The 106,549-nt window shown below is 41.7% G+C and overlaps 2 protein-coding genes across 6 annotated transcripts; one reads left to right on the forward strand and one right to left on the reverse strand.

Moving 5' to 3' along the window:
- Positions 1 to 2,312: 2,312 nt before the first annotated feature.
- LOC146654646 (uncharacterized) lies at positions 2,313 to 6,804 on the reverse strand. Its single transcript, XM_085379873.1, has 5 exons — positions 6,650 to 6,804; positions 5,098 to 5,166; positions 4,937 to 4,985; positions 3,845 to 3,937; positions 2,313 to 3,573 (listed from the first exon to the last, which is right to left on the reverse strand). Exons 1-5 carry the CDS (start codon positions 6,787 to 6,789, stop codon positions 3,262 to 3,264), a joined length of 663 nt encoding a protein of 220 aa, XP_085235999.1. The 5' UTR covers positions 6,790 to 6,804; the 3' UTR covers positions 2,313 to 3,261.
- A 3,701-nt stretch (positions 6,805 to 10,505) lies between these two features.
- Positions 10,506 to 90,498, forward strand: pak1 (p21 protein (Cdc42/Rac)-activated kinase 1). Of its 5 annotated transcripts, XM_085380849.1 has the most exons (17): positions 10,507 to 10,684; positions 29,457 to 29,512; positions 62,952 to 63,170; positions 66,114 to 66,208; positions 67,428 to 67,575; positions 67,731 to 67,768; positions 68,799 to 68,861; positions 69,158 to 69,271; positions 70,134 to 70,368; positions 73,738 to 73,801; positions 74,989 to 75,037; positions 76,635 to 76,747; positions 79,026 to 79,143; positions 80,197 to 80,296; positions 80,598 to 80,794; positions 81,909 to 82,046; positions 85,503 to 90,498. In XM_085380849.1, exons 3-17 carry the CDS (start codon positions 62,978 to 62,980, stop codon positions 85,587 to 85,589), a joined length of 1,752 nt encoding a protein of 583 aa, XP_085236975.1. In that variant the 5' UTR covers positions 10,507 to 10,684; positions 29,457 to 29,512; positions 62,952 to 62,977; the 3' UTR covers positions 85,590 to 90,498. The 5 variants fall into 5 exon arrangements, with proteins under 5 accessions (XP_085236976.1, XP_085236975.1, XP_085236979.1 ...); XM_085380850.1 differs by lacking the exon at positions 29,457 to 29,512 and having other exon boundaries at positions 10,506 to 10,684; XM_085380853.1 differs by lacking the exon at positions 68,799 to 68,861 and having other exon boundaries at positions 10,508 to 10,684.
- Positions 90,499 to 106,549: the final 16,051 nt, after the last annotated feature.

Raw genomic sequence — 106,549 nt, forward strand, 5'->3', positions numbered from 1 at the left:
TAAAATAAAATGTTATTCTTAAAATACTTTGACTTTTTAATTTGTATAAATTGCTTTTTTTTTTTACCTACACCTGGATGTTTGAGGAAACAAACACTGATTCAGTTTCTTTGCTAACTTACGTGATCTTAACAATGAACTGATGACATATAACAGCAGAGATGTGGGTCAGGATCAGCACTGGAACTGTTTCCCTTCAAGTTTTTTCTGTAAATTACAAAATAAAACATCTCAGCACACACACACACTCTTGCCTGTAATCCAACAGACATTTTCTTTTCAGGTAAGACTTGAGCTCAGTGTCTCATCCTCTACTCGCTGGCTCCCCCTGGTGGTGGAAATTACGAACCACACTAAAGAGGGTCTGAGGATCTCTCCGTTTCCTATTCAGCTTTTGGCGTCAGTTTCATGTCCCTTTTACTCACTTTACTAAACTTTATGTAGGAAATCAAACTTCTGTGACATTTGCGTTTCTTGTGGAAAATAATCAGATTATTCACTGACTTACTTTTTTTAATTGCTGCATTCATTCAGAGGCACCAACTTAAAAGTCAAAGTCCGCTCTACTCAGAAACCCTATTAAAGGTACAATCTCATCCAATTTAAGACTTCTTCCTGTTTTGACTTTTCAGGTCAGTAAAAGCTGTTTATATGTTTCTTCATGTATTTGCTGTTTTCTGCTGGCTTTATTTTTACCCTATCTCCAGCAACCAACTCACTCTACCACGTGGTGGCGCCACTTCAGTATTCACCTCCTTTAATTTACAATAATAATATTTTTATGTTTTCTTTTCCCCTCAGTGTATTATTTCCCATAAAGTGAAACCAGCAAAAATATTTGTTAATAGAACAAAATCTGAGTTTTAAGCCACAATGCTCTGTTAGAGGAATTCAGAGTGTGGAGAACCAATCTGAGCAAATAAAGAGTGAATTATGGAGCAGAGCAGCCAAAACAGACGGGAGTCGAGCTGATGAGGTGGAGCCTTCTCACCTTCATTTGACAGGAAATCTGACTCTTGAAATTAAAAATCTCCTTTGTAAGCAGCATATCTGTAAGCAGCGTGCGTGCGTGTTTTCATACTCTCATACAGACAAACACACCGCTTTTATCTTGTGTTATAGATTCTGAGTAACTTCTCTTCATTATCTGAGATGATAGTTTCAGTGGTTTGAGCTCAGTTTCATTTCATATTGTTTCAAATTCATGCATATCAGTACATGTTGACTAAGACGAGATAGCCATGCTTGCCAAAGAGATTTCTAATATCAAGAGACATATTTTTTGTGAAATGATAGTTAAATAAATTAAATAAGCATGACTGGGCCTATTATAGTTCTGTCAAAAGCATCTTCTGACTATTGACAGATACCGATCTGCGGTAGATGCATATGGTCCAACTTTGATCTCAAGTGTGTCGCATCAGTAAAACAACTGAACAATGACCTGTCTGTCTTTGGTGAAGAGGTAAACATTCACATTTAATAACCAAACCATGAAAAAAAATGTTTTAGGGTGTAAGTCGAATTTGAAAAGTATGTCTGAGCCTGCAAAATAACGTCACAGCACACACATTTAAAGATTAGAGAGTTTCAGAAGTGCGGATGCTCTGCAGGCTGTTTTCATACCAGTGCTGTCAGCGTTAGTCTCGTTAAAATGACGTTAACCTGAGTGCATATGAGAGCATGAGGGTGGGAATGGATGTTTGTGTCTGTGTGTGCCTGTATGTCTGTGTCTATATGTCAGGTTGGGTATCAGACACCACCTCTCTGGGGACACCTCAGGCCCTCCAAGGTTTGGAGGCCTATCTCCACCCACCACCACTTCCCCTGCCGGTGGCGGACTCCCTCAGGTGTCGGTGCGTTGGTGGTTCTTTGTGTCTGGGGGTGGGCGTCCAGGTACACACCGGCTCACTCCTTGGCGGCCGCTTATCGGGGCCTGGAACCTGGGGCTCGCTCGGGCCACTTCGGAGGTGGGGTGCCCCCGGCCTCTCGGCCTGGGGCTCGGTCACTCAGGCACAGCTGGCTGCCGGCGGAGCTCATGGGCGCGTCACTGCAACTCCCCCTGGCTTCTGCTCCGCGGCTGCTGAGTGAACCCTCATCTGGGACTCTCCTCAGCTCTTGCTGCACTCAAAAAAATTATTCATTGGATGAACTTAATTTCATCTTGCCACCTATATTCCATCTAAACAAATCATGTTATATCAATCCATCTTGATTGTGTTGTTTCAACACTAAATATGTTTGTAAGTGTAACATAATTTAAACATTAACATTCAGTTAATTTGATTTTTATTCAGTTAACATGTTTGTACCAAGTTAGTCTAATTAATTTAAATTCATGTTATATTGTTTAAACACCTTGGCACATCAAAAGTCAGTCTTGTTACATGAACTAGTAAAATATTTGTTTGTTACACCAATGTTAATCTTGTTGAATGAACAAATGTAATTTATGTCTGTAGTACTTACACCAATCATGTTTCAGTTAGTGTTTGTATTGCTTATGTAAACATTACTTTTAATTAAATTAATGAAACATACATAAATGATAACTTGCAAAACCATCTCTTTTATTTTGCTTGAACATTCTTAAAACAGTTGGCAGGATCCCAGTTCAGCCTAGCTTTCTCCCCTTTAACCATCTCATACTAAGACCACAGAACTTCCAGATCAAGACATGCTGACTGAAAGAAAAAATACAATAAAATAACCCTAACCCTAATAATAAAAATGAAATAAGTCTGTTGAATAGTTTGCAGACAAAAAATATTATCCCCAAAGCAACTTTCGTAAAATGTAGTAAAATATGCATTGCAAACAACAATATGAATTTTAACACAATTTAAAGCTCAGACATAACATTCAACATTACTATAATATTACAACATTACTATGTTGCTTGCATACATTAGTCCTCCATTTAATCAGGCTGTATCCATTAATAGTGACTTTATGCTATTTAACGTGTGGAGAAAACATTCAATTTTGAGTATAACTGCTCCACTCAAACAATTTGTGAAAACCAGTGTGCATTTGCCTTTGTAACAATTGCCATCTGGCAAAAATCAGTGTTTACACTTAAACTGTATAAGACTTGTTATGAACAAACAATCTTTGTATAATAGCCGCAGAGCAAACCACATAGTTTATATGAACATTTTATAACTTACAATTTTAAACTTTAAAACAGTAAACACATATTTGCATTGCAAAAACCTTGAAAAAAAATATCTGGCTTGCCTGAGTCTGTTTCAAGCTCATTCACCCCATTAGCTTGTTTTTTAGAAACTGTGCCTTGGATGACAACCTCTGTCCATCCAGCTTCATGATAATCTTTTGCAAGACTTCAAAAGTGCATTTGAGCTCCGGTGGGTAGCTTAGGTTCAGACAGTATATCAGTCCAAATAACAGAGCACAAGCAATTGCAATGCTCCTCAAACCAGTGAGAACCTCCACGCCTTCAATCAGGACACCGATGTTCCCTGGGTCATCTCCAGGCTCCGCACCCTCCTGATGTATGACATACACTCCCATCACAGTTTGTTCCATGGCTTCAGTGTTGGCCTCAGTGTTCTGTGACGTAAAATACAATAATACATTTGTTTGAGTCTAGATATGAAAAAAATAAAGGAATTCAGCAATCAGCGTGAATATGCTGATATATTTACTAAATTCTATGTCTCTGGTTTCACACCTCAGAAATTTGACATGAAACAAAACAAGGACCAATTGCAATATCTTTTATTCACACGTGGTGTCACATTTTACCATTTCATATATTGAAATTACCCATAACTCCTGGAGCAAATTACATAACACAGAACAACTTGTGAATGTAACTGACCGTATATTCCTTCACAAGTTTCTCATGGTCTTCATTCAGGTAGACACACAAGGACTTCAGGATGCATGCTCGTCTTGCATGTATTGTGTCATCCTAAGAAAAAAGGGAATCCATAATGACAATATTTAGCTTTTAGGCAGCAGTTTGAAAAAGGAATACTTAGTTTGGAAGAGTCCAAAAGGCCACATGGTAAATAGACTGGTTCTTATATAGCGTTTGTACTGAAATGACTTCCTTTGGTCTATCGATAAAAAATACTCAACAGGCTCTACAACCCTAAAATTTTGTATGTAGTATAGTTTTCTTTTATAAGGAGTGGCAAGAGGGCCACACTTTCCCAATATTTTAGCCACAGGGTTAGAAACACATACAGAATTTGCAAGCTCTTCAATAACAGCCTGACTAATATGGAGGTTAAGGCTCTTAAAAATTTCTCTAATTGTACGCTTTGTCAGAGGTACACTAGCTGAACTCAACAGAAAAACTAACTCCTCTAAGAACTCATCTAATCCTTTTGCTGGAACATGAAATATGTGTTCCAATTTCAACAATATTACTGCTAATTTCCGTTCAATTAGTTCGGGCTGATTTTCAACAGCACTATTATCACATTCTGTCACTGACTCACTTTCAAATTCACCATAGGATACATCTTCAGAACAGCTAGCCCTTACGTTATCAGAGGACTCTATCACTTGAACTGGGTCCACACGTGTAACTACACTGGCTTTAAAATCTTTAAGTGTGTGTGGATGATGCTTCCTCTTGTGTGTATAAAATGTATTGTAAATATTTGTCTTGAAAGGGCAACCAAGAAACACACAACTAACTGTCTCGTTACTTCGCAGATGTGTTCCAATATGGACAAAAAAATCTCTCTCAGAGAAGACGTCACTGCAGTCACATAACTCACATTTAAAAGTTACTGAACTTGAAGCTGTCTGTGTAAACTGAGATGAATGAGCTTTATAGACATGAGTGTTCAGTCCACTCCAAGTCTTAAATGTGCACGGACAATTAACATATATGCACAGATAATGTTGACCTATTCCGTAATGATGATGTAGTTTATAATGTTGAAGTAATTTGTACCTGCTGCTCTCTCTGGTAACACAATGCTTGCACTGCCACATACACGTCACTGATAAAAAATGAAATATGCATTAGAAAACGTCAAGGAGATTAAACTTCTGCATCATCCAAAAAAAATAAATAACATAATAATAATAATAATAAGGCAAACATGAACTTACCATGTATTGTTGAGGAGGTGCATAAGAATCTCAGAGCATGGGAATGTGGCTTTATTTTGTGATGTATTTCTGGGGAGAGAAATTAATTAAAACAAAGTTATTACTCTGACAAATTTGTGTTAATATCTACATACTGTGAAATGTGAAGACTGTTACGGTGCGTACACACCGAACGCGATAGACGCGACCAGAGCTTCAGGTTTACATGTAAAGTCAATGGAGGAGCACGATGAAGCGTGACTGGAGGTCCAGCTAAACTTCGGAAGCAGATTTGCATTGAGAAAACGCTTTTCTGCCTACTTCACACGACTGACGCCTTTGAAGCGCGAAGTAAAATACGCACTGCAGTTTGTGTGGTGCATTTTGTGCATTCGCGCTTATCACGTCTACCGCTCCAGCTGGTAAAATCTGCGGGACAGCAGCTCCTCAAACTCGGCAAGGGACAGAAGGTGGTACAGCTGAAAGCGGCCGTCATCCAGACGGAGCTTCTGGAGCAAGTGGTGAAACTCACCAAACTGCTCATGCTTGTGGAAGACCTGATGGACCCAGGTACAGTGAGGACATCCTTTAGGCACTGCTCTGCTCTCCACAGCAAATAGAGAAGGGAGACTCTTTCTTCAAACGCTAGATTGACAGCTGCCATTTTAATAACATACCGTCTGGCACTACTTCCTCCCAGATCTCTTCTTCATACGCGTGAAAATTGCATATAAAGCTCGACCAGTTCATGCTGGACGCGCTTCGAGGTGCAAATGTGCACGCGATCAGCTAGGGGCGTCTATCGCGTTCGGTGTGAACGCACCGTTAGTCAGCCTAATGCAGAGCACCAGAGAAACTATAACCCGAACAATTATCCACCTAAATCATTCTGAATTCGAAAACTAAGTGAATATATTACAAAAAAAGAAAATGCACATGCAATTATTGTGACAGATTTTATCTTACTCCTTGTTATTAACTCCCCTAAACGCTGGTTTAGTTGAATTAAACCTTTCATCAATCCAGTTAATGCGGTTGCCCGCGACTAAACTCCACTGACAAAAACAGGAATTTTAGATAGAGCATCATAAAACACTCATAAAATCACCAAAACCATGTCGGTCAGTCTTACCACTACTACCAACAATCACCAACTCCGGTTAAGCAGAAAGTAACCCTTCATTCACGGAGCTATATGCGAAGACGTAACGGCTCTACGCGGCTTTCCCGCTCTTCAAAGTTAGCTAACTCCAGAGAAGAAAAACAGTCCTACCAACGCAGATAACCATGAAACAAACCTCATTCAAAGTCGACAGAAACAAAAAAAAAACCGAACTTACCAAAATAACCTCATCAGTTTTTGCTCTGTTGCAACAATTAGCGACTCCGGTTAAGTTTTTAAAAAAACATTAAATTCACCGACTTACATTTGAAAAATGCTTGGGTCTACAACCTCCCTGCTATATATAAAACTCCTCTAAATCTCCACACTACACAGGTAAAAATTTTTAACTAATAGTATTTATCTCTCACTCCACTAACCTAAATAAATATATCAAGAAATATTACTTACCTCACTATCAGGTATGCCAAAGAAGTAACTCCACGTGCGCTCGTTAACTTCTCAACGGACCTTTCCGCATCCGGTGGGCGTGGAGCATGCGCAATACATGACGCTATCAGAGCCGTTGGTTTGATGGACCTCATTCTCATTGGATTGCCATGAACGAATTTAACTCATCAAAGTTTTCTTTGATTTATATTCAACAAAAAAGAATGAATAATTTAATGAGCATAAAAATGATTTCTTCATGTGATGTAAACATATTACTACTTTGTTAATCAAACACATGCCCTAGTTGATTTTTTTGAGTGTGGGACAGTGGCGCAGCTGCCCCGCTGTTGGTTTTCCATGGTCTCTTGTGTTCTGGGGGCCTCTAGATGTCTGGAGTTTTGATCTCCTCCATACCTGCTTCATACCCTGGAGGACGGGGCTGTGCCCCCCCACACACACACACACTCCCTAGCAGATCGTTACATGGAGAAACCTTTGGAATACAAGCACGCTGATCCACACAGGTATGCACACGGGTGTTCACTGCTCGTAGACTTAAATTACACCTTTCTTGGCTACTACTTCGAAGCACATCTGTCCTGCGTGCTGCACAACAACATTGAATATTTAGTATTTACTGCTGTTTACACTTAGCTAGATTAATGCGATGGTGTTGTGTTTAGTATGTTGCTTTGTTTTTTTTGTTTTTTTTTTGTCTTCTATTCTTCTCTCAACAGGTGATCCAGGAGATTTTTATTTTTTTTCTCCCCCCCCTTTCTCACTGTCCCTCTCCCCTTCTGTTTTTCCTTTCCTTCCTCTTTCTTTCTCCCTTTCCTATCCCTCACTGATGTCTGTCCCGTCTGTAACATCTGAAAATAAAATATAATAAATAATAAAAACAAAGATCGACCAAATGGACCAATACGGCAATGCCACAAAGATCCATTTGGCAAAGTAAATCCATTGGGTATCCTTGTTGGTCTTCAGACAACAATTCTGATGGCTAAAGAACCAAATGGGACAGGCAAAAAAAAAAAAAAAAAAAAAAAAGTTAACCGCATTGACGCGGCAAATCTCAGTTAGCAAGTTATCATCCCGTGCACGGTGTTCCTTCTTCCTCGATTATCACGATAAATTCGTCTGCATGAATGTTGCTGATGAGAGTGAACAGCAGGGAGAAGCAGAGCTGTGCGACTGCAGCCATCCTGTTCAGAGGTCTCCTGGTCAGTGTAACATAAACACTGACACTGCTCGCTTCATGCGCTTCCTGTTTGAGGTTGGAGGAGGAAAGCCAGTTCTTTATCACATCATCAAGGAACACTTTGAAGCATTTGGCTCAATACAAGTGCTCTGTCTATCAAGCGGCTTTTATACTTTACAGCTCTCACAAAGTTTGTTGCGCAGGTTCAGAAGTATCAAATGTGTGATCTGGGGGACTAAACCGGGCCTTTGTGTCCAACCCAGCCCACTGGATAGTTTTGAAAGTACATTTTACAGTTTTATGGTTTGTTCTACAGTGATGTAATACACATCAGATAAGAAGAACTTTGAAAGCCTCACTTATATATTTCATCGTGTGTTTTAGTTTGTGGATCTGAATGCACAGAGTGTAGGCTTAAACTGTGTCACATCATAGCCACGACATATACACGTCCAGGTTTGGGGGTAGTAGGGATGTCTCCACAGCCATCTTCATCTTCTTCTGGGAGACACAAAGGTGTTCCCAGGGCTGCTGAAAAACAAAGTGTCATGGGTCTCCTCCAGGTAGAAGACGTCTGAAACACCTGAGCTATGAGGTCAGTAATGACCAAGCTCCTCACCATATTTTTAAAGCTGAGCCCAGACACCCACATTTTTCAGTGCCAGCTCCTCATGTTCCTTTGACTTGGAGTACGGTTGCTTCCTTGTAGTTTTAGACTCTATTTGGAATATCATGTAAACTATCTGTGTTGCATTTGTCTTATTTTATTTAAATCCATTAAATTCTTTTGTTTTACGCTCAGCTGTCAGTCCTCAGGAAACCATGAACCACCATAGAAAATATCACCGTCAGAGTACTACTAAAGTCATTAAAATTCAGCCTGTATTACTTGTGAATATCTGGACAAAATTTAAGCTTACACACACATAGACACACAATATGCAAAAAAAAACCATTTTGATGTGTGTGAAATTGTTTGTGTGTGTGGGAGGAAACGAACCACTGAAACCACTGAAAGCAACATGTCTACAGACATAAAGATAATAAAGAGATATTTTCTTACTTTCAGTTTTCTGTCAGTGTGACTTATTATCTTATTTTATGTTTTTCTAATCATTGTCCAAACAAATTGGGAAAATTAGGAATTATTTTTCATAAGACAGGCAATGTTTATTGTGAGAGTCGTGTATATAGTGAGTGTATTGTTTATAATTGTAGGAAATTTTAGAAAATTTTTCTTCAGCAAGGACCTGAGCAAAATTTTGCCCCCACCGCTTTCCAAATCTTTCCAAACTTTCTTGGGTTTTGTTTTTTCAGAACTAGAAAACAGCCGTTTGAGTTTATATGCGTTCCTCATTTCCACCGTGAGGCTTGAACAGCCTCTCGCCACTAGATGACGCCATCCCATTCTTCTTTTCATGGCTCGTTTAACCTGACATGATATGTGATTGGATGGAACTGACATCAAATTTATTGTAAATTCTTTTTTCTTCTGTTTTTTCCCCATAAAGTAAAACCAGAAAAAGTGTTTCTCCACATGTTTAATTTGAGTTTACCAGAGGACGAAAGATAAAATAATATAATTTTATCTTCAGATTCTTAAAACGGCTCAACACCTTCTTAAATTTAGGCTTTTTTCTATCTCGGGTTTTAAATGAGAAGGAGCAGTTATAGATGTTCGTCCAGTTATTACAGACACAGCATATTTTTATAAAGCGTTACAACTTTTCTTAGGCTCCCCAATTTTTACACTGGACCCACTTAATGAGGCAACAGTACGTAGAATAACCTGTTTAATTATTTACTTTGAAAATTTTTGATTACAAAATTATATATTTTTAATCTAATAATGTCATACATGCAAATGAAAGTTCTGGAGATATAATCTATTTGTTATATTTATTGTTTCATAGGTTTCTTTTATTTTCCCCTCTTCATTAAGTTAATTTCCCAAACATGTTCGTTGTTTACCATGTCGTTTATCCCAGTAAGTCTGTATCATCAAATAATTGATTTATTTGTTTTAACAGCTATTTTCTGTTAACTGTTTTCATTGTTAAAAGAAACATTAAAAACATTAAACTTACTTTTAATTTAAAATGAGTCAGATGGTATTTTTTTTATTTAACAGATTTATTTAAGATAACATAAGACATCTTAAATAGCTATGTAACATGTAACATGTAACAGTTAGCTAACTGTTACATGTTACATGTACAAATAATCTAGTTTAATACAATAAAACATTTATCAAAATTATATCATGTTAAAGTAAAAATCTTTCCGTTACTTGTGTTTAAATATGTTTCGTAGATAAAACGATTTGACTTGCATTTTTAGCTGACTGGCACAGACTGCTCCCATATCTGTGTCTTGATAATCAGGTCTTATTCATGGTTTCATAAATTCCTTATTCTTTCCGCTTTCACGATCTACTGTCAGTGTCAAACATGAAAGCAACGCCGGGAGCCAGTACCCAACGAAAAGTAAAATTTCTCACTATTTTTTAGTGTTGTGAATGCACCACGGCGCGCTCAGAACCGGGGCGCTGCGACCCGCCCTGGATCCTAGGGGACATCTGGCTCAGCCAATCGGAGGAGAGAGAGGCTGAACGGGGTCCAATGGCGCTGGAGGAGGCGGGCGTTTCTGTGCAGCAGCCTTCTCTGCGCCTCGCTAACAATAGGCTGGGTTCGGCAAGTTTACTGTTAAAAAAGCAGCCAGGAGGGAGACGGAGCACAGCAGGGCTGAGCCGACAGGGTAGCGGAGTTTTCCCACTACAGGAGACGTGGTGTCCCGGTGTCGGAAATTACCACGCAGGCACTGTGGGATTTACATTTACGACCGGACAAGTGGTGAGTGAACCTTTGGACTTTATCTCTGAATTAGCCCTGCATCTCCATTCTCAGTCGGGCATGGTGCGCTGGGAGCTCATTTGCGTGAGAATAGAAGGGGTTAATGATTACTGTAGGCTGGGAGCGCACTGTTATCTCCTTATTCTGTCCACTGCACCTCTATATTAACGGCCCGGAACCTGCAGGCCCATAAAACCCGCACAAAGATCAGAGCTTGTAACAGTCTGAGGAGTGGGTGGTATGATTATTATTTTATTACACCGGCAGGGGCGTTTCCAGGGTTTTTTCCACGGGGTGGCACATGTGGAGACCAAGAGCAAGGCACACGGGGGACCACGGGAAATCAGAATATATCATCAGAAATAAATGCAGGAGACAAATCTGGCAGAAAACACAAAAGATTTCACACTTATGTGCAGCAGTGAGTCCAAACACAGATGAAAAGTTTCTCTGAAGGTTGTTTAGTACGTAATAACTGATTTAGAAAGAAGTGATAGAAGTATTTCGTTTTTACTTAAGTCAAAATTACACAGTTGGGCATTCAAGTACATGTACTAAAGAAGACATACACATTATGTGGAATCTTATATGTGTGGTGGGATCACAATTATTGACTTATTAACGTGTACATCCCTTTAATGTTGTAGCTGGAGATGATAGTAACTGAGTGAACCAGTGGAAAACATTAAGCACGGTATATGCTGTTAGTTTTGTTTCTTCTTCTTCTGTTATAATTTGTGCTGCCAAATTTTCATAGAACAAATGTTATGAAAATGTGCAGCATGATGCTTTTTTGGGGGGGGGCTTGATCTCAGGCATACTTTAATCTACAAAAGTCATTTAAACTTTGGACTTCAGATGATTGAATCTCTATTGATCACTGTATTGATATGTTCTATGGATTTTTAACGGTTACATTTTTGTGTTTTTTCCTTCGCTGTGCAGGCACAGTATGATCACATCACTCTTGTCAAACCTTAGATTTTTTTCCATAGCTTTACTTCTGCATGAACAAATTACACATAAAACAACAATAGCACAAGCAAGAGTGGGTACCAGACCAGCTTTATTACATATTTTTGTTCACTGCCTCCCTCTGACCACTGAGCTCTATGCAGGTAGATGGGCCATCCCTGTTTACCTGCAGAGAACCTATGGTTCAGTGGATTGCAAATGTGGTCTCCCTGCTGAACCGTAAATTCCGCTTAAGGGAGCAGCCGAAAGGGAAAAAGGTTGTAGCTAGGGCATGATGGTGTATTTGGGTCACTGACGGTTTAAAAATTCTTTTTAAAAAATAAAATAAAACATTAAGTGGCTCAGTGAGGCTATTAAATTCTGAGGAAAAAAAATCTCTAGATTAAAGTTGTAAATTCATGAGAAAAAACTATCAAATTTCCATCCATGGATTTTATTAACATGGTCGTTAGGGTGCTGGAGCCTGTCCCAGCTGTCATAGGGCTAAAGGCAAGGTACGCCCACGACAGGTCTAACACAGAGACACAGACGATCACTCACGCTCGCATTCACATCCATGGAAATTCAGAATCACCGGCTTACTGAACTTTCATGCGCAGAAAAGACTAGGGCTGAACGATTATGGAAAATAATCTAATTGCGATTTTTTGCCCCAATATTGCAATTGCGATGCGATATGCGATTATTTTTTAAGGTCTTTGTCTTCTGTATTATTAAACAAAGACAAGCAATACATCATATAGTATGGCCCATACTATATTACATTAATTTTAAACTGTTCTTTCCTGGAAGACAGACCTCTGTTATGATGACATGAGGTGATGCATGAATTGATGACTGACATTTTTATTTAACTTCTTCAATCACAACAGTATATTTGAACATACACAATAGTTTATTTTTAGCTTACAAACATCTGAGCATAAAGTGCTGACAAGGAACCCTGGTGTAAACATTAAAATGAAAGTCAGTACAATGTGCAGATTGCAGAAATATACATAAACAAAATCAGTGGCTTTACCACACTCAGTTTTTCGACATCTGTGAACTACTAGACAGTCATTCAATTAAAAAATAATATTAAATAAATAAAACTAATAAATAAAAAATACACACATCTTACTGATCTCTGCAGTCAGTAACATTACACATAAAGTGCAAACATAATAGCAATTGTATAAACACACACACAAACACGCCTTTAAAGTTTAAAGGCGTGAAATTGGACGGTCTAGTTCTGATTAGCGTCACCGCTGTCTCGGTGGAGTTTAATAAACTCGGCCGTCTGCTTCTTGCTATCTAAAATATAACCAGACACTGGTGTAAATTCTCGACTGTCTCATACTTCTGTTTAATAAGTTTTCTGTTTGACGTTTAGTCAGCTGTGTGAAAACCAAGGAGGAACCCACCCGGGGGATTAATAAAGTTTTATTTTATCTAATCTAATAACTTTAATCTCAGCCAAACCGATTTACTCACGAACAAACAAAACACTGAAAAAAGCCCAACAATAACATTTTTAGGTTGTCTAAGTGACTTATATATTACGTTTAACCCGAGCAGCGAAACTCCACGGTGATCTGAAAATGATGTGCCGGGAGTTGTGCCGTTCTCGGCCGCATCAGTAACCCTCGAGCTCCCGGCTAGCTGTCGAGCTGGTGGGTAGCAGACGCCTCTGAAAACGTCGAAGCACTTTTGCAAATATGGGATATCTTGATAAACCGAGCAGATATTTGATGTTTACACAACTACTTTCTCGCCTGAAAATATGTTAAAAGTTTATTTTGTGACCCTGAAAGATTAGTATGAGTAATTTTAAAACTTAGTAGCGGCCGCCATTGCTGGAAACTGGAGTTTGGCTGGGCCGCGCTATGAATTCTGGGATATGGTAGTAATTTGGACAGCCTTCGGCGCGTCGCTGTGACGTAATCGGTCTACAAATGCGGCCTCAGGAGGATGCAGCCCATGAATTTGGACATGTCCAGAGTATAATCGCAGCCTTTGCGGTTAGAAAATTGCACTTGATCATGTCGCGATATTATCGCAAATGCGATATATCGTTCAGCCCTAGAAAAGACTTACATTTATGAGAAGAAAAAACATGAAGGCTTATAAGAAATAACTATGAGGATGTCGCGTTTTGATGAAAATGAGCTTGTATGTTTCTAGTTATTCATCCCAGTAGTTCAAATTTCTTTCCTACTGAACCTTGAAAAAAATAAAAACACTGTTTTTATGAGTGCCTCTGCACCAGTTTCCTCCCAGTTCACATATTATCAGTCTGTCTCTACTGGAAAAATGATGACAAAGAAATGAATGAATACAGGAAATTCTACTTTGTCATTTCTGAAATGCACATCAAGGAACAGAGTGACACATGCTGCTCTCTTCTCTCTGAAATGTCTTTTTCTGCTCTCGTTTGGGGAATCAAGAATATTTGGGGAAGATTATAGGCAAGTTTTCACAAGTTGATAGTGCTACCTAACTGTGCTTATACATCAGCTGCTCTGCCTTTAATGAAGCGAAACATCCTTCTAGATTTCAGCATGTTCACTGTGTTCTGCTTGAAGCTCCTGTTTCTAGGTGGCTCAGCAGAAATCAGAGCACTGCTCCTGTTTCTGGGGGGGTTCTCTCGCCATTTATGATTTTGGAAGAGAGGATTTGTGGCTCTTGGTTGCTGCATATTATTGATTAGAGGCGGACGAGGGTGCTGTAACTTTTATTTGACATTTGAGGCAACTTTGAATTAAAAGGATGGACAAACAACTTTCTGCCCTTCAGTGCTAAAGCTAAAGTTTCACCTCAGTGTTTTTGGATTTTTAAAAACTGTAGGTATCGTATTTAGCATGCACAAAACATGATATGTGCCGTTATGGATGCGTGGCACAAAAACAGTGACGTCACCACGGTCCCTTTGCCCAAGTCCCAGTTTTCCCAGCAGTTGCAACCAGTTACTTTTTTTTGGGGAGGGGGGGGGGGGATTACTTTTTTAGTCAAAGTATCCATGAAAAGTAATTATTTTTCCTAAAAGTAATGCAGTACGTTGCTTAATTGCCCAGAACAAAACCAGTTTGTTACATTTGTTTTCTTGTTACTTTGTAAAATGACCTGAAACACATTGTTACATAATTACCAGTTAATGACATAAACCATAAGCTACAGTCCCACACACCAATAATCCCTGTGCTAATGTCTTAGCGAGAGTACACATCCGGTATTTATTTCAATGTCTACACAAAGCATCAAAACCAGCCCAAAGGCTCTTTAAAGTGGTCGTCATGGTGATTCTACTGTAGAAACATGGAGGCTGCAAGCCTGACTGCCCATCAGTCTGTTACCTGTCGAAGATCAGGTAACAGGCTGGCTGCTGGGATGGAGACGCTGACAAGTTCTACTTCGCTCCACCATTTAACTCCTCCCACACACAAACTGAAATCAGCTGATTGTAGCGCAGGATGAAAGAAGTGTGCTTGTTTGATGTTCCCACCCAGCATGACATAAATGCAACTGTAATGTAATTACCAGATTTAGTACACTGGTTGCATTAGCACCCTCTGTATCATTTGTGATTCTCTGAGCTCCTGGACTGATGTATCATTGAAGTGATCGTAAACGAATGTCATGCTGTCTCATTTCATAGCAAACGCCTCCTTCTTGACGGAAAAAACGGTTGATTAGGGAGCCAGGTGTTGTGCCTCTTAGTCATAAAAAGGTGAGACATTTTACGACTTTGTGATGTCCTAATTTGTCTCTGTGACCATCGACACAAATGTCACGTAGCTGAGCTTGGTGTTAGTTGATGTTAGCGGGGTTGTCACTTTGCTCTCTCTGGTTTCCTTGTGTGAAGAAAAGGTGAGGCCGATAACTGAGCCGGAGAGCCAAATACGAGTCAGCGTAGATCGAGTGTAGTGGTGTGAAAGTGCTCTTCTACCAGTGGAAGAAAGCAGTGATGAACACGACATTGTTGTTGAAGGGGTGATGGCGAGGCAGTGGTTGCCATGGAAATTAGGGGTGTGTCTGAAATGTTTTAATGGCCCCATGTGAAGCAGGAGGCCACCCGGTTGTGGCTTTGACACCTCGGCAGCCTGACGGGAGCGAGGAAAGCTGGGAGGACTTAATGACCCATTTGGCTCCTGTGGCTTTGGGCTCGGCCTCTTCAGGAGACTGAGGACTGCGTGTGTGTGTGTGTGTGTGTGTGTGTGTGTGTGTGTGTGTGTGTGTGTGTGTGTGTGTGTCTTTTGGCTCTGTCTCACCTGCCATTGAAGTTATTTTTAACCCCAGAGATGGTTTGTTTGACTCTGAGTGAATTAGACCTGATGACCTACAATGCAAGTCTCTTATTCTACCAGAAACAAACCACACAGAAAGGTGTAAAGCACATGATTCTCAAATGAAGTCATTTATTCATTTTCAGTTCGATATCATGATCAAATAAGTCAGGAAAACATCAGTTTTTTGACCCAGTAATATATTCTGACTGCTTTGTATCAAAGAAGAGATAAAAAATACTCAGTATTACTTTAAACTGCAGATGAAACAATGAGTTTAGTTATTGTTTAAGCAAAATTCCCATACATAAATAAACTCATTATGTCACTGGTTTTCCCACAAGAACACTTGTTTGTGACCCGTACACCGCACAGTCACAGCAACCCTGAACGAGCGCACTGACCGGGTGTCGTTAATCACTACAGGAGTCTTCGTCTTAACTATTAAACCTTTACTGTATTTTTAGACACAAAACACTTGAAAGCACATCACACATTCACAAGAATTAAAGTTTAAACCGAATAAAACACATAATGATAATAGCGCAACTAAATCGAGGCCAGAAGCCGAACATTATCAGCCCATTAGTTTCTGTTCTTGCCGTTGCAGAAGTGTTACTTGGAAAGTACTTTAAAAATCCAGTATAAAGTATTAAATGAGGCAGATATGAACAGCTGTACTCCTCATTGAGTTGCAGATAAGCCAATATAAGAGGGTAAACTTGAAAAATAGAGTAAGGTGACTTCCATCCAACTTCTGGTGTTTATCCGCATCTGTGTTGCTGTGGCTGCAGTCTCAGCACACCTCCCTCTCCCACGGTTCCTCATCTGGCTCTTCTGGGGCGTTCCCAAGTTCAGATGTCAGTAAAAAACAGAATTGTCCCGTATTCAGAGAAAATATTACGCGTTTCGTGTTGAGCTGAGAAGGAACACAGTTTGTCCCGTACTTCAGCTAGGATGGAAAAAGACACAAAGCTGGAGGTATTCTGTGTCTTTGCTGCACAGCTGCCTCTTCTTCTCTCATTCTCTCTCCCTCCCTCCCTCCCTCCCTCTCCTGTTGCTACTTCAATCATGAAACTGATCAGTGATCAGCTGATCGGCTTTTCTCTCTTATTTGTTTATCTCCCACTTTGTGCCAGAAAGAGGAAACCAGTGGATGTCGCGCTAAACAACAGCAGCACGTTTAAGCTTGATCAGCTGTTGTTAGAATTTATTTAATATTAATTTCTAGTATCAGCTGATGTTTGCTGGAGCCACAGCTGTAAAAGCTGCTGGTCATGATGTCGGTTTGGTTATCTGCTGAGAGGGAAACATGAAGATGAAACCAGGAGATGTCCTTACTGAATCATCAGAGCTGAACAGGTGATGGAGAAACAGGTTTACCTTTTAGGTGACATGAATGAGTTGAAGTTATGAACTGTTTCTGAGAGACAAATAACACCAGGATCCTTTTCTGCGTAGCTGACAGCTGGTAACTGTGCAGGGGCGGATCTAGCAAAGTTTTGCCAGGGGGCCAGGTGGGGCATTAACAGGGAGAGGGGGGCACAAAGAAATACTTTTCTTTCTTATTCTCATTTAAAATGTCTAGCTTTTAAAAAATAATTATCTGAGTCTTACGACCCAACTTTTCATCTGATGTAAAATGTATAGAAATTATACATATACCAACAGGACAGCATACATCACTGTCACAACAGCATTTGTTTTCATTCAAAGGCTTTATGGCTTTTCTTATAATACCTGGTGGGCCGGTCGATTTTTTGTCCCAGTCCAGCCCTGAATGTAATATCTCCAGGCTGCCCTGAATCTAGCCCTGGGGCCTCCTCCCAGTTAGACATGCCAAAAACGCCTGACCTAATAAGTATCGAGGAGGCAAAGACTGAGCTCTTCACTCTCTCTAATGGAGAGCCCAGCCACGTTTTTAGTTGCTAGCCATAGCTCGTAACCATAGGTCCATCCATTCACTCTCTTCCGCTTATCCAATTCATGCTCCAGCTATCCCAGCTGTCTTAGAGCGAGAGGCAGGGTACACCCTGGACAGGTTACCAGTCTGTCACAGGGCTAACACACAGTCCACACTAGCCCGGATAGATTTGAAAACTGTGTTTTCGTCTGAAAACGCTCCACGTCCACACTAGTGTTTTCAGTTGTTTTCACAGAGTTGTGCGTCCACGTTGAAACGGCCGAAAACGCTTACGTTCCAGTTCTACGCAAGCGTGAAACGCAAGGAGATTCAGCCTGCCTCATTTCTGTCTGCTGCTTATTTACTTTCCGGCTCTTTGAAACGTCGCGGCAAAATGTCGAGGATAAGCACCGAGTTTTTTAAATGGGCTAACAGTGAGGTGGAGTTGTTGCTTTGAGTAACACAGAAGTACAAAGTTGCAAAAGCGAGTGAGAATTAAAGAATTTGAAGAAAAGCTATCTGGAGCATGTACAGACTGATATGAATCTTTAATAGGGCTGTCAAAACTGAGAGCAAACAAAACAACTGCTGTGTAATGCCCTCCACTATCTTGGCTTAATTGGTCACATGACTGCATCACATGACTAAAATGTGTCATCGTTTTCAAAAAGTCTCCGCGTTCGCTGTCCACATTGCGACACGAAAACTGCGTTTTAAAATGTAAGTGTTTTCAAAACGCTGCGTTTTCCTTGACCCAAAACGCCGTCTCAGTGTGGACGAGAGGCCAAAACGCAGAGAAAACGATGCGTTTTCAAATGAAAACATATTAGTGTGGACATGGCCACATAGACAGACAACCATCCGCTGTCACATTCACACCTGTGGGCAATTTTGGTTAACCCAAACCCACTAAGGTGAAGGTAGGAAGTTCAAGTTCAGACTCTATTGACAATAACTGTAATTTTACTTATTTTCCAGCCGTCTGGTTGGTTAGTTTGTGTTGTAATTTGTTGTTTTGGATCCAGACTAACATGTTATTGTGAGATAAACTGGAAATAAACTCATTCACAAAGAAGACCTACAACTTTAATTTTCTGTGGGGTGTTTTAAAACATGGATGCATCACCCAGCCCCGGCTGCTGGGTGGACAAAAACAGGCTACCTTTGACCCGGTTTCTGGTTGTGTGATTGTGAAACTGTGAATAAGTGTTAATCTCCATCTTTAACTGTCAGATTTGTGCAGACTCAGCAGTGTTGCTAGCATTACCTGGCTGGTGTGATGAATCAAAAAGCCCGGGAGGAGATAGAGCACGATTTAAATGACTTCTGAGCTATTGATGGAACACAATTAGCTGCAGATATGAATTCAGGCAGATTTTCTACAGTCAGAACTGAAGTTAATTACTTGTTAACTTGCATACAGTATTTTTCTGAGACACTAACTCACAAACTGTACCAGCATAAATAGTAATACTGGCTGTGGAGCACCAGAAGCCTGCCAGCAGCTGAATAATGGATAGCCTGTCTGCCTGGAAGGCTGCTGGAGCTGCTGAGCACGCCGTCTAGACGAACCCCGACAGCACAAAACTACATGCACGCTCCTTTTCTCTCCACGTAACAGGCTGACTGGCTGGATCCAGATGAAAGCTGTGAGCCTCGCTCGATTCTTTTTTTTCTTAAGTATTTTATCCACTTGTGGAGGCAGATGAAAGGAAGGGTGATGGTGCACCTCTAAGCCGTTAATAGTATGGTTCAGGATCAAAAGATGGCTTTAATATTGTGGATGTAATTATAATGTTGAAATATTCCACTGCTTCAGATCAGTTTCATTAAACCTGGAGTCGCCACACGGCCTGATCAGAGCCCTCACCCCAGGAGAGGCAGAAGCTGTCGCAGGTGGAGCCATTCAGGAGCAACATCAGTGATTTCATTTATTTGCTGTCAGCACTGAGTTTCCTGCGCTAAGACGGAGACCTGCTGTTTTACGCTGAGCCTGTTTTTGAAGACAGCTCAGGAGCAACCTGCTGCTCTAACATAATACAGCATGTTAGCACGTGCTGTCACATGACCACTTCTTTATGTGTCCTTGAAGACCATAAGCTCTTTGGCACTTGTGTTCAGAAGTAGTGTTTCACATCACAAGTGCTTCTTTATCTGAACCACAGCTTAAAACCCCAAATATCCCTCCTGTCCTTATCAGTCCCTCAGGCTTCTGGATCCAAATCGTAGACCGTTTACCCGTCAGTCAGACTGTGCTTGATACTTTTCTCACAAGAGAGCTTCACAGCAAGATGATAACAGGGCACAACAAGATCAAAGCAAAAATTAAATAATATGTAATAATAAGTCATTTGAAATACATCAAAAAGACAAAACATCAAAGAAATAAAGTCAAATTTAAAATGGTTTATACATAAAATAATAAACACTGTAAAAAGACATAATAGAATGTAAAAAAAAAAAACTGTGAAAAGTCCAATAAATGTGCATCTGTGAGTGGAATGACCATGTAAAACAGTTATTTTATTTTAGCTGGTCTTTTAAATAAAGGCTTTTTTGTGGTACTAAAGATTAACAGATAAAATCATTATAATAATTTAATACACATCATTCACAGTTTCGTGTCTGAAACAGACAACAAACAGACATGAACACGAAAATACCACGAAGGACTTCTGCAAGTGAAGATACAGTCAAGGCCGAATCACCACTTCTTTAGAGCTCATGTTCTATGTTTGTGTGTGTGTGCGTGCGTGTAATCATGTGTGTGTCCAGGGACCATATGGTAGAGGAACCACCCACTCATTGTGACCAACCACACCTTGCAGCAACACACTGAGTGAGAGAGACAAAAGAACCATAAACAGATAGAAGAGCAATGCAGAGACTCCGTGTGTGTGTGTGTGTGTGTGTGTGTGTGTGTGTGTGTGTGTCCATACGTGTGTGTGAATAGTTCCCTGTTGAGGTATTGCATTCACACCCTGTAGCCTTACACCCCCCAGGAGAGACCACGGTGTGACTGTGGATTACATCGTCATGTGATCACATGTGTTTTGTTGGATTGCTAGGAGATGAATGCGATGGTTGTTTGTGACGTGCCTGAGAGGTGACCTCGGCTGAGAGGGCTGTGCAGCACGTCTGCACAAGCTCATACAGGGAGTGCAGAATTATTAGGCAAATGAGTATTTTGTCCACATCATCCTCTTCATGCATGTTGTCTTACTCCAAGCTGTATAGGCTCGAAAGCCTACTACCAATTAAGCATATTAGGTGATGTGCATCTCTGTAATGAGAAGGGGTGTGGTCTAATGACATCAACACCCTATATCAGGTGTGCATAATTATTAGGCAACGTCCTTTCCTTTGGCAAAATGGGTCAAAAGAAGGACTTGACAGGCTCAGAAAAGTCAAAAATAGTGAGATATCTTGCAGAGGGATGCAGCAGTCTCAAAATTGCAAAGCTTCTGAAGCGTGATCATCGAACAATCAAGCGTTTCATTCAAAATAGTCAACAGGGTCGCAAGAAGCGTGTGGAAAAACCAAGGCGCAAAATAACTGCCCATGAACTGAGAAAAGTCAAGCGTGCAGCTGCCAAGATGCCACTTGCCACCAGTTTGGCCATATTTCAGAGCTGCAACATCACTGGAGTGCCCAAAAGCACAAGGTGTGCAATACTCAGAGACATGGCCAAGGTAAGAAAGGCTGAAAGACGACCACCACTGAACAAGACACACAAGCTGAAACGTCAAGACTGGGCCAAGAAATATCTCAAGACTGGTTTTTCTAAGGTTTTATGGACTGATGAAATGAGAGTGAGTCTTGATGGGCCAGATGGATGGGCCCGTGGCTGGATTGGTAAAGGGCAGAGAGCTCCAGTCCGACTCAGACGCCAGCAAGGTGGAGGTGGAGTACTGGTTTGGGCTGGTATCATCAAAGATGAGCTTGTGGGGCCTTTTCGGGTTGAGGATGGAGTCAAGCTCAACTCCCAGTCCTACTGCCAGTTTCTGGAAGACACCTTCTTCAAGCAGTGGTACAGGAAGAAGTCTGCATCCTTCAAGAAAAAACATGATTTTCATGCAGGACAATGCTCCATCACACGCGTCCAAGTACTCCACAGCGTGGCTGGCAAGAAAGGGTATAAAAGAAGAAAAACTAATGACATGGCCACCTTGTTCACCTGATCTGAACCCCATTGAGAACCTGTGGTCCATCATCAAATGTGAGATTTACAAGGAGGGAAAACAGTACACCTCTCTGAACAGTGTCTGGGAGGCTGTGGTTGCTGCTGCACGCAATGTTGATGGTGAACAGATCAAAACACTGACAGAATCCATGGATGGCAGGCTTTTGAGTGTCCTTGCAAAGAAAGGTGGCTATATTGGTCGCTGATTTGTTTTTGTTTTGTTTTTGAATGTCAGAAATGTATATTTGTGAATGTGGAGATGTTATATTGGTTTCACTGGTAAAAATAAATAATTGAAATGGGTATATATTTGTTTTTTGTTAAGTTGCCTAATAATTATGCACAGTAATAGTCACCTGCACACACAGATATCCCCCTAAAATAGCTAAAACTAAAAACAAACTAAAAACTACTTCCAAAAACATTCAGCTTTGATATTAATGAGTTTTTTGGGTTCATTGAGAACATGGTTGTTGTTCAATAATAAAATTATTCCTCAAAAATACAACTTGCCTAATAATTCTGCACTCCCTGTATAAACTTCAGGCTCAGTTCACACTTACAACTGAATAAAGGTGTTACACCTACAGGGGTCCATGAGTCCACAGTCAAAGCATGTCCAAGAATTTTTAATAATAAAAATAATTTAGTCAAAGAAAATGATTTGACCTCATCTCTTAAAACTAATATTAATAAATTAATCTAAAGACACCAAGACCAAAGACACAGATGTGACATCATGTCTCCTGATCCATGTGCTGATCTGTTTTATGATGTTCTCTGTTAGCGGGAGGCTAACGTAGCATGGAGGAGAGTAACGCTACAGCAGGTTGGAGGTTTTTCGAACCTGCTACACCAACAGCTTTTCTTTGTATGTTTCCAGTATTTTCTTTACTTAAAATTATTAAAAGCTTAAAATGACTGACAGTCAGTTTCCTTGATGTTTTATCACAGGTTCTGCCAACTTTTTGGGTTTACCGCGTCCTTAACGTGCGATAAAATTGAACAAATATTATTAAACTCGCTCTCCACGTTTTATCGTTTAGTTTGACGCAGTAGGCAGCCGGAAGATAAAACACTGAGCTCGGAGAAGTGTTTTATGACATTTTTTAGACGGAATAATCTGCAATCGGTACTGGAAATGTTCGCCCGTTGCAGCACGGTGGATGTTTGCAGACGTCGGTCAGCCTCTGCAGAGACTTTAACAGCAAACTGTTCCTGAGTTGGAAGCAGGGGGAGTTCCAATCATGAAATCGTCCTGATATTTCAAAATGCCGTCATCATGATATCATTCCTGCAGATACCACCCAGCCAAAACTGTTCCAAATACACAAAGTCCTCTCCCACCAGCTCTTTCCTTCTCCCATACTCTTCATATCTTCTTCAGCTTTTATTTATCTCCTCTGCATCTTCATTTTTTCTCCTTCTTCACGCTTTTCTCTGTACACCATGTCCTCGTGTATTCCTTTCGTCCTCTTCACCCTCTTTTTCCCTCATTCTCTCCTCTCCTTCAGTCTATCTGAAGTAACCAGTGAAGCAACTATAATGTTATTAGCTATAAATACCCCTCCATCTCTCCTCCTGTCAAATAGAGGAAGTTTCTTTCTTGCTCTCATCCTGTAGTTATATCTTCTCTGCTATTTTTGCCTGAGGGATGTTCTCCTTGTTTTCACATTTAAAGCACAATAAGAGCTTATTTCAAATGAGAGCAGGAGAAGTTTCATCTTTAATTTCTACAGAGAATATCATGTAAGGATACGTGAACTTTTAAACCTCTGTGGCTCTACCCTCACATAGATCCACGAGCTGTGGGTAGTGACCGGAAAAAAGTGGTGGATGTGAGCTTCTTGTTAAGAGTGTCTGGGCTCAGAGATACGGTGAGGAGCTCAGTTATTTGAGCTGCTGCTCCTCCACGTTCAGACGAGGCAGCTCAGTTGGTTCAGGGATCTCATTGGGGATGTCTCCTGGGAGATATGAGGGGTTCCCGATCCACCTAAGAGACAAAATCTCTCCAGTGTGTCCTGACTCTGCTCCGGGGTCTCCTATAGCTCCCCACCTGAGTGTCTGAGACAAGCCACCGTTCAGAGGACGCTCTACAGCTTGCACTCATGTTCTTAGTCTCTCCATCATACCCACAGCTCAGCCAGCAGTCCCACAGCTTCACTTTCACGCTCAGTACATTAGCTACATCTTTATAACAAGTGGGTTTTTCTACCAACGAGCAACTGAAATTATAAAAACCTCCACCGCACACATGCCTCAGCATGATTGGCTCATACGCTCATGGCACCAATTGGCACTTTGGGTACAGGAGACATTTTTTTCCAGAATATTATCCAATATTCTTGGGAGAATATCACTTATTAGCTGTAAGTATGAAATTAAGAAAGCTCCCCGTGCTGCCTGCGGTCAGGGAGGCTGTTTTTATGCTTTATCTGTGCCTGTTACTGAGTCTTATTTACTCTCTGTCCTGGTTTATTTCTTCTTATCGCTCTCAGGCCAAGAGCCAGCTCACTCATTTTCTCTCCCTCTCACCCATCTTGTCCCTTCCCCAGGGGGACGTTTCAAACTGAGTTCTCACCTCTGTTTCAACAGAAACGCAGGAACAACACCCTCTTCTCTCGCCAACACACTCTACAAATTTTAAATATGGCCAGTCAAGTGTGTCAGCTTGCCCTCCACATGCACCCTATCTCTTTCCCTCCAGCCTGTTTTCTTTCCCACATACACAGAAGGCTTCCTTTGGTGAGGCACAAGATTTAGGAAATAGTGAGACGGGTCTGTCACTCCCAGCTTATCACAAGTGGGCTCTTAAATTTCCTGGTTAGAGCTGTAAATTTCAGTGCTGTCATTAGATTTTCACTTTTCCAATTTCTAGGATTTTTCTTGGTGATTAATTTGCCATTGGGAGTGGAAAAAGCACATGTGTTATGAAGGCAAAGCATTCACTTTACCTTCCTAACAGAAGTCTGTGCTTATTTCAGTTACTCTCTGACAATTTTATAAACGAAAGGTATTCCACAGGGGTCAGTACTTAGCCCTGTGCTATTCACCGAGCACATGACCTGGGACCACTGAGACCTGTGCATTGCTATGCTGAAGTCACAGTTTTATACTTAGAAGTGCACTAACTCAGAATCTACAGGTACAGGTTAGACTTAAGTGTTTATTAAATCCTGATAAGACTAAGCACAGGCTCTTCACCAGATGCTAAATGAAAAGTTTAAAGTATATGCTGTTAAAGCAGCAATTACAGTGACAGTTAAATGCCTTAATATCTGAAGCTGAACATTGTATGTTTTTTAATGAGCAGCACTTCTGTTTTAGTTTATAAAGATCTGTTTTTTACCAGTAATGATCACGTCGCTGTCTTGCTTTCACAAAGCTGTTCGTATTTGAGTACCACATTCAGAAATAGGGCTGCCACAAATGACTATTTTGATAGTCGACTAGTCACCGATTATTTTTGCGATTAGTCGACTAATCAGATCATGCATCCACTGGACGTAAAACGTACAGCTTATTGCACCAGCAGCATCTGCTCTTATATAACTATCATTAGCTTACAGCTTGAAGTGTTTACGGTATGTGCTAACTAAAACATAAAGACAATCTTAGCCAAACCGATTTACTCAGGAACAAATAAAATACTGAAAAAAGCCAAATTAACATTTTTAAGTTATCTAAGTGGCTTATATATCACGTTTAACCTGAGTAGCGAAAGGCTGCGGGGATCTGAAAATGATGTGCCGGGAGTCCGATGTTCTTGCCGGCTCTAGTGAGCCTTGAACTCCCGGTCAGCTCATCTCTGAAAACGTTGGAGCACTTTTACAAATATGTGATGTCTTGATAAATCAAGCACATATTTCAAGTTTACACAGCTATGCTCTCGACTGAAAATATCTTAAAAGTTTATTTTGTGACCCAGAAAGAGTAATATTAAAACTAAGTAGCTTCCGCCATTGTTGGAAAGTGGAATGGGCTGGGCTGCGCTATAAATTCTGGGATAGGTTGGGCCACGAAGGATACACCCGACCTGTCCTTCAAATCTGGGGAAAAGGTGGACACATTGTTGGCCGCGTTTGTTGGAGTCCTTGAATTTGGACACAGCTACGATACCGGACACAGCTTCTTCTTCTTCGGGGTTTAACGGCAGCTGGCATCCTTGTGCATGCAGCGCTGCCCTCTTCTGTTTCAGTCCGTTATTACATTCTCAAATCCTACTACTTATTCCTGCGTCTTTCAGGATCTTACAAAGCTTCAAACGACACGTCAACTATTAAATTAGTCGTCGACGTAATCGTGGCAGCCCTATTCAGAAGCATGCATTACCTTTGTGTTTCTTTTATAATAAAGATGTGGGAAAAACTGCCCATTAGGTGGTAAATTCTGAGGTTAGACATGAATATTAACCTAGAGCAGTTTAAAGTTTCTTTGGGTGAATGAATGCTGTTTTTTATGGCTTTTATTACAGTCAGCTAAAGTAACATATTTTAGTAAACTGTAGAAGGAAAAAAGCTGGACTAAAAAAGTGAATTATTCCTGCATGACTGCCTTCACAAAGTGTTTTTGTATTGTAATGTCTATCGTCGTCTTCTGACAACTAATCCCCGTATAATAATAATTAAAAGACTAAAACTAAACTAAACTAAAGATAAAGAAAAAATTAACCCTGGTGAAGCTAGCCTGAAGTTCTGACATATTTTCCTGTGAGCATCTCCATTAGCTGTCTGTCAGCACATGTCATCATGCTCAGCGGGAATAATTAGGCGTGCGGCCACGAAACAGAACTACTCTCACATTTTTCTGCCAAACACATTTCATGCACGAGTCATCTGACTCGTATGTGTTTGTTTCATCTGACGGACGCGGACAGACGGGCAGAAGTTTAGAGAGCAACTCGGTGGATTTTCAGGCTGAGCTTCGTGTTGTTGTTGCTTCAGCCGTGAATGAACAGCAAAAGTTAATTTATCGGGCTAGACTCAGAGGTATTGAACAGAAATTCCTCCACAAATAGTGACATAGTGCCCGCAGGACGACAGTTTTGAAAAATTATATAGGGACATGAGAGATGAGAGCTTTGCTCTTACCTAGGAACATAACGAGAACAACAACCGTTTGAGTCAAGCCTCCTATTTCAAAGAGACGTGTCACAGACGAGTTGGGCTCATCAGCTGATTCGGGTTGTAACGTGTTGGGATTGTGCATTTATAAATGACATGGCAGTTTGTAAACCTGTGATTACAGCCAGTCTGAGTCAGGCTGTGAGTGTTTGGAGACAGCTCGCCTCATGCCGAGTCACCTGTGCAGTCACCTTGCGCTTGATACTGGAGGTCGCTGGTCACTGCAACTACTTGTGGTCAGTCTCTGAAAGTAGAAAATATTCAGTGCAATCACTGGGCAGCCAATGATTTGCTGCCATCCAATTTTTTGGTCTAATATGTTCATTTGGAACACATCAACCTGTGATCCAGGTTACAAATACACAATCTAGGGTGCTGAGTCTGTGGATGAATCCTCCCTGAATACACCAATCAGAGGATGTACTGGGATACACTGGACACCGACGTGCTATAGTGTGATTAGAGAAAATGAAAATGGTCTATATAAACAAACCTGATGAGTGGCTTTCAGTCAGCTCTTTCCTGCTTTTATATTACTGCTGCTCAAATTCACACCAGGCCACTGCATGTCCTCTGTTTTATGTCCCTCCAGCTCTCTGGTCAGTCACCTGGTTTGAACCTGCTGCTATAAGTGAGCCCAGATAAAACCATCGGACAATAAGCTGCATGTTAGTGTGAGCAAACTCCAGCTCACCTGTACCTGTAGCTTAGTGAGGGGATGTACGTGCATGATTAGCAACAGCTTACGCCGTCCAGGTGGCACAGCCACGTATGCAGGTGGCTGCATGTTGCATTAATCAGAGATTAGAAACAGCTTAATAAACTGTAATCTAGAGCTGCATGGGTGTGACCTTCTGACTGCTGCCATTCCATTACACTGTGTGTGTGTGTGTGTGTGTGTGTGTGTGTGTGTGTGTGTGTGTGTGTGTGTGTGTGTGTTTGTGTGTGTGTGTGTGTGTGTGTGTGTGTGTGTGTGTGTGTGTGTGTGTGTGTGTGTGTGTTTGTGTGTGTGTGTGTGTGTGTGTGTGTGTGTGTGTGTGTGTGTGTGTGTGTGTGTGTGTGTGTGTGTGTGTGTGTGTGTGTGTTTTCTCACAGTAAGGTGTGAATGTGTGAACAGCTGCAGGGCTGACCTCCTTTTGTTTGTCCTTCCTGCGTGCACACAAATGGTGTCCTATTCTCTAAAAGCCTGCACTGTGTGTTTGTGTGATGCCATGTGGACTCCATCTGCTGAAAGATGGAGCAAAAGGAAAGAGAAGCACCTGTCCACACCTGTGCATGGCTTATGTCAACTTAGTGCAAGCCCAGTGGCCGTTCTGACCCACGTTAACCCCTGGCATGGGGCAATGACATGTCTGAGGGGGGGTTAAAGTTTGGCAGGTGTAGCGGTGCAGCATGGGGGAAAAATTACTAGAAATAAATCACATTATCCTTTTTGATCTTCCGGCTGCGATCAGCTGACCTGTGCTGCCAACTGGATTCAGTGTTTCATGAGATATAGGCTGATTTCCAACCTTAGACACTATAAAGCCAGAATAAAAGGAAGAATGCAGTGAATCTAATGAGCAGCGCCCAGTATAACCTGATGTCTGCTGTCTTTGATGTATCCCAGTAACAGTCAGGGCATCACTGTAAACTCTGCCACAGTACTGCAAAGTCTGAACTGAGGGGCTGAACCAAGGCCCAGAATAAGATACAAGAAATCTTCTCAGATGGAGTCCCAAGAATACAAATATGGAGCTGAAAATGAGCACAAACACTTAGACGCATACTCGTCTGAAATATTCCCACATTTAAGGTCTGAAGGCTTTTCTGGTGTAAAGTGAAAGGGCTGAAAACACAGTTAATATTGAACTACATCGTTACACTTCTTCATAAACTCAAGGTTCTTCTGCTTTTCAACAGATTGCTCATCATTTCCCACCAAACTGCTGAAAATCTTTTGCTCTAATTTCGTCTCGTTTCACGTCATTCATGTTCCTTGGTGGCATTAAAGTGCTGTCGCAGTCATTTCCTTCTCTTTCCGCTCTGTTGACTTCAGGACTGTGGAGATGAGATTGAATTTAGCGTCATAAAACACTAATAAGCCAGAAGTACTGCCGCTGCTGGCCTGCTCACCTTTTGCACCCTGATGATGAGCTCTGTCAAAGTCTGACAGCGTTGTTAGTAAGAGGATTATGAGCCGCGTGGCGGTCATTGACAGATTTAACTCTGCATTCTGAGCAGGTGGGATGAGTGAAATGACAGTTAATAAGTTGTGGCTCATTTAAAAGGACGACGTGTGATGGCCAGCGTTAACGGCGCTCTCTCTGTTTGTGTGCAGGCTGCAGGAGTCTCTGCCTTTCTGTGACAGGAGCGAGCCACACATCACGTTAACAGGTAAGCGTGGCTGGTTTGAACTCTGCTGGTAGGATTTTATTGATGCCAGTGTGATTATCAGTTCTCCTCATAGATATTAGTAATTCCTGGTTGATTTTAAGCGGGGATTGGATGGATTTCCACCCCTTTAATGCTTCACAACAGGATGGATTTACGCACTCGAGGAAGCATATTTGACTGTAGGTCTCATATCATCCTGTTCTTGGCTCAGATGTGTTTTGTCCTTTTCCTCCAGCAGTGATGTGGCTGCAGTTTTCGCTTCTAAAGCATCACTCTCTCTGTTTTAGCAGCTTTCTCTCCTCTTGTGTCCAATCTTTGTTCTTTAAATCACTACAGCGTTCATATTTTAGACACAAGCAGCTCATTTTACTGTTGTCACCTTGGGCCACAGATATATTCTCAGAGACGTTTCTTCCTGTTAAAAGGGAGTTTTTACTTCCCACTGTCACCAAGTGTTTGCACACAGAGGTGTTTGATTGTTGTGGTTTTCTCTGTGCCGTTGTAGACTCTCATAAAGAACTTTGAGGTGATTGCTGTTGTGATTTGGCCGTGTAAATGCTTTGTTTTTTCAAGGTAGAGATTGAAACAGATTTTTTTCAGTCTTAACATCAGGTTTTTCCATGTTTCAGCACCAATTAGAATTACTGCCGACATTCCTGTTTCCCCAGGTGGTATCCTGGTTTGCTGTTTTTCCCGATAACGTGTGTGACTCTTACACTTTATTATGAATCACTAGAGTAGAAGCATCTGTAAGTTTTGTATGCTTTTCCATTAACCAGGCTGCCAGATTGTCTGTGAAACACAGCCTCGCACACGGTCCACACCCTAAACACAATTCCTACTGACGGAGCAAACAGAGAACACACAACCAGACTCAGGGAGTGTGTGCAGCTAATCTCTGTGCACACACACACACACACTTGTGTCGGATGCTGAATGAATTACCTGCTGTCATAGCTTTTGTTTCACCATTTCAGCTCACTGTGAAGATGCAGTAAAGAGTAAGAATGTGAAATTTAAGCAAGCAGGTGGAGGCATATATGCGACTCTTTGGATAATTCGGGATACACGGATACAGCGCTTAGAGCACGGATCTGTGTGCAAGAGGTTATCAGTGGCGGTGAATGGAGCCTAACCCTGGCATGAAGAAGTGTTAACAGGAGCAGAAGCCGTTTCTTGGATCCAGCTTTTTGAAATTATTAAATCCCTGCAGCTTCTCGGGATCCATACGCGTCTCCAGATCGAGCGAGTTTGCACGTGACACAGCAGCAGTGGCTCCGTCAATTATTCGATCAATTATTCCTGAAGCTGAGAGAGAGAATCAGTCGGGTGTTAATAGAAAGTCACAGTCTGCTTTCCACAGCTGAGACAGGTGAGCTGTCGCATGTTATATCATTAGTTTCACATGTTCAGGAGTCCTGAGCTCCAAACAGCTGTCAGAGGTTTTTACTCTGAGTCAGGTCGATTTATTTAATCTATCTGCTCCCTTCGCTCCACCCGAGCCCCACTCCATCTGATATGTGAGAGTTAGCACTACCGTGTCTTCTGTTCCCTGAGTGGATGCAGTTCTGCATCTTTAGCCAGCGCTACCTGTTTGCATACCTTTAGGGTCACATGTTTGAAGCCTGCCTGTGTATACTAGTGAGACAGCAGCAGCTGAGAGAGAGCGAGTGAGAGCACACCAGGGGCCGTCCAGGTCGGGTGTCGGTCCACCTCTGCAGCACTTCTGGCTAAATTCAAACATAAAGCCGGACATTATCATTTGAAACAGAAACTGTTTCCGTAGTAACTCCCATTCTGGTGCAGGTTAGCCTGCAGGCACGATGTTCATGAGGTAGGTCATTTTTCACAAAGAAGATGTTTGAGCAGTGCATCAGTGTTTGCAGTTGTGGTTCACTGAGGGAAACCAGAGGACTTCACATTATGTGAGTTGGCTGTAACGGGATTCTGCATTTCTGGTCTGACGGCTCCCAGCGTGCACTGCACCCTTCATTATTTATTGCATTGGCAGGGGCGGAGTTACACAGCTGGTATGTCAGGGATGGAGACAGACCCCCTGCCTATGGAACGCCAGGACTGCCATAATGAATTAATTAAATACACCATTAAATAATTAATTAAATGTGGCAATAATTAATTAAAATTGGAATTAATTAATTAAATAAATAGTTATGACACATGTAATTAATTAATTATTGACACATTTAATTAATTATTTATGTATTTCACATTTTAATTAATTATTGACACATTTAATTAATTAATTATTGACACATTTAATTAATTATTTATGTATTTCACATTTTAATTAATTATTGACACATTTCATTAATTATTGACACATTTAATTAATTATTTAATGATATATTTATTTATTTCATTTTGGCAGTCCTGACGCCTGGCTCTCATCATGAAATAATTTTATCTGTCAGCCTCACCCATCAAACTCAGGGGGCGAGGTTAACGCTGATCGAGTCAAAACCATTGCTTTGGCCTGGTGGCCATTGTTTCTAGCACACAACAACCGGCATGTGGAAGCTAACAGAACTGAGCTTTGAAAAACCCTGTTTGTGTGTCACCAAATACCGTTTTAATATTTTTTTAGCCGAGAATGTAGTGGTTTAATCTTCATGTGTCTGGTCGGTTTGTCAAGATACAGCCTCTTTGCAAAAGTGTTTCGATGATTTCGGAGATGTCTGCCCAGTCTCACGGCAAAGCGTGGGATAGACCCGCTCGCCTCGCAAGCAATCCCACCGACAAAGCGCAGGCCCCGGTACACAGCTGTAGTAACCCCCGCTGACTTCTTTTACTGAGGTTATATTTATCGATGTTTTATTTCCTGATGTTCTTATGTGTCCTACGTGTTTCAGTCGCCAATTCTGAATTATAACTAACATTAAAAACATGTTTAAGGAGGAGAGAGAGCAAATAAATCTGTTTAACATCTGATCTTTGGGTTTTTGTTCAGTAATCAGCGTGACCTGTGTATAAACACATAAAAGAGATAACGTTGGTGTTTCCGTCATGTAGTAACTGCTGGCTTTAACTGTACAAAGGTTGTTCGACACTATGAAACACATACAGACTTCATGATGTTCGGCTAATATTTTTATTGTGAATATTAATCATGCTGACCTCGCTCTGTACACCACGCAGCGAGGTCAGCATATCCACGATATCCTCAGCTCCATGAGTTAACACAAAGTTTCCCAGCTGACTATCTAACTGCCAACTATTCCAGAGACGTGAAAATATACAGCATAAAGAAAAGTGTAAGAGACTCAGCAGCAGATTAGAATAACAGTTATACATTTAATAAATCACCAAATGAATCCAAGAAACGAGCAAACCTGTTCCGACAATTTGAGTTTGTATTCCCTCAGCTGCAGACTCGCTGCTGTTTAAATGTTTGAAAAGGAAGATTAGATATAAACAAACGTCAAACATAGACTCAGTCTGCCTTCACATTTGATATGAGGCCAGCACGTATAGTGGCCTCAGCAGGCTATTACTGAAATACACGTGCTATATCATAAACTATGATATAAACAGGGAGGTCCTATTAACATGTTTAGTTTTACAGGACACCTTCCTGCCTTTAGTCTCATTCATGAGCAGTATTAGTTTTCTTCTAACATCCAGAAGTCTGCACAATGTGTTTCATAGTTTGTAACAAGCCTTTGACAGGTAAACATAACATGACCGAAAAAGCAAAAAAAAAGAGAGAGAGAGAGAGTGTTGACATAAGAAGAGAAAATGCTCTCAATTATGGAGACAGACAAATGGTTCATTTATGTTTGATGTGTGTTTATTCCTCCCTAAATATCGTCGGTGAAGTTCGCCATGCATGTCAGATTTTCCTGCGCATTTTTATACCTCTGCCAACAGAGAGAGAAAAAAATCACATTCTAACAGACAGCTGGTGCTTAGAATACAGTTGAATAACTATTAAAAAACAGATGATATTTAGATGATAGTTCAGTCTAACACATGTGCCAGTGAACCATTAAACGTCTGTGAAACTATGCAGTTATGAAACGTAACTTTAACCTCAGCCAAACCGATTTGCTCAGTTGTAAATAAAACAGCGAAGTAAACGTGACCCGACAGACAGAACCTGAGTGAATGAAGTCCAGCGTTTAACCACTGAGAGCTAAAACTCAGCTGAGGTTTGAAAGCTGTGTGCCGGTGATTGGACATCAGCCGCTGATAAAGCTATTCGCCTATAAAGTGCTCTGTAAGGAAACGAGCTCCAGCAGCTCTGCGCTCGGGGAAAACACTATATTTACTTATCTTGTGCAGAAAAATGCGCTGACATTGCGTTATATCGAGCACCGGCTGCCCAGTTAAACTGTGACTATCACCAGGTAACTAGGCGTGTTTCTTGAATTAGCAGCAGGTGTTAAACAGCTGACAGATGAGGAGGAGGATGCATGCAGGTAAACTGAGGGTCTGTTGAGCTGATCGCTGGTTTCGTGAGAAAAATGTCAGCTCGTTCTTTATGTTACAGAAGCACAGAGACACAAGACCAGGCGGAAAGAGACGATCGTTCGGTGAAAATGAGAATCTGCGAATGCAACATGTGGAACACGGAGAGTGGAATATGTAAACAAACCGGTTAACGTAACCCCCTCGGTGCACTCTGCATGCTAACTGTTAGCAGAGCTAGTGAAATCTCTGAAAACATCTGAGCACTTTTGCAAACATGTTCTATGTTGACAACCTGACCAGACATACGTCGCGACATTCGCGGCTAAAACACTGTTAAAAGTGTAGCTGGTGACAGAAAAACGGGGTATTTTAAAACTACACCACCACCATTGCTGCTTGTGATTTGATCTGCATTCTGGGATAACTGGCTGCCCCAAGTCTACACAAGCAATCGATTTTCTAGGATCGACCTGTTTTGACTTACTTTGCACGGCAACCAATCAAATGTTAGAGAAGCTGCATGGGCAGCGTTAACCCCGCCCCCTGAGTTTGATGGGTGAGGCTGACAGATAAAATTATTTCATGACGAGAGCCAGGCGTCAGGACTGCCAAAATGAAATAAATAAATATATCATTAAATAATTAATTAAATGTGTCAATAATTAATTAAATGTGTCAATAATTAATTAAAATGTGAAATACATAAATAATTAATTAAATGTGTCAATAATTAATTAATTACATGTGTCAATAATTAATTAAAATGTGAAATACATACATAATTAATTAAATGTGTCAATAAATAATTAATTAAATGTGTCAATAATTAATTAATTACATGTGTCATAACTATTTATTTAATTAATTAATTCCAATTTTAATTAATTATTGCCACATTTAATTAATTATTTAATGGTGTATTTAATTAATTCATTATGGCAGTCCTGGCGTTCCATACCTGCCCCCCATCAGCACACCTGTGTGTGTGCTGTGTTTAGGTGGAGAAAAGGGGGGATGGTAATAGGGTGGGGCTACTGCGCTGATGAGAGCGAGTCGGCGGGTTTGCCATGCATTTTTTATGCACTGCATCATTCTGTGTGTGTGTGCAAGCTCTGTGTGAGTATTTGAACTATAGGCTTACAAAAAAGGGGTGGCTGAAAGGGTAACAGAGTAAAATCTTCCTGAATCTGTCCTGATACGAACTGTACTCTGTGAAGTGCAGGGCTCCTGGGTATTTTAGTGTTGTCTTGTTTTAAACGGGACCTGCTGTGTTTTCTCTATTTTCTGTCACATTTGTACTGTTGGAGTGGCAGATGTTCCTGTAAACGTACATTTGGCTGCTCTGTTTGGATCTGTATGACGTCAGTGAGAGCGGACATCCCTAATTTGGTTTTTATTTTTGAGGGGCAGCTAAACTTAAAGGGGGAGGAGCTAAAACAACTGAACTAAGCAGCTGCATCAAGGCGCAGAATGAAATAAATGGGGTTTATTTTGAACTGTTGATTATGCAAAGCTAGTCTTGTAGAGTCCTGCTTTGGGCTGAGTGATGCTCATTGCTCTTTGTGAACATATCGCTGACATAATAAGGTCTCAACTTGGTTTGGACACTGACTGAAGGGCTGCAGCCGTACTTTTCCTGGATTGGTCCCTCAGTGTGGTGACTCAGTGAAAAAGTCCTGGGATTAAATCCGGTCAAAGGAGCACCATTCATGCACAGGTTTCCTTTGAGAGGTTATTTTTCCCGCCATTAAATGCGTGCTAAAACAAAGCTAGGTTTGATTCTCCCATCACAAAGGCATTCACTTAGCGCTGGAGTTTAACCCCGTACGCTCCTCTGTGGCCTCCCGCTGCTCCTCAGACTGAGGGAGGATTAAATGTACTGAATGAATTTCCTTGTGAGGATCAGTGAAGACCGGCTTAACTTAATTGTTTAGTAATGTGTCAGAATTTGGTCTAAATGTGGTGGCGAGGTGGTGTCCAAAACCCAGACATTAGATTGGTTTAGGGCTGCTCAATTAATCGAATTTTAATCACGATTACGATCTGGGCTTTCAACGATCATTAAAAATGACTGAGCCGATTATTAGCCCCTCCCTCATGCTTTACTCTCGCGCTGCTCCATGTGGCAAATCAAGCGCACTGCTCTGCATTTCGAACACGCGTCACAACAATTAAGAGGACCCGAGGGAAGCTCGGAAAGCTAAGCAGAAGTTATTTGGAGAGGAGTGGACTGCCGTTGGTTGAAAAGAGAGGTAAAAAAAAAAAAACTTAAGTGGTGTGGAAACATTATGGGTTCGCGGAGTCAGACGTGGATCAAGTAGACACAGTGTGTAAACTTTGCTATGGTGTCGTAGCTGCACCACAGAGCAACACTGCAAAGTTCACATTTTTCATTTATTTCTTATATTGCAAACATTTGCACTGTTATCAGTATTTGCACACTATTTTATATTATTTTTTAAAGTCATTATTCAATACATTGTTATTGTTAAACCTTTAAAGCCGGTCAGAGCAGCATGCTCGTTTTGTGTAACTATTTTTAAATCCCTGTAGAACCTGAACGCTAAGCTAGCACAATAAATTTTTTTCCATATGAAACCAGAGGAGTTGTACTTACTTCTTATGCCATCAGCTTGTCCTCGGTCACGGTTTCCTTCCACATATAGCTTTGCAAAAATTGCATAAAAAGAGCTTGCAGGAACAAAAACATAATATTCCAGAAACACGCTTTGCCGATCCGATCAGCTGTTCTTAACACTTCCCACATTGAAAAAGACGTCAACGTGAACTATCGCAAGTGACGTCATTTTTGCGGAAAATTTAGTTTTTTACTTGTAGGCCTTAGAACTCGAATTGCACTGCTGGAAATAGTTTATTTTGATGCACATGCACATTCTTTGCAAATTTGCATCATAGGATTGTTTTTTGTTTTTCCTGCAGTATATAAAAATTGCTGTATCTCCAAAATAAAACTATGAAGACGCTCAAAATAAATTTCCTGTTGTTGTAAACTATTTTTTGCAACTTTTTTGTATTTAAAGTTTTGAGGGATAAACCTCTTAAATTTCTCCAAGTAGAAATATATGTAAAAACAAAAACGATTTTCAATTTTTTTGTAGTTTATTGCACTTTTTTGCAATTAATGTAGTTACTATGGACTTAATGCATACATATTATTAAAATATGGGCTATAACAGTTGTATTGATGTATAGCAACTTGAAATGCTCCCACAAATGGCACTACAGCATGTAAAAAAATAATATAAGCTCTGGCGGACGAAATAAATATCGTCAAATAATCGTGATCTCAATTTCAGTGAAAATAATCGTGATTATCATTTTTGCCATAATCGAGCAGCCCTAGATTGGTTTACATTTTTTAAAACCAAACAAAGCAGCAAATCAAGAGAAATATGTTTCAAATGTGACCAAAATTCATGTTTGGGGAAAGGGCTCGTTACATTTCTGGCAGCACTTCATTAATTTCTTGTTTCAGATGAAAAAAATAAGATGAAAACAGGGTGATGGATGGTAGAAGAAGAAAGCCGATAGCAGTGGAAAGATGAAGAGGGCGAAAGCAGTTCATCACACCGTGAGGGAGCAGAGCGTAAACTCTCCGAGTTTTTCCACTGAGAAATGGTTTTGTGTAAATTCTCCCAGTTTTCTGCTTGGATCTCTCCTGTTTGATCCTCCCCTCTTTATTTTCCTCTGACCCCCACTTCCCCCTTCCCCCTCTGTAGTGTCTCTCTTACTCCCCCCCCTCCCTGTTTTGTACTCCTTTTTTTGTCTTGCTCCTCTCTTTTCATGCTCTTTGTTGGATCCTTCAGGCTGGACACATTCCTCCCTCAATCTTCTTTTCATCCAGTCCTTTTAAAAATCTTTCTTCACAATGATTTCTTCTGTCTTACACACACACACACACACACACACACACACACACACACACACACACACACACACACACACACACACACACACACACACACACACACACACACACACACACATGTCAGGTATTCATGTCTTGGGGACATCTAATTAACACAATTCGTTCCCTAACCCTTACCCTTAACCATAACCCTGACACTAAAAGCACGTTTTGAGTCTCAAAAATGCCTTCAAACTTGTGGGGACCAGGATTTTGGTCCCTACAAAGATATGAAAACACGCTCACACACACACACACACACACACACACACACACATTCACATGATAAGTAGCTTCAAGCAGAAAACTTTCCAGGCAGATTTAACGCAGCGACGACTGAAGTGAGGAAAAAGTAGACAAGAAAAGCGTGACAAAGAGGGAGAAACTGAGGCTGTCGTCCATGCTTCTGCTATTCTTTCACGTTTGATCCTGTAAAATTACAGTATTAAAGTGAAAATTAAAGTTTACAGACATACTATAATCTGCAACAACAGTTATAACTAAAAAAAAGATTTTAGTGTCCCGTATAAATAAAATACACTTTACAGCACGATTCTGTTTGTCCACAGTTTCCTGACACTTTAATAACGTTTTTTGACTTGAAAGTCAGAGTGAACCTTTACTGGGATTTTTTGTTTGTGGTGTTGACATGTTTGATGAAGCCGTGCGAAGCAGAGAAAGATGTGAGCTGCAAAGTAAGAGAGCCTGCGAGGGACATAGAGGGAGACGACTCGCTGTGTCATTGAGTTTATTCTGTGAAAAAAGCAAACAGTAAGAGAATGGAGAGAAAACATTTGCTGTCTGTTTATAAATAGGAATGAATACACTCTCCACCCACTGTGAAACACACACACACGCACACACACACACACACAGCTTTGTATTGACCAGCAGAAGCTGCCTTCTTTGGACTCTAATCTACTGGACGTCACGACTGATTTATCTCCACTGCAGGGTGTGTGTGTGTGTGTGTGTGTGTGTGTGTGTGTGTGTGTGTGTGTGTGTGTGTGTGTGTGTGTGTGTGTGTGTGTGTGTGTGTGTGATGTATCCATCATGTTCATGCCTCACATCATGTTTTCCAGTGTGTGCACTAATATCAGTCACGATACAGTAAAAGGTGCAGTGTGTATCTGAGGTATTGACTGAATTTATAGTGTGTGTGCATTAAGCCTCGTCATTAGAGGATGGACTTTCCACTGAAGGTGCTGCAGTGCACCCTGGGAATGCATCCGATGCTTTACGCCAGCGTTTTGAGGCTGTCTTCACTTTGGCTCTCGGAGCTTCAGCCCGGTCGTTGCCCTCTTCTTCCTCTCTCCTCATTCTGTTGCTGTATTATTAGTCAGCTGTGTCACTTCACATCTTCTATTTCATTTCCGCCAACGTGGTGCTGTGCACAGAGTCAGCCTGCATTTCTACATGAATCAGAACTGATTATTACGCAGTGCTGCTAACAGAAGTTGTGGTCATTTCCATTGGAGGAAAATCACAGCAGGCAGGATCTGTGGGCTGCGTCCGCCAATCGTAGTTCAGTTTGTCTCCACTGGTGTCAGTGTGTTTGACTTTGGGCCCAAAGATTTAATGGTAGACTGCTGGTTCCACCCTTTTGACACCAACACCAGTTTTTAAAAAAATGAAAACAATACCACTGGTGACAATTATAAATAATATGTTCATGTTGCCGTGGACGAACTCTTGGCTGACGCGTTTTCTCTGCTGCTCGCCGAGGCAGTCAAAGAGTTCTACCACAGGATGTGCAGCTCACTGCTGAGGCAGATGATTAAACACTCGGGTATTTATTCATCTCAAAATGCTTGGCAAATAGTCACAGCTGAAAGAAAGAGATGTAACTGAAGCATGTATCTGATGCGCTGTAACCTAATGCTGAAGTATCTGCACAAGGTTAAATTATTGATATGATGTGAATGAAAGTTTCATTGGGACTGACACTGACCTGAAAGGCTCTCGCTCTGCTGGAGCTACTCTGATTGCAAAGTTACCTCCTTCACAAATCATATTTGAGGAGTTCAGACCCAGACAGTTCAGATTTCTCATTAAGCAACTCACCGGCCAGCATCACCGCCGTCATCAGTCAGTCACATTCACGCACATGTCCCTCTGTCCCATCTCTTCCCTCGTGTCTTGTAGTTTTCCAGCTCTTCCAGCTTGTAAAGCTCACAGAGTTTGCTTTGAACGGCCATTCAGTCGCAGCCGGTGAGTCGACACTGACCAGCGACGGCCTCTCTGATTCACACCTCTGCTATGATGTCAGACGGAGTCGGACTTCTGTCGTGCTCCTCATCCTCTTTCTTCTGCTTTGTGTTAACTGTAAACCGATTTTACCTCCACGTTCTTCTGTGACAGCAATCAATACTGCTTCATCAGTATTGATTGCTGGTAATGCATTCACAGCCAGCGCCAACGAAGACTAAAAAGTGCATTTTTCTCAAATCCATGGCTGCAGACTCCTGTTTCTTAGCTTTATCTTTAAGGCCTCTGACGGTGTGGTAGTTACTTCCTGTTTGTTCCTCCTCCAGCCGCCCACTTTTCCCATAAAACCAAACTGACCTCAGACGGTTGATCCATCAGACGGTGACTCACAGCTACAGGTATCTGCAGAACAAAGACGGGAACACATATATTTTCCTACAGTTTACACTTTAACAACCGTTTTGGACTCGTGTCAAACTCAAAGCGTGACCACAAAAGATTAAATCTTGATTATTTTAATCTGACTAAATAGCTGGCAGCTTGGTTTGCTGAGGTCTTTATGTGAAGCCAGTATGAAGGCTGTGCAGCAATATTACCAGATAGGGCTGAACGATTATGGAAAATAATCTAATTGCGATTTTTTGCCCCAATATTGCGATTGCGATGCGATATGCGATTATTTTTTAAGGTCTTTGTCTTCTGTATTATTAAACAAAGACAAGCAATATATCATATAGTATGGCCAATACTATATTACATTAATTTTAAACTGTTCTTTCCTGGAAGACAGACCTCTGTTATGATGACATGAGGTGATGCATGAATTGATGACTGACATTTTTATTTAACTTCTTCAATCACAACAGTATATTTGAACATACACAATAGTTTATTTTTAGCTTACAAACATCTGAGCATAAAGTGCTGACAAGGAACCCTGGTGTAAACATTAAAATGAAAGTCAGTACAATGTGCAGATTGCAGAAATATACATAAAAAAAATCAGTGGCTTTACCACACTCAGTTTTTCGACATCTGTGAACTACTAGACAGTCATTCAATTAAAAAATAATATTAAATAAATAAAACTAATAAATAAAAAATACACACATCTTACTGATCTTTGCAGTCAGTAACATTACACATAAAGTGCAAACATAATAGCAATTGTATAAACACACACACAAACACGCCTTTAAAGTTTAAAGGCGTGAAATTGGACGGTCTAGCCTTCTGAATCAGAAGGCTAGTTCTGATTAGCGTCACCGCTGTCTCGGTGGAGTTTAATAAACTCGGCCGTCTGCTTCTTGCTATCTAAAATATAACCAGACACTGGTGTAAATTCTCGACTGTCTCATACTTCTGTTTAATAAGTTTTCTGTTTGACGTTTAGTCAGCTGTGTGAAAACCAAGGAGGAACCCACCCGGGGGATTAATAAAGTTTTATTTTATCTAATCTAATAACTTTAATCTCAGCCAAACCGATTTACTCACGAACAAACAAAACACTGAAAAAAGCCCAACAATAACATTTTTAGGTTGTCTAAGTGACTTATATATTACGTTTAACCCGAGCAGCGAAACTCCGCGGTGATCTGAAAATGATGTGCCGGGAGTTGTGCCGTTCTCGGCCGCATCAGTAACCCTCGAGCTCCCGGCTAGCTGTCGAGCTGGTGGGTAGCAGACGCCTCTGAAAACGTCGAAGCACTTTTGCAAATATGGGATATCTTGATAAACCGAGCAGATATTTGATGTTTACACAACTACTTTCTCGCCTGAAAATATGTTAAAAGTTTATTTTGTGACCCAGAAAGATTAGTATGAGTAATTTTAAAACTTAGTAGCGGCCGCCATTGTTGGAAACTGGAGTTTGGCTGGGCCGCGCTATGAATTCTGGGATATGGTAGTAATTTGGACAGCCTTCGGCGCGTCGCTGTGACGTAATCGGTCTACAAATACGGCCTCAGGAGGATGCAGCCCATGAATTTGGACATGTCCAGAGTATAATCGCAGCCTTTGCGGTTAGAAAATTGCACTTGATCATGTCGCGATATTATCGCAAATGCGATATATCGTTCAGCCCTATTACCAGAATATATTTATATATACAACATATAATCCAGTAAAAATAAATGGTTGAGGTTATTCAAGATCAGACAGCTGATTGAAACACCTGGTCAAAACACCTTTGTGTGAGTCAAAATCAACAGTTTAAATAATGTTTGTTTCTCTGCTGTTTCCAGTTAGTGAGAAACAGGAGTGCAGATTTCAATGATATTGTTTTAATACTGTTGCTGTGACCTGCCTGCAGCTCTAACAGGTACATGAGCTGGAGATTCTTTATTAAACAAACAGTGAACCTCCCAAAAACTTTGAACACTGTCATCAAACCTCCTCTTCTACGTGTCGAATGGTATTGATTCATCTACTAATGTCAGTTTTACTGAAGCAGAGGTGCTGCAGAGCGAGAGGAAACACACAGGGGAGAAAGTGGAACCACAGAAACCAAAATCCTCAAGTTCAGTCTCGTTCAGCTTTCCTTCCACAGTTTATTTACATGTGTGGTGTTAAGGTCAGAGATAGCAGGTCTCCCTGCTGGGGGTCTTAATGTGACCTTGTAATCCATGTCAGTATTGATTATGTAGAGCTGTGTGTGTGTGTGTGTGTGTGTGTGTGTGTGTGTGTGTGTGTGTGTGTGTGTGTGTGTGTGTGTGTGTGTGTGTGTGTGTGTGTGTGTGTGGCTAACGATCGAGGACATTCAGCTAAAGAATAATCCCCAACAACAAGGACTCCAAAGACGCTTTATGTGGCATGCCAAAACACACCCTACAAAACCCAATAAAGTCACACACACACACACACACACACACACACACACACACACACACACACACACACACATACAGAAACCCTCAGTTTGACTCAGAGCCTTGAGATAACTTTTATTTCAGTGTACAAACACGAGCTCAGACTGTTACTATGTTACTGACTGTTACAGAAAGCCCAAGTTTTTATTCTTTTATACCAATTACTTTCATTTTTGTTAAACTAAAATAGTAAGAAAAATGCAGACATATATCAGTGCAGAAAAAACACAAAGTGATGTTTTTTTCTGAGGAGTTAAAAAGTATACTGTATTCAGAAAATCAGAAACTTCTGGCATATCAGACTTATTATTTTTACTGTTATATCATGAAAATGTTCACCTTTGTTTTCTTTTGGTAGGTCTGCTGTCATTAATTTCCAGGTCCACACAGGCCTTTCCTTAAGTTAAACAAACACTAAAAGTGAAAGTTCATTTTTGAGGGTCCCCGATGTGCAGAAAAATGCCGTCATATGGGAGTAAAAACAGACTGAAAATGGACCAAACAGCAGTCAAGAGAACATCTTAGATCATCTATCCACAACACCAGGTTAGTCATTAATGTGTCGCTGTGTGGTTTGGTCCTTTGCTTTACAAAGCAAAAGGCTTGAGATTGATTCTCTTCTGCTCTGTTACACCGTGTGATTTTAAAAGCGTAAAGAAGTGCAGCACATGAATCTGAGGCTAGATTTTTGTCTTTGATTAGATCATTTTCCTCCCGACCTTATATGAAACTCAGATTCATCTCAGGAGTCATAGTGAACCATTTAATCTGAACTCAAAGTGACAGGACCGGTGCTCCGTGAAAACCAAGTAAAGCTGAAAACAAAATAAAAACTACAAGAACAGAAACACACGGGAGATGAAACAGACAGTTGGAGTTTTCTTTTTTATGTGTTGAACTAAATCGGATGATTACAGCTGAGTGTAACAGAAACCTTTAAGGCATGAATTATAAAATGTTTTTTTTGCAGTGATAAACAAATAAAAACAAGTGGATATTCAGGATGTTATAAATATGTGTCTGTAAAATAACTGTCTACCAGAAAATGTCACGATCATGAGTTGAATTGTTTTATTTTGAAAGACTTCTCTGATAAAGGTCAGAGTTACGTGACAGAGAAAAAGCAGAGAGGCTGTGACGCTGGTTCGGTCTGACAGTGAGTGCAGGCGAGACCACGATCACGACCCAGTTTGTCCAGTAAAGCCTGAGCTGATCTTTTCTCATGTCAGTCAACCTCCAAACCTCCAGAGTCTTTGAAGGGCTGGTTGATACTTGTTTAGCTGGTCATTTTCCAGCCAGTCAACTCTCTGAGGTGATTACTGGGCTCCTCCTCTTCCTCCCCCTCCTCCTTTCTTCTGAGTCTGATTCTTCCTCAGTTTTTTTTTTTTTGGTATTGTAGATTTTTCACTTCATTTTGATTTTAAAGGCTGACAAAGAGTGTGTTTATTTTAAAACACAAGAAAAGCTGCAGCCTCTGCAGTATTTGACGAATGAGAATGAGTGTAGCAGTGAGCGGACATGCAGGAGGGACTTTTGGACGTGTGGGGATCGAACGGTCTGTGATTAGTGGACGGCCCGCCTCACCTCCTGAGCAGCACCTCCATCAGTCCCTGAATCACTGAAATATAAACGATCAGAGGCGGGGGGAGCGAGGAGAGACCATCTGAACGATCTCAGTGGGTAAAAGACCAAATTGATTATGGATGTTTTTTAAGTCAGCACAGATCCTCCCTCACACACACACACACACACACACACACACACACACACACACACACACACACACACACACACACCCTGCTCCATACCGCCATCTGTGCAGCCCCGCCTCAGCATATTGCTTCAGGGCCAACTGAGGCAGTATGTGTGTGTGTGTGTGTGTGTGTGTGTGTGTGTGTGTGTGTGTGTGTGTGTGTGTGTGTGTGTGTGTGTGTGTGTGTGTGTGTGCGGGGAGAGGGAGGGAGGGTGGGGTTTTGGGATGTAATGCCTTGCTTATAATAACCTGAATAATCTATGTACTCCTCACACACACACAGAGTCAGGTGGATAGTTAATCACATCCTGTGTGTGTGGATGTGTGAAGGCAGGCAGCATGGGGGAAGAGTCACCACTGAAATATTGATAATGTAAGGTAATGATCCCAAAATCTGCTTTCTCACATGAACTTTTTGCATAATCTGCCCGGGACTGAGCAGCAACTTTAAAAACCGCAGTTCCTCTAATGGCCACTTGAGGCTGGCTCCAAATCGATCAGCTTATTACGTCTTTACAATAGAAATAAAGACGCCTGCACACTGATGCACAGAACAGCTTCGGCCTCTGTCGATAGTTTCCCCCTTCATATCTGCACGGTGGGAGGATTTTATTGTAAGTCTTCTATTCTGATTAATTTAAGGCTTACAATGTAACTTTTGGGGCGTGGCTGCTTTGATTGACAGATGTTGCTCTCTGCTAAGCTCCACCTCCACTAACTGGAATCACCGGACCTCTTGACCATTTAGTTTCAGTCATCGACCAAATTATGAGACATGCAGGATATTTGTGACCCACACAGTCCTACAGACTGGGAAAATACATATTCCACAACCTCCTGGGCGGGGGTCGCTCGAGGTCGTTATGTGTTGCAAAGAGGGTGCTGCGCCCTATTCTGATTGCTTTGTTAGTTAGTAAGGTTTATATTACAGTGCCATATACGTCTTCAGAACTAATTTCCCATGGTGACTGCCAGCAACCTCCAGCAACCACACACCACCTGGTTTGGGAAACATAGTATTATACCCCAGGTGACCATTAATTGGGACCTTAAGGCAGTATTCTCCTGAATGGTAGTTGTCACCACTCAGATAATACCACCACAACAGCGCAGATATAGGAAGAGAGGAAGTGAAACCTGGAAGCAAAGGTTTTGCTGAGTGTTAAGTTTTTTCCTCAAAGCCTCATGTTTTCAAGCTGCTCCAACACGTCCCACAGAGCTGCTTCTGTACTCGTATAGCACCTCACCAGTATTAGCTGGTAACTTCAAGCTAGTCGTTCTCCCTACAGCCAAAGTCTTTTTTTTTTGGGGGGGGGGGGGCAGGTGAGGTGTCACCCCCTGCTGGTCATTATAAAGAACACAGGTGTAAGGCTTGATTTTCCAGACCTGGGCGCTCTTTTACACAGTCTTTTTGTCCAAATGTGGTAACTTCAGCCTCCCAACAATTAAAGTGGTAGCTGCTCCTTTTGCAGATCTTGGATTAGCACATGTGACACCTGACATTTGTAATTTGGCAAACACCTCTATGTCAGGTAAAGTTTGGAAGGTTCATGGCTGCTGTGCGTGTGTGAAAAGTACTTAAAGTCATTTGAATGAAATATTAAACCCATGTTTTGGGGTTTGATGTGGGTTTTTTTGGCTAAATCGTGTTAAATGTCCCATTAAAAGAGCCCGCTGTGATTTTTCAGTATAACAGCAAAAACACATGACTGAATTAAGGCCCTGCTGCTTCCACTCGTGTAGAACGCTTTGCTCTGTTGTCCCAAATCAGATTTTTCAGATTGGAGTCATGTTCCTTTTATCTGGATGTCTGTAAAAACTAGAGATGGCACGATACCACTTTTTTATGTCCGATACCGATATCATAAATTTGGATATCGGCCGATACCGATATGAATCCGATATAGTGTGTTTTTTAATCAATAAAACTTTTTTTAACATCTTTCTGCATTTTGTATAAGTTCAAACTCAAGTTTAAAAAAAAAAAACACTAAAGCTATTCTGTTATACCTGTATGCAAAAAATACACTGCACCCAAAATATTTTATAGTTCAGCAACACTGATCAATCTAATAAACTTAAACCTGCACCATCCTCCCTATTCTGGTATTTTAAAGAGTACTTAGTGGAAATATTAAGCAACCTAACTAATAGGGTTGCAAACTCCCAGCAAAAAAAAAAAAAATAGGGAACCACCCCCCACCTCATGATGCTTAATCGACATAATCAACTTTAATTTAATGCAGTGTGAATAAAAATGCACAGAAATCAATTGTTTTTCAAGAATAATTCAATAGATTCAACATCTTTCTTCAACAGAATTGCAGACTGCACAGATGGTACCTTCCCAAAGGAAAAAGTACTATAGCTTACTAGGGTATATATATTAGACTTAATAGTTACTATATACAGTAATGGACTTCTATTCATTTTACATCAAATTAAAACTTTGGGTGTAAGATTCAGATAATTATTTATTAAAAGCTAGATATTTTAAATGAGAATAAGAAAGAAAAGTATTTCTTTGTGCCCCCTTCTCCCTGTTCATGCCCTATCGGCCCCCCTGGCTAAACTTTGCTAGATCCGCCCCTGCACAGTTACCAGCTGTCAGCTGCGTAGAAAAAGATCCTGGTGTAGAAAGTAATATTAAATAAATTCTAACAACAGCTTATCAAGCTTAAACGTGCTGCTGTTGTTCAGCCGCTGGTTTCCTCTTTCTGACGCGAAGTGAGCAATAAACAAAGAAGAGAGACGGACTCGCGACAGAAAAGCCGATCAGCTGATCAGTTTCATGATTGAAGTAGCAGCAGGAGAGGGAGGGAGAGAGAGGCAGTCGCTCCATATATCGGTTGTTAAGCTGAACGCTGGAATGCTTTACAAACATTCAGAGATGAACTTATACACTTGCTTCACTTCTCTCTGGGATCACTTTCTCGGAGATGAAATGCCGGATTGGTAGCGAGGCTTCAAATGCTCAACCAGACAACAAGTCTCGCACGCCACAGCTGCTCTATCACGTGAGCACACTGCTCCAACGTGCTACGGTTATGAGCTGAGTTACGCCGTGTTTTGTGAGGTGCTTTTTTGATATTTAATGGATCGGATTACATTTTTTATTTCTCTCCGATATCCGATCCAGTAATTTAGGTCAGTATCAGACCAATACTGATACGTAATATCGGATCGGTCCATCTCTAGTAAAAACCACATGGAAACTTCAGCCACATTCTAGTGGTTTGAAATCCAGCTAAAGTGGATTTTTAGAGATGTGGCTCAGTCCTGGATTCACATTAATCTGTACGTCATGTCACGTACAAAGCAGCACATCCCGACCACAGCCACCCAGCTGTGACTGCTGCGTTAAACGTGGCTGTGTAAACTGACGTACTCCGTCATTTAGGCTTTGCTCTGCTCTTACTTTGCTGTTTAGGGTTTGGAAAAATACGCCGTGGGTTATCATGCAACACCAGCGTCATTAAAGCACCCAGAATATCCAGCCTGACCACAGTCAAATAACTAAACAAGAGCAGACCGATGCTGCATACCTCTGCCAGGCCTGAATAATCCCCCCACACCACTCAGAGAAGTTAGAAACCACAGGAGGAGAGGACCCAAACTCAGCACAGTGTGGGGCAGATTAAAATCCAGATTGTCCAAACTTTAGCTGCAGGCAGTGGTCAGTCAGTGTAGGTGACATCACAGGCGAGCGGCAGGGAAACATCCAGGAAACCGTTTAAAAAGGTCAAACATGAGGTTGACTTGAGCGGGCCACTTCTGTCCTTCCAGCAGCGATACCTGCAGGGCACTCAGCATTTACTCCACTGCATTTAAGGCCAAGCTTTAGTTACTAATTATTTTAGATTCAGCTAGCAGTAATTATGGTAATTAAATGAGCTTTTTTATCGTCACTAAAAATATACAAAGGCCCTGATCTACAAGCCTGGTGTCACAGACATTGCTTGACACAGGCAACTAAATACACTAAATGTACATGCGTTTGGTTTTTTACACATTATGAGGAGTTGCCTGTGTTTTAGTGTAAAAAGTTCTGTTATCATTAAATCTTTAGTTGAAAACTTGGTTTGAAGTTAAGTTAGTCTGCAGGATATGAATATATGTCATTGCAATGTCCTCTGGAGAGATGGAAAAACGCCTCTGTGTGTGTGTGTGTGTGTGTGTGTGTGTGTGTGTGTGTGTGTGTGTGTGTGTGTGTGTGTGTGTGTGTGTGTGTGTGCCCCCTGCCAAGATGCAGTCTGTTATTTGGTCACGCACTCACTTCTTCCTTTCACCCACACTCTTCCCTTCGTTCTCTTTTCTTCCCCTACCTGCATCTTCTTTTTATCTGCTTTCTTCTTCTTCTTCTTCTTCTTTGTCTTTGTATCTCTTATTCCAGCCCACTCAGGCCCACGGTAGCCCTTCGTTCATGCAGAAAAAAACCCACTATCCCCCCTCCTCTCCCCTCTCTTTTTCTCTTCGTGTTTCCTTTATTTTATATTATACGTCCTCTTCTTCTAAATTACCATCTGTCCTCTGACGAACACACACGAACACACTCACACTGATTGCCACCTGACAAAAGACTTTAAGGTTTCTGCATAAAAGCCTTGACACGCTCTCTGCTGTTCAGACGTGATTCATAATGCTGAAGTTTTCTGCTCAGTTAGAAAAAGTGCTTCTTGCTTGGGACTATTTTCAGTAGCATAATAATCCACTTTTGTTGTTTTAATGCATTTCTCTACCGTCAGAGCAGAATATGTGGGAGTGAGTCTACTGTGTGTCTGTGTGTGTGAATTAACCTGTCACCCGGTTCAATAGTGTGGCTGATTGATGTATTTTAATATAATGGAGCTGTGTAGCACAGACTAATGGCTTTAATACACACAATACTTGTTATTGTAATATGAACAACAGGAAAAGATGGACTCTTTATATGTCTGTATATAAAACACAGAGGCAGCTTCTGGGCTGGCAAAGTGAAGTTTTCTAATGACCAGCAGGGGACGACTCCACTGGTTGGTGACCCATAAGGGGCTCTGTCCATTTTTCAGAAAATCACAGGATTGATTTTAAGTGTGCCGTATTTTCCAAAACACACGGTAATAACGACGGCCCGCTAGCATGCTCTACCAAAAACTGTGCTTTGTTGTGTATTTGACAGACGAAAGCTAAACCATTTCCACACCACTGAAGTTGCACCATTTTTACAAACCAATTCTGGTTCATCTGTTTCATTCAACGATCCGCTTTCTCCCTTCTCGTTCTCCGTCGCCGCCATGCTTTTTCCGCCATGTGCGTATGAAAACAAAGGCACTGCGCATGCACGTTTTGCCCATATTCTACATGGAAGCACCACGTTTAAATCTGGTTTAGGAGGGGCAGCCAATCCTAAAAAGGTTAGCTTAAAGGCAGTAGGAAGTGAGCTAAAACAGCTTCAGTCAGTCACAGGTTGAGCTGAGGCCCAGTATAAGAAATCAGACAAAAGATATAAGAAGGATTATTTTGCAGTCGTGCAAAACTGCTTCTCAGTCCAAAAAATAAAAACACAAAATAAAAGACGGAAGCTGCTTTAGATAAAGAAGGAACAGAAGCGTCAGGGTGTGCTGTGCAAACCAGGGACTCTCCTGAGCTGGAAACTTCAAAGACCCAAATTATAATGGGTGTGGTTCAGACGTTTGTGTGGCTGTGTGTGTGTGAACATGAATACAGACTGTGTGGGGTAGACACTGATACATGCACATGTATCCATGCGTCCATGCATGCTGTCAAACCTGTGAAAATATGTTAAAATATACATTTGAAGTCTGGGCCTGGGGGTTCGTCTCATTACCACGACGACATGATTTTGGAGTCAGCTGCAGGCAGACGAGACAGAATTTGATCTCTTTGTGGTGATGTCTCAAACCGGTTCAGACTCTTCACGCTGCTGTTTGTCGGGACTTTTGCAGACGTGTTTTTTCCTTCTTTGTTCTTTATCCAGAAGGCTGCAGTAACGCCTCCATCTGTCTTCTCATCTGTCCCTTTGTCTCTCCTTGTTTAGATTCCTTGTTTATGTCACGCCTCCTCTAATATCTGACACCGAGAGCTTGTCGGGTATGTGCAGTGTTTAGTGTTTGTTGTAACAGCGGGAGCTCCAGGAGCAGCTGGAGGGGGTGCTCCGTGGCCTCCCACTGCCAAGCGCACTGAGCTCTGCTGGGCTACGACTGGGGCGGATCCCCCCTGCTGGGTGTGCAAGTTCAGCTAAATGTTTAATCCATTTCTGCAACATCCTCCGGCATGTAGAAGCTAGCATGCACAATTTATTTACATGCAGAAAAAAGCAGAGCTTGTGCATTCTGGTTCCCATGTTCAGGCAAAAACCTGCCTGACATGAAACGAACATTTGATTCCAAATCCTAAAATGGAATTTTTACCTCTGAGGTAACTCTGCTTACACTAGGCAACCTGTAACTCCAAACCCTTCTGAAACCCTCCGCCAAAGCTTACACCACAACCTGATGTGCACTTTTCTAGAGATGTATGTACACAGGGTGTGTGGTGTTGCTTGTGATGACTGTGATTGATCAGTGTGATTGGAGGCATTTCTGTTTACTTTTTCTTCTGCCTCCATTTTTTCAAATGAAGAGAGAAGAGAGAAAACCACCTGCCTAAAATTGCAGATCAGTATAGGCACAGCATGCACACGTGTAAATGCTGATAATGGTGTCAGGCACGAGGCTGCTGCACAGATTCAACAAAGTCGGAATTAAGTTTAAAGAGCATCCATGCAGGAAGTGAGCAACTTTAGGCAACCACAGGCAGAATGACAGTAGATGAGTAAAGCGTTTCTCGACTATGAGTAAAGGTGATTGAAGTGACTTCCAATGAGAGCAATGGCTATGATGACATCAAGACTGAGGAGACAACATTCACAGCTTCGGTTCCTACTGCAAAGAAAGAAACAGCAGCTACAAAAATGTAAGAGTAGCTTGTTAAAATCAAGCCATGATTGCATCATATGCATCCTCCAGACACGGGGTACACATTTATATGACTGAACATCACAGACAAGTCGTTCACAAGTGGATACATGTAACCCCTCTTTTAAGTGGGTTATCTGCTGTTCAGAAGGTTGTTGGTTTGGTCCTCAGCTCCTCAGATTAATCGCTCCAACAAACATGTAAATTTTAATGCTTGCATCAATTTTTGAAAGGTTGTTTCAGATATCTGCTGCACGAGGTGGGGGGGGCATGATCTCACTGCAAGGGACACTGAAGGCGTGGGGGCGGCGTGGATGCTAGCTCCTCATTAAGTCCTCAGGGCAGTGCCAGCGAGGAGCGAATGCTTTTGGTGATCCATGATTTCACATCTACTGCTTGTGTCACTCAGAAACTCTTGAGGTGAAAAACCCACATCATGGTTACCATGGCAGCCAGGGGCGACTGGTTCCTGGCTGTTAGCAACAAATCGATCCTTAAACCTCTGCTTTTGCCTTAAGTGGCCTCCTTTTTTTCACATTTCTTTTCTGACCTCTAGCAACACAAAAAGCCTTTTTCTGATCGTCCCGGACATCGTGATGTTTTCTTTTACTCGTTTCCTATTTTTGTGCCACCACAGTATACACGCAGTAATGAAACTGTGATGTCCACCCAAAATTGGTCTGTGAGAGGAAATAAAACACAAGAAAACACTCAGATCACAGGATGCATCATAAAAACTTTACTACAGGGCGGCGCAATAATTTAGTAATGCAGCCATTCAGTTCCCGTTTCTCATAAATCTTTACCGACAGTGGCGATAAAAAAGATACAAGGAGGGGGGCAAAGTGAAACCTCGGTGATGTGCGGGAAAGAGTCAGAGGGGAGTTATCTGTATGCGTGCTGATACGGCACTTTCAGGAAGCACTGACACTTAATGGCAGCTGTCTCTTGAGGTGTTTGTGGGTATATCTCCATAATGTAAGCTTCCCTGTGTGGACGCACACGTTTTCATCATCTGTTTGTGTTTGTGTGTGTTAGATGACATGATTGACTGCAAATTCCCAGAATAATATTCAGCCGCTGTTTATTTCCTTTATAATCGCTGATCACATCGAGTCGATGAGGTAGACTGTCACCGTTTCTGGTTAGCTGCTGGCAGACTTTACTCAGCTTCAATCTGGGAAACACGAGGTCTTTATGCTGTTAAATATTAACGTCGTCTATTGTAAGGTTACCTACGGATGGAACTGCTGATGCTAGTTGTGCTGAAACAAAATAATAATAAACACCGGGGGTCTTCACGATGCTTCACCACGTTTGTTGTGCTGCTGTTCATGTGTTCGGCTGCTAGTGGGGGGAGGGGCTGTTGGAGGATGAGTGTTAAATGAGCATCAAACCCGACGGTGATTTTTACTGTCAATTAGAATCTAAGTATCACCTTTTTTAACAACCCTACTCGGTACATATGCTACCTGATAAAAACTTTCCTTTGGATTTTCTGATTTTTGTTTTTAAAGGTACCAGAAGTATTAATTCATTAGACACATGTTTTAAAGAGATGGCGATGATGAATGAGTGAGATTCACAGAAGTGATAGCGCTTGCCCCCTGAAGAGGTTTTAACTCATAAACTGTATATAAAAGACTGACATGTCACAGTCACCTCACAGCAAGAAGGTCGTCGGTTTGAATCCCCTGTCCTGCAGGAGTTTCTCTTCGTGGGTTTCCTCTGGGTGCTCTGGTTTCCTCCCACAGTGTTTTTTCTTTGAGTTTTTTCTACATGTTTCACCTTCACTTCCTCCGCCGTGTCCGGGTAGCAGGCACTGTGCCTCAAGCCGATCCGTATCGAGGGTATTTTAGATGATTTGATGTCCGATCAGATATCGATTCTCCAGTGTAGTTTCGTTGATGCTGCTCTCAGCTCACACTGCGAACGATTGGCGGTAACAAGCAGCGCGACGAAGAGGAAAAGGAAATGTTTTCACTGAGAAGACAGATAAGAGAGCGAGGAAGTCGTCAGCTGGAGAAATCAATGTGTCGGACATGACAGCTCAGACAGTTTGTGATTCACAGAACAGACACAAGCTGTAATCATCCTCTGAGTGTGTGTGTGTGTGTGTGTGTGTGTGTGTGTGTGTGTGTGTGTGTGTGTGTGTGTGTGTGTGTGTGTGTGTTGTAATTCTTGATATCATAAAAGTTGTCTGACAGTGATATTTTCTTATCACTCAGACACGGGTGTGGTTGTGTGTGCAGCCCCTCCCCTCAGAGTAAACAAATGCTGTGTGTTTGATTTTGTCGATACTCATTTTATTTCTGTTTTGAAAGTCTTGTTTTTAGATTTTTTTAAAGATATAATAAGAAAGATGGAGTTAGTTCATCTAACTTACACTTGTTCTCCACGCAGAGATCCAGGATTAAACTGCGTCTTTCCTGTAATAAACTCTGGGTTGAATCATCCAGTTGATAATCACGTCGCTGATCTGCTTCACTGAGCTCTGGAAACAGAGTTAGAGTGAACGAGCTCGGAGATGAGTGCGTACTTTTTGCAGTTTAGTTGTGTTAAAAAATGCTGGGACAGAAATGGTCTCAGTCACAGAACCACATGCTGCAGAAAAGTCAAATAGTCCCTCCAATCCTCCGTCACTTCAACCCAGAAAGCAGCCGTCACCCCCGCCCAGCTGTTCTGACCTGGGAGGCTTCAACCACCTGTTTCAGAATAAGACGTCAGGATTTCCTGTTCTTCAAAGATCCTCTCCTGGTGAGAGTGATCACAACTGGGCAAATCCAGATTTGTCTGTAGTTTGGGGGCTTTGGTGTGTCACCTCGCTGGGAAGACTCGACATTAAACTGAGTTTTTGTCCCGCAAGGAAAAGTTGGAGTCTGGAAAACCCTCTGAAACCTTGCTCACTCATCCTGTGCTTATTTTTAGAAGATCAATTAGTGTGTGTGTGTGTGTGTGTGTGCGCCCTGCAGCAGACAGTGTGTGGCTTTGTTTGGTAACAGGTCTGTGCTGAAACTGACAGCACAGTCCAAATATGAGACGTCTGCTCGTGTGTCTGGGTTTATGTTTCACAGAAAGACCAACAACAAAGACATCACCACACACACACACACACAGCGATTGTTTGTGTGTGTGGCGGCTGTAAACATACACACACTCTTGTGTTTGTGTGGGATAATGCCTGTGTGTGTTCTCACCCAGCAGACACAATAAAGAGTTGTGTGTTTGAAGTTTTCCTGTTGCCTTTCTAAAACATGTGTGTGAGTATCTGTGTTAGTGTGTGTGTTTACTGTATGTCCCACTTCCTCATGTGACTCACCTTGTGACATTACACAATGACATCACCGTCTATAGGAGGCAGGATTGGTCAAAAGGCTCACAGAGCCTCTCAGTCTCTGCTAGACTTTAACCCTCAGTCGATCCAACAGTTTCTCTTCGAGCAGAAAGGTTTTCTCTTTGTTTGTTTGTTTGTTTGTGGATCACCTCTATGCTGTAAACATGTCTGCGTGCCTCTGCTAAGGTAAGAACTGCTTCATGAAGGACAAACCATCAGTTTTAGGATTTAAACATGAAAGTTTTCAATGATTTCAAGACTCAACCTTCATCATCTCTCTGTTGTTATTGTATTCAAAGTCTTATTTTTGTGAATGGCTTATAAAAAAGGCCCATTTGTCCTCTGATAACTATGAAATATAACTTGACCTTGTAAATCTGAACATTTTAGTTGTTGATGTAATCTTTAGGAAACAGTCAGATTTACCCTTTGATGGAAAAAATGTAAAAATGATTTATGTGCATGCTGCGGTGTCGCTCCCAGAGCAGCAGGCGATTAAAACTCAGTGGGAGTTTTTATTGTCGTAACTGTTCGTATGTTTTCTTTTGTGAGTAAAACCTGAACAGTGGGCTGTGACAAAAATTCATTTTGAGGTGATTTGCTTCATTAGTATCATTCTGATAACACCGAGTGTTTTCATTGATTGTTTTTTGGTCTTTTGCTTTGTGCTGTTCAACACTTTCGCTCAGCCCTCTTCTCACGCGTGAATAACAGTTTATTGCAGTCGTGATGATGCCTACACAGCTGTATAATAGCTTATATAACGCTCATAATATTATCAGATTAGTTTGATTAGGTCCACAGAGTTCATGTGAAAGAGGCCATAGCCTCTGTGCTGTCACACAGCAAATATAAGTCTGGTATCGAAATGTTGCTAAGATGGAGACCTTTCATGTTTAGTTTTCTAAAGTTTAACTTTTCTTCAGTGAATGATCAGAAAACAGATCAAACATCCAGAGTACCAAAGCTTGTTTCTATGAATCTGTGCTTTCATGTTGAAACTATGATGTATCCCATGATATTAAAGTTGGTTATAGAGAAAATAATTTTGAGCGAAAGTGAGATTTTGGCTTTAAATTGTGACCCACCTCTTTTTACTTTGAGAGCCTGAAACTAAAATTTTGCAGTCGCTTAATTAAATACATTAGAAGTTATATGTGTTAAAAAATGCTTGGAGACATAAAGCAAATTAAATGAACTTGTACCATGTTTTTGTGGTGGGTTGTTGTAAATTTGGACATTTTAACACTGGAACCAGCCCTTCGGTGGGCTTCAGAATCAACTTTTGGAGATTTACTTACCTGGATGATTGACAATGCATCAAGACCTGGAAGACGTGGGAATTGACTCACATTTGGAGTGAGCCTCCAGTGGACTTTAGAGGAACTGCAGGTTTTGTCCTGTGAGATACTGTGATGAGGTGCTTTACAAGATTTGGTGTCCTGTGCACAGGAAGCCTGGTTGAAAGCAGGGACAACAATTTAAACTTATTTCCAAACCTTTAAAAAATTGCTAAAAACGACTTGTCTTATAAAACCCTGTCTGAGACACCGTGTTTTAACCCCTCCCCCTTTAAGTCAACATTCTTCCAATGGCTGCCCCTCATAAAAAGATTTCAACAGGAGTTGGGCGGGGCTTAAGTTGGGTGCCGAGTTGACACATATGAAAGCTATATAGTCTCTCTGATGTCATGAAGAGCCAAGAGTAGAAAAAAACTGCCTGAACCGGAGTGTTTAGAGCAGGGATGTCACACTGAACTTACATGGGTTTGACCAGTGAAACTACAGGAACTGCAGGAAAAGTTCCAGTAGCTCCTCACCTGGATTGTCTGTAATCATAAAATATAAAGTTTTGTTCATTCTCAGTAGAGGATAAGCCTTGAAGTGGGGTGTCGCGGTGCAGCTGTTATGAATGAGACATAGTCCAATAACTCCAGCTGTGCTTATCGTGTCTGTTTAAACCTTTATTGCTTTCCATCGGTTGCATTTGTTGTTCAACAGTTCTCTTAGTATCCAACATCATTAACATAAATCACAAACCGTTTGCTCTTTCTGACCAACAACACCTCACGCTAATTACGTCCATCTACCTTTAATGCTGCACCATTAAAAACACAAAAAGTGACCCCTAGTGGTACACATAAGCTAACAACACGAAATGGCTCCTACAGTGGACCCACTGTAAAACAAAACAGGTATTTCCGTAGTATAGCTGTGCATCACGTAATTACCTTGGTGTAGTGTGAATGACAGTGGGGGGGGTTGGGAGTCTTTTTTAGTAGGAATAGCTTTAAAATCTTTGCTGGGACGATTCTGGGCCCCAGGCCTTATGTTTGACACCCTTGGTTTAGAGCATAAATAACTTTTATTTGTCTCACACTTGGTCTTTGTGCCCTACTTCAGTTCTGTCTGTGACAAGGTGTTTTATCTCCTCCCTTGAAATAAATCTGTCCCTGTTTGATACGAGGATCTGTCGCATGCAGCAGCGCATGCAGCAGCGCATGTATTAGTGAATTTAAAGGAAAACTATACATGCCCAATGGCGTGTCCAGCGGGGTGGCCTGGGGGGGCACAGGCCACCCCCCCAACCAGACTGGCCACCCCAGGTGCCACCCCAAAGGCAAAACAATACAATTCAATCAAATATCAAATGTCCGATTATGTTTTCACGGTGAAGCTCAGATATCCGAGTGTAAGTGAATGCAGCATCGGCTTCTGCGCTATGTGCATCACGTTAGCAAAGGTAGGAGAGCCAAGCAAGAAAGACGGCACCGCAGGAAACAATTTTTCGGTGAAAGAAAATGAGGACAGAATAAATGTCCCGGTAAGTAATATTAAGTTTGTTGAGTTTAGTAAACTTCGGTGAAATTAGAATCCCAAGGAAAAAATAACACTTAAAGAATTATTGCAGCCGTCGAATATTTCTGACAGTATGCTACTGAGGGCAGCTAACATAAGAGTTATGAGTTATAAGATATCATCTAAGTCGTAACATTGCTGTATGGAGCTGCAGATTTGGTTGCAGGTTAACATAGCTGGACTGGCCATCGGGCATACCGGGCATATCCCCAGTGACTTATTTTTTATTTTTATTTTGTAAGGGCATGAACAATGAGAGGTGGTGGATTGGCCAGATGCAGGTCGATGTGTAAAAATAACTCAGTTGTTTGGTGGTGGCTATGGCGGGGCTTCCACAGAGGCCAGCAGGTGGATGAGGGAAAGGTGAGGCAGGAGGAGAGCCCCGAGGCAGCCGCCAGTCCGAGTGTCAGGTGAACTGAACTTCAGGTAAGAAGTTATGACCTGCAGTCTATCTGGGTCAGATATAAACCAAGTTTAGGTGGAGTTTATTTTTGTTGTGCTGACTTTTTACCGTCAGTTGCAATAACTCATACTGCCCGAGCTAGCATGACGGAGTTTCTGTACAGCTGTTCAGTTGCTATGATGTTACTGATAGTGAACTTTATTTTATTCATAAGGTTAGTTAGTAGAGTTGCCAACGGCTCCTTAAAAATGGAATGGTCCCTCATTCAGAGAAAATATTATGCGTTTGGTATTGAGCTGAGAAGAGACGCAGTTTGTCCCGAACTTTAGCTAGAATGGAAAAAGACACAAAGCTGGATTTATTCTGTGTGTTTACGCTGCACAGCTGCCTCTTCTTCTCTCATTCTCTCCCCCTCTCTCTCCTGTTGCTACTTCAATCATGAAACTGATCAATGATCAGCTGATCAGCTTTTCTCTCTTGTTTATTTATCACCCACTTTGTGCCAGAAAGAGGAAACCAGCAGATGTCGCGCTAAACAACAGCAGCACGTTTAAGCTTGATCAGCTGTTGTTAGAATTTATTTAATATTAATTTCCAGTATCAGCTGATGTTTGCTGGAGCCACAGCTGTAAAGCTGCTGGTCATGATGTCGGTTTGGATATGTGGTGAGAGGGAAACATGAAGATGAAACCAGGAGATGTCCTTACTGAATCATCAGAGCTGAACAGGTGATGAAGAAACAGGTTTAGGTGACATGAATGAGTTGAAGGGAAGTTATGAACTGTTTCTGAGAGACAAATAACACCAGGATCCTTTTTTAGGTAGCTGACAGCTGGTAACTGTGCAGGGGCGGGTCTAGCAAAGTTATGCCAGGGGGCCAGGTAGGGAATTAACAGGGAAAGGTGGGGCACAAAGAAATACTTTTCTTTCTTATTCTCATTTAAAATATCTAGCTTTTATTAAATAATTATCTAAATCTTACAACCAAAGTTTTTATCTGATGTAAAATGTATAGAAATCATACATATACCAACAAGACTATACATCACTGTCACAACAGCATTTGTTTTCATTCAAAGGCTTTATGGTTTTAATACCTGGTGGGCCGGTCTGTAGTCAAAATGCCCGATTTTCTGTCCCAGTCCAGCCCTGCAGGTTAATACTGGCAGTGTCACCATGCCAGCTGACTGGATTTCATCGTCAGCCAGTGTTGTTCTTTATCAATATTACCAAAGTTTACCATAAGGCAGCATAGAAAGTATTTACTTGCTTTAAGGTTTTATTCAAATGTTAGTCTTTTCAGTTGTTTCCCCACTTTTTTCCTGTTTCAAAATCAAACACCAGTTTGTGAGAAGATTATCTTGTTTTTTTAACAGGCAGATAAAGTTTTGCATTGGCTAATTTGTCAATTGTTTGTTACAAATGTTCGTATTTTAATATTCAAAAATGTTTTTGCCCAAAACATATGTGCACTACATGTCAGTAAAAATACTATGCAAATATTGCTGTCCTTGAATGCTGAGTAAACACTGACAAAGCACTGATTGTATCTCTTGTACTTTATCAACGCAGTATCTAAAAACTTTGCACCGTAGTGGTTAAAATCTCATTCTAATAAGAGTTAAAAGTAGGGCTGAACGATTATGGAAAATAATCTAATTGCGATTTTTTTGCCCCAATATTGCGATTGCGATGCGATATGCGATTATTTTTTAAGGTCTTTGTCTTCTGTATTATTAAACAAAGACAAGCAATACATCATATAGTATGGCCAATACTATATTACATTAATTTTAAACTGTTCTTTCCTGGAAGACAGACCTCTGTTATGATGACATGAGGTGATGCATGAATTGATGACTGACATTTTTATTTAACTTCTTCAATCACAACAGTATATTTGAACATACACAATAGTTTATTTTTAGCTTACAAACATCTGAGCATAAAGTGCTGGCAAGGAACCCTGGTGTAAACATTAAAATGAAAGTCAGTACAATGTGCAGATTGCAGAAATATACATAAACAAAATCAGTGGCTTTACCACACTCAGTTTTTCGACATCTGTGAACTACTAGACAGTCATTCAATTAAAAAATAATATTAAATAAATAAAACTAATAAATAAAAAATACACACATCTTACTGATCTCTGCAGTCAGTAACATTACACATAAAGTGCAAACATAATAGCAATTGTATAAACACACACACAAACACGCCTTTAAAGTTTAAAGGCGTGAAATTGGACGGTCTAGTTCTGATTAGCGTCACCGCTGTCTCGGTGGAGTTTAATAAACTCGGCCGTCTGCTTCTTGCTATCTAAAATATAACCAGACACTGGTGTAAATTCTCGACTGTCTCATACTTCTGTTTAATAAGTTTTCTGTTTGACGTTTAGTCAGCTGTGTGAAAACCAAGGAGGAACCCACCCGGGGGATTAATAAAGTTTTATTTTATCTAATCTAATAACTTTAATCTCAGCCAAACCGATTTACTCACGAACAAACAAAACACTGAAAAAAGCCCAACAATAACATTTTTAGGTTGTCTAAGTGACTTATATATTACGTTTAACCCGAGCAGCGAAACTCCGCGGTGATCTGAAAATGATGTGCCGGGAGTTGTGCCGTTCTCGGCCGCATCAGTAACCCTCGAGCTCCCGGCTAGCTGTCGAGCTGGTGGGTAGCAGACGCCTCTGAAAACGTCGAAGCACTTTTGCAAATATGGGATATCTTGATAAACCGAGCAGATATTTGATGTTTACACAACTACTTTCTCGCCTGAAAATATGTTAAAAGTTTATTTTGTGACCCTGAAAGATTAGTATGAGTAATTTTAAAACTCAGTAGCGGCCGCCATTGCTGGAAACTGGAGTTTGGCTGGGCCGCGCTATGAATTCTGGGATATGGTAGTAATTTGGACAGCCTTCGGCGCGTCGCTGTGACGTAATCGGTCTACAAATGCGGCCTCAGGAGGATGCAGCCCATGAATTTGGACATGTCCAGAGTATAATCGCAGCCTTTGCGGTTAGAAAATTGCACTTGATCATGTCGCGATATTATCGCAAATGCGATATATCGTTCAGCCCTAGTTAAAAGCTCATTCGGTTATTAGGTTTATAGGATTATTTTTAAACATTATCTGCCAATTACATCTGCCACCCTTCTCCAAATCCCTACCTGGCCCCCCCAACAAAAATTTTCTAGACACGCCACTGTACATGCCAGTAAAAAATCTACCGTCTGCACGAATATCAGGGAAGTAGTGTTTAAAGTGCAGCATCTGGTCAGAGAAGTTGCTGCACCCAAACCTGCAGCACCGGGTGAGATTAGGGTCGGATCAATTTCCCACCACAAACAAACCGCTGGAGAGTTTGTTTGACTTGGACTGGGACTGCTTCCTCTCGCTGTGGCTGTGATAATCCACACCTGGGATCGATTGCCCGAAGAAAGTGTACAAAGGGGGAGAAGAAAAGATCTACAGATTTGAAACATTCAATTTTCTCTCTGTGTTTGCGGCAGTGCTGCTAAACTACTGAAACAGCCTTTTAAACACGCTTTGATTTCACCTTAGCTACACCAAAACTGAGGGAGATACAGACACACAGCAGTTTGTTTGTTCTTGTTACTGTGGGTTATTTCTATTTATAGTATGAATCGTGGTTCATTCTGAGTTTTTCTGACCTAAATAGACTGGCCTCGTGGGTTCCTGTGCCCAGTGGAGCATTTAGCCGAGCAGGTTGTGTTGTAGTCTGTGCGTGTGATTTTGTGTATTTTTGTATGAGGGCGTTGTGGTAAAACTTGTCATTAAAATGTCCGTCTTCTCCGCTCAGCTGTGTGGGCGCCTCCTCCAGGTTGTACGTACAGAACGAAATGTGTGTGTACGTGCGAGCGTGTGTGTGTGTGTGTGTGTACGTGCGAGTGTGTGTATTTGTATTTGTATTTATTTATTTATTGTCATTGTCAAGAACAATGAAATTGCGTTTGGGGCTTCCATACAACCCAAAAAAAGAAGAAAATAATAAATACCCCTTAAAACCCAAGTGTACATATTTAACCCAGTGTGACTCCAATGCAATAAGACAATCCTTAGCAATAATGTTCGTAGAAATTCAGACAAAGACCTGAGAAACATGACAAAATACAACAATGCAACCCATTCAATATTATTGTACTGTGAGATATTATTGTACTGTGTGTGTGTTATCTTTTTACCAAGACTGCATTTAAGTCTGAGTCAGCACACGCGATGTTTTAGTCATCTTCCGACCAACCTCGCTCAGTGAGCAAATAGACCTAAAGTTTTCTTTTTTTATTCGTACTGATTTTTCACCCATTTTTGTTGTTTTTTATGATCAATGATCTGCTATGCTTAAAGCTGATGAAGCTAACAATGTGGTGGAAACATTTAATCTCAGTGTTCGTGGTTCTTTGTTTTCTCTTTATGAGAAACCACAAAACGTCTTGTAAAGAGTTTCAATTTACTGGGAAACGCGACCGCGTGCGCTGAGCTGTAGAGACGGGAGATGCAGTGATATGAGATTTTGTTATTTTGACAGAAAATAAAAACAGCATAATTAGTAAGCAGCTGATATTGTTTTTGTTTGTGTCAGATCAATATTGAAGAGCTGACAGATTTAAAACAAGTCCGTCTGTAAGAAGAGTTTGTGTTTCTGACTTTGGCCTCTCTGGTGCACAGGAACGTCGGCTGCAGCCTATCTGAAGATGTCTGATAATGGGGAGGTCGAGGACAAGCCCCCAGCTCCGCCCATGAGGAACACCAGCACCATGATTGGCTCCTGCAACAAGGACCCCGTCCCCCTCAACCATGGCTCCAAGCCCCTCCCTCCAAACCCGGAGGACAAGAAGAAGAAAGACCGCTCCATTCGATTCATCCTGACAGGAGGAGGCGATAAAAGTGAGTCGTGATGCCGCAGGGTGCATGTGTGCAAACTAAATAAACATGTACTGATATTAACAACAAATTAAACCCATAAGCTAACATATTCATCCCTGAAATAGAAGCTAGGGGTCATAAATATCTGTGAGAATCCATCAGACACTGAGACCTTTCTCTTGATCCACAGCTGATACTGAGTAACAGCTCATCAGCTTTAATCCTGTAAAATCCTTAAAGAAGTTGACCTTTGACCCCCAACAGGTGCTGGAGTTAAAATGTAAAGGATCAGCTAACTCCATAATGTGTAATTTGTCAAATGTAGACGAAGCAAATAAAACAAGTTTGAAACAAAATAGAAGTCCAATGAACAGACACCACAGAGCTGAGCAGCATCAGCTTGTTGCTTTCTTAAAATTACAGATAACGTGTTGCAGTAATGTGAAGAAGAACATTGTCACATGACTCTATGCAGTCAGGTGAAAAACTAAGCACATCCTGCTTCCATTAGAGGGTAAATAGCAGCCAGGTGCTACTAATAAAATGCACCTGAATAACTGATCATCAGCACGTTTGAGGACCTCTATAAAAGCATTCAGCTGTGTAAACACAACACCACAGTGTTCTCAGGAGTGGACACCCCACCCAAGTCCCCCCAAAATCAGACCCTACTGACAGAAGGTTCAGTTTTATTTATGTAGCGCCAACAGTTGCCTCAAGGTGCTTTATGATGTAAGGTAAAGACCCTACAATGATGCAAAGAAAACCCTAATAAACATATGACCGCCTACGAGTAAGCGCTTTGGCGACAGTGGGAAGAAAAAACTTCCATTTAACAGGAAGAAACCTCCAGCACAGGGGTAGGGAACTCGGATGATCTGATATCGTCGCGTTGGTGTTGTTCCCAGATCATCATGAAAATGTTGTTCCAGGTTCAACATTGCAAGTGACCAATCACATTGTTGTGGCGTTATTCTTTTGCGTGCCAAGCCATTCGTGCATTTATGAAATTCCAATGTTGCAAGGACAATATCAGTTCTGCTTACCGTTTATTAAAGGGTTACGGTTAGGGTTAGGATCAGGGTCCGTTGATCGGCGGACAGAGGCGGTTTCTCGCAGCTTAAGTACAGTTTTTTGTTTTACGGCGGTTTTTCCCGAAGTCGCAAAAGTATGACGTCACAACATTCTGATTGGTCACTTGCAATGTTGATCCTGGAACAACATTTAGTATGATGATCTGGGAACAACACCAACACGACGATATCAGATCGTGCAGGGAACTCCAGGCCTCGAGTGCCAGTGTCCTGCAGGTTTTAGATGTGTCCTTGATCCATCACAGCTGATTCAAATGCTAAATTAGCTCCTCAACATGTATGAAGTTCTCCAGAGGCCTGGTAATGAACTAATCATTTGATTTAGGTGTGGTGACCCAGGGTGAGATCTAAAATCTGCAGGACACCTGCTCTCGAGGACTAACGTTCCCTACCCCTGCTCCAGCAGAACCAGGCTCAGAAAAGGGGCGGTCATCTGCCGCAACCGGGCCTGGCTAGCGACGGGTTTTTCAAGACAAAGCCGGGTCTCCTTTTCAGTGATCGTGGCCTCCAAAGCTGCAAACAGGCTACAGTTATTACACTTATCGTTACTACTAAAGGAAACCAAACATCTCACTCACAAAGCAGGAAAGTGCAGGAGGGAGAGGTGAAGGAGCCATGCTGCTAGCAAGTCAGCTACGAGCTAAGCTAAGCTAGTGAATCCTTAAAGATGGAGTGAGCGAATACTGTGAAAATAACTAGTGGGTGAAGCCTCAGCCCTCAGAGAAACTGCAGAAACTCCAAGAGCTCCACCTCAGACTCTACAGGTCTCAGTTAGCATGTTAAAGGTTAAAATTCATGACAGTACAATTAGAAAAACACTAAACGGGTAGAGTAATGTTTGGAAGAGAAAGCCTCTTCTCTCTAATAAGAACACGGCGGCATGGCATGCAAAGTTACATCTACTCAAACTAAAAGACTTGGAACAGGGACTAAAGTGGAGATTTGAATGCACAGCTACACATTTCTGAGAAAACCACTGCAGTGATGGGGGATGATGATTTGGGCGGTCACCGAGTCGACCGTGAGCTCCCCTGTATAACAAAATATTCCAGAGTCAAATATGAGGCCATGAGTTAAAGTTTGGCAAATGTTCAATCGTGCAACAGAACATTGATCCCAACGACAGCAGCAAATCTACAACAGGTGGTAAAAACTGGATCAAAACATTTATTTTTTTAAAGATTATCAGACGGAGTTGGTTGATTGTTACTCGTCTGCTGCTGGTTCATCTTTGGAGGAAAACTGTTTTTGTTGATGTGTTTCACGTGCACACACTTGGACACAGATTACCCATGATGCTTTGCAGGAAGCTGGTGGTCCTGCGTCAGTGTGAGTCCATCCACAGGAATCTGCTGCGTGTGATTCTCACTGGAGTTATGATTCCCCAGAAGATCTTCACGCTCTTTCCAACATGCGGCGTCTCATGTGTTGGCTCGTTTTCTGAAACACTCTGTTTCTGTACTTTTCTCTCCGTCTCCTCCTGATTTTCTCTCCCGTGTTTTGCATGAACTTTTGTCCCACTGTTTCTTTCTTTTCAGTGATCCTCTCTGGATTTAAGATCTTTTCAGGAATTTTAATGAACCTGAATCTCTTTGTTCCCCTCATGAAGGGCTGCATTTAGGATTTTCTGTTAGAGCCGGGATCATTATCGAAATGGTGCAACCAGCATCTCAGATACTCCTCTGCAACCTTTCAACGCCAAGTTAGAACTTGTTTTTGGGTCTGCTGCTCTTTAGTGTCTATTTATTCTAAACGGAAATAAATCCTGGGATAATCCAGAGTCCTTAAGGTGGAAAACTGTTCTGTGTTTTATTACAACATTTTAAAAAAATCAATCAGTGTGTTTGTTTTTTGTTCCTTTGTCATTCAGCCTATAAGAGGAAGGAGCGCCCAGAGATCTCTCTGCCGTCAGACTTCGAACACACCATCCATGTCGGCTTTGATGCTGTTACCGGGGAGTTCACTGTAAGTGTGTGTGTGTTTGTGTGTGTGTCTGTGTCTCCTCTCCTGTGTATACAAAGAAAATTATCAGATTCAACCACAGTGTGTTTTGTGGTATTTGGTATTTATTTCTGTTTACAGACTTTAATTGAACCCATGCTCATTGTGTGTGTGTGTGTGTGTGTGTGTGTGTGTGTGTGTGTGTGTGTGTGTGTGTGTGTATGAAACAGCTCCTAACAGACACAAATGCTTGGCAAATGAACCTTTTTAAATAATCACTTTAGACAAAGACGCCTTGTTTCACTGACTCACTCGGTCCGCCTGACCAACTTCTTTTAGCTGGGAGTTAACTGTGTGTGTGTGTGTCTGTGTGTGTGTGGTTTCCAGGTTTCCACACATCTACATGCAGATGAACATTCCTGCTCAAATTGATGTAATCTAAATATAATTTAGACAGTAAATACACGAATGAATGGATGGGTGGGTGGATATGAGACATGATGGAACAGGAAGTGGAAGAGTGTGTGCAATGGATTGATTCTTACAGATGAGTAGAGAAAGAGACAGAAAACACGGAGATGTGACCCAGATCTGTGGCTGAAGTACAAATATGATAAGACTTCCTTGCTAGGATTCGAAGAAGTGTGTGTGTGTGTGTGTGTGTGTGTGTGTGTGTGTGTGTGTGTGTGTGTGTGTGTGTGTGCGTGCGTGCGTGTGTGCGTGTGTGTGTGTGTGTGTGTGTGTGTGTGTTCCTTACTGTAGTCATCGACTGTATGTAAAAGCAGGACATCACTCGATGGTTTCTACTTCACATTTTGAAGCCTCAGCTTTGGTATACTGGCTGCGATACGTTATCAGCTAATGCTAAGTTTAGCTTAAGCTGCATTCATATCCACAACGCTGCTGTAAAATTGCTGAATGACCTTGAATCTTTCAGCCTGTTTAGGGAACACTCTCGTGCAGTGGGCCGTGTTTTTCACATTAGTTGGTGTTTCACAGAGATACAAACTTATAATGGCAGCAGATGTTCTGTGAGCAGCAAATCCAGTTTAATGCTAAAACTCTGAGAATAACAAGGGTTTCAGTATTTCACTGTTAGCGTCATTTTTCATACACAGAGTTTGCTCTTTGCTGTGTTATTTGTGTTGTTAATGTTGCCATTAACAAAGGTAAACTACAATAATACAGTTCACATAGAAATAAATGAATAAAATATTGATATTTTTTATCTGTGTGTGTGCAGGGGATGCCGGAGCAGTGGGCTCGGCTTCTGCAGACATCCAACATCACCAAGCTGGAGCAGAAGAAGAACCCTCAGGCCGTCCTCGATGTTTTAAAGTTCTACGACTCGAAAGAAACGACCAACAGCCAGAAGTACATGAGCTTCACTGGTAAGACCCACCCCCCCGCTGTGCTCCCATCGCCTACGTGCATTCACAATAACGTTCAGTTCACATTAAACAAAGTTCAAACAATGAGCCTCAGAGCCTAAAAGCTCAATCTGCTCTGAACACTCAACTTTGTGTTTGTGTTGTGTTTCCTTCAGATAAAACTGCTGACGCCTTCAGCTCCTCCACCACAACGGTGAGACCTCTTCAGTCACAGCGTTATTCTCTCACACAGCCACATACAGGCAGCACTGTGAGGAAGGCTTCCTCTCATTATTAGCTGCGTCTGCATGTTTTCCATCAGTTTAGCTGTTACCTAAGCCAACAGGTCATTTTCTGAAACTGCCTTTTACACCCTGCTATTTAAAATGAATTCAAAAATTGATTCTACTTCACTCATTTTTACACTTTACACAGTTTCATGTTGGATTTTATTCATATTTTATTTAGCTGTGTTTGAGCCGGCTGTGGGAGAGTTGAAGATGTTAACTGGGAGGTTCATGATTAAAATTAGGACAAAATTAGTGAGGCTGAGCTGGTTTGGGTGTGTACAGAGGGTTAAACTGGGATAAACTGGACAAAGGATGACGAGGATGGAGCTGCCAGGCAGGAGGAAACGAGGAAGAGGTTTGTGGATGTAGTGAAGGAGGTTGGTGTGATAGAGGAGGATGCGGGACCAGGCAGATGAGCCGCTGTGGCGCCCCCTACAGGAAGCAGGCAAATGTATTTTTCAGTTATTTTTCTTGTATATATTCCGGTTTTTACATATTTTATTTAGATTTTTGTTTAGAAAGTTATTGATTTCATCTTATTTAACTAAGTGCTTTTCTTTTGAGCAGTTTTTGATTGTAATATATTTTACTGAGCTAGTCTACTTTACTTTTTTCTTGTTAGATAATAGTATAAACGAATAAATGCTTTTTTCTGAGCATCTTATGGCACAGGTGTCCTTCCTGGTTTCAAATACAGAGCCAGCGTTATTGCTGGACGACAGACTCGAGCTTTAAGCTGAGAAATTCTTGTTGAATGAATGAGGATGTTTTGTTTTTGTCGCAGTGTGTGTGTGTTTTCTGAAAGACACATTTAAACCCAATTGTAAAGGTGAGAATAAGAGACAGAGGGAGGAGGATGATGGCACTCCTCTTCCTCCCGCTCTCTCTCTCTCCCTCTCTCTGCATTGTGAATCAGCATCTTTTCCTCCTTTCACCGTTTCCCTGTCTCTGCAGCTTGGCCACCAGCCGAGCGTCAGACTATCAGCGAGAGACAGAGAGGAAGAGAGGGATAGAAAGGTAGGATGTGTGGCATGTAGTGGCATCAGAAGCCAGATGTGACCTGAGCTTTCAGACAGCAGTGATGATGAGAGGAGGGAAAACAGGGTGGAAAGACAGAGCGGGAGGCTGAAATCAGAGAAGAAGGAGGAGAGCTAAAGACGGGCCGGAGGACTCCTCTGTATGATGAGACAGTGAAGCAGTAGAGGAAGTGGCAGGAAATTCAGGAAGCGATGATGGGTCTGGTATCGTTTGTGGCTCATGTGACCATGATGTCACTGAGGCTCCGCCCTCTCTCTCCCTGTGACATCACGCAGAGCTCCAAGGCCGTGTCCGAGACACCCGCCATAGCAACCGTATCTGAGGATGAGGACGAAGACGAGGCCGAGCCCCCGCCGGTGATCGCCCCCCGACCGGAGCACACCAAATCAGTAAGAACACAAACGCTGTCGCCTTTCTGCCACTGCACATACGAGCTTAACACACACACACGTCAGGTATTCATATCTTATGGGGACATCTCATTGACATAATGTTTTCTCTAGCTGCTTACCGCAACCCTAACCATCAAAAACGAATGTTAAACCCTAACCCTTACCCTAAACCTAACCATAACCCAATTGTAACCCTGACACTAAAACCACATTTTGAGTCTCAAAAATGCCTTCAAACCCATGGGGACCTGGATTTTGTTGGTCCACACAACTATAGTAAACTTCCAATTTTTGGCATCAAAGACAATGACAGATTTTTACTGTCACTGTTGTTGTCAGGCAACATTGTTTCATCTCATCCTACACACCTACACACACACACACACACACACACACACACACACACACACACACACATTGTTGCTTCTCACTCAGACAGTTTGCGGTTGAGAGGCTGTTTCCACGGCGCCACTGCAGTTTCCTCGGTGATGAGTCTCATGCACCTGACTCTCACCATCTCTCTCTCTCTCTCTCTCACACACACACACACACACACACACACACACACACACACACACACACACACACACACACACACACACACTGCTGTGTTGTGTGTTTGCCTCAGTTAAACTCATTACTTTTACTTTAGATTCACTCTCCAGTGTTTTTATGGCTTACAGAAAATCAGCCTTTATTTAAACTGTGTCTCACTGATGTCCACGTCCATGTTCCAGAGGCCTGTGGACAAAAAGAGATGAACAGATAACAAAAGCTGTTTTAATGTCTTTCAGCTTCGTCTTTAAACGTCTATTTGGCACCACAGATAAAAACAGGAGTGACTTTTTTCATCTTTCAGATTTACACTCGCTCAGTGATCGAGCCCCTCCCTCCTCCTCCCACGAAAGATGCTGCGACCTCACCCATCTCTCCACCGACCGCCGCGGCCGCCGCCGTCACCCCCGCCCAACCTGCAGAAGCAGCTCCCAGCAGCCCTCCCAGTGCTAGCCCCGCCCCTGGTCCTTCCTTGCCCCACCCACAGGACAAAGCCAGGAAGAAGAAGATGTCTGACGAGGAGATCCTGGAGAAGCTACGTAAGGCTCATTCAGACACTCGGAGCACGCTAACACGACAAATCTGACCCCGGTAACGGTTACTGTGCTGAGGTGGAGATTCAGCCCTGACTGACGGAGCTGTGCTGAGATTTGGGCAACAGCTGTAACTCCACACAGTAATGGCTGTGAGGGCTCATGGCTCACACCTGCTAGCAAAGTTATTTTTATTGATTATTTTTAGATTTGAATTTTCTGTTCAGTCTGGTTTCAGTTAGTTTCCAGAGTGAGATTTCATTTCAGTTTAGTTGAAAACTCTTTAGTTTTGATGAGTTTGAAAACAGAAAAGCTTTAAAAACACAGCCCACAGATAAACGTGGTGACAGCGAGTGAGCCTGCGAGCCTCTTCAGCTGCGTCCTGTTGTTTGGACTCGGCATAAGCTCCGTGTCGGTGTCACCCGCCTAGCTTTGAGGTGGCGTCAAAGATTTTGTATAAAAGAGCAGCATGCTGTTTCTGTAGCGCTTTAAAGTTGTGCCGGCAGCGCTGGATTGTTGTTTCTGGACTCAGTTTGTTGTCCCTTCGTGCTGTGAGTTAGACATAACTGTCGTTCCCTAAAAAGTTTGCTCAGACATTTATCTCCAGCACAAACTGAGGTTCAGCAATTTGTAGAAATTAATATAAAAAAGGTCATTTTCTTCATCCCGCCGTCGTACAGATGAAGAACAGAAGCTCAGACTCAAAGTGGCTGCTGAGCTTTGTCTGATCATGCTTAAAGGCATTAAGGCACTGCAGAATAATCACACGTGGTAAAATATCTGGATCGTAACTTTCAGGAATGTTGACCGGCTCAGCTGCCATTAACAGGCTTTGTCACCTTCATTAAAAGCCTCAAATATGTTTAATGTGTGTGCAGGTCGCTGACCTCTGACAGAGACAGATTACCACTCGGACAAAGGGGCAGATCCCCAGAGAGCTGGAGTCAGGCAGAGAGCCTTTTAGTGTTCTTTAATGTGTACATTAAAAAATGTTTCTACATTATGAAAATGTAGAAACATTTTTTAAATGGTTTGAATGCTTTAGAAATAAGCTGATTGAATGAAATCATAATGACGTAGGCTGCAGGTCGACAGGGAGGAAGCATAAAGAGAGAAAAGCTGCCACAGTCCTGGATGCTAATGCTGCTAGCCAGAGGTCACAGGGCGATGAGCGATGGTGACGGAGCAGCAGTGCGAGGGAAGGTCACTGCACCCTCTGATATCTGCTGTGGAGGAAAAAGGTTCCTGGTTACGGATTCACATTCAGCATTTTCCAAACAAATACGGCTCAGAGTGTCTGATGCTTCCAGCCGAGGGGAGGGGTCCTTTTTAAACATGTTCAGAGTGAGCTCGCCTGAACAGCCTGAGGTGGACTTTAACAAGTTGATCAATGAAAGTCGGTGCTGTAGATCAGACGGCAGTTTTATTAAGACATAAATGTTTGTGCATACTTTACTGTATGTGTCAGATATGGAAGCTAACAGAGGAGCGGTGTGAATCTCAGGGTGAACTCTGCAGTTAGGAAGTGCAGGCTCAGTGTGCAGGTTTGAGTCTGAGGCCTGTGGTCCTGATAATCCATCCATATTCTGATGTACCTGCTGCAGAGCGCAGAGTGTCCGTGAGCTAATTTTAGCTTCTCTTAGTCGTGACAGGACATTTCATCGCTTTATCTGCACGCGCAGCTTCCCTCAGAGAGCAGGCTTCGAGTTTATTTTGGGCTCGTCTCTCTGCTGATTTCAGCAAACTGATTCTTATTTTCACGTTTAACATCATTTATGAGTACGACATCAGCGTAGCAGCATAAAAACCTCCTTTCTTCCACGTGTGTCTGTGGGCAGCTTGTTTTCTGCTTCATTTGCTCAGACTTTCCATCGCCATGAAAGATTTTGCTTTTTGCTGTGCTTGAAGGGCTGCAGTCTGTGAAGCAAAGTGAAAGAACTTATATAACATTATCACTTCTTGCTAACTAAAATATCCGCCTGCGCTCGCTCGCTGTTCCTGTGAAAAACGTTATTATGGGAAGTACAAATCTTCATATTCTGGTTCCACCGCCCCCTGCGTGACCCCACAGAGCTGTGCGGATACTAACAATAAAAGATCCCGGTCTGTTTTTTCTAGGAAGTGATCCACAGATATGAACGGATATTTGAACTTTCCTGCAGACTCGCAGATATTCTCCACTGACTCTGGCAGCTGACATGAGCCAGATGAGAGTAAGAGTCAAACACAGGAGATTTTATTCTATTTTTTACTTGATTTAAAGGTTTTTAGGTTTTTAGGGTCTGTGAGGTTTTTCTATTAAAAAGGAAGGTTAATAATAACTCACTGGTTTTTATCTCCTGAAGCTACGAGGACTCAAATATCCCAAATAAATATTCATTAAAACACATTTCATCGCCCCCCCCCTGTAACGCCTGTAAGTCTGAACATAATAATAGCATTAATCTGAAAGAAATCAGGTGATTCTGAGTCAGGTGGGAGGCACTGATTGATTTTTTTTGACCTGTGACCCTGATCGTAGGCTGCATCTGTCAGATTAAAATCTGAAACACTAAAATGATTCAGTGCACCGGTACAAAAGGAGAATTAATGGAGAAAATAAAAAGCTCTACCTAAATAAACCAGCACATTAAAGCATCTCATCTCTGCTCAGAAGTGTAGTACTTTAAATAATAATTATGTAATAATTATTATTTAAAGTGAGCACAGTTTTAAAGCTTTCTTCGCTGCAGTGAAATGTTTGAATGTTTGAATGTTTGAGTAAGAGCCTGTATATATTTCTTGAACCATGCCACGCGCCTGTCCAGATGTGCTCAGGTCTCCCTCTGCTGGTAAGACCAGGATACTGCACGTCTGTCTGCCTCTTCTGATCGACAGACCTGATATCCTCTGTCCCGCCCCCAGTTGTCCAATCCTCACGTCTGATTGGCTGTCCTATCTTTCCATCATTTCCTAAAAGAGTGACTTAAAGTTTTGTCCTGTAATTCTGAACTGCAGGCAGAGCTTCTCTTTGTTTCTGTCTCTTCCATCCTGACTTTACAGTTCTGACCTTTCTCACGTCCTGTTTTATCTCTGACCCGCCCATCGCTCGTTACTGCTCTCCACCTCTCTTCTCTCTGCTCTTCCTCCCAGTCAGCATGCTGCATCGACCTCAGTGTGATGAACGTAGAGTAGAACTAGGATGGATAGAAAGACACGCGACTCTTCTATCCATCCAAATTCAGCGATTCTGTAAATCCGCATATAAAAATATTTCAGCTCTCAGTGAGGGCCTGATTTTTATTTTTATTTATTATCATTTGTTTTCCTGCAGATCCTTAAAGCTGCTGTGATAAAAGATTTTTCTCTTCTTTCTTTGTCCTTCCTCTAACTCAGGGACGATCGTCAGTGTGGGCGACCCCAAGAAGAAATATACACGATTTGAGAAGATCGGACAGGGGTGAGTCCAAAATCTGCCATCTGTGTTCGAAACATGAATCTTAGCATGTACACAATAAATATTCATACAGTACAATCTGTACGTGATGGTGTTGAATGACTACAAACTGAACCTAAATGATGGATGTTCCCCTGTGGTTTTGGACTCCATTGGTCTTAATATTAACGCTTTGTCGGCCGCCATGTTGGATTTCTGGAGCAGGAGGTGACCATTGCTGTGTCCCAATTCCGAGGCCGCATCCTTCGGAGGCCGAATTTGAAGGCCGATTACGTTACAGCCAAGCGATGAAGGCTGTCCCAATTTGAAGACACCGACAAATGCGTCCTTCATTTCCCCAGATTTGAAGGACAGGTCGGGCGTATCCTTCGTGGTCCAACCAACCCAGAATTCATAGCGCAGCCCAGCCAATTCCAGTTCCCAACAATGGCGGCAGCTATTTAGTTTTAATATGACTCTATCTGGGTCACAAAATAAACTCTTAAGATATTTTCAGGCGAGAATGTAGCTGTGTAAACTTCAAATATCATATAATTGCAAAAGCGCTCCGACATTTTCGGAGACGTCTGTTACCCATCAGCTCGATAGCTGACCAGGGTTCAAGGCTCACTAGAGCCGGCGAGAACACCGGACTCCCGGCTTCATCGTTTTCAGACCCCTACGATCCTTCGATACTCAGGTGAAACATGATATATAAGTCACTTAGATACACACAGCTGAATAAATGCTGCTTCTGTGCTTTAAGTCACCAAACTTCATCACAGTGAGTCGCTGATGATGTGGAAACCAGGCCGGCTCCAAAACAAAAAGCAAAACAACCAAATGTTTCACTTTAAAACGTAAAACGATTATTTGCTATTTTTCCATCGTTGTTTCTCTTGTTGCACTTCAGCTTCCTTTGGTGAAACATCTGTGTCTTCATTATTTTAAAATGTCACTAAAGCAGATTCAGAAGGTATAAATGTAAAGTAATATTAACTGCCGATGGACGTTTGTGATTTAAAGACTACATTTAAAGGTCATAAAAGGCAGCAGAGGCTCAGCTGTAATGTTTGAAAGCTGCGGTTTTAACAAAGAAAAAACTTTCCTGCCGTCATAAAGAAGATAAAAAAAAAGGATTTATGACCTTTATGAGCTGATCCAGTCCTGCTGTGTGATGTTTAACTGAGGATCTCTGCTGTCTGTTTCAGGGCGTCTGGGACGGTGTACACAGCTATCGACGTCGCCACAGGACAGGAGGTACTTATTTGTCCTCAGCATGATTTTCTTCTCCTCTTCACATTTCTCCGTTCTTTCAGATACAAAGGAAATACTGACCATTATTAAAATCTTGCAAGTAGCTGCTGAGACATTTGATGTGCACAGTAAAGGTGGAAAACACGACTCAGACGTCCCACCGAAACGTCCACGTTTGGACAAGAATTGAGATAAAAGATTTCACCTCCAACTATTCGTGGCTTTACCAACATTTTATATGGAGTGTTTTCTCGCTCAGTCATAACGATATAGGGACTTACAGGATACACAGACATACATGCAGATGTTTAATGTGTAAATCAGCGCCACCTGAAGCAAACAGAAGGAAAACGAAACCACTGTGTGATGTTAATCTACACCAGGGGTGTCAAACATAAGGCCCGGGGGGCAGACAGCCCGCCAAAGACTCCAATCTGGCCCACTGAACGGAAAATGTAAAGTGGATATAAATTTTAACTTTAACCTGTAACTTTATACTTTTTACATTTTTATGACTTCCCCCCGGCCGTCCATACAACACCAAAGTAAATAAGTAATAAAAAAAAGATTCAATAATAACAAATCTGCACAGTGAGCTAATAAATGTATTATTTTAATTGTACACAATTATTGCTCCCAGCCCGAAGCAGCATTTGTTCATCATGTAGAAAAACTGAGATGCAGTGTTGAAATTATACTCATTTTTTCATTTGAGAATATCTCAGGGATTAAATGTGTAGTTAAACTTCTGTACACTGACCGAAAGACGACTTTCTCTGGTCCGGCCCACTAAGATCAAAGTGAGCTGTACGTGGCTCACAGTGTAGAATGAGTTTGACCTCCCTGATCGACACACTTTGGCTTCTTTATGGTGAACAAGCAACAAAACTGCTCTTTCTATTGTTTCATCTCTCTTAAAAACAGCCTTCCACAGTAGATCTGACAGCACTGGTGCTTGTATCTGAGGACTGGACTCCTCAAAGAGAGAAGCGAGGACGTCTCAGTCAGACTGGACACCAGCTGGTCTTTAACCTGCCAGCTCTCAAGTCTGTGTGATGTCCTGTTGTCCCAGAATACAAGTAGTCCTTTTGCTGAGGCTTAAACGCCCTGAAGTCTGAAAGGCCAGTTTAAAGGAAAACCTTGATTCGTTCCCCAGACGGAGTCTCAGACTAAACTAAACTAACAGCGTGACGAACTCAGCAGGAAGTTTGAAGAACGTGTCGATTGGTGCAGACTTTAATCAGATGAGATGAAGTGAAGAAGAGGAAGGGAGAAGTGATCATATGGAGTTTGCACTGGGATGATATAAACACCCGTTAGTGGATTTAGTCTGGCTTCATTTACCGAGACTTCCAGGTTGATTTTAACCCTCAGCTCGCTCATCTGTCGGAATAATCCTCCTCAGCTTCGCTCTCTGAGGATCAGTCTGTGTGCTCGCGTTTAAATGTCTGCCACGAGCCTTTCACTACCTTCAGATTTAAATACTTCCCCGCCTCGCGGCCTTTTCTCTGTCTGTCTGTCATCCTCTTGCATTATACCTCATACACAGACTTCTCCTTATAATAATTCTTCCCTCTCTCTATTATTTTTCTCCCTAAAGGTTGCCATCAAACAGATGAACCTGCAGCAGCAGCCGAAAAAGGAGCTGATCATCAACGAGATTCTGGTGATGAGGGAAAACAAGAACCCAAACATAGTCAACTACCTGGACAGGTGAGGCACGCCATCACGCGTCACCACGCTGAGGGAAAACGTCACGGTTTAAAATTCCAGTTTTAATCTTTTACATTGTTTCACATTTTCACAACACCTGATTTAGAGCTTTGCAACAGTTTGTGGTGTCAGTGTTAACCTCATCATTGCACTTAAGTAATTAAAAAAAATTAAAATAGAAAAAAAGAAAACACAAAACTATTATAATAGACGTGCAACTACTCCACAATAAAATGCACCTGTCAAGGGAACTTCCTGGACACCTCCAGGAGGTGTTTCCTCAGGGACAGAGCAGCTAAAGGATGAGATGTTTGCATGTCACCACATATTTAACATGTTTAAATGTTATTGGGTGGGTGTTGCCCTGTACGAGCGGAGCCTCACAGGCTGGTAAGCATGGAGCGTTTCAGGCACTTCCTGTTTCCTGTTCAGAAAGATTAAAGCTGACAGATGAGACTTTCTAGAAGCTGCAGCTGAGCTGGTGATTATTTTGTTGGGTTTTTATTTCCTGTCTTCTCTTAATGGAGTCCAGCGACCAATCAAGTGCTTTTTTACTAAAAACAAAAAACATGCATGCTTTAATTTCTGTTTTTTTAATGGAATGATGTGTTTAGCTTTTCTTGTTTTGTAAAAAGAGCCGGTGTGACTGGACCTCTGTTGTCGATGTCTGCTGGGTAACTGCTGCATGAATCACTGCAGCACATTATCTCTCTCTGTCTCACCAATGCAAAATCTGTGTAGATTTCAACAGGGGCAACGTAAACCCCCCTCATCCTCGTATGAACTACACAGATTCATCACTAACACTTTGAGTTTTCGTCTCTCTTTCATTTTTCTGTTCTTCTCCTGGATTAAAAAGTTGCTTTTTAATCATTTTTTCTTCTCTTGATAAAAGAAGTCGTTTCAGAGCCATTTTGAATGATTTACTCCGTAGTGAGCAGGGGAGGTTCCCACCGTTGAGTGCCACCCAAAAACCTGATTGTTCCTCACATGTTGATTCCTTACCTACATACTGTGTGCAAACAAATATTAACATGCGAGTTTCCTAAACGTTCCCTTTAAACGCGGAGAACAAATCAGAGGCTCCAGATGTTTCTGGACAAATGATACACAGCAGGCGTCACCACGGAAACTCCAGCTCAGCTGACAAATGTTCAGACTGAAACGACTTGAGAGGTTACCCGGTTTGGGGCTGCTGTTGCCATGGTAACCCAGTGGACATGTGTCTGTGAGCGTGGTGTCTGGTTACCGTAGTTACCTGTCTGCCTCAAGAGACAGTAAAAAAATGCGCGAGACTGGTGATAATGCTGCCATCCCCATGGAAACAACATTCTCTGTGACACTGATTTACTGTGTGTGTTTTTTAGACAGCTATCATAGAGCACTGTTGTTTTCAGTGACGAGGGAGGAGGAGAGCCCCAGGTTGGGTATTAAAGGCAGGACAGTTACATTTTACAGGGAGCCGAGCGGTTTGCGCTGTTTGAGGATTTTAGTCACGCTTCCACACAGACCATAAGGGAAACTGCAGAGAGCACAAAAGTATTTGTGAGTCGTTTCTCAGCAGTGCACACACAGAGCAACATAAATCAACTGATTTACCTTTAGCTGCGTCTCAGTGATCAGATGTGTGACGCGTTTCCTCAAAAACAAACACAGTTTAAACCTGCTGACACTGTTTGGTGCTGCTTATCAGTCCTGCTTGTTTTTGGCCTGCTGTCATTGATACAACAGTTAGAGCATTGTTACTGAACCATGCAGAGAACTTTTCACTCTCATCGATACATTGTTTGCCGTAATTTGGTAAATCTGATGCTAAAACTTGTTTTAAAGTTATCGTGTTACCAAATGAATTAAATATTAATAATTATTCCTAAAACTTTAAGTTTAATGTATCAAAGAAACTGCTGTGTTTGTGGTTACCGCCTTCCCAGATCTAAATGTCTTTGACTTTGTGCTATTAAAAATGAAAGCTGAGGACTCGACCTCAACGTTTTATAGATTAATCGATTGAAAAGAAAACAATCAAGAAAGGCGGTTATTAAAATGATTAATTTGCATCTATGCCAACAAAACTTCAACAGTGAAAAGGTTTAAGGCCAAAGTTCCAAATTACTCAAGCCAAAACAGTTTACAGATTTTCTGACATTTGCATCTTTTTCTTAGCAGAACAGCAAAAAAACAAAAAATGTTTCTTGTGTTTAACTTTTTTCATGGTTGCAGAAAAAGACGTCACAAGTTCTTAAGCTCAGTTTCCAATAAAATGTCTTAATTTCAATAGTTACCTGGTGGGTGATGAGCTCTGGGTGGTGATGGAGTACCTGGCCGGAGGCTCGCTGACTGATGTCGTAACAGAAACGTGCATGGATGAAGCCCAGATTGCTGCTGTGTGCAGAGAGGTAAAAACAGCTCTCACTCTGAGATCTCCGTGCTGTCTCTCGCGAGCTCCTAGTGACAGAAAAGCAACACATCTCTACTTCTGGGGGAAAAAAAATGTTTTCTTTTGTTTGTTTTGTTTGTTTTTCCCACAATATTTAACGTAACGAGCTCAAATTTAACCTCGAGCAAAATTCCTGAAGTGACTCTGTTCTGCTTTTCCTCATTTTATATCAGCCCGGTCTCAAAGATAAATATTATCTACTCATCAAATTGTAATTTGTTTGTGTTCATCACTAATGAATTTGCACTGGAGTTATCTTTCAACAAAATAATCAAATTATTAACTTTTCCAGTTTAACCCATCTTTTTCTATACCCAACCCAGCTGCGTTTAACTTTGAAACCTAACCAAGTTATTACTTATGAAAATGAGCATCCCAATGAAAATAATACAAATCAAGTGTAAAAAATCTAAATTGGACAACAAAATGATTTCAAACCCTCCAACCTCCCTCCTAACCTCAAATGTGGACCTTTTCAACCTTTAAAAGTAAAAAATAACAACTTTGTTTACATGTGCATGAATCGTTGTGTGAGGGGGCAGACAAATGATCATGTGACTGTTTCACAAACTGCCCTGAGATCCATGTTTCCTGTTCCTGTGATGGTGTTAAACACGGCGTAGTTCAAAAACAAAGTCTATGTTCAGGCTCCAGATAAACACTCAATTTTAGACAGTTTTTTTTATTGTTGGCTCTGTATGATGTCATGAAAGTGGATATCTCAATATGATATTCTCAGACTTCACTGCCTGTGAAGCCCCGCCCCCTGGTTTTTCAGTTTGTGAGGAGCAGCCAGTCAGAAGAGGGGGAGGAGCTTAAACAGTTTGTTTCAGTTTGAGGTTGACAACAAGGTTCGAGGTCATGCAATAAAAATATGAAGCTGGATATTTGCTCTTTCCTGTGAATCTCAGATTATCTTCAGTTACAGTGTCAGTTTCTCCATTTTATTCTGACGTGTTTCTTTTAATATATATATTTTACATGCTAAATTTATAGTTTTCTGTTTTTTCAGTGTCTCCAGGCGTTGGAGTTCCTGCACTCAAACCAGGTCATCCATCGAGACATCAAGAGCGACAACATCCTGCTGGGCATGGACGGCTCCGTCAAGCTCAGTCAGTCCACAAAATCTTACAGTCAACTCTTAACTCGCTGTTTTTGCTTTGCAGTTGTTACCGATACTGTTTTTAAATTACCCACTGCCAATTTTAAATGAACGTTTCACCACCAGGGGGCAGGTGTGGTGGGATGTTACTGGATGTGTGCTGCTTTTAGCCCGACCTTAAAACCTACATTTCCTCTAGAGGCGTTTTCTTTTCCCATCATCATCATCATCATCATCTACCGAGCACTGCTTTCCATTAATGTTTTTTCAGTTTTTCCATCGACTGACTCTGTCTGCTCTCCTGCTCTCAGCTGACTTCGGATTCTGCGCTCAGATCACTCCTGAGCAGAGTAAACGCAGCACCATGGTCGGCACGCCGTACTGGATGGCTCCGGAGGTCGTGACCCGTAAAGCTTACGGTCCCAAAGTGGACATCTGGTCTCTGGGCATCATGGCGATAGAGATGGTGGAGGGAGAGCCGCCGTACCTGAACGAGAATCCGCTCAGGGTGAGTTCTGAGGGGGAGGCTCTTTGAAAAAGGTTTGAAAAGGGGAACAAAGGCCAAGATCACTTCAGCAACTCAAAATTAGCACAACAGCTGCAGTTGTGTGTTACGGCGCACTGCTTAGTCAGAGCAGCCGCTTTCCCTACTTCACAACTGGAGGGAAATCCCTCCACTCCATGCATGACTTAAGTCCAGACGCAGATATGGATCCAGGTTAGTTTGTGATATTTTCTCGAGAACGCTGAGATGATTTTAATTTAATAGTTTGTTTTTTTTTGGTAGACAAAACTTTAGATGCCCAGTTTGCCCAGCTGTAACCACCCCAGGCTCTCTCCAGTATCTTATCAGATCCTGGAGAAGAGAGAAGAAGACACACATCCTCAGATTTATGAGAGAAAAGACTTTTGGGATCACGACTCTCTGTTTTTCAGACACATTGTATCAAAGTCTATGATTTATCTTTAAAAAGCCTCCTTACACATACAGGTGTTGGAAAATGAGGCAGATTTATCTTTCTGTGTATTCAGGTCAGCACAGTGCACGTGATCATACAGTACTCTGCAAAATGTTTAGGCGGGTGAGGAAAACTTGTGTAAACAAAGAATGCTTTCAAAAAAATCATTTATTTTCATCATTCAACAAAATGTTGACAGTCAGTTTTTGAAGGAACTCGGCTGGTAGGTTGTTCCAAACATCTTGGACAACTAACCACAGATCATCTGTGGACGCAGGCTTCCTGACATCCTTCTGTCTCTTCACGTAATCACAGACACACTCGATGATGTGCTGTGGGCTCTGTGGGGGCCGTACCATCACTTCCACTACTTCTTGTTCTTCTTTACCCTGAAGATGGTTCTTAATGACTTTGGCTGTGTGTTTGGGGTTGTTGTCCTGCTGCAGAATATATTTGTGGCCAATAAACAATCATTTATATTTTTGAGAGCATTCTTTGTTTACAGCATTTTTCCACACCTGCCTGAAACTTTTGCACAGTCCTGTATTTCTTCTGTATTTCTTAAGACACCACTGGATGGCACCAATCCTTCATTCTGTGACTCTGAGTTTGCCTCGTGGGGATGAAGACAGACATGTTGCTTGTGTGTGTTTCACGTGTTAGGCGCTGTATCTCATAGCAACCAACGGGACGCCGGAGCTGCAGAACCCGGAGAAGCTGTCGACGATATTCAGAGACTTCCTGAACCGATGTCTGGAAATGGACGTGGAGAAGAGAGGCTCGGCTAAAGAGCTGCTGCAGGTGCGTGTGTGTGTGTGTGTGTGTGTGTGTGTGTGTGTGTGTGTGTGTGTGTGTACATGTTTATATGTCTTTCTGAGGCCAGAAAATTGGCATGCTACCATACTTGTGAGAACCAACAGTCACTTGTGAGGACACACTCACCGGTCAGGGTTAGGATTAGGCATTCATTTTTGATGGTTAGAGTAAGCAGCTGGGAGAGCATTATGTCAATGAGATGTCCTCACTAAGATATGAAAACGAGTGTATTTGTTTATGTAAACATAACAAACAACAAAATCCTGGATGTTAAATGTCAAACATAAATCCAGATTCATTATCGCTCTGAATTTGTGTTGGAACGTTTTCTTTTTAGTTCCTCGCTGTTTCGATCGTTTGTGTTTATTGACAGAAAAAAGCTTTTAATGAAACTCTTTGGTTTCAGTTTCTCTGGGAGAAAAATGTACAGTTAGAGCTTAAATACAAATAAAAAAAAAATTGATAGTAAATGTAAAATGTAAGATTTAACATAATTTGCTATTAAATAAAAAAAAAAGTTCATAAATGATTTATTGAGTTGGTTTTGTGATGTTAAAGTGTGGATCTGTGCATCATTAATCTGACAGGCCGAGGAAGGAAACACTCTGATGTCTGGTTTGTGTCACTGTTCAGTGAACAGACAGCAGCGACGCTCACTCGATCTCGACATCCTTTAACCCCTAAACCTCCAAGATTGTTTCAAACATTTACCTGATAAAACATCCACAGATTTATCGAATAACAGCGACAAAGCTGAAAGGTCAACATGAGCCTTGTGTGGATCCTGGACTCTGCCAGGTTAGACTAACACAATATTTCATTATTAAAACTTCCTGAAAACAGAAAGAGCTGCACAAAGCTGACCGGATAGGTTAGAGAAGGAGTCGCAGAAAAGCACAAAGAAAGCTGGAAACGGGGGGATTCAGGGCCAGGCGGGCAGGAGCAGACAGGATCGATCCTTTGATTAACCATCCCAGCCCTCAGTGACTGAATACAGTTTGTTTCATGGAGATTAGACAGAGGACATATAACCTGTAACTTTAACACCAAACAGTCATAAACATTTAATATGCAACACCGTGAAGGGCGAAGCATTAAAACACACCGACTGAGGAATGAGAAACATTGGAAAACACAATAACTGTAACGATGAGACACGCGAGAAACTAGAACCAAAACTACCTGAAAGACAGAAAGAACACGTTAAACAGGAAATGAAACGACATCCATTAAACAGTGAGTCAGTCACACGGAGGACATCGAACTGCACTGCTGAGATTTGATGCAACAGAAATGACGCACAAAAACAAATCAGCTTTATTGGAAATTAGTAGCAACGAATGTGCCGTGATTGGCCACCTTTAAAACATCGTATCAGACCTCAGCAGAGGAGCTGCTCTGGTCTGAGTGAGACTACAGACAGTCAATAAAGGGTCAGGGACTTATATCACACTCTAAATGAGCCCTGAGGAGTTTTTACGGCGAGCATCATTCACACACCTACCTAAGCACTTTGACTAACATGCACACACACTCACTCCGGGGTTCAGTATCTCACCCAAGGACTCACACAGGAGGATCCAGACTCAAACCACCGACCTTCCCATTGGTCGACGAGCCACGGCCGCCACTTTAAACAGAGCAGCAGAAAATAGAAATATCTCAGTAAAGTACAGGTTCCACTATTTAAATTCATACTTATTTTACAGCAGCTCTAACGGAAAAGAACAAAGAAACAAAATCAGATAATCAGATAAGAAGAACGAGCAGCCTCCAGAGAATGAACAGAAATTTGACTCTTTAATCTATAAAGTAACATTTATTATTATTATTTTCCCAGTTTGTGTATGTAAAGTTAATAGAAAGTTGAGGGTTTCCTTTTGAATATCAGAGTAATATTCAGATCTGCAGTTTTGTATTTGACTGGCATTGCTTTCCTCCTTCAGGCGTCGCTTATCTCGAAGTTAGATATCTGACAGATTCATCTGTAATTTGGCATAAAACATCCATTTAGACTTGACGCTGAGCACTTCACCTCCTTCAGAGGAGGCCCGAGCCTCACAGACAGACAGTTTGAGTGGGTGTGGAGACGAGGTGGAGGTGTGAGTGAGGAGCAACGTGAGTTGTGTAACTGCGATGAGTCAGATCTCGCAGGTCTTTGTAGTGTTTCAGGAGGAGCTCTGTTGAAAATGTAATTCAATTTAATGGATCCTCTGAGTGTGTGTGTGCAGTTACAGGTCTCGTTGTCTGAAATAAAAGTTAAAAGGTTGTTTCAGGTGTGTGTGAGCGGGCATTCATATGTTTGTGGGGACCAGAAATTGGAAATTCACCAAACTTTTGGGGACTAAAAGCCTGGTCCTCACAAGTTTGAAGACATTTGAGTGAGAGAGAGACAATTAAATAAGAGGACTTCCACAGTTACTCAGGTTTGCTCATAATAAAAAGGTTCAGTTCAGTTTTATTTATATACCATCAAGTCACAACAACAGTTGCCTCGAGGTGCTTTAGACTGTAAAGTAAAGACAGATGATGACAGGGACGGTGCTGTATTTGCGTTAAAGGCATTAAACTGATTTAAAGGGACTCACTGTAGATGAAAATAGTTAGCATGCAAAAGAAACAGCTGCTGTGACTTTATGTCCGAAGCACCCGTGTCTGTATTTATACTGGACTTCATGTGCCAGTAATCTACTAGTACTGGTCTATATGGTAAGTTTGCCATTTTTGATGGTGTCAAACTTTCCCATAATGTCTCAAGATGCTCAATAGCCAAACAGCCTGTATAATTTTAGTATTTCTATTTAACAGTTTAAGAAAATGCACCATGTTTAAAATGTACGTCAGTATTAATGAATTTCCTCTGCCTGGATCTGTGATGCAGTTTGACAGCAGTGACATCAGTGACAGTCGGCACTGTGAGGAGAATGACTTTCAAAGTGTCCTGCAGGTTTCTGATAGCAGTGAATGAAGTAAAGAACAACTAAAAACAGATTTCGAGCAGGTTACTCAACATATGTAATCCCTGTTTTAGGGTTAAGTACATATGTTAATACTTACAGAACAATCAAATGGAATAAAGGGATAAGGTTGAACCAAAGAATCTGTTTTCTCTCATTGATGCTAAATGAAAGACAAAAACTCCTGAGGGCTCCTCCAGGTATCTGATTGGTCTTTAGGCAGTGATTTTGCACCCGTTGATCTCAAACACCACCTGCTCCAGAGCAGTTACAGCTGCAGCATAACTCTGCGTGGTGATGTGATCCACCTGTCCTGCTGCACGCCCAGGGTCACACCTGAACTTGTCTCGCTAAGCCTGCAGATCCTGCTCAGCGCTGCAGGCCTGTGGTGAATGTTCTGTGCAGTGAACTGAAGTCTTTCTCTGTTTCTCTCTTCCCCTCCCTCTGTCCCCTCCTCCTCCCCGCCCCTCACTTCCTCCCTCAGCATCAGTTTCTGAAGATGGCGAAGCCGCTCTCCAGTCTGACTCCTCTCATTCTGGCGGCGAAGGAGGCGGCCAAGAACAACCGCTAGCTCTCCTTTGGCTCCTCCCTTCTGTCTCTGTGTGTCTGTCATCCCTCCTGTGAAGGCGGCGATGGCTGCTGGCTGGGTTTGTCCAACCGTTTGAACGCCTTCACTCTTTCTCTCCTTCCTTGTTTTTCTGTTTTTACCTCCTCCTTCACCCCGTCACCTTTGACCCCAAGCTTGACCTCCCTTATCCCCCACCCCCAACTCCACACTCACAGGGATGGCAAAAGGTAACATCTCCTTCTTCGACACTCCACTGGACTCAGACAGGAAGGTGGGGCCTAACTGTAATGAAGTGATGTCACTTCTGGCATCATCACCCTCTCAGCCGGCATGAACAACCACAGCATGGGAGCGAGAGCCCAAAGACTGTTTTTGTTTTTTTAATGATGTTTGTTTCTAACTGTAAACACCCCGGACCACAAACAGCCAACCAGCGCCCACTGAGTGTGTGTGTGTGTCTGTGTGTTTTAACTTCCTGTGATGCATCGGCGGATACGGCCGTACCCGTTTCATCATCTTCTAAAAGTGCATTTGTTGATTTTCATTTTATTGGTTTTTTTTTTAGCGCGTGATTGTGAGTGTCACAGCGGGGGATGTTGGGTTATTACTTCTGTTGATTGTAGCGTTAAATTCTGTAGTTTCTGACACGGAGCAGACGATTTGTGGTACGTTGTCGTGTCTGCAGTGTGAGCTGTGAGTTAGAGGAGATTATTAATTATCAGGAGGAAACACTGGTGGACCCAGAGCCGTCGATGGACCCGGTTTGGACACGTTTTTCTCTGGAAGCTTTCATTTTACGCTGAGAGGAAATCATTCACAGCTGTAGGGTTCAAAATCAGGAGCAGAGTGCAGAATATGAAGTACAATCAAAAACTTCAAGGAGAAAGAAATGTAGAAATCAAAAACCTTCTTCTCAATGTCATCTGGTGCACATCTGGACAGCTGTTAGCACTGCTGCTATCCCGTTATGTCCCCTTACAGCTGTGAGGCATTACAGGTGCTGGATCTCCTCCAGTACACCAACATCTGCAGTCCTGTTAGCCTCACATGAAGGTTTTATCATCTCAAGATGTGAACCCTGGCTTTAAATATTCATATAGATATGATTGCACGACTGTAAAGGTCAGTCGACCTCTCAGTGTCTGAACCCAAACTTGAGGGTCCCACATGTAAGTGAGGCCTCGGTCACACAGGCCTAGAGACTGACTGGCGACCAACAGTCGCTAGGGAAACATTAGCATTGAGGAACCGACGAGTGCTTGCAGTGATCATTAGATAAAATTCATCACAAACAGCTACACGAGCTGCACTGAAAGCCTTCATGCGACGGCACTGGTCCATGATTCGTGTGGAAGCTGCAGACTTACCAGCAAACACTCGCTGTCTCGCTAAAACTGCATACTCGCTGGAAGCGAACCTACGAGTCTCCGGGTGTCTCAGTAACCCTCTAACATATTCACTACCAGGCCAAATGCCGATCGCAGGTATTCTTTGGTCTCAAGTTTATATTTGGGTCCCGCCATCTTCCCATTGGTTGAAGTCCTGAAATGTTATCCACCGCTTACGTCATGTCGCTGCAAATCGCTTCCAGTGTGCAGATAGCATTAGGGGTAGTGAAGCTGTGAAGAACGATGGTTTTGCGTCACTCAGGGCCCTAGCAGACCTGCAGAAAATAAAACTCCTTTATGGTTTATAGAGCAATAAGACGGATTTAGAAGTCACATGAATCGACAGCAAAAAAGAGAAAAGGAAGCTCCTGCAACAGCTGCTCATAAGAATCCACATTTCTTATTGACACTGCTCAGGAAACAACGAGCTGCAGATGCTGGCTGAGATCAGGGGTGAGGATTGGTCGGTAGATGACCGTTTTGCACATGCTGATCTCTGAGCTCTGCGTAAGTTTCTGTGAGCTTCCTAACTGATCACTCAGAGTTAAACCTGAAGTTATCTTGTCAGCTCTAATCCTGCTTCGACCTCTGTGCTGTTGACATCCTGTACGAGAGGAAAATCAAACTCTGTGTTTATCCATCACCAAACATGAGAAGTGGCTCCATCTGCGGCTCTGGGGCTTCGGTCTGCGGGCTCGACGCTCAGGCTGAGGGAGAGAATGTGCATGTGAACAAACTTTTTTTATACGGTACGTTAAAGATAGAGAGAAACAAAATAATGAGTTGTGGCGATGCTGAAACGTGCAGTCATGAAGGACACCTGTGTACGATACGGGAGATCATATCTTAATCCTATTTTTTAGAAGCGAGATGGTACGATGTCGTTTTCGTCCTGCCTGGACAACTGCGCGATACGAGGTGTATATTTTACAAGATGACAAAAAAATGACAGCAACAATCTGTTTTTGCCTTTGTTTACAAACTCACTGTTTTTATTTGATTGTTTTTAGCTGATCGACCATAGAAAATTAGTTGTTTTTGATTCAGATGTGAATATTTGAGTAAGTGTTTTGGAACAAAATTTTTTCTTGTTAGCAAAAAAAATTAAAAACAAAGGAGAAACTCCTGTTTCAGGTTCAGATCCTGCAAGAGCCAAAGCATCCATCAGCAGCCACGACTGTTTGCTCACACAATGAACACTTGCAATGTAAATACGCAGCAGACGTTTCCAAAACATTTATTCAAAACCGTCTCTATGATTTCATTGTTTTTATGTACTGTTAATGTACCTCTGGCCTTAAACTGTTTCAAAGATGCAGGACTGCTTTTCTATCAGAGTGACGGCAACGATCCACGGCAACATTTGAGGGATGCAGCTTGCTGTAATCTGCTGATTCTTCTCTTTGTTTTTCAGTTAATCCGTAAATTTCTCAAATATTGAAAAAGGTGAAAGCATGTTTTTCACGCTTACCCAGTTTGACATCTGTAGAAGTTTGCTATGTAACAAAAAAAGTCCAAAAGCAGCAGCGATTGATTTTCTCTAAAAAAGGTGACGATACAGTCGTCACGGAGGATATGTTTCCTAACCTGTACGCTCAGAGGTTGTGATTTTTGACTTCAATCTTTTTTTATCTAAACTTTAGTGATCAGAGGACAAGAAAACATCCTTACTAACTAGCACATATCAAAAAATACTGACATTTCCTGTCTCCAAAATATGTAACGCTGAACCTGTGATGGGTTGAATCTCTCACACGGTTAATCGATTACCAAAATAGTTGCAGGTTATTTTCTGATAGTTGCAGCATTGGCAGATGTATTAACATAGCATTCAGGGGTTTTCCTGGCTTAAAGTGAGCCTTTGTGGGACGATTAAGCACGTAAACATGACTGATCTGTAAATCGTGACGGCAAAGAATCCCGTCTCCTGTTCTTTTTGGCCATGTGATAAACAAAAGTGTTTTTTAAGCTTGAAAACATGAAACCCTTTCACAAAGAATCACAGTCCTAGTGGAAGACCAACCCTTTAACGTGGATGATAAACTCATGTTAATGATCTTTTTGAGGGCACAGATTTGGACAGTGGCTGCTGAAGTGTCATTAAGCAAGGCACCGAAGTAAACATCCAAAGCCTGTGTGAAGTGTGTTAACCACCACCGTGTATCTTTGTGTCCTGGTCTGAACCCCACCGCTGAGCTGAGCTGTTCTGTGGTTACTCTGAAGCAAAAGTGTGTTTTAAAGTGGACCTATATATATATATATATATATATATATGCTCACTTCAACTGCTGCAGCTTGATTCACAGTTCAGAATAATCCTTTTTTTTATGTCATACTGGGCCTCGGTGCAGCCCCTCACCCCTCGCTTTAAAGGTTCGTTTTGTAAAACTTTGTGACTGGCAAGTTGAAAACCTGTCAAAATGAACAAACTGTCAATAACATTTAGGGTGTGATGTCAAGGACAGGTGTGTGTTGTGCTGCAGTGATATCAATTTAAGGTTAAATAGGGCCGTGCTGCAGGCTTATGCAATACCACTTTGAACCACAAGATGGTGCAGCATGAAACATTTAAATCTAATTCAAGCTGCTTTTAGCTCAGCATTTGTTCAAAATTCATGTTATTGTCATATTTATGTGTACCAACTAAAAGAGAATATAGGTGTAGAAACATTAGATTAGTTAAAAGTCAGCTGTTGGGGATTCACACCCATACTAAAACGAGTTTGGAAAATGCTGCCACCTTGTGGTGAAAGTTTTTGTTAATTTTTTTTAGGGTTTTTACAAAAGTACCTTTAAAGGTCACCCTCCCTTTGAGCTAACTTTCCTCTGCCTCTCACAGAAGGAAAAAACGTCTTTTGTGTCTGAGACAACCATATTAGGAACATCCACTCTCTATGATGTCATCCAGAGCCAAGAGTAAAAAAAGAAATACTGTCTGAAACTGAGCGTTTAAAACAGTCCTGAGCTTTAAACTGAAATAAAACAGTACAGGAAATAACAGAATGAAAATCAATAAATAAAAGGAACAAAAGCTTATTTTGAAGCTGCTACCTAAATGAATCGGAGGAGAGATTTAGTTAGAGCTAAAAACTGTGTGTACAGAGTAAGTAAAATGAGGATATGCATAATAGGTCCACTTTAACTCCAGTAAAACAGAAAATGTTAAACGTCTCTACCTGTGCTGTCTGCGGGTGTACAAACACAGAATATGTGCTTGAAGTGATCCTTTAAATCTCAGTAAAATGTTTCATTACCTTTTTTAATGTTTTTCTGGTTGGTGGTCCTCATCTGTGACGTCATTACTTTGACGTACTTTGGTAAAATTCTTCATTTTACTGTAGGAGGTGACTCTGTCCTCGCAGCAGTTCAGAGGGGCGGGTTCAGACTTGGTACAGTCCAAATGAAGGTCAAATGAAGTCTTTGCTCCCCGCTGTATCAGAGCCATAATTTATCTGTTTCTCAGTCATTTTGGATTTTTTTGAAACAACTCTAAAAAAAAAAATAAAAACTACAAAAACTGAAAACCTGGTCTGTTTTTTTTTAAGCTGCTGCATGTACTGACCTGTTGTTTACACAATGTTGAGGCACAACCAGAGACTGTAGGGGGCGCTAGAACAAACGTATATTTTGTATTTGTAGAGCTGTATTTATTGGCAGAACAATAATAACAGCTCTATTTTTAAGTATTTAAAGGTTTCAATTGTAGCATTGTAAGGTGAGACTCCACACCACTGCATTTTGATCTCAGCTATAATGTGAGGTCACAAGGTCACTGACAGACTGCTGATTATCAGGAAAACAGATTCCATGCTAAAACAAAACTCAGCCCTCGTCGGAGATGTGATGCTGGTGACCTGGTGGATGTAGAGAGGTTAAACCAGTATTTCCCAACCACCGTGCCGTGGTACATAGGTGTGTCATGAGAAATGGTCAGGTGTTCCTTGGGAGATTATCTGGTTCCACCTGATTGGTACTCTGAGCGATTGGCAGAGTAACGGGCAGAACAATTATATCCTTTTACAACTACCTGCTCTAATTAAAGGGGTTGCCAACTGCCAGTAAAACAGAAGAAGACGAAGAAGAAATTACATTAATTAATGGTTAATTAATAGTCATGGTGTGAGACAACGCATTGCATAATAGCAATAGATAAATATTTGAAAAGAAAGTAGTCAATCCGACCTGGGGCCTGGAGAAAGTTCCGACCCAGATGAAGGCCCTGGCATGAGTAGTGGTCTGTCACGACTGGGGCAAAAGAGGACTCAAAGGCAGCACTTACTAAGATGTGGTTTATTGTAAATGCAGAACACAAAGTGGGGATAGAAAAACAGAACTAAGGATAAACTAAAGTGGGAAAACTAAACTATAGAACGACAAACCTGAACACGGGGGGAGGACGACAGAGAGAGCACACAGTAGATTCACAAAGAGTTTCCAGGAGATCACAGAGGATGAATACAGACGACACGACGAGGAACAGTGGCAGACACACACTAATATACACAGTGGGACACTGGGAAATCACACACAGGTGGGAGACACAGCTGGACCTGATTAACCTGATGAGACAGGGGAACACTAACACCAGGGACCAACAGAGGGAGCAGAAACCCAGCATCCAAAACCCCAAAACACAAACCATCCCAAAACAGCCCACAAATAATAATAACAACAACAACAATAAATACACCAAACACAAAATCACTGAGTCACGGACTCAGGACCATGACATGGTCAGAAGAAAGCAAATAAGGTATACAGGGGACAAACTGAGCCATTTCTGCTATACCTGGTGTACAGGGAAAACTTATCAATATGATTTTTGTGACATTTTTGTTGGTGTGCCGTGTGATTTTTCTAATGTGAAATATGTGCCGTGGCTCCAAAAGGTTGGGAAACACAGGGTTAAACTATACTTCTGATATCCAGTGAGTCTGTCCTAAATGTTTCACTGGCAGATTGGTGGTGCTTTAACTGGAAAAACTGGCTTTACTGTAAGGAAAAACCACAGCACGAGTGTTTGATTTCACATCACCAGTGCTGTATAGAAAACTCAAATGTGGGAATTATTTGTAAAAGGTAATTTTAACATTTAATGCTGACCTCGTATTATGTCCTGTAGATGATGATGTTCACAGATACATTCTGAAACTGGTCCACAATTTTTAAATCCAGTTTTATGCAGATTGGTGAAGCTGTACTCATCTAGAGAGCGCAGGCGGGGTGGAGTGGGTGGAGATGAGCATCAGGGGTGTTTTGGGATAAAGGACAGGAGCAAGCGTGAAAGAGAAGGCTTGCATGATAGTAGTGAGACCTGCTGTGGTTCAGGTGGTGGCACTGTCAAAAACAGAGGAAGTGAAGCTGGAGGAGGTGGGACAAGATTAGAAATGAGTCCATCAGAGGGACAGCTCAGCAGTTTGGAGACCAAGTTAGAGGCGAGGCTGAGAGAGTTTGAACATGTGCAGAGGAGGGATAGAGCATATACTGGGCAAAGGATGTTGAATATGGAGCTGCCAGGCAGGAGGAGAAGATTTAGTGACGTAGGGACAGAGTAATAACCTCTGCCTGCCTATACTTCTGAAAAACTGCCTCTCTAAGATGCTCTTGGGTTTTGGAGATCAGCAAATCCTTCCTTTTATTTTCATTTTCTATAGTTTCTGTCTGTCCGCCCCGAGAGTCGACATTTTTCATCTCTGACTAAACTTTAATTAAATCTATTTTAATTGCATCAACTTTTCTTTATTATTAAAACAATTTAGTGGCAGTTATAACTGGTGCACTGCAGGCAGGAGCTGCTGATCGCTCTGCACACTTTCATGAGTGCCAGTTTGCACCACCTTGCTGAAGCCATATCATGTAACATCATAATTCCTGTTTACAAGAAAAACTATTTGGAAAACCTCCAAAAACACAACGCCACCATGCAGCAGCGCACAGTGTGAGGCTTGAGTCTCACTGTTAAATAATAAGGATTTTTTATTTATAACATTATTTCCTAATACCTCCAATACCTCTAAAGCCGCTCCGTGTCTCAATTATGCAAAATGCGGTTCTTTGGCGGAGCCTGGAGCAGAAATGAGCTTAAATCTGTCTCGCTGTGACGGCCGCCTGCAGCTTTCCTCCCCTGCTGTTCCCGATTGTGAAATTAGATCCCACCTATTTTTCTTTCTCCTTTAATTAAAAGTGGTAATTAGTGTTTGCCAGCTTCCCAAGCCCCCCTTTCATCTTCATGTTAATAGAGGAGAGTTTTCAGTGCGAAACAGCCCGTGTAGCTGCGTGAGAATCAGTTTGAAGCTCCCAGTGGCCCCACTTTGGATTCAGTCCTGGCTGTTGCATAATTGTAAACTTTCATTAATGTTTCAGCTGAGTGAACTCGGGCCTGCTGGCTGTGCTCAGATGTAAAGACTGGCAAACATGCAGAAAACCAACAAACAGCATCTGAACAGACACGCTCCGTGAGCTGACACGTGCAGGCCGATCTGTTGTTGGTCTTAAAACGATCACAAAAGAGAATTAGATTTGTTTGGGATCATGAAGTGTCACGTGTTTTTCATGTTAGCATGATTTTGTAAGTAATATATTTTAATAAGATGTATACAGTTCACAGGACTCTGCATTCATATTTAAAGTGAAGAACACCCCATGATTCATCTGTTTCTGTGCGACTTTATCAGTCTCTCGTGTGATTGTGGCCCGCTCTTCTTGACAGCGTTGCTTCAGTTCATTGACATTTGCAGGCATTTGTTTATGCACAGCTGATTTCAGCTCCCACCTCAGCATTTCAATCAGGCTGAGATCTGGACTTTGACTGGACAACCTTGCTGCTGTCTTGGAGCGCTGTCATGTTACGTGGCCCAGTGCTGGCTAAGCTTCAGGTGTTGGACAGATGGCCTCACGTTTGATTCTGGAATACTTTGATATACAGAGGAGTTCAGGGTCAACTCAACGACCAGAAGCTTTCCAGGTCGTGTAGCTTCAAAACACGTCTAAATCCTCACGCCTCCACCGCCGTGCTGACAGCTGGTATGAGGTGTTTGTGTTTGGTTTTCTCCAAACGTGGTGCTGTGCATCATGGCCAAACATCTCCACTTTGGTCTCATTGCTTCAGAAGGCTTGTGATTTGTTCAGATGCAGCTTTGCAAACCTGACCCATGTTGCTGTTTTTCTTTTTAAGGGTGAAGAGGCTTTCTCCTGTCAGCCTTTATAAAACAAGCTACACATGTTCAGTCTTTTTCTAATTGAACTGTCATTAACTTTAACATTTAACATGCCGACTGAGGCCTGTAGAGTCTGGGATGGAGCTCTTGGGTTTTTGCAGATTCTCTGAGCATTGCACGGTCTAACCCTAGGGTGAATTTGCTGGGGCGTCCGCTCCTGGGAAGCTTGTAGCCCCGCGTAAACACACCTGAATCCTCCAGACCAACAAACTGCTCACACTTCCTGATGATCTGTTAATCAAGTGCACTGGATTTGCAGCATTTGGCTGGTATTTAGTGAGGCTGTACTTTTTTACAGCACTGCATAAAGTCCTGTAAAAACTCGCTTTTTCACATCATGTGGGTCCTTCGTGTCACTCAGGGATTGAGTGAGATGGAGGCAGATGATCCACTTTGGTGAGTCATACAGGGAGAAACCTAAACAAGTTCTTTTTCAATGCTTAAACCTACCCAAGCTATTTTTTGCCTATCCCTAAGCAAGTTTTAAAAAAATAAAGGTAAGAGTGATTTTTAAACCCTAAACCTAAAGCACTAAATACATAATAAATACATAATAAAATAGCCAATATACGTTTAATGGTATGTAATTTTTGTAATATGTAACCAGCTCTAAATACCTTTTTCCCTACAGTAAAAACCCCCAAAACACTTCTCTTTCACACTCCAGTCATATATCCTCCTGTGCTGGTGCAGCGTGGAGAGTAATGAGGCTCAGTTCTGCTGAGGTGGTGGAAAAAGGACGACTGACAGAGTGTGACGCATCGACGACAAGGACACAGAGGAGGAGACGGAAAAACTGAAATGACAACAAGACGGAGAAGAGAAAGGAGTGTGAAAGTGAAACAAAATGATATCGGATTGGAGCAACACAGGAGAATTTAGAAAAGGCTGTAAGTGATGAATGATGCGTTTTCAAAAGTTGTTAAGTGACATGTGCAGGATAACAAAGGAAAAACTGAAAAATATAAATGTAACTTTAGTGAATTATCAAATGAAAACACCTAAAAGCATTGCAGGAGAAACTAGACAAGACCATAAAACCTAAACTCAACAAACAAAAAGACACAAAGTGTTTGGAAAACAAGTGGAACAATTTGAGCAGAACAAAAGTTAAAAAGGTCGTACACAAGTGAAAGAATCTTAAAAACACCGACTTAAACGATGGATGTCATCCAACATTTTATTTTTGAGAGCCATAAGTGACCAAATTTGGACAAGAGGGTTATCAATTAATAATCTAAGATAGTAATTAGGCAATTGTCACGTAACAAGTTATTAAAGAATCAATCAGCAGTCCAACTGCTTTAAATACTCAGTACTGTCACTTTCAACGTTTCATTATCATTACTTCAGCTTCAGTTCACATGAGATTTTCATTACAGTTTTTTACAGACGCTAGGACACATTTCTCAATACTTAGGTCACTTTTGCAAAACTCTTCACACAATCCTCCTAACTGACCGTCAGCTTGGCAAAGCAGTTCATTTCACATTCAAAATGCACTACAACTACCAAAACACTTCATTCAGGTCTCAAATAACCTCATTCTTCCAGAACACTAGCAAAGGTTGACAGCCGACAAACACACTTTGTCACCCACAAAACAATGACCTAAAAAACACTAACAACATGTAGCATTACAGTGTTTTCTTGTGTAAAACAAGGACGCATCTCTGTTTATAATTTCAATATATGTTACTGGAATGAATCAGACATCATGCAGAATTCGTTAATATTTGTTTATGTAGTTTTATTTTTTTGCACTAAGTAATCCCAAAATACAAGAATTTGTATACACACCATCCACTGATACACATACAATAGTAATGCTAATCTACTCGGTCTCCTCCATTTGGCCACAGGTTCTCATCCACATCACATCTCATGTCATCTTGGGCAACACACCTAGGAAATAATCTCCTGGCTGCCAGAATTGAAGGAGTTGAAAAATTGAAGGAGTAACACCTGTGTAGATGTTCATCCACAATGAGAATCAGCTGTGGCTGGTTAAACTGCATTTTTAGATTTAAAATATGTTTCAATAAAATATTGCTGTTGCATTTTGCTGTCTTTTCAAGTTTTGCATTGTGTTATTGTTTTGGCCATAAGTTTAACAGTTTTGAAAACAGTATGTAAGCACATGCAAAATGTCCTGTACGTACAAAGATTTTTGGCAGTTGTTGTGTCTGAGTGAGAAAATAATTCATGAAATTTGAGAGATGTAGTCATTGAATGCATTTTGTGCCAAAACAATGATAACTGGTCCTCAGTTTAGCCCACATAGACTTCTGTTGTGCTCACTGTGTGAGGAGTTTTGCAAACGTGACCTAAGTATTGAGAAATGTGTCCTAGCGTCTGTAAAAAACTGTAAAATCAAAACAGACATCTACCAGTAATTTCAGTGAGTAGACTTTAATTTTATCATGTCCAATTTGGCACACTTTGGAAATAGATTCAACAGGTAGTGCCTTACCTTTGTATAAGCCGGCTTATGCCCACTCACGTCAGACCACTGGCTTGTGCCTGTCCGTTCGACAACCTCGGACCGTCCAAACCTCCAACTTCCACCCCAATACCACAGGACGAGCCCCCAAACTCATAAAAACTAAAGCTAATAGAAGCTAATAAAATGTTTAAATAAACTTTTTAAAGCTGTGAAGTTTTGTGATGATGTCATTATTGATACTGTGACGGCCCAGGTGCAAGAAACCAGGAAAAACTGTTGCCAGAAAATCGGAATAGTACTGTTGTTCAACTAATGGCTCCGAAGCTGGAGGTCAAGATACTGCAGATCTCTGCCTTTGCTTACCACCCAGCCTACACAGCAAATTACCCCAATGCTTCTCTGTAGAGTCACAGAGCAGCAGATCAACACAGCTCCAGGATCACAGGGATTGTCAAGGTAAGGAACTGGAAAATGTTACTGGAATAGCCCCCTTGGCCTGCTATCACTATATGTGGAAGAAAATTGATGGATGAGTAGATGGATATTGTCCAGAAATTATGTAGCGCTCTGTACTGTTGCCCTATGATTTAACACTGAAGAAAGAAACATCGTCTTACAGTCGAATAATTAAACTCCACATGGCGTTTTCTGTCACTGTGTGAAACACAAACTGGATCCTGGCTTCACAGAGGAAAGTGACAGACAGCAGAGGTTAACCACAACACTAGGTGGTGATTGATTACTGTGTTCTCCACACTCTGTGTGTGTGCATGTATATGTTTACATGTCTTTGTGAGGACAAAAAAACATTTGGCATGCTACTATACTTGTGGGGACCAACAGTCACTTATGGGGACAAAGTTCCCGTCCCCGCAAGTTTGAAGGTATCCTTGAGACTCAAAATGTGGTTTTGTCAGGGTTACAGTTAGGTTGTGGTCAGGTTCAGGCTGAGGGTTAGGATTAGGCATTCATTTTTGATGGTAGGGGTTGGGGTAAGTTGCTAGGGAGAGCAATGAGATGTCCTCACTAAGATATGAAAACGTGTGTGTGTGGATGGGGTTGAGTGGGTGTGTGTGCATGACGTAAAGAAGCACCGAGGCGTTCAGAAAGATGCCTGACTGAGCGAGTGTGTATGTGATGATGGGTTTAATCTGTGTGTGTGTGTGTGTGCGTGTGTGTGTGCGTGCGTGTGTGCGTGTGTGTGTGCGTGTGTGCTCACTGAGTTCCTCGGTATTGCAGTGGAGACCTCCCTCCCTCCCTTTTCTTTGTTACATAACAGCCTCCACTGCAGAGGAAGATCACTGCAGAGGAGTGCTGGTTCACACACACACACACACACACACGCATGCTTCCATCCCTCCAGAGGATTTTCTGTTTTGCACGCAGTTTCTGAAGACTTACTTGAGTTCAACTCATTATGTTATTCTGACGTCTCCTGAACCCGTCACCCGATGCGTCTCAAAGTTGCTGTTTCTGAGGACAGCTGTACGTGTGTGTGTGTGTGTGTGTGTGTGTGTCTGTCTTATCCTGTGGTTTGGAGCTTTCTTGAAAATCTCCCATTCAAACTCACTGAGTGTGAATTTGTAAAGACAAAAAAGTATGCAAACTTGTGCGTATGTCAGACCTTACCTGTGTCACCGTCGTTCTTCTACATCTACATAAATGTTCTGAGGTCACTCAGTTTAAAATATGCAGTTTTGTAACTGTACAATCATCTTTATGTGTGAATTAGTTTCTGATCTTCTCCATCTTCTTTGTTTTCCTGGATGATTCCTTCTCATGGCAAAATAATTCGAACTGAAGCTTAAATAATCTCACAGCCTGTTACATGATTTAATTTGGTCCTTTTTTTGTCCTTTTCTGAGGACAGCAGAGCGCAGAGTGCTGTTGGGCCAGAATATATACGTCTCTGTTTAATGCTCCACATGTGGCCTGCAGGGATCCTAATGGGCTTCTCAAGCACTCTGCATGATACTGAGGGAGGAAAAGGAAACTTACCAGAAAAGAAGACATGGAGTGTGCAGGGAATAATAAACACTGAGATAAAAAGAGATTTTATTTTTTATTTTCACCTGAGGATTAAAGAAGACAGAGCAGTGAGGAGGTGTGAGAGCTGAATAGTTTTCAGCCCACCTCGTCTTTCTTCTTCTGTGTGCACAGTGAAGTTTAGTTTTATCTGAATGGCAGGTCGAGAGGGAGTGGATTATGATTTGAATCGCACTGTAATCCACTATGAACAGGAGCATCAGCTGAATGTCTAACGTGAGTCTGGCAGCATCTACAGGTGGAGTCCATTGTTTTATAAAATGATCTCAAAGGAATCTTTTGTTGTTTTAAAAACAAAATTTCTCTAGCAATGCTACAGAAACCCATTTATAACACCTTAAAAATACTTTTAATGTATGCCCTACCAAAATTTGGCTTGAGCATCAGTAGAAACCAAGCACATATACACTATATCACCAAAAATGTTCACTCACGTGTCCACATCATTGAATTCAGGTGTTCGGGTCACTTCCGTGGCCACAGGTGTATCAAATCAAGCACCTAGTCATGCAGGAGCTGAGTGAATTCCAGCATGGTACCGTGACAGGAAGTCACCTGTGCATCAGGTCCGTTAGTGAAATTTCCTCGCTACAAACATTGCACAGTCAGCTGTTAGTGGTTTTATGACAAAATGAAAGCAATTGACAGCAACTCAGCCACGAAGTGTAGGCCACACAAAATCACTCAGTGGATGCTGAGGATAGTGCAGAGGTCACCAGCTTTCAATCACTAAGGAAATCCAAACCTTCAAAATCTTTATGTGGTGGGTTTTCATGGCTGAGCAGCTGCATCCAAGCCTGCCAAGCGTCGGCTGCAGTGGTCTATGGCACACTGCCACTGGACTCTAAACCAGTGGAGACGTGTTCTCTGGATGATGAATTGCACTTCTCTGTCTGGGAATCTGATGGACGAGCCTGGGCTTGGCGTTGTCAGGAGAACAGTAATTGTCTGACTGCACTATGCCAAGTGGGGGAGAGACATTTTGGACAACTACAGTCTCCAAACTTTATGGGATCAGTTTGTGGATGGACCCTGTTCCAACATGACTGTGCACCAGTGAACAAATCAAGGTTCATAAAGACATGGATGAGCAAGACTTGACTGGCCTGCACAGAATCCTCACTTCAACCTGATAAAACCCCTTTGGGATGAATTAGAGTGGACACTATGAGCAAGGCTTTCTCATCCCACATCAGAGTCTGACCTCACAAATATGCTTCTGGAAGAACAGTCAAAAATTCCCATAAACACTTCTTAACCCAGAAGAGTTGATGCTTTTAAGAGTCCTATTAAACCCTATGGACTAACAATGGGTTGTCACTTAAGTTCATATGAGTGTGAAGGCAGATAAGCAAATATTTTTGGCAACATAGTGTAGGAGACCTCAGCAGCCTTGTGTTTTTGAGACAGAAGTGACCGTATCTGGACAAAAGGGTAGAGTGTTGCATTGAAAGTGGAGCTAGCAAGCTTAGTTAACAAACTGCATTTATAAACTGTCCAGGAGCATCACACAGATACAGATACCTGCTAGGTGCTGCAGAGTAATAAAATACATGAACTTCAGTCATCAAAAATTAAGGACAAACTCCTTGGAGAGGCTACCACACAGAAAAACATATTACTGGTCAGATTAAATACAAAATCCTACAAAAGGCACCAACAGCGTTGTTCACTGACTCAGATTAGCTGAGATGAAGTCTAGCAGGGAGCTAATGGCAACACACCAGTCAATCATTGCAGGTGCAGCCTGAACTTTAAGCCTCAATAAATTCAAATAGGTGAGGTAAAAAAAAGGAGACCCCCTGTAGAGTTGTTATAAATGTATAAATTATCCACAATTATGTAATTTCAGTCAGTCAAATAGTCAGTAACATTAAAAGTGGAACAGGATCTTGCATAAGTATAATTAAACACCTGTCATGTGCTGACTGCTGTGCTTAGAAAAAAGTTGCTCCAGTTGCACAACCTTGAAGAATGTGCAGACAATAAATGCTTTTATTTGACATCAGTGTGGTGAGATGAAAGAAGTGAAATGTGTGCTTGTAACCAAAACAACTGATTAAAAGTGAAGCTGGCAGGTATTCAGGGCATTGTAGTAGCACTTTAATTACTTTGAAACTAAAAAACTTGGAAAAGAAAAACAAGTACACAGCAAATCCAGCATGTCCAAATTAACACTGTCGGATTTGATTTCAACACTATTAAAGTGTCTATATGGGTCCACACCAGAGAGTGTTAATTTAACTCTTTTTGGAGAGTTGGTACGTTAACTCTGATTTAGTGTTAAACACCAAATCTGTCTGGAGTTGATAATTTAACACTTGGTGTTAAGAGTTTATATATTAACTCTCAAAGAGTATTTTAGTTTAACTACGTAAGAGTTATCTTCTAATTCATTCTAAAAAGCAGGAATTTTACTGTTCTGAACTTCTAGAAATTTCTTTTGGAAATAAACATTTACTAAAAAGACGCAATGGTTTTTGAAAAACATTTATTCTGAACTGTGCACCACAATTTCAAAACATTTTCTGAAAGATCTAACAGTATACATGTTCTCACTTTCATTAGAATTGTGTTTATCAAAAGGTCTGACATAGGTGAGCTGGTAAATGCAAATAACAGCATCTCATCACTTATTTCTTCAATACAATATGCATGTCCTTCATTCATCCCTTTGTGGAACTTCAACGCACTTCTGCTCTCCCCCATATTCCATCTTCACAATCCAGTAAACAATTGCAGCACAGTAAAAAAAAAAAAAAAAAAGGAATCTTCTTTGAGCCATTACTTGTGTAAAGTATTTTCCCAAAAGACAAGGACACAGGCAACAGGTAATACTGAACTAAATGTAAAACCTCAACCTTTTTCATTTTTACCTAAACCGTGTGCACAAAACTCTGGAGGGATCTATGCTAACGTAGAATCCAGTCAGGACGTCAGCTACTGCTGTTTGCTCGGTTTTTTTAATGGGCGATCGTTTTCAGGCTTCAAGTAGCACCATTATACCAACGTTTCACATTCTAGACATTGTTTTAGGTGTATTTGACCAAAAGTTTGACTGAAAATTCACATGCAAGCTTTTTTTCAAGGCTGTGGTATTTGCCTGCAAACAATACCTTTCAGCTAGCTAAAACAGAATATTATGCTATCAGCGAGCAACATGGCTAATGCCTTTCACACAGCTTTGTCTCAACTCCAAAGAGCCACAGAAGTAAAAGCTCATAATAATAATTGAAACAATCTTTGAAAAAATGACTTACCAAGCATGGCAAACAACTCAAATATGTAGAGCAAAATGTTCTGAAACGGCTTCACTTCAGCTTCGATTGGAGCCGTGCTGGGGGCGGAGTCTGTGAATTTACTCTGTTGGTGTCATAGCCCCTGTAGGAGTTCAGAGTTAAGAGGTCAAGAGTTAATGTTTCCATTGTAACACCTCCAGATTTGACAGAGAAACACTCATTTTTAACACTCGATTTTAACTACTATCATTTTACACCTCAGAGTTACATTAAAAGAATGTGACTCTACTTAGAGTAAAATTAACTCTACTTTTGCAAGAAGACTATTAACACCAAAACATTTAACACTTTTGAATTTGCTGTGAAAAGGTGGCACACGATGATGGCAGGAAAAACATCTGAAAAGGGCAAATAAGAGAAATCAAGAAGCACAAAGAGCCACGAGAAAACATCGAGCATGCAACCTGACAGAGACTCAGGGAAGGACAATAAAGAGCAGGTGTACTTAATCAGACACAAGGATAAGAAAACATCCACCCACTTATCCAAGCTAGGGTTACACAGGTGGTGGAGCTTACTCCAGACTGTGATATGGTTTTGGGGCAGTTTTTCATTGTTGGATTTAACAAAAAAATAATCTAAAACATTGTGATTGAACAGCTAACCTTTCTTTGTGGAAACTTCTTAATGATATCTGACAATAGTCTGCTCGGGGTTGTTGAGTCCTCGATCTCTCGAGCAGCGACTGAACTCTTTGAACGTCACAGGCTGGGATGCAGCAATGCGGAAGGTCACTGGTGGATGCGAACTTTTACTTTTAAGCTTTTTACTCAGCATTATCACACATGCTCTCTAATGAAACTGTTTCCCCTGTGTGTGTGTGTGTGTGTGTGTGTGTGTGTGTGTGTGTGTGTGTGTGTGTGTGTGTGTGTGTTTGTGTGTGTGTGTGTGTGGGCGGGCGGGCGGTTGGTGTCTCCTTTGTGCATGCCAGTTTTGTAATGACTCTGTTACCGTGGCGACCCATGCCTTGTTGACCAGATTCAATGCATTATGATTAAAGGTACATCAAGTCGCCATGGCAACACTCTGCATAGGTGTTACATAATCAGAGCGAAGGGACCCCAGTGGCTCTTTGTGCTGATACCTGTTTGTGTGTGTGTGTGTGTGTGTGTGTGTGTGTGTGTGTGTGTGTGTGTGTGTGTGTGTGTGTGTGTGAGAGAGAGAGAGAGAGAGTTCCTCCTTTACATTCATACATCCACTACTCACATTCACACCTGGGAGCTGCCCAGTTTACCACAGCCTGCTGCTGTCGGGCTTTCAGCTCCTCACTTGCAGCACAAAGGAGTAAACACACTCAGGAATAAAATTACAAAACAGGTACAGCCTGCAAAGATTTACCCCATAGAGCTAAATGTTGGACCTCTAGCAGAGTTTTTCCCATAGACAATATAAAATAGGTGAGAGCTAAATCATTTTCCCAGAAGGCAACGTGAGAAACTGATAGGTTTGAACAGGTGCATTAAAGTCAGGTTCAGTGTCTGAGGTAGAAGAACTGAATGTTGCTGTTGATGTGAAGAACTGTCACATCGACAGCAAATTCAAGATCAGCTTTTTGTTCTGCATCTGTGAGGTTTGGAATGTTTTTGCCTTTCTTCTGACAAAACTCTCAAATCTCTGCTCTCAGGTCCCAAAGACTTTTTAGCACTTTGCCCAGGCTGAAGTATCTGATGGCTGTGTGGTAGCCTATGTCACCATGTTCAGTCTCCTGCTCCTGCAAAAATGCAACAAACTGTCAGTGACTGTCAGTGAGAAAAAGCCAAAAATGTTGACTTCATTTTTCAACTTAAGTTCCAGATTTCCTTTCCAGACATCCTTGATGCTTGACTCTCGGGGCATATTTGTGATGCAGAGTTCACCAAACACTCTTTGATATACTCTTCATCAAAGACTGGCCCACAGTTTTTGTTTTTTCGAGATTTTGTGGGACATCACAAAGCTGTCATCACTCCTCGATCCCTGAATGTGTAAAACTTGGTAAAAAAAAAAAGTTCTTGTTGCTTTCGCAGCTTTGCTAGCAAAGGTTCAGGTGTCTGTTTCCAGTCTGCATCAGTCAAGTTCTTGTATTCCCCTGTGTGTTTAGTCCTGCAAGGTGATTCTATCCAATCTGCTCTCCACAGATTAGGCTGTGTTCACAATTCTACATTCTGCATCAAGCTTTTTTTTAAACGAGAGCTGATATCTTTTGGGGCTAGTAAACCCCTATCCCTTATAACTGTCTTTTCCAACATATTTACAGTGATGTTTATTTAGCTTCCACACAAGTAAATAAAGAAATTTTTAAAACTGGCAATCGCTTTCAAAATAAAGGTTTGTGATGATTGACATCTGAAACAAACATGTGAATGTTTGCTAGCAAATCTGCAAAAGCAGCAAGGACCTTTTACCGGGCTTTACACATCAAGCGATTCCCCACAAAAGTGCACAAAACATTGTGTGATGGGAAGTTTATCAAAGACTGTTTGGTGGCTGAAATGATGTATACTTCCTTACGTTTACGCCAGGGACAACCAAAAGGCCGGACGTGGCCCACAGACTCTACAGTGCCTATTTGATATAAAAAATGGACTTAGCTTCTGGGTCTCAAGCATCTCTTAAACCTGCATTATTTTAATGACCACCATGGCACAACTTCTCTGACTGCCAAAAAGCATTCCAGTTATATAGGTCTGTGGGAAGATAGCCATTGAATCACTTGTTTTGTTACCTCAGTAAACACATTATGATTTGAAGGGCTAGTCATTTTAAAATACAGTGGAACCCCGACTTACGAATACCCCATTCAACGAAAAATTCAAGTTACGAAGGCACTTAATGGCAATATTTCTGCCCGTATTACGGCAAAATGCCCGGTATATTGTAGGCCTTCTGGGCTCAGCCAATCAGATACTGGCTGAGCCCAGAAGGCCTACAATGCCCACAATGCCTTCCGAATCATATGACAACCCCCTTGGCTTTCGTACTTGCGCTTCGCTGTTCCACTTGAACGACGTATTGTTGTTGCAGTTAGCAATTAGCCTGTCGTTCACTCAAAAGGCGCGATGGGTGCTTCGACTTCTGAAAATTTTCGACTTACGAAAGACCCTCAGGAACGAATTAATTTCGTACGTCAGGGTTCCACTGTATGTCAGTTTTGTAAATTATGGTCAGTATTAGTTTCAGGCAGAATCAGCCAGAAGTCAGTGTGAAGAACAGCCAGTTGTGCAGCAAAAACACAGAATAACTCCAGCTTTGTGTCTTTTTTTCATTCTAGCTGAAGTATGGAAGGTTCCCTTTCCCCTCAATACGGATGTATTATAATTGGTCCAGCCTAGAGTTGATCATGACCAATTGGCTAATCCACCACCTTTCATTGTTTATACCGTTACAAAAACAAACAAACAAACATAAAAATGAAAAATCACCATCAGCCCCCCGGGCAATTGCCCGGTATGCCTGATTGCCAGTCCAGCTGTGCGGTCAGCTGGTGGGTAACAGGCATCTCCGAAAACATTAGAGCACTTTTGCAAATATATAATAAATCGAGCAGGTATTTGAAGTTTACACAGCACCATTCTCGCATGAAATCGTATCGTAGGGTAAAAGTTTATTTTGTGACCCAGAAAGAGTAATATTTCAAACTCCGCCACTCTGTGTTCCTCCGCCACTACCTTGTTTGAGTTTAGGACAAAATGGATTCTGGGATATTGCATTTCGTCATTTCGAGCTGACTGGACACCAAAACAGCCAATCAGATTTTTTTGCATCCAAGTCTGTGATTGGCTGGTTTTGTGGCACAAATATAACGGTGTAGAGAAAGAGTTGAACGTGCACGGGAAGAAATGTTGAGAGCGCAAGCAACACATTGCGAGCGAACGCAAATGCAAAAACTGAGCGAGAGGGGCTGCTATTGTGTGTGTGTGTGTGTGTGTGTGTGTGTGTGTGTGTGTGTGTGTGTGTGTGTGTGTGTGTGTGTGTGTGTGGATAATAGCAAACACTGAAATACAGTTTTTGCATGCAGCAATTAATTTTGTTCACTCACATTTAGCTTTTCTTCGCTCAAAACTTTTTTTGAATTTTTTTTTTTTTTTTTTTACATGCGCTCAGAATAGTGGCACAAAAATAACGCCATAGTCCATGACCCTCCTGTGGACACTCTAATAGGACTGAAAAATCTGGGACTCTCCACCAATTGACCTCAGAACTGAAGAAGCTTCACGGATGAGAGGTGAAACATCTTCAAGAAACTTAAAGATTTCCAGACGCTTTTCTTTCCAAGCTCCTTAGACTACAATGACCTGGATGACTGAGAACCTTCACAAACAATGGCGTGTCCAGCGGGGTGGCCTGGGGGGGCACAGGCCACCCCCCAAACCAGACTGGCCACCCCAGGTGCCACCCCAAAGGCAAAACAATAAAATTCAATCAAATATCAAATGTCCGACTATGTTTTCACGGTGACGCTCAGATATCCGAGTGTAAGTGAATGCAGCATCGCTTCTGCGCTATGCGCATCACGTTAGCAAAGGTAGGAGACCCAAGCGCGAAAGACGGCACTGCAGGAAACAATTTTTCGGTGAAAGAAAATGAG

This window comes from Rhamphochromis longiceps, linkage group LG14, assembly GCF_057381845.1.
Source record: "Rhamphochromis longiceps isolate RC_006_pf linkage group LG14, R_longiceps_female_GT1.1, whole genome shotgun sequence".
NCBI classification, from domain to species: domain Eukaryota; kingdom Metazoa; phylum Chordata; class Actinopteri; order Cichliformes; family Cichlidae; genus Rhamphochromis; species Rhamphochromis longiceps.

Bases quoted from the DNA above. Each gene is read 5' to 3' on its own strand.
- pak1 (XM_085380850.1), top strand. From the start codon at position 62,978: ATGTCTGATAATGGGGAGGTCGAGGACAAGCCCCCAGCTCCGCCCATG. The intron at 69,272-70,133 runs GTAAGAACACAA...TTCATCTTTCAG, and splicing joins GACCGGAGCACACCAAATCA to ATTTACACTCGCTCAGTGAT. The intron at 82,047-85,502 runs GTGCGTGTGTGT...TTCCTCCCTCAG, and splicing joins CGGCTAAAGAGCTGCTGCAG to CATCAGTTTCTGAAGATGGC.
- LOC146654646 (XM_085379873.1), bottom strand. From the start codon at position 6,789: ATGAGAATGAGGTCCATCAAACCAACGGCTCTGATAGCGTCATGTATT. The intron at 5,167-6,649 runs GTAAGTAATATT...TTCTCTCCCCAG, and splicing joins TTGGCATACCTGATAGTGAG to AAATACATCACAAAATAAAG. The intron at 4,986-5,097 runs GTAAGTTCATGT...ATTTTTTATCAG, and splicing joins CACCTCCTCAACAATACATG to TGACGTGTATGTGGCAGTGC.